The following is a 144,179-nucleotide window of genomic DNA, read 5'->3' on the forward strand; positions in this document are numbered from 1 at the left end:
CATCAGGACAAGGGCAGGCAAAATCTGGTGAGGTCACTTTACATTGGCATGTGCAGCTGCCCGAGAGTGTGGTGGGGCAGGCCTCGGGCAGTCAGAGGAGAGTCTGAGGTGATCCAGGGACCGATTCCGAATCGGAGTCTCTGGAGGCAGATGCTGGAGGTCCAGCGTGTGGCCTGTGGAGATTTGGCAGGTATAGTAGAGGGGTTGTGTGCTCTGGCCTGGACCGTGGAGGTGTCCATCCAAGCCATGTGCACTGTGGTCACCCACTCTTCGGAACGTCAAGCTTCTTCCATGGACAGACTATCAACTGTCCTGGAGGGGCAAACCAGCCATGTTGCAGATGCAATCATGGGCACGCGCTCCGGCCTGCACACCATCAGCGGCCCATAGTCAGGGTGACACAGGACTGGGAGAGGATGAGCATCAGCTGCCACCATCTCAGGGCACTTCTGATGGGGGCATCCTCTCCTCCGCCCATCCACCATTGACACAGTCCTGGCCCAGTGGCATGGCCACAGAAGGTCCTCCTGCCACTCAGCAGGCGTCTTGTAGTGAGGCAGTGTGTTCAAGGCCTCAGCTGCACAGAGGACACACACTGAAGTCATCCAGGGCAATAGAGGTCGCAGATAAGCAGACTCCCTCTTGTACAGCTGCAAATAAGGGTGGAGCACTAGGAAACACATCAAAAAAACTCCACAATAATCACCAAATGAGTCACATGGGTGCATTTCTTTAATCTGTTAATGTTGAGTCTTATAAATATTGGGCGAAATCATCCCAGATTTGCACTACATGCGGTAGCGGGCGTGATAAAAGACATTTTAAGCACTGGCCACAATGGCGGATTTTTGTGCCGTATCCTTCCCTTGCTGGCGCTGAAGGGTTCTCAAAATTCCCACATTTTTCATATCATTAAGACTTTTGGACTTTTACCTGAAACCAGACAACGAGAGGAGACAGAATACGCATTCTTCCCTTTTAAAGCAATCAACCTAGAGAAAGACACAAAACTAAAGCCCATCAAAATCTTGCATAAATAATCGCTACTATCTACTAAGGCAGGAAGACGACAATCAATACAATTATGCAAACCCATCAATACTCCACATATACAATGGCTTTCAGTTCAAGACTAGTTACGGGGGCAGGAAGACAATGATAAACATCATGCGAGCCCATTAAAAACAACGGGACAACAATCGCCTGGGGAAGCCCACCAAAATCAAACAAAGAACTAACCTTGATTTGGATTGAGATAAGAAATTTAAAAAAAAACTGGGCCAGGAAATCTGAAGTGAGCAGTTTTGGGCAGTGCACAGTTGGGAGCGGTTGAAGTCGAGTTTAAGCAGGAAGCTGAGCCAAGCGGAGGAAGGAGATCTGGAGGTTTGCAGGCCCGCAGGCAACATCACGGTGAGGGGCACGGGGTGACAGGCTCAACCGAAGACAACAAGGCCGCAACCACATCCCTCCACGAAGATCGACCACCCACAACTGTGCCCTCCACCCAACTGAAGAACCTTCGCAGATTCCACAGACCAGGACCATGTGGGGACGGCAGGCCCCAGAGGACACAAAAAGCATACCCCAAAACTGCAACCGGCTTACCTGGCTGGATTTCGAACTGTCAAGGAACCCTGGGTTGGCGAGCATGATCCCTGACCTCTCCTAGTTCAATTTAGTTAGGTTTGCGGGGTGGGACAAGGGTAAGGGGATTACTAGTGTGATTTTCCCTCGTTATGCCGTGCGTTCCCCATTCTTAACTAAGTGTACTTTGTAAGTCTGTATAATCTCAGTGTAATCCTAATGTTATAAGTTCATTTGTGACTTCAATAAACTCAGTTTTTTTCTTGCACCAAAACCAGTTGTCTGCTGCACTTTGTCACAATCCCCAAATAAGTCCAAGAACCCAGGGAGTGGGAGTGATTCAAACCACTCAGAAGTCAGAGGTGAAGCTGACACACACACCGCCACCCCCTACAGCGCGTCCCACCTCATTAATAATGCATTTACGGGAAACACTCTGGATCGCTGGGGGCAGGCTTGGATTCGCCCACCATACTGTGATCTCAGTACTTCCTTGTTCCAGGTGCCAGAGCACAGCCTACTTCTTGTCTACACACAGGACTGCTCCAGGCGATAGATGGCCCTGAAAGCCAGGAAGATGGCAGCCCCCAAATGTAGTGACGTCTCTCTGGGGCACCTGCTGGACACAGCGGAAGGCTGCCACGATGTCCCCTACCCCCGCTCTGGTTGCAGGAGGTCCACCAGAGACACCAATCTGGCCCAGGAGGAGGTGGCAGTGGTGGTCAATGCAACCGGAGCACAGAGGAGGTCTGCCATCCAGTGCAGAAAGAGGGTGAATGCTCTCATGCATTCCGCCAGGGTAAGTCAACCACCTCAGCACTCTCAACTCACACACTCACAAACTCATCACACATCCACAGGGATCTCACACCTCAAGGGACAACACCACTAACTCTCACACACACCCTCACGCCTTCCTCAGGCTCATATCCTCTTGAGTTCATGTCCTCATCCATCCAGGGCTCCACTCACTGCACAAACATTCCACGCAGTGGCGTGCATCCTGCTCATGCAGGAGAAGCTGTCTCACAGCAGCAGAGAGAGGTCTCAGACCATGGATGGAGTGTCTCACATTAGACCCCTTACTCATTTTGAGGAGTGTGCCATCGTGCTGACTGGTTAGGACATGGACCACGCCTGCGGTGATGGTGAGGTCGGTGGTGAACACCCCCATGAGGACCCTGCATCACATCATCCCTCTCTCAATGCACCTGTGAGTGCTCCCTCTCCTGCTTTTGCCTTTGCTGCCATGCACTAATTATCTCTACTTTGGTTCACAAGGAGCTCTGCCAAGAGACCGACACCCTCAGCCAGACAGTCTCTCAGTTCTACCCAGGTCCTTATCTCCAGCCAAGAGGACGCCTCCTCCATTGAAGAGTTGGAAATAAGCAGCCTGGAAGACCCATCACAGCGTTTACCCACACCGTCCGCCAGCAGAGAAACACACACCTTGGTGGGACCTAGATCTGGAACAGGCTGGTGGTCACCGCATGGACACGTATCCACTGCAGGAGGAGGCAGGTTCAGCCGAGCTCCCCAACACTTGGAGGACTGCTGGGGAAGAGGCATCTGTGAGGTCATAGTCAGATGACGATCCACTGGATTTGGCCTTCCAACTCATCCTGGAGAGTCAGCAGAAGACAGAGGAACATCACGTAGAGCTGTTGGAAGCCCTCAACAGAGTGGCACACGAGCCAGAGAAGTGCAGCCACCTGCTCTCTGATGAAGTGATGTCCACGCGTGCGTGTGTGGGGGGCCCCATGGGAAGGATGGCAGACGCCATGGAGATCTCCGTCCAGCAGAATGCGGAGGTGCATGCAGGTCTGCGCTCCATCGCAGCAGCCATGGGTGAGTTCCTGCAGTGGCAACGCAAGGGGGAAACAGGGCACCTCAACATCCCTCCTGATGCTCTTTCCCCTCAGCGAGTCAGGCCGTGTTCCTCGGGCACTCAAAAGGGAGGAGGAGTGGCAGCTGGACACCCTGGGTCATCCACTCAGGAATCTCAGATGCTGTCCTCTCCCTCCGAGTCCTCTTTGACTGTGACCCCCTCAACCTTGTCCTCTGTCACCACAGAAGGAGTGGCTGGCACAAAGGAGGACAGCCAAAGCAAGCCGGGGCCCTCAAGTCCTCAGCTCTTTATAGGACACACGCACCGAAGTCGTCAGAGGCAGCAGGGGCAAACATTCCACAGGCTGTCTCCACCCCTGCTGCAGATGTCAGGGCAGCACCTAGAAGAAGAGGTAGGCATAGAAAAGTTAAGAAATTCTGATCACAGTTGGTTGCACGGCTGAACACATTTTGTCACTTTATAATCTGAAAATATATTCACCTTCACTGAATAATGTATAATGTTGTCCTTCAGCTTCCCAGTCACACATGTCCTTTTCCTTCATCAGTGTGGACCCCCCTCCCCCACCCACTCAGCACCACCTTCCATCACCCACCAGCACCTACCAACTCGAACCCTTGTCATTCCAGGATGTACAGGTGAACATGAACGTACCCTACCTCCCAGAAACCCCCACCCTGGTTTACGTCGACCTCTCCGACTTCCTCCTTCCTTCCCACCCCCAGGGTCCGTGTCTGCCTTCGTGCCCCCGCCAGCCACCCTCGCCGCCCCTTCTACCATTATTGGCACACCTTCAACCTCTCATCCTACCGCTCACTCTGACCCCCTCATGCTCACCACTCCCTCCAACCATGCCCAACCTCAGTTCACTCCCCAGGAGGCAGTCATTGATCCCACAGAGCCCCTCCCTTGCAGGTTCACCTGGACATACCCTCCTCCTACACCCTTCCCCACCCCTACTCCATCCTCCGTCCTTACTCCCTCCTCCCTCCGCTGACCTTACCCTCTCCGAATTCCCTTCTCCCCCTGCACACCTTACCCCTCTGAACTCCCTCCCTTCCACCTTCCTCTCCCCTTATAGCTCCCCACTTGCAGAATTCTCCCCCATTACATCCTCCTCCCACTGACACCTTCGACCCCCTCTCCAAACCTCACCCCCCCATGACAACTTTGTTCCTCCCCCCCAGCCTCACCCCCCTGACACCTTTGTCCACCCCCATGATCTCACCCCGACAGCTTCATCCCTCCCCTCCCAACCTCACCCTCCCGACACCTTTGACCCCCCCAACCTCACCCCCCTACAAGTTCATCCCCCCCGAACCTTCCCCCCCCCACTGACATCTTCGACCCCCCACAAACCTCACCATCCCCCACACCTTTTTCTCCCCCTCACAACCTAGATGTTCCTCTCCCCTCCCCATCGCCGATCATTTGTAGCAGCCCATGGCTTAGCCCGTGATGCCTCGAAGCAGGCCCAAAGCATCACCGGAGACCTCCCACCTCCCGAGAGCTGCTTCGCTACAGAGCCGTGTGCATGAGGATCCACCCAGCATGCGATGCACGTGTTCCTCCAGGGTCTGGTAGCTGTAGGGCTCCAGCATCTTCTTATCCTCGGATGTCCGTGATCTGAGCAAGGTCCAAAAGGTAAGGCCCGACTTCTGCCTGTCACGCTTGTCCAGGCGTGTTCTGGGCTAGCGTGTTTTCCTACCGGTGTAGCAGTAAATCAGGTGTGGGTGGACAATTCAGTTCAAGCCTTACTTTGCATCCCTTTAGCGGGATGCAAACCGTGTTCACTCCGGCCTCCAGCGGGATTCGTGGTCCGCCATTACCTTCGGGTGATCCAGCTGTGATATCACATCAGCGTGAAACCGATTTCTGCCCCTCACGCCGAATTCTGCCCCCCCCACCCCAGCCGCCATGTTGCCCACCACCAACGGGACTGGATGATTCCGTCCATTATGTCAATAAACCCCTGACCTCATGCAGACCACATTATTTGAATATGTTAGGGCTGTTGAAGCTCTTTTGGGGAGATCGGCATTAGATTTAATAGTTTGAGGCAGGACAGGATGCATTGAGTGCCAATAACTGGGCAGGGTAAGTGTGTTGATAGGATAGTGATATGAGTCTCACATTCCGCATGGATAAAGGTTTGGACACAAGACATGCATGCGTCTCTGAGGCCGGGGCTTCAGAAGCTATCGAAACCTCTGACATATCAAAGCATCCCTGCTGTCACGGCCATCCGTGCAATCACATCCAGGACCTTCCACCTGAACATCGCCATGCTCTCTCACCTCATCCTCACCCCCCCACATCCTCACATGAATGGCCCCTATGTGCCGTCCCCTCTTCCTCAAGGGCATCCCCTCTCTGAACAACAAGGTTATGGAGAGCATAACACACCACAATCATGAGGAACACACGTGATGGTGCATACTGCACTGCCCCTCCTGATCTGTCAAGGCATCTGAAACCTCATTTTCAACAGGCCAATGGTCTGCTCATTGATGGCCCTGGATGCATCCGTGGCTGTCATTGTATCTCCTTTCCGTGTCTTTACAGGGTGCCCTCAATGGCACCATGAGCCATCTCTTCAAGGGGTGAACCTTGTCACCCAGAAGCCATCCATCCAAGGCATCAGGGCCACTGAGGAGGTCTAGCACCCGTGAGTTCGGCAGAATGACAGAGTCGTGGCTGCTGCCTGGGTACCTGATGCACGCCTGCATTATCCGACGATGATGATTGCAGACCAGCAGGATGTTCAACAAGTGGAAACCCTTCTTTAAATAAAGGGGCAGGGCTGTTCAGCAGGAGCCTTTATGGCAATGTGGGTACAATCAATGGTTCCCTGTACCCTGGGGAAGCTGCCATCACCACAAACCCTCTGGCTCATTCATGTTGGCTCTGGTCGTCCACTGTGAAAGAGCTGTAATTTCCTGCCCTTTGAAACACAGCATCAGTGAAGACCTTGATGCCGTGGTGTGCAGCAGGCTGTGTTATGCCACTGAGGTCTCCACATACTGCCTGAAGGGACCCTGTCATGAAGACGTTGACTGCAACAGTGACCTTGACAGCTACAAAGGTAAGGTAGCCCCCAACGCAGTTGGACAAAGTCTCCCCTGCCAGCATGTCGCAGAGTGATGTGCTGTGGCCCTTCAGAACCTACGCCTCCTCCTGCATTGTGTTTCAGACATCTGCAATTAGCTCAGTCTCTGCCTATATACTCGAGAGGCTGCATTAGTTCTTCTATGCCTCCTTGGTTTGGCGTAGCTTGAAGGCTAGGGTGATGGTCAAGGTATAAATGGACCTCTCTGCCAGGGGAATAAGGACTCTAAATAAGATAGGTTTGAAATGAAAACTCTGTTTCTTGCAGATGACTCTCTTCACCTTCCTCTGGCTCTGGTGCAGCCCTGGCACCCTCATGCACCACCAGTGCAACTTGGACCTCCTAACGTACCTGTCAGGAAGAGATATTAATGTATGTAATGTTATTGGAATTTTTTTTTTTTAAATAGAGGTTTAGTCTGTGTGTGTGTGTTAATTGGATTAAAGCCAGCTAGTCTGGGTGCTTTTATGTAGTTTTTTTGAGATGTAAACAGGGGTAGTGGGTGCATTTGCATTTTGTTGAATAGAGCATTCAAGAGTGGGAGTGAAATCTTGCACCTAGCTAGGAGACACCAAGCAATGTGTTTATATTACTAATAAAATTGGTACTATGAAAGGGGTTTTATTGTCAGAAGAGGCGGAGTTCAAAGGGCCTGGCGATACAATGAAAATTTGATTTCAAATGGGAAGGCTAGGTATAACCTGAGAGGGGTGTGTGTGTGCTGGTCAGAGGCATGTAAGATCTAAGCCTGTAAGTCTACAACTATCTGCAAAGGAAACAAATTGAAAGGAACCTCATTTTGGATTAGTAAGGTGAAAATGCTTTGCCTGGTGTCTGGTTAAGTCTACTGGTTATTGTTGCTTTAGTGGAGATTAATTTGGGAATTTGTTAAAAGTTATGATGGCAGTAATTTGTAGCCATGTGTATGTGTTTAATTTGTTGTAAATTAATAAATGTCTCACTTAGTTTGATATAAAAAGCTCTCGAGAACTGGTGGTCTTATTCCTGAATTTTAAGCTGCAACGCAAAACATATCCATTGAAAATATAGGTTATGACAGTTGTTTAAAGTTTCCCCCTGGGAACTTAAATAAATCAGCCTTTATCAACTAATGTGTCATAACAGTACCCTTCTTCCTCTCACTCTCCTCCTCCATTTCATCCGCTTTTCCTCCTCACTGGAGATTGTGAATCTCACAGAGACCACAATCCCCATGTTTGGCCTAGTTTGAAGGCTAGGGTGATGGTCAAGGTATAAATGGACCTCTCTGCCGGGGGAATAAGGACTCTAAATAGGATAGGTTTGAAATGAAAGCTCTGTTTCTTGCATGAAGCATTTCCATAGAAGATCACAGTCACAGAACTCTGAACTGCTAAGCTGAAACTCAGGGCCCAGGCGAATTCTTTGAACACACCCAAGCAAGCTGCCTCATCAAAAAAAAATGAGAAGCCCATCTGGCATGAAACACACTCTGTAAGCGTTTTATCGCACACGTTACATAGTATTACAGTCAATTGCCTGATAAACAAACTTAAATACCCACTTCAATGAAATTTGAATAATGCGGACGAGCTCCCGATTTTTAGCCCCGCCCACCATCCACCTTATCTGGGACTGGCGTGATGACCTTGGGAATGTGACCCGACGTCATCACGCCTGACATTGTGTTGGCACGTAACGTTCCTGTTTTCGGAGTCTATTATTCAGCCCAATGTGTGGTTCTGTGTTAAAGAAATTAATTGGTTAATGATAGAGGATTATGTGGTAAAGGTAGACAGAAATCAATTCCTCTGGTGGGAGAGTCCATAACAGGGGGGCGTAACCAGAAAACCCTGGAAATACTCAGCAGGTCCGTCAGCATCTGTGGAGAGACAGAGTTAACGTTTCCTCAGAATTGAGTTCATTCAGAGAAATGCATTCACTATGACATATTCATGAAAGTTGGGCAAGCAAAACACCTTGTTTGAGCATCTTTGGAGCAACAAACAAGAAGAATTCTCTTCAAATAAAAAAAGCAACTCCATTCAAAAAGAAATACTAACCTTATGACTGAGAACTCTCTGGAGAGGAGAAGGATTAGAATTAAATGCAAAATTCTGAGGTAAGAAATGAAAATGCGCCTTTGTTAATTAAAGCTTGAGCTGTCAGAGATTAAATTGTTCAAATATGAATGAGACTATTTTTGAATTATGCTACAAATAATTAATAACAGTTTAATTAATTAAGAGCATGTTACGTATTTTGGAGCCAATCTTCCTTTTCTGCTAATTTAGTCAGAGAGTCGTAGAGGTCTACAGCACAGGAAAAAGGCCCTTCGGCCCATCGAGTCTGCGCCGGTCAAACAAGTACCTAACTATTCTAATCCCATTTTCCAGCACCATGCCCATAGCCTTGTGTGCCATGGCATTGCAAATGCACATCCAAATACTTCTTAAATATTATGAGGGTTTCTGCCTCTGCCACTCTTTCAGACAGTGAGTTCTAGATTCCCACCACCCTCTGGGTGAAAAAATTCTTCCTCACATCCCCTCTAAACCTCCTGCCCCTTACCTTAAATCTAGGCCCCCTGGCTATCCCTCCACCAAGGGGAAAAGTTCTTTCCTGTCTACCCTATCTATGCCCCTCATAATTTTATACACCTCAATCATGTCCCCCCTCAATCTCCTCTGCTCCAGGGAAAATAACCCCAGTCTATCCAATCTCGCCTCATCACTAAAACTCTCCAGCCCAGGCAACATCCTGGTAAATCTCCTCTGCACTCTCTCTAGTGCAATCACATCCTTCCTATAATGCGGATTCCAGAACTGCACGCAATACTCTAGCTGTGGCCTAACCAGCATTTTATACAGTTCCAGCATAACCTCCCTGCTCTTATAGTCTATGCCTCAGCTAATAAAGGCAAGTATCCCATATGCCTTCTTAACCATCTTATCTATCTGTCTGGCTACCTTAAGGGACCGGTGGACTTGCACACCAAGGTCCCTCTGATCCGCGGTACTTCCCAGGGTCCTATCATTCATCATGTATTCCCGTGCCTTGTTTGTCCTGCCCAAGTGCATCACCTCACACTTATCTGGATTAAATTCCATTTGCCACTGATCAGCCCATCTGACCAGCCCGTCTATATCCTCCTGTAATCTAAGGCTATCCTCCTCACTATTTACCACCCCGCCAATTTTCGTGTCATCCGCAAACTTACTGATCAACCCTCCTACATTCAAGTTTAAATTGTTTCTATATACAACAAACAGCAAGGGACCCAACACCGGCCACTGTGGAACCCCACTGGACACAGGCATCCAGTCACAAAAACACCCCTCGACCATCAACCTCTGCTTCCTGCCACTCAGCCAATTCTGGATCCAATTTGCCACCTGCCTTGGATCCCATGGGCTCTTACCTTCATTATCAGTCTCCCATGTGGGGCCTTATCAAAAGCCATGCTGAAGCCCAAGTAGACTATGTCAAATGCATTGCCCTCATCTACACACTCTTCGAAAAATTCAATCAAATTGGTCAGACATGGCCTCCCCTTAACAAAACCATGCTGACTGTCCTTGATTAATTTGTCCAACTGCCCACCCAGAATTCTCAACCTTGTTCAAACCGTTTCCTGGAGAATTTCAACGGAATAGGGCTGAAAGTGAATCAGCAGCCCAACCTACACTCGGCCCAATTTTCCAATGTGGAAAACTTTCCGCTCTGGAGAGGCAGGTTATTGATTTCAATATTAGGCGGTGTGCCTCTGATTTTGGTGGCCATTTCAATTGAATAGCTCTGAACCTACCATCCCAGGGCTCAGGAGAAGGGATCTGCTACAATCCAATCTCTGCTCGCGGTCCAATTTCCTCATTCTCCTCCCACTCCACTCTGCTCCAAGCCCCCTCCTCAGCTACATCCGACCTGCTCAATTGCCGGAAATCGCCTATGGCCTTTGACTGGAGACTTACCCACCTGGCAGCCGCCAGTCTCTCAATCTGACCAGCTGCCAGTTGGGAAACAGGGTAATGAAGTCCTGCCCGCTAAACTAAGCAGCCCATCCACCTTCCCAATATATTTCCAGGTTTCCCAGCTGTTGACACACAAGCCAATTCCTCCCCACCTTCCTGTAACTATCATGACCCTTGGGTCTGAACCAGGCTTGTGCCGTGTGTCTGAAAGATGCACGTTCATTGGCTGCACCTCCCAGTCCCTGAATAAAGACATAGGGGTAGAAATTGCTCAGCAATTATGCTTATTCTCCAGCCAGAGAATGGTGTAAGACTTAGGGTTCAGGGGTCACAAATTATTCAAAATAGACAACCGAGAATTCATAAGTGATTTTAAGGTAGTTTATTATGAAGCAATAGTTTAGATATGATACGTAATCTAAATAGGCAGTAAAGACATATGACCTGTAACAGCTAAGAATGGTTTAATGTTCCCCGATCGGACAAGCAGACAGGGGAAAGCAGGGGGGATGCTGATCTCCGTGGCTGACAGCGGAAGTCTCCTCAGAACGGTTTACTGGTCCTCAGTCAGACAAACAGATGGAAGAAGCTGGTCTGTAGGGCTGGAAGTGACAGTCTCTAGCATGTTTGCTAACCGCAGTCTTCTCCCTTTGTTCATTACCTCTTTGAATCGGCCGAGGTATTGAGAGGTTCTTTGCCTTCTTTTAGACAAGGGCTGGAAGTGGCAGTTTCTTCTGTTTTCTTCAGTCTTCTTGAGTTCGCCAAAGTGTTAGTCCGGAGCCAGCAATGTCCACGTCCAGAAGCTCTCTTCCATCCAAAGTGTTGTTTTTTTCCTCCTCGAGAGTCCGTTTGTATACATTATTTCTGGGACGTTTACGCCAAACATCTATTCAATTGTAAAACAAAAACAGAAATACCTGGAAAAACTCAGCAGGTCTGGCAGCATCGGCGGAGAAGAACAAAGTTGACGTTTCGAGTCTTTTTATCTATTCAATTGTCCCTTGTCAAGGGACAGATAGTCAAGGTAAATCCGTCAGAAGCCCATGAAGCCATCTTGTGGCTCATTGCTTGTTTGACCTTCCAACAGCTGGTTCACATATGGCTCATGAGGTCAACTCCCAACCCCTATCAGGATTAGAAACGCCTTGCTTCAGTGTTTGTGCTAGGGTCATGTCCTTGGCAGGGATAATGGTGCTTGCTGTCTTGTGTTTGTTAGCCTTGGAAGCTGGTATGGGAACTTTGCTTATAAGGGAGAGAGAGAGTTATTCCTATAATATTCAATATATTTCTTAGGATTTTATAAAATGATTGTACGGTGATTTCTTACGGTGAGTATAAGGCCAGTTAGCAGCGAGCAGCCTGTGCCCAATCAAATTTGTGGATCCCAATTTTTTAGGCAACTGAGTGGGTATATAAAATGGAAGCGAGGCCCAGTAAATATATGGACATGAAAAATTAAGTTGAAACATTCATAATCATTTAAAATTATTGGAAGTCCCCCATCGTCCACCATGCATAAACCTGCACCAAGGGTTGGATTTTTGAATAATCAGAGAGACTCGGCAGACCTCTAAAAATTCCCTGATTCCCTGCCCCATTCCCGGCGCTCTGAATTTTCAAGGCAAGATAAGGGTGCGGGCTGATGCGGGGTGTGAGCCCACACCCTGTACTCCTGACCGGACCAGCTCCGTTGCGGGGGGTAGGCATCTCCTAGCCCTCTGCAATTTTCCATGGAGTCGCACCAGGTTTTCAATGAGTCACGGTTCACGGCCACTCACAGGCGTCATGAAGTGTCGGGCGGAATTTTCTGTGCCTGTTGGCGTCAGGTGTTATGGTGGGCGTAAGCAGACAATGTGGTGGGAAGGCCAAAGATTGGTTTCATGCTGTTGTGAAACACGCTTGCAAGCGTCCAATCTGCCCGTCAATGGCGGGCCGCATTTCCTGCTGCTGCATGTCGGGAACTTCATTGTAAAACATCTGCACATCATTTTCAGCCCTGCCTGCTGGAATCATCCCCCATTTCAAATTTACCGCCCATGTTGGTGGGAAAGCACGCCGGTGAAGAACACGTCTGGACAAGTGCAACATGCAGAAGTCTGGACTTACCATCAACATCCGAGGAGCAGAAGGTGCTGGAGTCCTACAGCTACCGGACCCTGGAGGAACACGTGCATGGCATGCTGGGTGGATTCTCATGGACATGGCTCCCCCACAAAGCAGCTCACGGAAAGTGGAAGGTCAACATTGAGGGTCTGCTTCATCACATCAGTGTCTTGGCCATGGTCTGCTGTGGACAACTGTCGAGGGGGTGGAGAGGAAGGTCCAGCTGTGAGTGGGAGAGGAAGGTGTACCAGGGTTTGGGTGGGGGTTGGTGGGTGATGTTGGTGGGGGGTGGAACCAATGGTGTCAGGGGGTGCGAGGTTGGGGTTGGGGGAGAACAATTGTGTTGGGGAAGGCGAGGTTGGGATGTGGAGGGAGGAAGGGGAGAGGAGGGTGTAATGGGGGAGAATGCAGCAACTGGGGAGGAAGGTGTAAGTGAAAGAATTCGGGGGGTGGAAGGAGTTTAAGGGGTTCAGGAGTCCAGGGGTAAGAAGGAGTCCGGGGGGAGGAAATAGGTCACGGGGGAAAGGAGTCTCGGGGGAGCAAGGAGTAAGGATGGAGGAAGGGGTAAGTGGGGGGATGTCCGGGTAAATGTGTGGGGGTGGGGGAGGAGTCGATGGCTGCCTACTGGGGAGTGAAAAGAGGGTGGGCATGGTCGGAGGGAATAGTGAGAATGAGAGAGGGCAGAGTGAGCTGGGAGGATGGGGGGATGAGGATACAATGGTAGCAATAGAAGGGACAGCGAGGGTGGTCGGAGGGGTCTCAGAAGCAGACATGAACCCTGGGTGTGAGAAGGAGGTGGTCGGGGAGGTCAGTGTGGATGGGGGTGGGATTCGCAAGATGGAAGGGAACATCTACATTCACCAAGACATCTCCAAAAGGAAAGGGTTTTGGCTGGTAGGTGACAGTGGGGAGGTGGAAGGTGATGCCAAAGGTTCAACAGTGATGAGGGAAAAGGACATGGGTGACTGGGGAAGGGGGAGGATGGGGGAGTTAAAGGCACATTTCAGCACAGCCATGTTGCCAAATCATAAATGACAGGCATTGGAGGTGGGGGTGGGGGGGGGGGGTGCTGTTGGGGAATGCAGGGGGAGAACCTGTGAAGCCTGTAAATAGAAATGAAAGACAACATTACAAGTTATTCAGCAAAAGTGAATATAATTTCAGATTATAAAGTGACAAAACGTGTTCACCCGTGCAACTACTTGTGATCAGGAATTCTTTACTTTTCTAAGCCGACCACTTCTTCCAGGTGCTGCCCTGACATCCGCAGCATGGGTGGAGACAGCCTGTGCAATGGGCTGGCCCCGTTGCCTCTGATAACTTCGGCATGGGTCCTCTGGAGGGCTGAGGCCTTGGTTGAGTTGGCTGTCCTCCTGTGGGGCCAGCTGCTCCCTCTGCAGTGATGGAATTCAAGGTTGAGGAGGCCACAGGCAAAGGGGGCTTGGTGGGAGAGGACAGAATCTGAGATCCCTGAATGGATGACCCAGGGGTGTCCAGCTGCTGCTCCTTTGGGTGCCCGAGGGCCCCAGCCTGACTCATTAAAGGGAAGGAGCACCTGGAGGAACGTTGAGGTGCCTCGTTTCCCTCTCGCGTTGCCACTGCAGGCACTTAACCATGGCTACTGCGCTGGAGTGCAGGTCTCCACACATCTCCACGTTTTGCTGGACCAGGATCTCCATGGCATCCACCATCCTTTCTATGGTACACATGTGGGCACAACTTAATCAGAGGGCAGGCAGACACACTCTCCGGCTCATGTGCCACATTGCTGAGGGCTTCCAATAGCTCTGCAAGGTGTTCCCCTGCCTTCTGCTGACTCTCCACAATGTGTTGGAAAGCCGAATCCAGAGGTTCTTCATCTAACTCAGACTTCACAGATGCCTCTTCCCCAGCAGACCTCCGAGTGCTGGGGAGCTTGGCTCAACCTGCCTCCTGTTGCAGACATGTGTCTGTGCGGTGACCACTAGATTGTGAATCCAAGCTTCCTCTAGATCTAGGTCCCACCAAGGTGAGTGTCTCTGCACTGGTGCAGGGTGTGGGTAAGCGCTGTGAATGGTCTTCCAGGCTGCTTGTTTCCACCTCTTCAATGGAAGAGGTATCCTCTGGGCTGGAGGTGAGGACCTGGATGGAGCTGAGGGACTGGCTGGTTGAGGGTGTCGGTCACTTGGCAGAGCTCCTTGTGAACCAAAGTAGAGATAATTAGTGCATGGCAGCAGAGGCAAAAGCACAAGGGAGAGCACTCACATTTGTGCTGAGGGAGGGATGATGTGGTGCAGGATCCTCATGAGGGTGTTCACTGCCGACCTCACTGGTCACCACAGGCACAGTCCATGTCCTCGCCGGTCAATGCAATGGCACGCTCCTCAAAGTGAGTGAAGGGCCTAATGTGGGCCACTCCACTCCCGGTCTGGGACCTCTCCCTGCTGTTGTGAGCCAGCTTCTCCTGCATTGAAAGAGATGGAGAGAGTGTGAGCAGGACACATGGCACTGCGTGGAATGTTTGTGTGGTGAGCGGAGCCATGGACAGGATAAGGATGCGAGCTCCAGAGGGTATGAGCCTGATGGGGATGTGAGGTTGTGTGTGAGAGTTAGTGGTGTTGACTCTTGAGGTTTGAGCTCTCTGTGGATGTGTGATGGGTTTGTGAGTGTGTGAGATGAGAGTGATAAGAAGAGTGACTTACCCTGGTGGAATGGATGAGACCATTCATGTTTTTGCGGCAAAGGGTGGCTGCCCTCTTTTGCAGGACTGACCGCCACTGACCACCACTGCCACTGCCTCCCACGCAGGCCTGGTGACCTTACTTGCTGGCCTTTGCCCAGAGCAGCGGTGAAGAACATCACTGCGGGCCTCCGTGGCATCCAAAAGGTGTTCCAGGCACACGTCACTGAATCGGGAGGCTGCAGTCTTCTTGCCTTTCAGGGCCATGTCTTCTGTGCAGCAGCCCTGGACTGGAAGCACTGAGAGGTGTGCGTATGGCTACACCTTAAATATGGCGCCCAGCATGAGGAAGTGGTGAGGTGACGGTGTGGCGGGCGAATCAGAGGCCACCCGCCATCTAAAGGCGTGTTTGCTGGGAATGCTTGATTAAAGAGTCAGGATTGGGATGATATGGCCCGAAAATCCATCATTGCGGCGAGTAGGCAAAACGTCCTTTTTCCCAGCTGCTACCGCACTTAATGCAAACCTGGGACGATTCCGCCCATTGTCTGGACGATGGAACATTTTGAAAGGTAAGTTCAAAAGGTCTTACCCATGTCCCCATGCCTACCTATGCCCCTCCACCCACCCCCAATGACCACTCATGCCCCATGCCAACCTATGCTCTTCCACCCATCCTCATGTAGCTCCTCATATGCTCCATGCCAACCTATGGCACTTCAATGCCCATTTTCCAAGTATACACTCTCTACAGAACCAATGAACCCTATGATAACAATGTCATGTGCAAAAAAGCTTTAAAAATAAGTCATTCATTCATAACTTTCTGACAAAAAAGAATGCATAATCAGGTTTGGCTGAGAGTCTAGTCATCATTAGTCTGTTGAAACAACTGTGCCCAAGGAAAACATTGCTTGATTGACAGCTTTCTTTCTTAGATCTATTTCTCAATTGCTTAATATTTGTTTACTCAAGATAAAGAGGTGTCAATATCTTGCAGTTTCTGCTATTGATACTTTAAATTGCTGGTTGATTGACACTTTTATAGGGATGTAGTAAAAGAAGTTTCTTGTAAAGAGGTTACGAATGAGTGACTGTTTTTAACAATCTAATACAGCTCTCACTCCTATATATCAAAGCTTTTAAATCTCTTCAAGTGGTTAATCTCTTATAAAAATAAACAAACTTTTATTCAGACCCCACATCAAAGACAGTCCTAATCCTTTAATAAACTCTTTAAGCTATCAAACAGTGAACTTGGAAGCCCCTGTTGAGATTATTATAGCTTTTGAAACTCAGCCAAACATTCATAATGATATAATGATACTCCTTGGGGAAATGTCAACAAAGAGCTCTATTGAAATTGTTTGACCAGATGCTACTGTTTTTTTCTATGCTTGTCAATCAAAGCAACCCAGCAGAGTGTTTTTTTAAACTCTCACTGACAGCTACAGCCTTTTTTTGGTTTAAAGAGCAGGGTGTTTTTTTTTTAAACTTCTGATCATGGCTGTCATACAGAATTTATTCACTCTTCAAGAGCATTTATGTCTACTCTATCAATTCTTGACTCCCACACCATGGGTTAAGACCCTTGTAACAGCCTAAACAAGGTCTGTTTGAAACCAGTGCTGAGTTCAAGTGACCCTGCTGAGTTTGGGTTTCTCTACTGTGTGAATCATGCCCCATGCCTGTCCACTACCAGCAAAGATTGGATCTGTTGGGAATGGGGACAGTTTTTCCACATCCAGGTACCGCCTGCCATTTTTAAATGTTCGTGGAGTCTTCCCAACTCTGCAACTTATTTCAGATTTCCAGGATCAGCAAGTAGTATTTTGCTTTTATGTTGAAGTAATTTGAAGCATAGTTCCCTGTTGCACATCAATTATACAAATAATGCTTGGCACATTATTAGCTCACCTACCCTTGACTAAAAGCAATGTAACTTTTTGCTTAATTCTATGTGATTGTATCAGTTAGGAAGATGCTGGAGCAAGGCTTGCCTTGTTCATTCAGTTAGAGTGGGAAGAAGTGACTTGGTTGATTTCGATGATGAATAACATGTATGAAATTCAATATACCTCAGATCATTTCATTAATTAGGAGATTTTGTCTTGTAATTACAAAGCCATTGGTGGGAATTTAAAATTCTCATATTAGTCTATCAGATTGTACTTTTTAATTTGTTTTCTGCTTGAGATTGATAAACTTGCAGCTGGGAATTTTAATCATAATATGTGGGCAGTAAGAAATGCGCAAGCACAGGTTAAACAACTCTCCTTGACTTGACGTTTACCAGATTTTCATTTTATTAATGAGGCTTGAATAAATTAGATTATCTAGCGAGAAAACTGGACTACTGCTAGTGGCACTATATTCCCATTTAAAATTTATATTCCAATCTCAAGTCTCTCTCTCTGCTTTACATTTCTGTATCACTCATGCTAGATAAACAAAGATTCAGCCCTAAGCTTTTCAGCCTCGTCATTCACGTGGTGAAAACAGTCAACATTTGAAAGAAATTGTTGGTGTCGCAGAATCAACATTCTGATTGTTGGGTCAGAATAATCGCACCCAGTCCCCAGTATTATTAGGTCATCACCACTTACCCACTTAATGATGCAGCAACAACTACCTTTAGCATTTATATAGCACCTTTAATGTGTTAATACTTACCAAGATGTTTCACAAGCAAAATTTATCAAACAAAATTTGGTGCTGAGCCTGGAGACATTGGACTCGATTTTACTGCAGGCTTCAAGATCCTGATGTCAGGACCAGGTGTGGGTGCTGACCACACGCCTGCTGGCAATTTTAACAGAGGCGGCCTCCTAACTGGCCACCTTCAGGCTGCCTTTCCAAGTAAGAGCAGCAGGTGGGCTCCTGATGCTGCCGGCCCAATCAAAATATTAAAAAAAAACTCAGGGGCTCACTGTCAGAGGGGAACCCACCCCCCCACCCACCCCCCCTCCCCCCGCTCTTGGTAGGTTGTTGGGGCTTCGAGGCTGCCTCCTGTGCTCGCTGCAGCCTCCTTGGGCCATGGAGCCTCCAGCAGAACCACTGGCCCCCTGGGCTGCCGCAAGGCATCTGCCTCCTTTCAACTGGCGAAGTGACAGTATCTCCAGGAAATGGCTCCTAATTGGGCCTTTGACTATGCAAACCGCTACCCACCTCTTTGAACCAGGCAACTGATCCACATCGGGCCATACCCCTGGGAAAATGCCCTGGTGGTGGTGGGTCTGTGTTGGGGAATTGTCCCGACGTGGATCCTCTGGTTTTACCGCCTCTCCCCCTCCCCCTTCCCAGCCCACTGCCCATGGGCTGGCAAAATTCTGCCCCCTGGACGGGTGAAAAGAGTTAGGCTTAAAAGGAGGCGAGAGAGGCAGAGGGATAGAAAGGTTTAGAGCGGGAATGCCAGAACTCAAAGCCTCAGCAGCTGAAGGCATGACTGCCAATGGTGGAGCCATGAAAATCGGGGATGCACAAGAGGCCAGACATGGAGAGGCTCAGAGATCGCTGAGCGCTCTGGGGCTGGAAGGGATCACGAAGATAGGGAGGTGGGGGAGGCTGTGGAGGGATTTGAAAATAAGGTTGAGAATTAAATATTTGCTTTTAACGTGGAAAAATAAATTAGCGAAACTCCAAGCCTTCAATATTTCCAATATTCCAATGGGCCTATACCAAGAAAATTCCTCTCACAAACACATGACCCACAACAGCTTCATGAGACTCACATGTCAATATAAACTGTTGAAAATGTGATCCCAAAGTCACGCCTGCACCACACTTACCTGAAATTAAAATTGACACTTTTTAGTTCCAACAAATGGTCAAGTCGGTTGAGGTGAAATGGAGAAAACCTGAGGTGATCATCATTTGAATATTTCTGGGGCCTTTATGAAGCTTTGCAAAGTTTGCACAAGGGTCACAATACACTTGGCATTGCTTGGCAGCACATTGAATACCTCAGTAGTATTGTAGGCACCAGGCTTAAGAAGCATTCTCGGCCCCAGGTCTCAGAAGAATTGTAGGCCCAATGTTCCAGAAACACTATAGCCCAAGATCCCAGGAACATTGTAGGCCTCAGGCTCCAGGAACCTGTAGGCCTCAGGTTTCAGAAGCATCGTAGGCCTGCAGGCCCTGGAAACATTATAGATACTGGGCCCCAGAAACAGGCCTCAATGATTTACACCTGATAATAAAGGATCCCAAGAAATACATATCAGCTCCACATGAACAGAAACAGCAAGATATGCAGAAGAATTACAGATAGTGTAAATGGCAATTGCAGCTGCAGGCTGTAGACTTGGTCTAGTCTGACTTTTGAAATTACTTTCTGAGGACAAGAATGTCCAAGCCATTCTCAACTTCTCTGAATAATGATTTTGGTTAATTCATGTAAAGCAAACATATTTCATTCACCATCTAAATTAATAATTTGTTTCAAATCACTGCAGATATACGACAATGTGTTACGGTCCTGGACAAAACCTGCAATCTTGTTAGGATCTGTTGGGGACCATTAACATTTTTGTTACAGTAGACAAAATTTGAAATCCCTGTTACTTGCTAAGAGAATAAAACACAAGGTTCCACGATTCTAAACAGAAGAAATTTTACTATACAAGAGTCAACAAATCAAACCTTCAATACTATCTATCTTCTACTCTAGCATTTAGAACTAACATGAGATAAACATGAATTAACAGACAAACGGTGGTCAAACACATCATAAACTTCATATTGTCTGGCAGAGCAACCAAGAAAAGTCCATGAATTTCCTCAACAACCCATCCAGACATCAGAAATCACTGTGAGTCACAACAATTCTTTAAAACTCTGTCTTCCTCAAGAGATTTTTCAGCTTCTCTCTTTTAAGGATATAGCTTCCGATTTCTTTCAGCAGCCGCTCCAACTCAACGGCTGCACGTCTCCCAGCTGCTCAATCTCTTCTCCTGAGACTGCATCCCACTAGATTGCCAACGCTCCACCCCAGCATCAATCACCAGCATGATCCCGGATCTATAGCCGGGAGCAGAACTCCACTTCTCCTGGGCTTTCCTGAGCCCCATCTCACAGCTGCACTGAGCAACAACTGCACCTGGGACTCCCTGAGCACCAACTCTCCCCAGGCTTCTCTGAGCCCCAGTAGCACGCAGAGCTAATGCCAGCACTTCAGTTGCTGCCGTTTCAGCTCCAAACTGAAAACTGTCATGTGGGCTTATTTTCACACCACACACAAGTCCTGTAGTCATTGTTCCATGCCACAGTACCAGGCAGCACACTGCCCAATCCCTGCCACTGTCAAATGAACATCGGAAAATGAGCATGCACAGCCTGTCTCCCTGCCATTCTCTGCACTTGCGTCAATGTCAGCCCTCATCTCCACAGCAATGCACCATGAAAGCACAGACGACAGGAGGCGCTGTTCCTGTTGTTTCCCCATTGTGTTCTCTGCGTGTGCGCCAGGCCCTTGAAAACATATCGATTTCCTCACAAGTGACAGAACTAATATTGATTTACTGGTACACTTAATATATTTCTTAAAATTGCAACATGAGTTCATATTTGTTTCCCTACAAGAAAGCTGGACACTTGCCATGTATTCCATGGCTGAAAACACAAATATGAAGACAAAACAGAGTTATTAGAAATAGTCTGGGAGGGAATCACAGAGCTTAGGGCCGAGGCAGTTGAAGGCACGGCCACCAAAAGTGAAGTGATGACAATCAAAGATGCACAAGAGGCCAGAGTTGGAGAAGTGCAGAGATCTCAATGGACTGTAGGGCTGGCCGGGTTTATGCAGTAATCCTTCACACAGCCAATTACGTGTTTCGACTGTTTGCTTTGTTGATTCATTGTATTGTAAAATTTCTTCCGTTTAAAAACATGAATCTTGTGCTTTACTTTCTTAGTAATTAACAAGGATTTCAAATTTCTTTTACTTTAACAAAAAAGTTAATGGTTCCAGCTGGATCCTAACAAAATTGTGGGTCTCGTCCGGGATCGTAACTCATTGCCACATCTTTGCTAAGATTTGAAACAAATTATTAATTTGGATAGTGAATGAAATATGCTGGCATTAAATGTTGAGGTGAGAGTGGCTGCCCTTGACATCAAGGCAGCATTAGACTGAGTGTGGCATCAAGGAGCCCTAGCAAAACTAGAGACAGTAGGAATCAGGGAGAAAAGTGTCCCCTGGTTGGAGTCATACCTAGCACAAAGGAAAATGGCTGTGGTTGTTGAAGGTCAATCATCTCAGTTCCAGGACATCACTGCAGGAGTTCCTCAGGGTAACAATGACCTTCCCTCCATCATAAGGTCAGAAGTGGGGATGTTTTCTGATGATTGCACAATGTTCAGCAACATTCAAGACTCCTCAGATACTGAAGCAGTTAATGTCCAAATGCAGCAAGACTTAGACAACATCCAGGCTTGGGCTGACAAGTGGCAAGTAACATTCGCGCCACACATGTGTCAGGCAATGACCATCTCCAACAAGAGAGAATCTAACCACTGTCTCTTGACATTCAATGGCATGACCATCACTGAATCCCCCACTATCAACATCTTGGGGGTTACCCTTGACCAGGAACTGAACTGGACTAGCTATATAAATATTGTGGCTACAAGAGCAGGTCAGAGGCTAGGAATCCTGCAGTGAGTAACTCACCTCCTGACTCCCCAAAGCTTGTCCGCCATCTACAAGGCACAAATCAGGAGTGTGATGGAATACTGCCCACTTGCCTGATTGAGTCCAGCTCCAATAATACTCAAGAAGCTTGACACTGTTCAGGACAAAGCAGGCCGCTTGATTGGCATCACATCCACAAACATACATTCCCTTCACCACCGACACACAGTAGCAGCAGTGTGTACCATCTACAAGATGCACTGCAGGAACTCACTAAGGGTCCTTAGGCAGCACCTCCAAACCCACTACCATCTAGAAGGACAAGGGCAGCAGATAGATGGGAACACTGGCACCAAGAGGTTCTCCCCCAAGTCACTCACCTTCCTGACTTGGAAATATATCGCCCTTCCTTCACTGTCACCAGGACAAAATCCTGGAACTTCCTCCCTAACAGCACTCTGGGTGTACCTACACCACATGGACTGCAGCAGTTCAAGAAGGCAGCTCACCACCACCTTCTTAAGGGCAACTAGGGTTGGGCAATAAATGCTGGCCTAGCCAACGAACCCCACTTCCTGTGAAATGAATTCAAAAATCATTATTCAGAGACATTGAGAATGGCTTGGACATACTTGTCCTCCGAAAATAATGTCAAAAGTTGGACTAGACCAAGTCTACAGCCTGTGGGCAGTTGTATTTGACTGGACCATGCTTGATCTGGACGGAGTGACAAATATGAAATAGGAAATTAATCTAGTTTTCCCAAATCTGACTGTAGTGCTTAAAACCATAAGATAAAGAGGAAAAATCTAATTTCTTAAGGGCAGTGAGTTTGGAACTATAGAGCATAAAATTGAGTTCATCAAAATAATAGGACATCCCCAATCTTCCTCATTGTCTCAAGTCATAGGAACAGCAAAACAGGTGTAGGCCATTCAGCCCATTGTGCCTGCTCTCCCATTCAACTAGATCATGGCTGATCATCTAGCTCAACACCATTTTCCCACACTATCCCCAAATCCCTTGATGTCATTTGTATCTAGGAGTCTATCTAACCCTGTCTTGAACATGCTCAATGGCTCAGCTTCTACAGACCTCTGAGGTAGAGAATTCTAAAGCTTCACTACCCTCTGAGTGAAGAAATTCCTCCTTATCTCAGTGCTAAATAGCTTTCTCCTTATACTGGGACTGTGTTCCTGGTTCTGTACTACTAGATCTAAAATAGCCTGTTCCCGAATTGGTTCCTCAACGTACTGCTCTAGAAAGTCATCTAGCACACATTCCAGGAATTGGCCTTCCGCAGCATTAGGGCTCATTATATTTACCCAGTCGAGGTGTAGATTGAAGTCCCCCATGATTACTGTGAGCCCCTTGTTACAGGCATCTCTAATTTCTTGATTTATACAATCTCCTACATCACCACTACCGTTGGTGGCCTATAAACAACTTTTACCAATGTTTGCTGCCCCTTCCTGTTTCTTAGCTCCACCCAAACAGATTCTGCATCTTGTTGTTCCAATCTAAGATCTTCTTTCACGAAACAGCCCATTTGAGTGTGAATGCAGTCTTTAATATGATGTCATATCAATATAACTGTTCCCAGCTTTCCTACAATTCCTTGTTAGGAACTCTCCAATCAGGTCTTTTCCCTCCAGAACAATCGTAACCAAAGTTACAACTGATGCCGTGGGTGGGATTTTTAGGTCATCGTTTGGGCACAATCGGCAACTTGGGAACGGATCGCCGCCCGCGATAGGCCCCCAACCGAGATTTCATGCTGGCTGGCTATTAATTGGCCAGCCAGCGTGCGCCAAAATGCTCAGCGCTGCCAGGGTGAGGGCAGGAGGAGGGCAGGGGCTGACATGAGCACGGGCATGGGGGGAGCGCAGAATGAAAGCTCCCTAAAGGCAGAGTGCTGCCTCAGGGAGCTGAAGACTTCAAAACAATTAATTAAAGGTTTTAAAATCCGTAAAAAAATGTCCACTCATCATAATCAGTCATCTGAACATGTACATGATGAAGATTCTGTCCAGACGTTTTTATTTTTATTAATTTAATAATGGAAACCTCACCTCGCCCTTGGATGAGGTTTCGTGGAAAATGCAAAGTCCGCCTGGCCGATTCACCCGTCCACCAACCGGAAGGTTGGACGGACCATGAAACATCGGGGACAATTGGAACTTTAACAACTTTAATTATCTTCTTAGTTGACTGAAATATTGCACGAGCGCGGGGTGATGTTGGGACGCTCACTCGACATCATCTCGCGCAATTTCTCACCCGGTTGTGTCGGGCGCGCACCCACACACTGACCTAAATATTCTGCCCTATGTGTAACAACGATTATGGTGCACTATTCTTCCTGTAGCCTTCAAAATGGTCAATCACACAATCTTTCTACATTGGTTAGATCGGTGGCTCTGTCCTAACTTGGTTTCAGTTTTACCTATCCACCTGGAACTAGAGCATTTCTAGAAATGGCTTCTCTTCCTGTGCCCGCATTGTTATCTCTCGAGATTCTCAATGATCCATCTATCCTGGCTCCTTCTCCTTCCACATGATATCGATTAGCAATGTGATCCACAGCATAGGGTCAGCTGCTACACTTAGACTGAAGACACACAGCTCTATCCATCACCACCTCTTTTAACCCCTGCAATGCCGCTCTGCTGTCAGAGAGCTCCTAGGCCATCAAGTCTTGGCGAAGCCCCAATGACCACCAGATAAACATTGAGAAGGCCAAAACATTTGCCTTCAGCCCCCATCACAAATTCTATATCCTTGCCAGCAAATCCATCCCTCCCCACAGCCACCATCTCAGGTAAAACCACTCATGTTACAACCACGCCTCTAACTCAAAAGGTTGTGGGTTTGAGGCCCGCTTCATAGATTTGAGCACAAAGGTTAAGAATGATACTCCAATACAGCACTGAGGGAGTGCTGCACTCTCAGAGGCACTGTCTTTCAGGTGAGATTTTAAACTGAGTGCCTTCCCTTTATTTATATTTGTTCATGGGATGTGGTTCTTGCTGGCAAGGTCAGCATTTGATGCCCAAGACTAATTTCCCTTGAAAAGGTGGTGGTGAGCTGCCTTCATGAGCCACTGCAGTCCATGTAGTGTACGTTACACCTACAATGCTGTTAAGGAGGGAGTTGCAGGATTTTGACCCAGCGACAGTAAAGGAACAGTGGTACAGTTCCAAGACAAGATGGTGTGTAACTCAGGAAGGAATTTGGAGGCAGTGGCATTCAGATGTGCCTGCTACCCTAGTGTTTCAAGGTGTTAGAGGTCACGTGTTTGGATGATGTTGTCGAAGGAGCCTTGGTGAGTTACCATAGTACATCTTGTATGTGGCACACTCTGCTGCCACTGTGTGCCAGTGGTGGACGGAGACAATGTTTAGGGTCGTGGATGAGGTGCCAACCACATGCTTTGCCCTGGATGGTATGAAGTTTCTTGAGTGTTGTTGGAGCTGCACTCATCCAGGCAAGTGGAGGGTATTCCATCACACTCCTGGCTTTTGCCTTGTCAATGGTGGACAATCAGGAGGTGAGTTACTCTCCACAGAATTCCCAGTCTCTCAGGCAGATGTAAAAGATCTCATGAAAGAGAGCAGGGGAGTTCGGCCCAATGTCCTGGCCAATATTTATCGCTGATGTCAGTAATCAGGTTATGTGGTAATTATTTCATTGTTGTTTTACAACCTTGCTCTGTGCAAATTGGCTGCTGCCCTTCCATCATTACAGCAGTGGCTGCCTACACTTCAGTAAAGCACATCATTGGCTCTAAAGCACTCTGGGACATCCTGAGGAGATGAAAAGCACTATGTAAATGCAAATATATTTATTTTGTTATAAAATTTTACATGGACTACTTTATCATAGTCTATAAAACACCCCTGCGTAAGAACTCTCGCCTTTTTGACACTCTTCTGTAAAGTTCAGTTAAATAATTTCCTTCATGTGTTTGAATACACAATCTGGTTGCTGCATGAGTGATCAATTACTGAATTAGCATCGCTGAGTGAGTGTTGTCAAGAGGAGTTTTACTGATGATATGAAAGGCTTTGTCACTTAGCCATGCTGCTGTGATTAGTTGGGTGATGCTTTATTATCAGACGAAATGACTGTGTACAAAAGAACATGATGTAAACAAAGAAACTTATAAAGGAGATCAAAAAGATAGCATTAAGCAGGCAGTGACTGCAATGGGCATTTTTAGATGTAGAGTTCTTGTACACAGACAGACTCAACAGGAAAGAGCATAATGCTCATTTTGTCATATAGTGAGGAATAATTCAGCGCATATGACTGATCTGTGAAGGTTTTTCCCATGACAGCAGTGAATTCTGCTTCTGCCAGGAGTCAAAATATAGATACACAAACTAATTTTCTATTTATGAATTATGTATGTGACATTTGTTGGAACTGACTGGAATGTAGGTTCAACCCAGTTTATGTTATATTTATGTTCATGTTCTGCAAATTTGAAAAGACTAAACAGAGTTGTAGAAACTAAAATGGCATCTCACCGCATTATCAAAGGCTACCACACTTCTCTCATGCAGAGTTACATAAAGTGACCGCAATGAGAAGACAGAATCAGGCCGCTCGACTCAACTGATCATTGCCTGTGTTGCTACTCCGCAAATACCTCTCCCCACCTCACTTCACCTCACTCTATAAACATTTCCTTCTATTCCTTTCTCCTTCATGTACACATATAGTTTTCCCTTAAATACATTTTTCCGAATGCTATGCCACAATATATTACACCTCGAGTCACTCTGCAGACAATCCAGTCGCCACACAATGTCGCTTATGGTTTAAGGGATATCTGATGGGGAATTCCACTTGTTGCTTTCTGGAGGCAGAGCAGGACGAGGAATAAATTTACAGTGCGGATTCTTTTCACTTTCTCTGCTGGTTAAAAAAGGGGCAACTCGGTTTCCTGGGCTACCCCGCACTTTGGGCAATTATGCCCTATTATCATATTGCACAGGCAATATGGACAAGGCTAAGTTCATTTCCATCAAAAAGAGATTTCCCATTATTCGCCCTGTTGTCTGCTGGTAAATCTACCTGACCTTATTGTTAAAATGTCAATGGGGATAATGTAATTTTCCCTAAAGTTCACATCAGCCAGACTTTCTGATATGTATTATTTTAATAACTGCATTAACCTTTCATAATCACTTATATAATGCCAATGGGGAATTCTGGACCTGTAATGTTGAATAATTCCTCAGTGTGGACAATGTAGGTTCATTTTTTAAAAATTCATTCTCGGCATGTGAGCTTCACTGGCTGAGCCAGCATTTATTGCCCATCCCTAGTTGCCTTTGAGAAGGTGGTGGTGAGCTGCCTTCTTGAACTGCTGCAGTCCATGTGTTGTAGGTGCACCCACAGTGCTGTTAGGAAGGGAGTTCCAGGATTTTGACCCAGCGACAGTGAAGGAACGGCGATACGTTTCCAAGTCAGGATGGTAAGTGGCTTGGAGGGGAACTTCGCAGGTGGTGGTGTTCCCATCTATCTGCTGCCCTTGTCCTTCTAGATGGTAGCAGTCGTGTGTTCGGAAGGTGCTGTCGAAGGAGTCTTGGTGAGTTCCTCCAGTGCATCTTGTATATGGTACACACTGCTGCTACTGTGCGTCGGTGGTGGAGGGAGTGAATGTTTGCCAATCAAGTGGGCTGCTTTGTCCTGAACAGTGTCAAGCTTCTTGAGTGTTGTGGGAGCTGCCCTCATCCAGGCAAGTGGGCAGTATTCCATCACACTCCTGACTTGTGCCTTGTAGATTGTGGACAGGCTTTGGGGAGTCAAGAGGTGAGTTATTCGTTGCAGGATTCCTAGCCTCTGACCTGCTCTTGTAGCCACAATATTTATATGGCTAGTCCAGTTCAGTGTCTGGTCAATGGTAATGCTCAGGATGTTGATTGTGGGGATTCAGCAATGGTAATGCCATTGAATGTCAAGGGGCAATGGTTAGATTCTCTCTTGTTGGAGATGGTCATTGCCTGGCACTTGTATGGTGTGAATGTTACTTGCCACTTGTCAGTCGAAGCCTGGATATTGTCCAGGTCTTGTTGCATTTCGACATGGACTGCTTCAGTATCTGAGGAGTTGATAATGGTGCTGAACAACCCTACTTCTGACCTTATGATGGAAGAAAGGTCATTGATGAAGCAGCTGAAGATGGTTGGGCCTAGGACACTGTCCTGAGGAACTCCTGCAGTGATGTTCTGGAAATAAGAGAACTGACCTTTGACAACCACAAACATCTTCCTTTGTGCTGGGTATGATGCCAACCAGCGGAGAGTTTTCCCCCTGATTCCCATTGACTCCAGTTTTTCTAGGGCTCCTTTATACCACACTTGGCCAAATGCTGCATTGATGTCGAGGGCAGTCACTCTCACCTCACCTCAGGAGTTTAACTCTTTTGTCCATGTTTGAACCAAGGCTGTAATGAGGTCAGAAGCTGAATGGCCCTGGCGGAACCCAAACTGAGCGTCAATGAGCAGGTTATTGCTTAGCAAGTTCTCTTGATAGCACTGTTGATGACCCCTTCCACTACTTTATTGATGATGGAGTGTAGACTGATGGGGCAGTAATTGGCCGGGTTGGATTTGTCCTGCTTTTTGTGTACAGGACATACCTGTGCAATTTTCCACATAGTCGGGTAGATGCCAATGTTATAGCTGTACTGGAACAGCTTGGCTAGGGGCACGGCAAGTACTGGAGCACAAGCCTTCAGTACTATTGTCAGAATATTATCAGGCCCCATAGCATTTGCAGTAGCCAGTGCCTTCAGCCATTTCTTGATAACATGTGGAGTGAATTGAATTGGCTGAAGTCTGGCATCTGTTATGCTGGGGACTTGCGGAGGAGGCCGAGATGGATCATCCACTCAGCACTTCTGGTTGAAGATTGTTGCGAATGCTTCAGCCTTATCTTTTGCACTGCTGTGCTGGGCTCCTCCATCATTGAGAATGGGGATATTTGTGGGGCCTCCTCCTCCAGTGAGTGGTTTAATTGCCACCATCATTCATGACTGGATATGGGCAGGACTGCAGAGCTTACATCTGATCTGTTCGTTGTGGGATCGCTTAGCTCTGTCTATCACTTGCTGCTTATACTGTTTGGCGCGCAAGTATTCCTGTGTTAGAGCTTCACCAGGCTGACACGTCATTTTTAGGTGTGCCTGGTGCTGCTCCTGCCATGCCCTCCTGCACTCTTCATTGAACCAGGGTTGATCCCCTGGCTTGATGGTAATGATACAGTGGGGGATATGCCAGGCCATGAAGTTACAGATTGTGCTCAAGTACAATTCTGCTGCTGCTGATGGCCCACAGCACCTCACAGATGCCCAGTCTTGAGTTGCTAGACCTGTTCGAAATCTATCCCATTTAGTACGGTGGTGGTGCCACACAACATGATGGAGGGTATCCTCAATCAGAAGGCGGGACTTTGTCTCCACAACAACTGTGCAGTGGTCACTCCTACTAATACTGTTATAGACAGATGCATCTGCGGCAGGCAGATTAGTGAGAATGAGGTTGAGTATGTTTTTCCCTCTTGTTGGTTCCCTCACCACCTGTCTAGCAGCTATGTCCTTTAGGACTTGGCTAGTTCAGTCAGTAGTGGTGCTACTGAGCCGCTCTTGGTGATGGACATTGAAGTCCCTCACCCAGATTACATTCTGTGCCCTTTCCACTCTCAATGCTTCCTCCAAGTGGTGTTCAACATGGAGGAGCACTGATTCATCAGCTGAGGGAGGGCGGTACATGGTAATCAGCAGGAGGTTTCCTTGCCCATGTTTGACCTGATGCCACGAGACTTCATGGGGTCTGGAGTTGATGTTGAGGACTCCCAGGGCAACTCCCTCCCACCTCTATATCGCTGTGCCGCCACCTCTGCTGGGCCTGTCCTGCCAATGGGACAGGACATAACCAGCGATGGTGATGGTGGTGTCTGGGACATTTTCGGTAAGATATGATTCTGTGAGGATGATTATGTCAGGCTAGTTGTTTGACTAGTCTGTGAGACAGCTCTCCCAATTTTGGCACTAGCCCCCAGATGTTAGTAAGGACTTTGCAGGGTCGACAGGGCTGAGTTTGCCGTTGTCGCTCCTGGTGCCTAAGTCAATGCCGTATTGGCCGTCTGTTTTCATTCTTTTTTTGTGATTTTGTAGCGGTTTGTTACAACTGAGTGGTGGCTAGGCCAATTCAGAGGGCATTTAAGAGTCAACCACATTGGCGTGGGTCTGGGAGTCACATCAGACCAGGTGATGACAGCAGATTTCCTGCTGAAACCAGATAGGTTTTTACAACAATTGACAGATTTTTATTGAATTCACATTTCACCACCTTCTGTGGTGGGATTCGAACCCAGGTCCCCAGAGCATTACCCTGAGTGGCTGGATTACGAGTCCATCTACACCAACGCCTCCCTGACAATGACATTCAAGGCTGAGATAGACTGATTTTTAATCATTAAGGGAATTGGGGAAAAGGCGGGAAAGTGGAGTTGAGGATTATCAGATCATCCATGACCTCATTGAATTGCGGAGCAGACTCGATGGGACGAATGGCCTGCTTCTGCTCCTACGTCTTATGGCCTTAAATGCGAGCAATGGGAATTGACTGGAAGATATAATTGAAAGCTGATGACATTCTCAAGCACAGGAAAAAGCTTGTCGAGAAGTGGGCGTGAATATCCTGCAATATCCTCACAACAGCGCTTCACTTCTGCCTGGAGTTTTCCATCTTCAGCTGCATCGTGGAGTGCCAGACACAGTATAATATGTTCATGCCAATCCCATAGTTATGGAACAAATGGCATATTGGCTGGGGTGTTATGCTTCTTCAGATGTCAGCCTGCCCATTCACTTCAGTGGGGTGACTTATCAAGAGCTGGCAAGTGCAGGAGTTTAAACACCCAGCCACCATCTCTACACAATAAGTAAAATAAAAATATATATAAGGCAGCTGCTGCCACTTAACATAATGGAGCAAAGCATAGTTATTATGCAAATATGTTGAGCATAAAGGGTAATCTTTGCATAATTGTTCTTTCAATTGTTTTTCAATGTTAGACTGGTTTTATTTTCCTGCTCCCAGAGAGCAGGTGGTGGGTGCAATTATGGGTTAATAAAAAAAATCTCCGGCACTTGCCGCCATCCCTGGCCTTCAAAGGGAAATGGTGTTATTTAAAAATAATTTCCATGATAAATCAGGCAAGTCCCACTTCTCTCTCATTTACTGTGTCCTGCTTCTTTAAGTTCTCATGATGTAGAGCCAAGCTGCTCATGGTGTTCCTCCCTCCTGTTGGCCTAGAAATTCAGATTCTGGCGTATTATTGCGGGCCAGAAAATTCACATCAGGCCTTCCAATGGGTTACAAAAGTAACATTTTCCACCTTGCTCGCCGGCCGATGACCACCTGTCCATGGTCTGCTACAGTGTTCCAGTGGAGCCAATGCGAGCTCAAGGAACAGCACCTTATCTCTCGAGTCACAGCCTTCTGGACTCAATCTCAAGTTCAACAACTCTAGATCAAAACCTCTGCCTGCATCTTGTTCTATGGCTTTATTTTTTTCTTTTTGTTTTGTTTTGCTAGGTTTGTTATATATTGTTATGTTATCTGTAAATGTCTCTGAAGGGCTAGGAACTAATTATCTAGGAACTAATTGTTATGCAAAAGTGTTCCAGGGGGAGCACATTTCACAGCTGCACTACAGGCTGATGTGATGTGTAACAGAACCAGTTCTAGCCAGTCCTTCTAGTGTACAAGTTAAAGATAAAGAGTTCAGATCTTTCCAAGTTTAAGGTGCAGTTATTACCAACATCTGGGAACCAAAGACAAGAACATGAAGCACAGCTGGTCTTGTCTTGTTTCCTTCTCTCCCTTCACGTTGCATTCGGAAGGCTGCACAACAGCCATTCATTCCTCATCTGGACATTAACTTTTGTTAATGTGTTATACCCATTACCACTCTCTTTGGCTGTTGCATCGTGAAAACTTCAACTCATCCGCCTGATCACAGTCCTTCCTCTTTTGTTCTTCCCCGCCGACTCCATTTTCTGCTGCCTTACAAACTCTTACATTTTTATCTTCCCTTGGTTCTGGCGAAAGGTCATCGGCCTGAAACACTGGGCAGAATTTTTAGGTCGCCAGATCGGGTCGGGCGCGAGATGATGTCAGGCGAGCGTCCCGTCGCCATCCCGCGCTCGCGTGATATTTCGGTCGGTGGGCACGCGCTAAAGTCGGAAGCGCGCCCGCCCGACAATTAAGAAGTCAGTTAAGGTAATCAAAGGTGCAATTGCCTCCGGTTTTTCTTGGTCCATCCAGTTGGCGGACGGGCGAATCGGCCAGGGGAACTTTGCACTTTTTACGAAACCTCATCCAAGGGCGAGGTGAGGTTTCCATTGTTAAATGAAAGGAAAAGAAAAATCTGTGGACGGCATTTTTATCATGTATCTGTTCAGGTGACTGATTGTGATGCTTGTGTATTTTTTTCCTGATTTTAAAAAACTTTATTTAATGCTTTTGGGCCTTCAGCTTTCTGAGGCAGCTCTCTGCCCTTCAGGGCGCTTTCTCTCAGTGCTCGCCCACGGCCGCGCTGACGTCAGCGCCCACCCTCCTCTCGCTCCCACCCTCCCCACCCCGGCAGCGCTGACGTCAGCGCCCGCCCTCCTCTCGCGCCCACCCTCCCCACCCCGGCAGCGCTGAGCTCCTCAGTGTGCGTTTCACTCTGGCTGACCGTCATTTGGCCAGTCAGGGTGAAATCGAGCTTGGGGTGGGGGGCGATCGCGGTTCCATGGCCGATCCTGGACTCGCTGATCGCACCTGCCCACCGCCCTAAAAATTCTGCTCTTTCTCTTCACAGATGCTGCCTGACCTGCTGGGTATTCCCAGCATTTTCTGTGGGTTTTTTTTATTTCCAACGTGTTATCTTGCTCTGATCCAAAATTTTGAAAACATTACCAAAAAGAAGAATTTAAAACCTGGCTCCATTTAAACTTCAATCAATTATTTGTTGGCATTTGTGTGTTTCACAAAATTATGGACTCATGCAGCACAGGAGGAGGCCAACATGCCTGTGCTGGCATTTTACACTAGTCAATTCCGTTTCTCTTCTACAACAAAAACAGAATTACCTGGAAAAACTCAGCAGGTCTGGCAGCATCGGCGGAGAAGAAAAGTGTTGACGTTTCGAGTCCTCATGACCCACTCGAAACGTCAACTCTTTTCTTCTCCGCCGATGCTGCCAGACCTGCTGAGTTTTTCCAGGTAATTCTGTTTTTGTTTTGGATTTCCAGCATCCGCAGTAGTTTTTTGTTTTTATCTCCGGTTCTCTTTTGTTTCTTCCCGAAGGATATATCACAGCGACTGAAAGGATACAAAACAGAGCAACCGGGATGATTGAGGTGCTGAAGGGATTGGATTGGGACCAGCGGCTCTGTAAAATGGGCGTGATTTCACAGGAAAAGAGAAGGCTGAGGATCATGTGATCCGTTACATTAGAACTGCCAATAAAGCCACAATCATTTGGACGGCCACTGCTGTGGGGAATTTTTATGCAAAATATCATTTTCATCTCTCAAGGAAACCTACTCAACAGTTTTCTATCACAGTTATAGCAGTTTTCTTATATCTTCTGTGTTCTTGCATACATCCAGCTGATCAAGCAATATTAATCAATGAATTATAGTCCCCTATTTCTACCTAGCGACAGTGTAAAATCCTCACAGAACAGGCATGTCCCTTCTGCATCTGTCTCATAAGTAGGTTACTGTGCAGAGGGAGACAGAAGTAGTCCTACAAATGATTCAGTGTAACGACTCAGGGCTCTGTGACTCGAAATGAATGCTGAAGATGTAAGATTAAGGGGAATAAAAGTGATTCAATAGCCTGGATATATTCTTGCTGGCATTAGGTAAACTGGTGGATTTTTTGATAGACCTTTGCCTGCCACTAACAGTTACCAATGCCTGATTGAGGGACCTAGCATTGGGAAGTGGAGGAGGGGGGTGCTGAGAGCCAGTCCCCTGCCCCCTCATGATCCTGACCCTGTGACCCTCCACCCTCACTCAGCTATGGCCTGGGGCCGCTTAATGACACTGGGCCTCCGGTTAGTGCATTCTGAGCAGCTAACATCACTCCTGTGAATCACAGCTGCCATTCTCTGATTGGCCAGCGGTTCTCAGGGGGTGGGATTTCCGCCACCGGGGTCCTTGATCCTGGGGAAGGCACACTGATGGCCACTTTGCCTGAGAAGCACTTAATATGGCAGGACTTCCCCAAAGGAGGTGAAGCGAGGCTCTCCAGATGGGGTGGGGAGGGGGTCAGGAGGGGCAGGGTGGAAACCTCCGTTGCCTGAATTAAATATTGCCCCTGGGGTGGGATTTTCTTTCTGAGGCTGAGATTGCGATGTTGAAATCAAATCCAGGCCCAGACCCTTACACCATGTTGGCAGCATTCAGCTGACACGATTTTGGAAAGATTGTACAATTAATGGCCAGAGGGCAAGTTCTCGAAGATGGAGGGCCAATGGGAGGCCCTCCAGTACTGTAGGGGCTGCAGCCTGTCATTTCTGGTAAAGGAGAGAGAGAGAGAGGGTGCCTCCATCTTGAGGTGCCCTCTCAACGCTTTTAATAAAACTGATGAGAAGAAATGGCCACTGTTGCCAGGCCATGGGCAGCAAGTGGACGCAGCTGTACAAAGTAAATATGGCAGCTGAAGGAGGGAGTCTCAAAGTGATCCTGGTCCAAAGTGAGGCCGCCTCCAGGCACCTGCTGTGTTCACTGAGCCTCTGATAATGGCATTAATTGACCTCTTAACCAAGTTAAAAAGCTACCGGCTGCGATCGAATTGGCCTCCAGGAAAATGGCCAAGAGTTGGGACTTGCGTGGGAAATGGACACAGCAGTTGGCATCAGGAAATTCCATGGCTGCCTGCCTATCTGTCTCCGCCCCCACATTGGCACCAAAATCCTATCACTGTTTTCAGTATCAGTCAATACAATGCTGCCGTTGTCCCTCATTCAGAAGGATTTGAGCTCTGGCGGTGATGCGGAGGAGGGGAACTGCTGTCATTTGAAAGTTTCCATTGTTACAGTTTGTTCCCTGCTTACCTATATGATTGTAATTTTAATCCTCGCTGTCACTACTGCTACCTCTCTATTGAACACAATTGTAACAAGGGGGAAAGTTCAGGGCCACTCAACCAGCAAAAATAAGGCCACACCACCATGGAAATGGTGGGTAATGACTTATTTCCTCATTCTCAATGACAGTGTCCATCTACGTCTATCAGATGAGATATTAAATAGAGGCCCCCATCTCGCCGCTTTGGCAGATGTTGAAGCACTATTTTGAAGAACAGCAAGGGACTTCTCCCCTAGTTATCCCTCTACCACATTCTGAAAAAAACAGACTACCTGGTCATTATAACATTGTGGTTTGCTGTGCATAAATTGGCTGCTGTGTCTCCTACAGCACAGCAGTGACTATTACCACAGTGGCTGTGAAAAGCTTTGGGACATTCTGTGGCCATTAAGTCATTAATGGCATGATGTGTATTCTATGTATGACATATATTGTATATATAGGTATGGTGATGTAAATAAGATTGTTTTTATTTTAATTCATTCACGGGATGTAGGCTTCGCTGGCTGGGCCAGCATTTATTGCCCATCCCTTTTTGCCCTAGAGAAGGTAGTGGTGAACTGCCTTCTTGAACTGCTGCAGTCCATGTGGTGTAGGTACACCCACAGTGCTGTTAGGGACAGAGTTCCAGGATTTTGACCCAGCGACAGTGAAGGAACGGCGATATATTTCCAAGTCAGGATGGTGAGTGACTTGGAGGGGAACTTCTAGGTGGTGGTGTTCCCATCTCTCTGCTGCCCTTGTCCTTCTAGATGGCATTGGTCGTGGGTTTGGAAGGTGCTGCCAAAGAAGCCTTGGTGAATTCCTGCGTTGCATCTTGTAGATGGTACACACTGTGCATCGGTGGTGGAGGGAGTGAATGTTTGTGGAAGGAATGCCAATCAAGTGGGCTGCTTTGTCATGAACAGTATCACGTTTCTTGAGTGTTGTGGGAGTTGCACTCGTCCAGGCAAGTGGGGGGAATTCCATCACACTCCTGACTTGTGCCTTGTTAACGGTGGACAGACTTTGGGGAGTCAGGAGGTGCGTTACTCGTCACACAATTCCTAGCCTCTGACCTGCTCTTGTAGCCACAGTATTTATATGGCTAGTCCAGTTCATTTTCTGGTCAATGGTAACTCCCAGGATGTTGATAGTGGGGGATTCAGTGATGGTAATGCCATTGAACATCAAAGGGCGATGGTTGGATTCTCTCTTGTTGGAGAAGGTCATTGCCTGGCACTTGCGTGGCATGAATGTCAGTTGCCACTTGTCAGCCCGAGCCTGGATATTGTCCAGACCTTGTTGCATTTGGACATGAGCTGCTTCAGTATCTGAGGAGTTGCGAATGATGCTGAACATTGTGCAATCATAAGCGAACATCCCCCACATCTGATCTTATGATGGAAGGAAGGTCATTGATGAAGCAGCTGAAGATGGTTGGGCCTAGGACACTACCCTGAGGAACTCCTGAAGTGATGTCCTGGAACTGAGATGACTGACCTCCAACAACCACAACCATCTTTCTTTGTGCTAGGTATGATTTGGGAGATGTTGAGGAGAGATTCTGATCTCTAGGGAAGAAAAACTGATCCTTTTATAAAGAGGGTAATTGAGCACCATTTAAAATTTGGATATGCACATGAAGTGCCACAACCAAGTGGCTACTGACCAAGGGTTAGAAAGTGGGATTCAGTTGAATAGCTCTTTACAGCCAGTACACACATGATGGCTTGAATATCCCCCTCCTGTGCTGCAAATATCTATGATTTTATGATTCTATGAATAAATTTGTTTTAAGTTTATAGGATCAGTCTAGTGTTTGTTCTATTGCGCTCAAGGGAGATCAGGTGAGGCCATATGATACAATCAATAAGCAGAAATATAACACAATATTTTCTGCTAAGTACTATTTAGCTACATATTCAGCAAGTAGAGCCAATAAGGGTCATAAAGAATTAAGGCTTGATTTGGAAGGAATCGTGACATTAAACAGAAACAAAATATCCTTAAACGTATTTATGTTACTTGCCTCAACTTTGACAACACATTCCAAGGCCCTGACCTCTACCACCTAGAAGAACGAGCGGAGCAGATGAACCACCAGTTGTAAGTTCCCCTCCAGGTCACACGCCATTCTGACTTGGAAATATACCGTCGTCCTTTTATCATCACTGGTTCAAAATCCTGCTTAACAGCATTGTGGGTGTCTCCCTACACCACGCAGACTGCAGCGGTTCAAGAAGGCAGCTTAACACAACCCAGTCTTAAGGGCAACTAGGGATGGGCAATAAATGCTGGCCTTCAGCATTGCCCCTATCCCATGAATGAGTGAAAGAAAATATTTCATGTGGTAACAAGTTCCACATTCTAACTGCTGCCCAGGTAAAGAAGTTTCTCTTGAATTTTTCATTGGATTCATAAGCAATTATCGTACATGAGTGACCGGCCCCTAGTTTTGAACTCCCCCATTAGTGGAAACATCTTTCCTACATCTACCTGATCAAAGACTTTCAGAATCTTAAAGACCTCTATAAGGTCTTCTAGCCATTCTCTTAATTTCAGAGGTTACCTCCTGCTTCAGAGTTCCTCTGGTCCATGTTGCTATTTTGTGGAGCTATATGTAAAAATGTGGTCAAGTTAAAAGGCATGCTAGAAAGTTTAGGCCTTCCTTCAGATGAAAAAAAACTTTTCAAATCTAGTTCCATCAACCTACATATGAGCAGCAGAGACCATGTTACCGTGATACTTCACGTGTTAGAGCATCTGTCAGGAGAAAATAGGATATATCAGATGTCCCTTTGTGACCAGGTTCGTCCTAGTTTTATTGCCTGTCCCAGAATTGTGTCAGGGCAGTTTCATCTCCTGGATTGTTCTGTTCCTGAGTCCTTAGAAACTTTCATACAGCACAAGTTTCACTTTCTCTTGGGGCCGCTGTCTGAATTTGACCAAAGGCAGCAAAGCGAGACAGTTCTGCCTTCTGTATATAAAAAAAACCGAGCACCCGTTCCAGTCACTCACAAATGGGCAGGCACAACGGCATGTTGTTCTCGTTCTTCTAGGTGGTAGAGGTCAGGGCTTTGGAGAGTATTGACAACATTGAGGCAAGTAACATAAATACATATAAGGATATTTTGTTCCTGTTTAACATCATAGATCCTTCCAAATCGAGCCTTAATTCTCTATGACCCTTCTTGGCTCCACTGGCTGAACATGTAGCTGAACAGGACTTAGCAGAAAATACTGGATTATATTTCTGCTGACTGATTGTATCACATGCCCTCACCCGATCCCCCTTGACTTGAGAGCAGTAGGTTATAAAGTGAAAACAGATTTATTCATAGAGTCATAATATCATAGCTATTTGCAGCTCTGCAGGAGGATATTCAAGCCATCATGTGTATGCTGGCTGAAAGAGCTATTCAACTGAATCCCATTTTCCAGCTCTTGGTCTGTAGCCATGTAGGTTGCTGCTCTTGAAGTGCATATCCAAGTGCTTTTAAATGCAAGAGAGTTCTGTTTTTAATACCCTTTCAAGCAATGAGTTCCAGACCCCACCACCCTCAGGATGGAAAAAAATTCTCCTCAATGCCCCTCTAACCCTTCTGCCGTTTACTTTAAAGCTGTGCCCAATGGATATTGACCTCTCTGCTAAGGGAAAAGGAATCTTCCTCTGAAGAAGTCATACGGATTCGAAGCATTAACTCTGTTTTTCTTTCCACAGATGCTGTTAGGCCTGATGAGTTTTTCAAGCATTTTTTGATTATGCTCCCCATACTCGATCGAGGTGCCTCATGAATTCATTCACCTTAATTACATCTACCTTCAACCTCCTTTGTTCCAAAGCAAACAGCCCCAACCTATCCAATCTTTCGTCACAGCTTAAATTCTCCATTCCTGGCAGCATCCTTGTAAATCTCCTCCTTTGTGCAATCTCATCCTTTCTATAATATAGTGGCCAGGACTGTTTCATTCATGGGATAGGAGCAATGCTGAAGGCCAGCAATGATTGCCAATCCCTAGTTGCCCTTAAGAGGGTCATGTTAAGCTGCCTTCTTGAACTGCTGCAGTCTGTGTGGTGTAGGGAGACACCCACAATGCTGTGGCCAGGACTGTGCACTGTGCTCCAGCTAGCTAACTGGTGTCTTATTTAGTTCTGGCACAATCTCCCAGCTCTTAAATCCCATGCCTTGGCTAATAATTGAAAGTATTCCATATGCCTTCCCAACCACCTTATCTATAAGTCGTGCTACTTTGAGGGATCTATGGTCCGGCTCTTGGTCTGTAGCCATGTAGGTTGCTGCTCTTGAAGTGCATATCCAAGTGCTTTTAAATGCAAGAGAGTTTCTGTTTCTAATACCCTTTCAAGCAAAGAGTTCCAGACCCCACCACCCTCTGGATGGAAAAAAATTCTCCTCAATGCCCCTCTAACCCTTCTGCCGTTTACTTTAAAGCTGTGCCCAATGGCTATTGACCTCTCTCCTAGACCTCTACACTACTCAGTATGAACATGCCATTTTTTAAAAAAAACTATTCATTCACGTGATGTGGGCTTTGCTGGCATTTATTGCCCATCCCTAGTTGCCCTTGAGATTGATTGTGTATTCCCTTGTGTTATTTGACCTCCCCAAACAATGTATTGACCAACACACTGGGTTAAAAGAAGAAAAACAATGAGAACCTTGCAGATTTTCAGTGTTTTTAGGCTCAACTATCCCTCCTCAGAATTTGGAAAAATGACAAGTTGTTGCATCTGCCACTCTAATCTTCAATGCAACCTGGACCAGGCACAAGAACAACATTTACATGTTTGTTGCTGCCTGTCCAACAGCTCTCACTGGCTTATTCATCTTGGCCTCTGATAGACTTTTCTCAGTTTGTCTTATTCAAATTGAATAATGGTTCAAAAAGTGAATGGGAACTGACAAAATTTAAGCATCAACTCAAAGTTAATACCCACAATCTGTTTTGGGCAATATTGTTTGAGGGAGGAATTATCTTCATGACCCCTGCAGTACTACTCCTTCATCTCAGGCACAGTTTAGTTGGATGTACTGTCTTTTGGATGAGAGGTCTGCCTGCTCAGATGGACTTCAAAAATCCTAAGGAGTCCTGTCAGTGGAAAGTTCTCTCCTTCTCTCTTTATGTACAAGCATACAGACTTACGAACAAGGAGCAGGAGTAGGCCATTCAGCCCCTCGAGCCTGCTCTGCTATTTAATAAGATCATGGCTGATCTGATAATAACCCAAAATCTGCATCCCACCTACCACCACTAACCTATCACCCCCGTGCTTACCAAGAAACGATCCACTTCTGCCTTAAAAATATTCAAAGACTCTGCTTCCACCACCTTTTCAGGATGAGAGTTCCAAAGACTCACAACCCTCTTGAGTGAAATTATTTCACCTCATCTGTGTTTTAAATGGGTGACCCCTTATTTTTAAACAGTCACCCCAAGTTCTAGATTCTCCCACAAGAGGAAACATCCTCTCCACACCCACGCTGTCAAGACCCCTCAGGATCTTTCTGTTTCAATCAAGTTGCCTCTTAATGTTCAAAACTCCAATGGATACAAGCCTAGTCTGTCCAACCTTTCCTCATAAGACAACCCGCCCATTCCAGGTATTAGTCTGGTAAACCTTCTCTGAACTGCTTCCGACGTATTTACATCCTTCCTTAAATAAGGTGACCAATACTGTACACAGTACTCCAAATGTGGTCACGCAAATGCCCTGTACAAGTGAAGCATAGCCTCCCTACTTTTGCATTCAATTCCCCTCGCAATAAATGATAACATTCTATTAGCTTTCCTAATTACTTGCTGTACTTGCATACTAGCCTTTTGCAATTCTTGCACTAGGACACCCAGATCCTTCTGCACCTCAAAGCTCTGAAATATCTCACCATTTATATAATATGCTTCTCTATTATTCTTCTAGCCAAAATGGACAATTTCACATTTTCCCACATTATACTCCATCTGCCAGCTCTTTGCCCACTCATTTAATCTATCTATATCTATTTGTAGCCTCCCTATGTCCTCTTCACAATGTACTTTCTTACCTATCTTTGTATTATCAGCAAATTTTGGCAACCATCTCTTCAATTCCTTCATCCAAGTCATTTATATACATTGTAAACAGTTGAGGTCCCAGCACTGATCCCTGTGGCACACCACTCATTACATCTTGCCAACCTGAAAAAGACCCATTTATGCTTACTCTCTGCTTCCTGTTAGCCAGCCAATCTTCTATCTATGCCAATATGTTACCCCCTGCACCATGAACTTTAATTTTCTGCAATAACCTTTGATGTGGCACCTTATCAAATGCCTTCTGGAAATCTAAGTACAGTATGTCCACCAGTTCCCCTTTATCCACAGCACATTTTACTTACTCAAAGAACCCCACTAAGTTGGAAAAATGCAATTTCCCTTTCACAAAACTATGTTGACTCTGCCTGATGACATTGAGCTTATCCAAGTGACCTGCTATAACTTCTTTAATAATAGCTTCTAACATTTTCCCTACGACAGATGTTAAGCTAACTGACCTGCTTTCTGTCTCCCTCCCTTTTTGAATAATGGAGTTACATTTGCTATCTTCCAATCTAATGGGACCTTTCCCGAATCTAGGAAGTTTTGGAAATTAAACCCAATGCATCAACTGTCTCACTAGGCACTTCTTTTAAGACTCTAGGATGAAGTCCATCAGGACTCTGGCTCTTGTCAGCCCGCAGCTCCAACAATTTACTCAGTACCACTTCTCTGGCGACTGTAATTTTCCTGACTTCCTTCCACACTTCCATTTCCTGGTTTATAGCTGCTTCTGCGATGTTACTTGTATCCTCTATAGTGAAAACTGATGCAAAATACCTGTTCAATTCATCTGCCATCTCCTTGTTTTCCATTATCAATTCTCCAGACTCACTTTCTATAGGACCCATGTTCACTTTGTTAACTCTTTTCCTTTTAAAATATTTATAAAAACTCTTACTGTTTTTATATCTCTGGCTAGCTTTCTCTCATACTCTAATTTTTCCCTCCTTATAAGTCTTTTAATCATTCTTTGCTGTTCCTTATATTCTGTCCAATCTTCTGGCCTTCCAACTATCTTTGCACAATTAACATCCTCAATTGTCCAAAGATTGGCAATCGTTGCTTGCCACACCTCCCCTCTCTAGCAGTCATTTTCAATTGGGCATAGCCTATGCCCAGGGGGCCAGTTAGCTCAGCTGGCTAGAGTGTGCTACAGAATGATACAAACAGCATGGGTTCAATCCCTGTACCACCCATGGTAATTCATGAAGGCCTTGCCCCATGCCTGTGGAGTGGTGCTCCTCAATCTACAAGTAGCTAAAATGTCTCTCTCTAATGGAGATGCCTTTGGGACTATGGCTAGATGATGAGTCCATACCTAGTAGCCAGTCCTTGATGTTGGCACTCACATGATTCTTTGCCTTTCTGGTGCCCTTTTCCCTTCAATGTAACCTTCTTTATGTTGACTGGCATATGGTCACTGGATCCCCAAGCCACGTGTCCAAATAACAGCGACTTTCTTTTGGCAACACTTTTCGGCAAACTTGGTCTTTTTTCCATCCCATCCAAAACTATTTCATTGTTTATTCTGTTTTGCCAAATGATCTTTACCATTCTTCTGTAGCACCACAATTTAAATGCATTGATTCTATCTCTTGATTCTTTCCAGTTTGTCCACACTTCACAGCCATGTGTTGTGGTCTTCAGTAATCTTTTCTGTTTTGAGATGTTTAGGTTCCTTTCCAAAAGTTTGTTCATATCCAAGGATACATTTTTACCCATTACAATTCTTCTTTTGATTTCATTTATGCATTTTCCATCTACAGTTAAACAAGTGCTAAGATAAGTTTGGCTTTTAACTTGCTCTAGTTCTTGTCTCTGCAAGCACAGGGTGATTTTTGTTCCTGGCTTTTTTTTGCAAAGATCATGACTTTTCTCATTTTTGCATTCAACTCCATCCCATTTTAATTACAAACTCTATGAATCCCATCTATCATGGGTTACAATTCTTCATCACTGTTAGCAATCATTACAGTGCAATCAGAACACCCAAAACTTGTGATAGTCTCTCCATTCGCTTTGGGACAGTGCGGTGCATAAATTGGTTTCATGTTTGTCACCATAACACTCGTGGCTGCCGCTGAAAAGTAATCCCCCTCTTCCCATGTTACATGGGGATCACCACAATGCTGCTTGATCTCCCTTCATTTCAACCATCATTTTTGGATTTGGCGGGTAGTTTTACAGCAGGGTGCCCCTCCTGCTGCTAACCCTCCCCATTTATCTGGGCTGAGGACTGGTACCAATAAACATTGGCTTGTCTCTGCCAGTGGCTGGGTTCTTCTGTAGCCAACAATTCCAAGAGTGGGTCTTGAACCCAAAGCTTCTGACAAAGGCAGGGGCATGACTGACTGAGCCACAGGATGTACAGCAATGCAATAATCCATTGGTTGTAAAAGACTTTGGGAGTATGGGGCTTACTGATGACATAATAAAGTGCTCCATATATACAAAGGAGATCATTCTGACATTGGGTGATAATATAAAGTGGGTGATAGCAAATTAGCAGACCCTTCTTACATCTCTGCCAGTTTTTATTTCCATTGAAGCCAACTCTCAAGTTACAACAATTATGCTCTGTCTTTGCCCCAGGTTAATGATTTCAAGAGGTAAAACATAAAACATAGAATCATTTCTCTCTCTTTTTTTTTTGCTTGGAATATCTACAGAAAATGATTTAACACAAAACACGTAAAAAGTTGATAGACTGTTATTGGTCGACATGAGGGAGCGCAGCTGATGGGGCATGAAAGGCTGGGTGTGAAATCCAACGGTTAAATTAAGACAAAGTGCCATGACGCTGTGTCTGGCTAAAGGGAATTACCTTGTCTGCAAAGCAATGAGCATTAGTTTATTATACATCGTATGGCTAAAAATGAAGTGACCACAGTCACAGCGCTTTGAACCTATTTCCTCTTTATTACAAGGGTTATTCCAGAGACAGTGAACACTGAGAATAGATAGTGGCAACCTGCTTCACACTCCATTGAATTTAAACACATCTATAAAAAATTCCCAACATCTCTTAGTCACAGTGGACTTGAACAATGATGGGGCTCTGGTTCTGTTATGTTTCCTTTTTCTCCATTGTCTTGAGATACTGTGCTGTTCTTTTGCAGGATGTCCACTGTTTCTGAACTGAACTCTACTTAATGCCAGGCCCTTTCCTTGGTGACCCATGACTTACATTACTGTCCTAAAGTCAGAGATTTGGGCTTGATAAACTCCACCATCCTTTGAACTGAATGTTCCAATAGCCTGTGCGCTTGACGCACAAAACACTGCTAATAAGGCTTACTCTCAATCATAAGGAGCGAGAACAAAAGATTTCCCTCTTATTGGATGATATAGATGAATGACATAGATGACTTTAATGGAAATAAAAATTGGCAGAATTGTACATCAGGTAGTTGTATCAATATCACTCAATTTAGACTACCAAGGCGAAAATGACCTTCGTTGTTTATTTTACTGCATCTAACCCACCAGAAGCTCAGTCTTAACCAGGGCAGATCTTTAGAGCTATCCTCCAGGATGTAACATTTCTGTGGGTCTCTGGTATATAAGATGATCCATAGTGTATTATAGGAAAAGCTGTAAAAAACAGCGATATAATTTATGCTAGAAGGCATTGAACTCAACATTTACCCAGGACGCGTCTCAATTTCAATTGTTTGTGTGGCAGAGAAAAGCATAAACACAATTTAATGCAGGGAAGTGTGAAGAGATTCATATTGGTGGAAAGAAGCAGGAGAGACAATATAAAATAAAGGGTAAAATTCTAAAGGGAGTGCAAGAGCAGAGGGGCCTGAGTGTATATGTGGTTGAGTCATTGAAGGTTGCAGGACAGATTGGGAGAACAGTTAATAAAACATATAGTATCCCTGGATTTATTAATATGGAGTACAAGATCAAGGAGGTTATGTTAAACTTGCATAAAACACTGGTTTGGTCTCAACTGGAGTGTTGTGTCCAGTTCTGGGCACCACACTTTAGGGAGGATGTGAAGGCATTAGAGAGAGGGCAGAAAATTGAGGCTTTCAAGAGGGAATTGGATTATTATCTGAAAAGAGAGAATGTGCAGGGCTATGTGGAGAAGGTGAGAAATGGCACTCGGTGAGTTGCTTTTTCAGAGAACCAATAGATTGGTTGAACGGGCTGAATGGCCTCCTTTGTGCTGTAACAATGCTGTGATTCTGTGAAGTGTAGGAAGGGGACAGGGATGGTGCTGGTGATGGTGTCTCTGTGCCGAACGGACTACAGGCAGGAATGGAGGACATTAAAGGTGGAATCATCCCAGATTTGAACAAAGTGCAGTCGTGGGTGGGAAAAAGGGCGTTTTACCCGTCGGCCGTGATGGCAGCTTTTCACACCGTATCGTCCCATTCCCACCTCATAATTCTGCAGCCACAGGAAACATGCCGTCTCGCTGGCGGGCAGCCTCTGCTTTGCCCATCAAGCCATTGCCTTGTCGCTTCCTCATGCAGGGCGCCATATTTAAGCTGCAGCTGCACCCACACTTCTCAATGCTTGCAGCCCAAGGCTGTTCCGGTGAAGATATGGCCCCAAATTCCAAGAAGAGTGCAGCCCCCCGACTGAGTGATGAATACCTGGGGTCCCCTCTGGATGCTGTGGAGGCCCACCATGATGTCCTCTACCCTTACTCTGGCCACAGGGGGCCCATCAGTATCACCACTCTGGCTTGGGAGGTGGTGGCAGTGGTGGTCAGTGCCAATGCTGCATAGAAGAGGTTAGCCATCCAGTGCAGAAAACAGATGAATGATTTCATCCATGCTGCCAGGATAAGGCAACCATTGGATCACTCTAACCTCACACGTTCACAAGCTCATCACACATTTACTGGCATCTCACTTACTGCCAGCTCAAGGGACATCACCACTCACTCTCTCACACACACCCTCGCATCACCATCTGGCCTCATCTCCTCTGGAGACAGCCTCCTCAGCCCTCACCATCTTGAGGTTACTTACACAGATTATCATGAGCCCCCACACACACCCTGGGATACCTCCGTTCCCCAGTACAATTCTCATCCTGCAGCCTCTTCCCTTGCCTGAGGCCACTTCTCCCCCTTCTCCAAGCAAGCCCTAGCCCTGCAACCATTGAAAAGCCTCCCCTGCCTTACAACTGGCCTGGTAGGTAGAGACCTGCCTGTGAGCCCCCATAAACGTGATGTGGTGTTGCCTGCGAAGCCTGGCGCTGATGACCCTGAGTGCTGCCCGAAGCGGGTGGGCAAACAAGCCTCGAAGTCCCGAGTGAAGTGCAGCTCGCCAGGTGCATGTCACTCATGTACAGTTGTAAAACACATTGGCGTGGTGCCCGAATGATCCAGCGTGGTGGGGGTGGGGGGGGGGATGATTCCGGCAAGCAGGGCTTATAATGAGTTGCTGAAGTATTGAAATTAGGTTTCCAATGTACAGCGGCGGGAAACGCGGTCCGCCATTGACGGGTAGAGAGGATGATCGCAAACTGGTTTCACGACAGTATGAAACCAATTTTTAGCCTTTTTGCCATTTTTCCCCCACCCTCTCGCCTGCCAAGATGCCCGTTGCCAACAGGGCCGGCAAATTCCGGCCTAAGTATATCCACATATATTATGTTATTATATTTATTATATTATACACATATATTATATAATAATTATACACATATATTATATTTATTATATTAGACATTCAGCTAACACCATAAATGGATTTGCAATTTCCAGTTGTATAGCAGAAAAATCCATTTTATTTTTAACCTTACAGTAGATCTAATTTTAGAAAGAGTCAAGTTAACAAAATGGAGGTCACTTTAATCAATCCTTCAAAATCAACACGAGCAAACATAAGTATGCTGTTCATTTCATACAATTACATCTTCAACTAATTCAAATCATCAAACCAGTCTACCTTCACTGGAAACTTGAACAGAGGACAAGCTTACATTTCATTTTATGTCACAGATGTTTCTATTTGAATCTGCCAGGTCAGCTTCAGCTAAAGGGAACACACCATCAGTTTTAGGGGCAGTTAAACTAAACTCCCCCGGAAAGTTTGGAAAACTCTGACAGAAATGCGAGTTCAGATTGTGCCTATTGCAGAATCAATTTGCGCCAAACTGTTTTCAGATTTTCAGTTTTCAGGAGGAAAGATGGATAATTCCACTGACTGGCTCCAATGGCTACATTGGGCTCGGTTGCCTATGCTGTTGTAGAATGATAGCACCTTTAACTGTTCCAGTTCAGGGCCCAGCTGCTGGGATTGATGTTGCCTCAATTTCAAGGGTTATGGACACACAGCAACCCACCACCTCTTGTGGAAGATGCGTATATAGGATGTGAGTTGAGAAGATTAAGGGACAATCTAAATGAGGTGCTTAAGCATTTTGTTTAAAAATTTGATAAGATAGAAATCGAGAAACTGTTTTCTCTTCTGCTGGGGGAGTCCAGGACACGAGGGTATATCCTTAAAATTAGAGCCAGACTATTGAAGGGTGATGTCAGAAAGCACTGAAAGGTAGCGGAACTCTGGATCTGTATTCTCCCAAATGGCTATTAAGGTTAGGTTAGTAAAAAATTGCAAAATTGAAATTGTTAGATTTTTGGTAGGCAAGGGTAAGGGTTGAGGAACCAAGGTGGATAGATAGAGTTAAGATCAGATCAGCTATGGGCTAATTAAATGGCAGAACGGGCCTGAGGGCAGAATGGCCTACTCCTCTGTTCCTATACTGGATCAAGTTTTGGCAGGATGATGGATTGCTTTAAATTGAAGGACATTGCCTGAGAAGTCAGCATTGGCTTACATGGACCTATGGTAGTGTTTGCTAATGAAACAGGAATTAAGACAGTGGCATTCTTTTCCTATTCATGTCGGTAGTGCCACTGTAGGATGGGAACATAGGACCAATCTGTAACCCCTATAGGCCTTCAGTGATCCTGCCAACCTGGAAAATTGTACAGCCCTCTTATGTTGCTAGCAATGGTGGTGGTGTAGTCACTGCATTTAGTAATCCAGGGTAATGCTCTGGGGTCCTGGGTTCAAATCCCACACTGGTAGTTGGTGAAATTTAAATTCAATTGCCCTTACTGGGTCTAGGCCTACATGTGTCTCCAGACCCACAAAAATACAAGCCACTCAGTTCTCAAGGTCAATTAGGGATGAGCAATAAATGCTGGCCTAGCCATGTTCCCATTCCATGAACAAATTAAAAAACAAGCTGTCCAGGGAAAGAGATGTAATTACCACTCTTGTGTTCCATGGCTTCTTTGTCATTTGCTTGTCTAGTCAACGATGCCACATCCCATGAATGTATAAAACAAAATGAATACCTCCTACCTGACCTTGCCTTTTCCTCTACCTGCCCTTCTCTGCTTTTTCAACAGCAGAAAACACATCACATTTCTACCTGTCTCCAGGTCCAAAGAAGAATCATATTGGACTCGAAACGTTAACTCTTTCTCTCTCCCAGCAGATGTTGCCGGACCTGTTGAGTTTTTCTAGCACTTTCTGTTTCTATTTCAGATTTCCAGCATCTGCAGCATTTTGCTTTTCTTAAAGAGATGTAATTGTTTGCTCAAGCATAAAAGCAACCATAATTTTCTTTAGATATTGTGCATTGTGGGTTATCTGACACGGTCAATGGTGCCTGAAGCACCTTGGGGAGATTTGAAGGTGCTGAAGTCAAAGGTTGTTCTGACTTTTGCAGCCGCTGGCAGTGGTAACCCTGTGAACAAGCTGCTGTAACAGCAGTAACAGCCATCCTGTGAACTGTAGACTGCACAAGTGCCACCATATCAAAGTCTGTGGACATAAACTTGTAAGTGTGGCTGTGAGTTCAGATGTCACGTACCTTTAGTGCCACCTAATCTGCCTTGAATCCCTTCTCTTCATCCTCTGGAAAAAAGCACAATCACAGTGGAATTTACAGGCAAACCATTCTGTCACCATTATAAAGATTGGGAAAACATAGGAGTGGCTCAAAGGTACCTCAACTGCTAACCAAAAGAAAGGGAGAAAAAGAGACAGGTATTTATATGACACCTTTCATGAATGCAGGACCCTTCAAAAGCGCTTTACAGCCAATGGAGTACTTTTGAAGTGTCTGTCCTGTTGTATTTTAGAAAATGTGGCAGCCAGACAATGCATGCAGCAAGATCCCACAAACTGCAACAAAATGATGAGCAGATAATCCGTTTTTAATGTTGTTGGCTGAGGGATGAATATTGAGCAGGACATCAAGGAGATCTTCCCTGCTCCTTTTCAAGTAGTGGCGTGAGCTTTTTCTAAACGTCCACATGAGAGGGCAGACGGGATCTCAGTTTAACGCCTCATCCAAACCATGGTAGCTCCAACAGTGCTGTACCCCCTCAGCACTGGACTGGGGTGTCAGCCTAAATTTTGTGCTCCAGTCTCTGGAGTGGGACTTGAGCCTTGGAGGTAAGAATGCTACTAACTGTGACACAAAGAAGAGGAAGCAAAAAGAAGAGAATAAAAAAATGTGTACATTTTCCATTCAGTTTCAGTAAAGTGTCTTTGAAAATAACTCTATCAACAGCTGAGGCTCTAGCAATGCTGGATGCCCATTTCATAGAGGGAGCAATGATAATTCAATGTGAACATTCGGAGGTTGTGTGAAGGACACTGATACATCATTTGGAATTCATTTACATAGTGAACTTGGCAGATGTAGCAGACAAAAATATCAGTGGAAAATTGCATGAGGTGCTAAATGGGTGGAGAATTTGTGTAATTGCTTTTCATTCCAATTTCCTGACCATTTTCCCTTATTTACATTTTTGGACACCATTGATTAGACATTCTAGGAATTTGTCTATGAAAAATCAACCAATGCCAATTTTCAATCACTAGCTGCTCAGAAGTTGCTCTAGTGGCTGGAAATAGTTCATTGAACTGCTAATATATTCAGGTTGGCAGGACATGAAGTGGACAGTTGAAATCTTTCTGAATACTCAGCTGTTATGAAAGGAGGAAAGCTCTAGGGGAAACCCATAAAAGTTCGTAATATGTAGGCGTCAACACCTCACAATTTGTACGATCTGTTCAGTTCTTTTTAGATGGAGTGCAGCAGGATATTTGTTATGTTACTGTGCTAATAATCCAAGGAATTTGAGGTCAAATCCCACCAACGCAATTTGAGATTTAAAAAAAAACTTGAAATAGAAAGCTGACATCAGTAAAAGTGACCATCAAGCCGTCAGATTGTTGTAAAAGCCCATCTAGTTCATAAATGTTCTTTAGGGAAGGCAACCTACCGTCTTTGTCCAGTCTGATTAATATGTAACTCCCGTCCCACACCAATATGGTTAACTCTTGACCCTCTGAAGAAGTGTAGCAAACCATTGACTTGTATCAAACCGGTACAAAGAATAACAAGAAGAAAACTCGATGGAGCCCAGTGCACTGACTGCAGTGGCTTCAGAAGGAGGTGCACCATCATCTTCTCATCATGCAGGTCAATGCACAGTTAACCTGGCAGCAGTCATGACCAGAGATAGCCTCATCTGTCATTGATATGATCACATAGCAAGACCATGTGAGATGGCAAGGTCAAGGGAATAGCCATGAATATGGGTGAAAATGGGAATAAGCTGCAACATATTAATTTTGCTGTTGTAACACAGAAGGTTTTGGTGTTGTGGGGGGTGGATGAGGGAGCTGGAGTAAATATTTTAATACGTTCATTAGTAACACAGAAGTCATGGGTCAGTCTAGCTTTTGTTTAATATAGTTTTTATTTATTGTTTCATGGGAGGTGGGCATTGTTGGTGAGGCCAACCTGTTGCTCATCTCTAATGCCCCTTGAGAAGGTGGTGGTGGTGAGCTGCCTTCCTGAACCGCTGCAGTCTATCTGATGTAAGTACACCCAGAGAGCTGTTAGGAAGGGGGTTCCAGGATTTTGACCCAGTGACAGTGAAGGAACGGCGATATAGTTCCAAGTCAGGATGGTGTGTGGCTTGGAGGGGAACTTGCTGCATGTTGTTATATCATAAATGCTAGAATCATCTCTTTGAACTATTTATCTTGCCTGATGGAGGTGATTAATTGAGAACAGACATCCCAATAGAAGTGAAATAGCTGTTCAGTGATATTGCATCAATATTATTTTTTATTTAAAATGTGTATCAATGTCTGATCATAGCATTTATCTAGTAACATCATGTATGACAGAAATAGAGAGCTTTAAAATGCAGGGCAGAATTTGCATTCATTAAATTGCTGGTGATGTATCAGGTCAGTGCACCTTGAGATATAATTTATAACTACATATCTTGCAAATCGAATAATTTACACTCAGTGTTCTCATTTAGGACACATAAATAGACTTTCTCACAACTCAGATGCCATGCTTATTAAACAGGAATAATGGCTGGTTATTTACTGGGTTTGGCTACACAGGAGGGGTGATTTGAATGGGAAACCCACAAGTCTGGGTTTTCCCGCACACTGTGGAGTTTTAACTCCTTTTGGCTGGAACAGGTTCCTCACGTGGATGTCAGCCTGATTTGGGTAGGAGCAGTCCAGCGCAAGCCACATGACCAGGTAGGCCTGATCCATATCGCCGGGTAGAAGGAGTTGAAGAAATTGTAATCTGCTAAATATACACACATGGGTGTTTGACAAAATGTTATGCTATCAAGCTCCCCCTTTTTAATAATAATATAATAATCAGATTTATTAATAGGCACCACTTCTGCATCCTCACTGTTTTCATATCCCGAGGTCCAGCTCCAGCTCGCCCTCTCACTTGTTGCACGATTAATGTCAATACATGACAGGGCCTCTTTTGAAAAAAAAAATTCTTTCATGGGATGTGGACATCATTGGCAAGACCAGTGTTTGCTGCCCATCCCTAATTGCCCTTGAACTGAGTGGCTTGCTAGGCCATTTCAGAGGGCAGTTAAGAATCATCCAAATTGTTGTGGGTCTGGAATCACATGTAGGCCAGACCAGGTAAGGACGGCAGGTTTCCTTCCCTGAAGGACATTAGTGAACCAGATGGGTTTTTACAACAATCGACGGTAGTTTCATGGTCACCGTGACTGAGATTAGCTTTCAAATCCAGCTTTTATCAATTGAATTTTAAATTCCACCAGCTGCCATTGTGGCATTTGAATCCATTTACCCAGAGCATTAGCCTGGGCCTTGAGATGATTAGTTCAGTGACATTACCTCCGTGCCACCATTTACCCCCTTTGGGTGGATGTACAATAGGTGGATGATTGGTTGGAGGACTGTTTATGTAAAGGTTAGGAGGGCAGAGGGTGGTTGGTGCTGGTGGTGGAAGCAGACCACAGGATTTCATTTGTGAGGTTCCACACAGTGTAGAGCATCTCTGGCAGCAATGGAGGTGGCTGGTCTAATGATGTGTGCCCATCTTTGCCCTCCTCTTCCTCCTTATCTAAAGATGAGTAACCAACTCCTATGCCCATCTCCGCATAAACCTCTCTCCTGTGGAAGTAATCCTTTTGCAGGTGCTGCTTGCAACACAGCACATTGTTGGAGCTGTGAGTGGTGACCCTCCTCCTGATGTACTATCAAACCCAACCTATGGCAGCTCTATTTCTGGTCCTCTCAATTTGAAATTCTCAAAGGTTGAGTAAAGCTGTAATGCACAAGCCAAACACTTGCCAGAGGGAACTGATACAGCAGCTGCAAGAAGTGAGCTTTTACTCAGCTGGGACAATGACAAGGTTAAATACCCACCTGAACTGCTGCTCATGCTCGCCTCCATTTCCCTTGTCACTTCACCGAGACCCAGGAGGCCCTCGCTGCTGGAATAAAATTTGGAGCCAAGTTAAAAACAATTTTAAAACATCTCATTAGCATCTCCTAATGGCACTTCAGGTAAACTTGGAAGTCGGCATATTGGGGCTGATTTGCACTTCCACTCAAAAAATCCAAAATTTGTACTCTCCATCCGTTCCCAACCTACACATTCTTGGGGGTTAAAATTCCCCCCAGTAACTCCTTCACACCAACTTCCCCAATTCCCTCAGCCTTCAACCAAGGCTTCTTAGACAGAACCTTTCAAACCTACGACCTCTACCATCTAGAAGGGCAAGGGCAGCAGATAGATGGGAACACCACCGCCACCTCCAAGTTACTCACCATCCTGACTTGGAAATATATCGCCGTTCCTTCACTGTCACTGAGCCACAATTGTGGAACTCTCTCCCTAACAGCACTGTGGGTGTACCTACACCACGTGGACTGTAGCGGTTCAAAAAGGCAAATCACCACCACCTTCTCAAGGGCAATTAGGGATGGGCAATAAATGCTGTCCTAGCCAGCAATGCCCACATTCCGTACATGAATTTTTAAAAGTTCCAAAGTATTAAGCAAAACAGAAGAAAGCCAAATGAATCTTCAAGTCATTCATCATTACTTGAAGCTAATAGAGAGTCTGAAAACAACTTGCTTTAACATTATAAACATTAATAACTACATTGGTTCTTGAAGCAAAGCCAAAGTAGCAATCTGGCTATTGTCAAAGAAAAACTAGCAAATGAAAACCAATATATGGTAATGACTACTAATGAAAGGAATGATGATAGCAAGATAATGAATTTCTGCACTTTTACACGTGCTCTGCACACAGTTCACTTGAAGCAGACCAATCCTCTGTTGGTTGTGGTGTTTCACTTCACTCAGGGAGTCTGAGTTGCAGTGTCTATGTGCATTTTTTAAAAATTAATTCACGGGATGTGGGTTTAGCTGGCCTCAGTTACAGGAAGGGAGTGCATGCTGTAGTCTGGAGCTATGGATAGTGATGGTAGAGGCTCCAACTTTCTTTCCATCGCATGGCTGACCAGGAATCTCTCCTCCTCTTACCCCCTGCCATTGGCGTGTGTGGAATCTCTCCTCCTCTTACCCCCTGCCATTGGCGTGTGTTGGATGGATTTGCAGGTTGATCACTCAGCCTGTTTGGGCATGTTATGAACACATCTTCCTTGGCCATCAAGTCCTGGGGTAGGACTCGAACCCATAGCTTCTGCTCAGAGGCAGGGACTTTACCCACTGCACCACAAGACCTCTCAATTATCTGTTACCTTCGATTATACAGCGAGAGGTCACTGGCGGCCCTGCAATTTGGATCACTCCTCAGAAAAGCTGACTACACTTTCCAGTGAGTATAGAAAAAGAATGATCACGCCAACTCTGAACTCTCTTAAAAATATTATAAATCAAATTACTCTTCATATTTTGAAACCAAGCACCAGCCAATTCTTAAATGAACCTGCCTGCTGAGAACGGGGCAAGGAGTGGGTCAGATGCCCAACGTTACACTTGATTGAAGGGTAGAGTGCAAATCATACATCTGACCTTGTTATGTCTTGAGTGTGGGGTCTGAATGGGGTTTCTTCAGGGTTTGCCTGTTGCCCTAAGAATGCTACCATAGACTGTTATTCGTAACAACCATTCTTGTTTATTTACAGATTTATACACATCTCAATACTCTACATGAGGTAGGTACTTCTGCTTCCCACCAGGTCTCAGTTACTTAATCATGTGACGTTACATCATAGTTACATCAGTATCAGGTGCTCTTGATGTTAACCCTTTACTCCACGGATCTGCTCTTGTTCAATGGGGTAGTCCAACATCAGAGTTCAACTCTGTAGACAAACTTATATCAAGACAAATGAAAGCATTTTCTTCCATACAAAAATGTATTTTTAAATAAATTAATCCAATCAACAGGGAGGCACCTATCAAGGTCCATTTCTTTCAGGTCAGTTTTAGTTACATTTTCCTGGTTTTGAATGGTAACCATGTACAAGCAACATGCTTATTGTTCATCTTGGTCTAATTTCTGACACTTGCACATCGACTGAAAGGGACTCCAGCTAGTGGTAGTAACGTATCTGTGGGTGGCACCAAATTCCTCATGAGAGGCAAAGAATGTGTAGGCTCCAAAATCCAATTGTCTGGATGCCATTTAGTGTGGGTGAGAGTTCTTTGTGAGTTTTCTGAAATATCCAACGCGCAATTGCTACTGGTTCTTGTTTTTGCCTCAACCGGTCAGTAGGTAAAGCTCACTGGATTATATAAACTCAGTCAAAGGTGGTTTATACTCACTTAGAGTCACACCTGGGTATTATATCTATCCCCTATGACACTTCTGGTGTAGAAGTTTTCATGGCTTACCAAGCAAGTTTCAACACTTTATGCTTATGTCAGCACTTTCTAGAACATAACAATTAGCACCTGCTTAATTAGGGTAGAGGAGCATTCATTTTCTTCCGTTAGTATGCCTGATTCCTATTATATTGCTGACTGGTTTCTTGTTCGTGTCCCTTTTTGAAGTTGAGAGTATTACTATTCCCTATTGTTAGAACAGTCAGTTGAATTACTGATATGCTCTTTCTATTCTTAGCACTTAAAGGAAGGTAAATTCTCTTTAGTTTACCTCATGATCCATTTTATTTTAAGTGGAGGATATGCAAAATGTTTATCCCTTGCTTTGGGTAGGAATTCTAGGCAGTGCTATTGAGACCCTTGTAGTCATTATTAATAATTACTCATGTTGTTATGTTGCTCTTTAAGGGTGTTTACAGTGGCCCTGTGACACTTACAGTAATCAAGGGGGAAAGCAGACAAGTTACCACAGAGATAACATTCTTTAATGTCTGGCCTGTTTTATTTCATAGGGTTGAGCGTTGTCAAGTTTTAGCATTTCCTTCAAAAATACAACATCTCTTGATCTATTTCTTGATCTACTCAAGACAGTAACAATCCCAACATTTTTCTTTGTGCTATTATTCAACCTGAACAATAAAGAGCTGCACAGAACGTGCAACACAGAAATAGGCCATTTGGCTCAACCAGCCTGCGATAGAGTTTATCCTCCACTCGAGCAGTCATCCTTGCCTCGTTCCCCCATAATATTATTCCCCTTTCATCAATCACCAATTCTTAAACATTGACATGGCAGGGGTGGGGATTATAACCTGTCCTGCTCCAGTGACATGGGATAGGTACACTATTAAAATAGCTGTGTAAAGACTTACTGCCCCATTTGTGCTTGATTTCCTCCCAACGCTAACTTAATTAAACCCTTTATGTAGGTGGCACATGCAAATCGGTCTCTAATGCTGTCATTAGGACCTGAATGGCATTTTAACAGCCTACTGACTGAGGTGCCTGGTTGGGAAGTAAATGAAGCCCCTGTGGTAAAACTTTCCATAGTGGGGCCAGGAAGAATAGGAGCTCTGGGCCCCGTGTGAAACATCTGGATCTCTGCTGCCTTGGACTTCCTGTTCCTTATCCTCCTAATTCCCGCATTTTACTTTGGTGCTAGTAAGTGGCCTGTGGACCTCACAAGTTTGACCTGGCCGAACCCTCCTCTTTCTGCTGATATTGGACAGGCAGCTGATCAATGGAATGTGAATGAGGCCCAGGGGTTGAAATAGCCAAGGTTTCAAAGTGATGACATTGGGCAAATGTGAGGTTTCTCTATCCTCCCAGCCCCTTGCCCACCTCGTTTCCAACTGGAGGCTTGAGCACACAATTTAGGCTGACAGTCCTGTGCAGTGCTGAGGGAGTGGGGCACTGTCAGAGGTGCCATCTTTTGGATGTGATGTAAACCAAAGCCCTGTCATCCTTCTCGGGTGGACATCAAAGATCACATGGCGCCATTTTGAAGAAGAGGAGGGAAGTTTGTCCCATACACTGGCTAGTATTTATTCCTCAACCAACATCACTGAAACAGATGACCTGACCATTATCTCAATGATGTTTGTGAGACCGTGCTGTGTGCAAATTACCTGCTATGTTCTCCGATATTGCAACAGTGACTCCAAATTAAGAGTACCTCACTGCCTGTAAATGCTTTGGGACATCCTGAAGTAGTGAAATGCGCTGCTGAAATGCAAGTTTTTCCCCTATTTTCAAAATGCGGATCAAGTTTGCTCATGTGGCTGGACACTGATCCAGTTCCTCTCGGGTTAGAGGACCTCCTGTGATTTGGTGGGAGGCAGTCTTCCACAGGAGATTATAGAGTAACTGATAATGATACTGATGGAACTAATGCTGTAACTATGATGTAACATCACATGACTAAGAGACTGAGATCTGCAGAGTACTGAGGTTTATATGGATCTGTAAATAAACAAGAATGTTTTTTATGAATAACAGTCTATGGTAGCATTCTAAAGATAACATGCAAACCCTAAAGAAATCCCAACTAGACCCCAAACTCTCAACAAAGCATGGTGGAAGCGGACAGAGCATAAAGACCCAGAAAAATTCCCAGAGAAGACTGCAGGCCTGAAAGACTTACAAATCCTTGGACAAAGGATAAGAAGAAAAAAAAATTGAAGACTCACCTGAGAATGGAGCATCACGGGTACTCAGACTCAGAGTCCAGACAGCAGTGTGCACTGATCACAATCTACAAAGCAAACTACAGAAGCAGCAATAGATCCACAGCTTAGCATAAGCATGGAGTCTACATTGTCAGCCCCAGAACCACTCCAAAGTGCTGAAGGCTTGCAACAGGCTCAACACTGGAACAATTGGAACAAAAGATTCTCCAGATACAGAAGAGCTTCAGGGTTTGCATAAGAAAGACCAGGGGGAGTAGGTCAGCACTTTACTCTATGCAGTAGGGGCCATAGCAGATAATGTTATTGCAAGACAGACATTGATTATGCTTAAAACTCATATGAGGAAGATCTTCAGGCATTCAATTTGTATTTCAGTGTTTGAAAAAAATTTGACCAAACTTGACAGAAATCAACAAGCCATTTTGATAGTTGTTGAGACAAGGTGTACAGTGGTTCTGGAATGTGGACCAGCAAAATGCTTTTGACAAGATCAAAAATTTCCATATTTCACCAGAAATTCTAATGCACTAAGATCTAGAGCTGCTAACAATTGTAGCAGTGGACATAGCATCTACAGGCTTGGGTGCAATACTGTTTCAAGTTCAAAAATATGGACAAGGAAAAGCAGTTTATTACACCTCAAGATCTCTCATGGAAACGAAGAGGTATGTAACCATTGAAAAAGAAGCATTAGCAGCCATATGGGCCTGCAAGAAGTTCTCTGATTATGTCATGGGATTATGGTTTAAAATTGAAACTGACCGTAGACCTTTGGTTGCACTTCTTAACCTAAAGGAAATTGCAAAAATGCTGCCTAGAATTCAATGTTTGAGCCTGAGATACATAAGATACAGTTCAGTTACTGAGTACGTTCAAGGGAAGTACCAGACAACAGCAATTGCATTATTGGGGAAGTGGAAGCATATACTTCGCTCATTACTAAATACTTATTACCCACTCAGAAGAGATTACAAGAAATTAAGCAAGCACAACAGCAGGATGATGAGTGCATCAAAATAAAAGTGTATTGCCAGAACGGATGGCTGGAGTATACTCCTAACAACCCAGTACTTCACCCATATTTCAAGCAGAACAAATATCTCTGTTAATCAATGATTTCTTAGCTTTTAATGACCAACTAGTCATCCCTAAAACACTTTGACTTGACATTCTTCAGCAAATCCATCAAGGCCACTTGGGAATAGCAAAATGCAGAGAAAGAGCCCAACAGTCAGTTTGGTGGCCAGCCTTCAGTCACTCCATTGAAGAGTTAATTGCAAATTGCCTTACATGTGCGGTGCATAGCCAGTAGCAGAGTGAACCACTTGCACCATCTACATTTCCTATGAGGAGCGCCTGGGAATGGATTAATTCAAGTTCAAAGGCAAAGTTTTCAACACCGCCATTGATTACTACTCCAGATGGTTGGAAGTGAGTAGACTGCACAGCACCACAGCGGAGGCAGTCATTACATCACTAAGAAGAATCTTTGTGACACATGGCATCTCGGGTGTTGGGGTGTCATACAACAGTCCTCAGTTTGCCATTGAGCTGTTCCATAACTTTGTGCAGGAATATGTTTTCATGCATGTGACTAGTTCGCCTAGATACCCTCAGTCAAACGAAGAAGCAGAAAGAGGAGTTTGAACAATCAAGGAATGGATGAAAAAAAAAGATATTATTAGCTTGTCCTTTCTTAACGACAGAACATCACTGCTAAAAAACAACTTCTGGCCATCAGAACTATTGATGGGAAGATGGCTGTGAACATAACCTCCAGCTCTACAACAAACACTACAACCTAACGTTACCTCAGATCATCATGAGAAAGTTGGGAAACATGAGGAGCAACAAAGAGGCAATCAAGCTTGTAATTTCAACCTCAGACACAGAACACAAGACTTGAAAGTGCTACAGCGCCAGGGAGAGAGTGTGGATATGAGATCAACAGAATGAAGGCATTGTAATAGTAAAAGCTCCACAGCCGAAATCTTATAGAATTGAGATGGACCAGGGAAATATCAGAAGGAACCGAACCAAAGAGCCTTGATATCATGGAGCTATATCACCGTTCCTTCACTTTCACTGGGAACTGCCCCCCTAACAGCACTGTGGCTGTACCTACACCACATGGACTGCAGCAGTTCAAGAAGGCAGCTCACCACCACCTTTTCAAGGGCAATTAGGGATGGGCAATAAATGCTGACCGAGCCAGCGAAGCTCACATCCCATGAATGAATAAAAGGAAATTGGGAAGGAGACCCATGGAACCTTGGACATGCTATTTAGATCCAGATGGAGATAAGGAACCAGAATCAAGTAGAAACTCTACAGTCAATCAGTTGGAAGACACTTCTATCGAATGTCCTCAACCTTGGAATGAAGTTGGGTCCAGACCAAGGAGATTGGTCTGAGACTTTGAGGGGAGATGTAGGAGTATGCATATAGTTGGAAGAAAGACATGGGGGGTATATGAAGAGTAAAGGGTTAACATCAGGAGTACCTGATACTGATGTAACTATGATGCAGTGTCACATGACTAAGAGACTGAGACCTGGTAGGAAGCAGAAGAATTGCCATGTGTAGAGCACTGAGATGTATGTAGATCGGTAAATCAATGAGAATGGTTTTTACGAGTAACGGTCTATGGTAGTAATCTTAGGGTAACAGGGTAGGGTTTAGGTAAACCCTAAAAAAAAACCATCTAAACCCTGAACCCAAGATGAAACAGAAATGGTTTTCTATAAATTTGAAAAGATGATCAGGAGCCAGAGTGCTAGATCTTTTCAGTTGTGATTGAATGGGAGTTAAAAAGGTATTGATTTCAGTCATTGGACAGAGATCAGGAATAATCAGCTGGAATAAATTTCCCCAAGGGCTTCACTTTCTGCCCAGTGTATGTGAATAGGTGGAATTCGAGCTCATTTAAGTGCTGGAAACAGCTGTGAAATAAATATTTCATATATCACACAATTGTCTGGTTATCAAAATTAACCCAATGCCAGTGTGTTCTCACTGTGCGTTAAATATATTTCCAACAAGAAGAATTATGTATTTTGAAGATTTGCTTCACTTAGCGTCACTCAAGGGAGTTTTGAAACCAAAGGAAAGTTGAAGTATGAACCTGGCACCAATCACTGAGAAGCTGCACTCTCTTGAAGATAAGTGACAGATTGAAACATTGCCCCGACCATCATTGAAAGACCTCTGATATTTCTGAATTCAGGGACGATTATAACAATTCTGTGCAGGCCACAAAGCAAATATCGACAATCCACATCAGGTTCCTCCCCAGTAAAACTCGTCATCTTCCTCGGTATCAGATCACAGCCTCTTGGACGCAAACTGTGCTGAAACTCAGCCATTTGTCCTTAAGTCTTAGGTCACCCTTTCCACTCTGCCAGGAGGGGGTTTGCTGTTCTGGCTGCTCCTGCACATTCCTCATGTCCTTGCTCTTCCCTCCCGTACGGACACCCCCTGGTGTTCCCTCTTTCCATCTGGTGACGGCCTGTTGTGGGGTGGATTGGTCCTTGATGGAGGGCTATCTATACAGGAATCCTCCTTTGCTCCATTGAGGTTCTCATGTAGGATGTGTTGCATGCACCGGTCATGTGCAACAGCCATTTCAATAAATTCAGGGACTCACAGCTCACATGCAACTTCTGCAGCCTGGAAGAGCCTGCTTTCCATGCCCATGTGGCTGTTGAGCCTAAAGGGCCTGTTTGTTAATGATATGTCAATTGCAATATTAAGGTTAAGCACAAAAAAAGCTGAAGGACATTGATTGATTAAGTATCTTGAGCACATGTAAAGAAAGAATACACCCAGTGCAAAGTGGGGCGAGGAGGGAGAAGGACCTCCTGGTAAGCCTGCTTCTGGGCCTGGCCAAAGTGCCATCAACAGGTCCAGGCAGCAGGCGATCAAGGGGGTCGTCCAACCCGACTGTCTGCCCCTCTACTGTGGCTATGTTTGCGGCCGGGTGGCCATGGAGAGGGAGCATGCAGTGTCCGCTGATATGCTTAAGTCCTCCCATGATTGGTGGGCACCACAGGGGCTGAGGTGCATCACCGCCTCCAGAAATAACAATTTAATTTGATTTTGAGAGTTTCCTTTGACATTTTGGTTTACTAACAGTGCCTCATCAGTTGCTGTTTACCCTCTCTCATTGATTGGTTTTTAGTTTCATTTATTGATTTTTGTTTCTCAAAACTAATATATAAATAGGGGATCCTTTTTTTGTTAATTTGATTTATTAACCATTTGTTTCATTCAAAAGCGAATATGAAGAAAGACTACACTCGGTGCGGAGAGGGGTGGCCAGGGAGGTGCTCCTCGTAAGCCTGCTCCCGGACCTAGCCAGGTTGACCATCAACAGGTCCAGGCAGTGAGCGGTCAAGGGGGTCGACCAACCCGACTGTCTGCCCCTTTACCGCGGCTATGTTTGCAGCCGGGTGTTCCAGGAGAGGGAGCACGCAGTGCCAACTGCTTTGTTTGAGGCTTTCCGCTATCGGTGAGCACCGCAGGAGCTGGGGTGCATCATCAGCCATGGGAGCACCATTTTAATTTAGTTAGCTAAATTTCCTTCTCACGTTTTATTTTTGTTACAGTGCCACATTAATGGTTGTCACCCCTTTTTATCAGTTTATTTTTTATTGATTTATTGGTTTACAAAAAGAACATATAAAGAAAGACTTCTGGGTGTTTGTAGGTAGGAGGCTGAAGTATGTAATGCTGCGTTCTGTAAATAAACCTACTGTCAAGGAAAGGATGTGTGTCTAGTTTCATACTTCACCATCTGGCTTGGAACGCTGCTCCTCAACATCTGGCTGCACGCCTATCCCACATTAGTGATCATCGGTCACCTGGTGCAGAAAGGGTCGGTGAGCAAGCTGGAAGACCTCCTCGTGGGTCTGCTTCTGGGCCTGGCCAAGGTGACCATCGATAGTTCCAGTCAGCGCTTGGTTGAGGGAGACTGTCGGTTCTGACTGCTTACCTCTTCCCTGGCTGCATCCATGCCCAAGAGCCCCTGCAGAAGGAGAACACCGTGTTTGCGAATACACTTGAGGTCTTCCATGACTCGCAACTAGGACTGGAATGTATAGTTGACCCGGCCAATATTATTATAACTTGAGAATTCCAGTTTTAATTTACCAACGCAAATTGGCCATTTTTGTTGGTGCCCCTTTAAAAAAACTGGTGGGGAACATCTCTTGACTCAATTCTGACCAGTCACTCCCACAGACAAATCAAAATGGGAAGACTTATGCAACCTAAAAACCACATTGATGTGCGGCATTGTTATCCATTATTTACAGCTGCAAAAAGTGCCTGGGGCTTCTTTTCCTAATTTAGATCCCACTTTGTTACTTAAAGAACACTTCTTGTAAGTTGAGGTTAGGAAATTGCATCAGCTGGTCTTAGGTGTGAAACAAAATGTTTAAAATTCACTGTTAAATGTGCTTCACTAAATAAGATTTAGCAAAGTACATTATACTCATCAATCTTCCAAAAAGCGTACTTTTTAATGGTACAAGACTTACTTCCACGAATCCACTGTTTTATTCTTTTTCCTGGTCTTTTGGGTCCATGTTACAACCCCATTAACACCAGGATGCGGCCTTTTTTTATTCATTCGTGGGATGTGGGCGTCGCTGGCTAGGCCAGCATTGATTGCCCATCCCTAATTGCCCTTGAGAAGGCAGTGGTGAGCTGCCTTCTTGAACCGCTGCGCCCTTCCTGCTGCCAATGCCACCCACCCATCTTTGTGAGACAGATTTCAATGAGGCAGAAGGGAGTGGGTTCAAATCCCACACTAGCAGCTTAATTGGGAAACCTAGACTGACGCTTCAGTGCAGTACTGAAGGAGTGCTGCAATGACGAAGCTGCCCTCTTTGAATGAGGCCTCCCCAGTGTCTGGTCCATTATTTATCCCTCAACTTGCATCACTAAAAAACTGATTATCTGTTTATTATATCATTGCTATTGGTGGTGGCTTGCTGTGCATTAAATGGCTGCCTTGTTTCCTCACAGTGAATATTGTTACAATCCCAGCTGAAATTACGACTGGACAAGTCAGATCCCAGACAGAAACTAGCTTGATAGATCCTAACTTTTATTTTTTTTTAGAATCCATGGAAGCAAGATACTGAACAAATTCACAGGAGTCTGCTAATGAACTTTCAACAAAAGGAATAAAACATTGATTAAACAAGAAAAATGAACTATGTTACGCCAGACAAAAAGGTTGGAAAGATCTCAATACAAACAGAAGAAGATGATTCAAATATTCACGATTCTTTCACCCCCAACCATAACTTTTCAGGCACATACAAATTCAGAAAGATAAAACAATTTACCATGTTTACCTTATACTCTAATGTTCAGCATAAGTATACAATACATGTAGACCAACTGGTGAACGGTGGTCAGACACATCACACTCCAAAGTAGGTGACAGATGTGACCAAAGCAGATTCTATGGATTTCTCAACAACCCAGCCAGATGCTTGTCACACCGTGAGCCAACCAATCTCACTGAAACTCTGTGTTTCTCACCAGGGTTTCCAATCTCCACATTTGAAGGACACGCCTTGGAATTCTCTCCATTAGTCGATCCCACTTGAATGGCCTCAGCAAGGATCCACCTTCAGGATTTCAATCACGCCCTCTGAGATTCCTTTCCTCTGGATCTCCGAGTACACTCACACTTAACCTTCCAAACACATTTTCAGATCTTCAGCCATGCCAGGCAGAACACCACTACTCCAAAAGGGTGCCTTTGCTCTTACGGCCCGCAGCACAGAGTCGCCAACTTTGGCTGCCTCCTCAGATCTTCTGGGCTGTTTTTCAGCCCACTTTGCTTCAAATCTGCTCCGCGCAGCTCTTTCTTTAACTAGGAGTCTGCTCCTTCCTCTCAACTTTACTTAACGAGATCTGTTTCTGATCTCTGCCTGTGTCCCTTACCTGGGACCTTCTTCTGGGATCTGTTTTCGCCTCATCCCCTGGTTTAGGGCCTTCTTCTTTGTTTGGGACCTTCTTCCTTTCCCCTTCCCCGTGTCCTGCTCCCTGGGACACCTTCTCTGCAATGGCACGCCCCTTCACGTCACCTGACCTGTGGTTCCACGCTCTTTCACTTTTCTTCCTTGCCTCCTTTTCTCCTGCACATGCGCACAGGACCACCTCCTGGTCTAAGGTGCTAAAGAAACGAACTGCGCATGTGCGCAGGGCCGGTTCCCGGCCTGAAGCCAACAAAAAAAACCGTTAACTGTACACGTGAGGCCCTTCTCCGGCCGGCGCATGCGCAAAAAGATCCGAACGTCGGGAAAAAAAAACAAACGGCGCGTACGCGGCCATTTCTCAGCCGGCGCACGCGCACAGAAGGCCCGAGTCCCGCCTGGAATTGTCCTTCCCAAACTACGAATTCGAATTAAACTCAAGGCAAGTATTTTTTTTGGGCTTCCTAACAACGTACTTCAAAAAATTCTTCTTCATTGGCTGTAAAGCACATTGGGGTGGCCTGCGATGTGAAAGGTGCTATATAAATGCAGGCTTGCTCTTTCATTTCACTTTTGACTCGCCCCCTTCCACGTGATGCTGAGTGGCTGTCGCCTGGTGAAATGTTCTGCCTTTTGAATGAGAGGTTAAGCAAGTCTCCTGCCCCCTGTTCAGGTCTGTGGCTTAGTTCATAGCCTTTGAATCAGAAGGTTGTGGGTTCATGTCCCACTCCCGGAAACCAAGAACTGTGAATGTACTCGAAAGAGTTACAATCTGTGACTGTTGATAACTGGAAAGAGTTACATGTTAAAAGTCCTGAGGAAGTTGGCCTGGACAATATTCTTCCTTCAACTACCACCAAAGGCAAACAAATGAATGGGACGTCTATCGCACTGGTATCTGTAGGATCACGGTCTGTGCAAAATGGCTGCTGCTACCACCTGCATAATTACAATCACTACAGCAACAAACAACTGGGCTTATATAGCGCCTTTAAGTGCCCGAAGATGCTTCGAAGGAGCTTCAGCGGACAACAAAAAGCACATCACTGAGGCATTAAAAAAAAGTCTTCCCTCAGTACTCCTCTGAAGATAACTTTAATTATTAATTAGATGGCCTGTAAATTCACTTGAAAGCTATAATTTAATTCAACCATATGTTCCCAGCAAGAAATTTGTCCAAATGCGTGAACATTCCCCACTCCTGCTGTGAGGGGGAAGCAGTGCTGTGGGTAGAGTTCAGGCTTCAGGGCTAAGAAATTGTGCTTCCTCTCCAGGCCGTTCATCCTGAGATTGATCTGACCCATCAGAGAAAGTCTACATATACTTCTTTTGAACAAAGGGCATCAGAAATATTGGTGACATTATTGACTTGAGAGCACAAAGGCTTCTCTGATAGTTACAGACTGCGATGACCCTCATGGCTGAATGTAATGCCTCCTTCATTGAGAGAGTGGCGACTCTCATGGAGAGGCAGCTCCAGGAACAGAATGAGGAGCTCCTGGGGTTGTGCTCAGGCCTGCAAACCCTCACACAGGCAATGACCTCAGGTGGTCAGTGCCAGTATGGGAGATGAATGAGACACCCCGTATCCCAGCTAGGTGCCTGTCCATCAATGGTGATCAGGGAGGCCCAGAGCGACCTCACATTGGTGCATGAGATGCCTGTCATCTATGCGGGCTCCTCTCAGGGTGCTCTGGATGATGGCAGCAGCTCCTTCACCCCTTCGCCAGTGACCATGGCATCTAATGAGGCTGCAATGACTGGGGAGATGCCAGCCATGGCACTGGCCGCTCCCTCCCAGGCAGGGGCAGCACAGGCTCCACTGGCCAGAGGACGACCACAAGATCATCAAGGCCAACAGGACAGCAGAGTCAGCAGGCTGCCTCCAATGCCAGCGAGGGGGGACACCTAGACATAGCACTCAAAAATGTAAGTTAAAGGCACCATGAGCACAAGAGGGGCAGTTCACAGATGAATTTCTGTTCATTTATGTTTGGTTTTTATATCTGCTGGTGTGGACGTCAACACCAGTAATGGTGATGTCATTATGCTTTCAATCTGACAATAACATTAAATTTGCTTTGGTTCTGATGGCCTGAGTATGCTTCACCATTTTTCTTTCTGGTGCAGGTATGCCAGTATGTAATGCTGGACGTGAGTGGCTGGATATTTCATTGCACAGGCATTGAGTGGACTTTGGGTGCAAATGAAAGGGTCATTTCAGACTTCTGGGATGGAGGCAACAGCCCTGTCATGAGGTGGAAGCAGATCTTTGGTAGCCTAGCTGAAGGAGCATTGGATCAAGGCATCCCTGCTGTCCCTGCTTCCCTGGAGGTTACTAAGGTCTGCCTCCATGCCCTCAGTGTTCTCCTCACCGTGCTCCTCTTCTGACTCACTACTGGATTCATCATCTGTGGCCTGTGCAGCTGCCTCAAAATCCTCTTCCTCCAGTGGGTCCACTCTTGCCAGTGCCAGATTGTGGAGAGTGTAGCATGCAACCACTATCAGTGACACCCGCTCTGGGGGGTATTGTAGTGCTCCCCCTGAGCGTTCCAGGCATTGGAAGCACATCTTCAGAAGACCTATGGCCCTCTCTATCACCGCCCTTGTGGAGGTATGACTCCTATTGTAACACTGCTCAGCCTCTGTTCATGGATGGTGAAGAGACATCATAAGCCACCTTTTGAGGGGATAGCCTTTGTCACCCAGCGGCCATCCACCCAGTCGGGCTGGAGCATTGAAGAGCCTCGGCACCTGGGAGTGTCTCAGGATGTAAGCATCATGGGAGCTGCCAGGGTACCTTGCACAGACTTGTAGAATTTGCATCCTGTGGTCACACACTATCTGCACGTTCATGGAGTGGAATCCCTTCCTGTTGACGAAGGCACCCGGCTGATCCGCTGGCGCCTTGATGGCCACATGTGTGCAGTCGATTGCACCCTGGACACCGGGGAACCCAGCAATCGCTGCAAAGCCTCTGGCTCGCTCTGCCTGGCTGGCCTGGTCCATAAGATAAAGATTAAAGGTCAATATCCTCCTGAACAGAGCTCCTGTCACCGGCTTGACACAACTGTGGACAACTGATCATGTAGATCCCCCACCAAGCCCTGGAAAGATTTGGAGGCATAGAAGTTGAGGGTCGCTGTGATCTTCAGAGCCACTGGCATAGGGTGTCCACCCGCACAGTCAGAGCTGATCTTAGGCCCAATCATCTGACAAATTGAGGTCACTGTCTCCCTTGAGAGGTGGAGCCTCCTTCAGCATTGCACCTCAGACATATTGAGGTAGCTGCATTGCCACCTGGCAGAAGGATAGTGGCATCTTCTGTGGCCTCTTCCACCTTGGATTTCCTGCTTGCCCTGCGTCCCTTGTGCCTGCACCTCTCCTCCCACAGGTACCTCCCCTGGAAGCTGCATTGGGACACCTGGCCTCCTCTGTCTTCTGCCCCTCTCTTCCTCCTCAGAGGACATACCACCAGCGGAGACCACAATCCCCATTGCAAGGAACCTATCTTTTTATTTCTGTTGGACTGTGAATTAAAATTACAATGGCTGCAGTTTGAAGGACAAGTCTACTGGAACAGTGTGAGGGATATATACAATGTTGCTGTCCTGGAACACCTCATGTCATCAGCAAAGGACTGAAAGGAATTTGAAAGACATCGATCAAAATCAACACATCGAATCCTGTACTGCGGAATTGGTGCTATTGAACTGTTTTATCCCACCCTTAAAATTGATGCTCTTGTGTGTCTTATGTATCATCTACGTGTGTGTACAGGGATTCAAGAAGGGGTAGAGTTTAGGTTATAGAGTTGGAAATTAGCAGTTAATTTTTCTTTTGCCACTGGTTAAAGAAAATTTGTTCAATAAACAGTTATTAACTTATTAAGTTTACAAACCTGGTGCTCATATTCTGTTAACCTAAATTAAATTAAACAATTCGGTGGGTTGGCCAAACTCTTTTCACGTTTGTCGTGGCTCGGGGAGCAGAGCACTAACTCTGGTGAGTTGTGACACCATTCCCAGGGTAACGGAAGGCTGTCTGATGCCTGGAAGGGTCCACATGGTCTAAATCCTCCAGGGGTCTTGGAGACACCAAGGAGTCCTGAAATGAAGCCTGAAAATGCTAACAATGAAGCCCTGAACAGAGATGAAGCTGCCAAGTACCGATAAGCAACCAGCAGAAAACTATCTCCAAAACTGCTCACCACTCACGCTGACAATGCTGCTGACGCTTTTTAACCCGCCCTTGGATGAGGTTTAGCGAATTGTCAGCTGCCTGTCTGCCCGTTTTGCCCGTGCAGCAAGTGCGAAGTCACACGGGCAACGTGAAATCTAGCTTAATTGCCTTTTTAATAGGCCTTAACTGGCCTCGTAGTTGACGGCGGGCGTGGGTCCGACACCCGTGTGTGTGTCCGCCGACCGAAATATCGCGCGAGTGCGCAATGACGTCAGGACACCCGCCTGACACCATCACGCGCTATCTCTCCCACTCGGCGAGTAAATTTTGCCCACTATATGTGACACCATTGGATGCAGAAAAAGCTCTTTTTTTATATTGCTGATATTTTAATTGATACCCTCGTTAAGGAGTAGACAAGAGGAAAAGCAAAATCATAACGTCCTGTACTTAAATCATTTTGGTTTGAGTTCAATGGGAAAATTGTGAGTCCCAAGCCGATAAATAAAAGTAAGCGGTCATGAGTACACTGCCTAGAAAGCTGGAGTCTTTCCACCTGAAAGATGTCAATAAACCCGCCGCCAATCTGTGACTCAATAAAAACCAAACAAAAACCCAAAATGCTGCAGAGGCTGGAAATCTGAAGAAAAAGAGCTATAAAGTGCTGGAAACATTCAGCAGGCCTGGCTTCATCTGTAAGGAAAGAGATTAATGTTTAAGGTATAGCCCTTCACTGGAGGATATCACAAATCAGCAGCTTGTAAAAAGAAAACAGTGAGGCGAAGAGAACATGGAAAGAACTCATGAAGACAAGAGGAAGGTAAGGTGGAGAACAGGAGATGGTGAACTGTGAGACACAGAGTGTGAGACGAAGGCAGACCTGATCAGCAAAATTAGATAAATAAGACACGTACAAGACCAAATCTGGTTGGTTAAAGCTGGTTATCGCAGTTGGAAATTGCGTGTTTGAAATCCTGTCTAACTGCACTTGGGTCCAGTGGCCCAGGAACGGACAAAGGTCTGTCAACATCAGATTGAGGCCACCAACCGGCCACCTACCAAAACCAACCCCTCCCCTATCCAGAAAGCACTGGGGCACCGGATCTACTTTGCCAGCACCCTACTGTCAGAGAGAAAATGGAAGCCGCGTCAATATAAGTCTAGACATCTTTAATGTGCCTGTTAAATAGAGCTGCTGTTTCTGGGGTTGTCACTGAGCTTCACTGGGGCAGTGTCCTTGCCGGTGTTTATCCATCAATCAGCATCACTAAAAATGATTATCTAGTCATTCTCGTGTGGCCGTTTGGCTGTGCACAATTTGGCTGTCATGTTTCGTTCATTCAAGAGGACGCTTTGCGCCTCTGAACCAGAAGCTCCTGGACTTGTTGGCTGCAGAAGGAGTTTTCATGATGCAGCCAAGCAGGTTGATAACCCTTCCAATACCACCCATGGAAGAAGGTAAGACCGAGAGAGATTCCTGGTCAGCCATTTTGCCAGCGCATCAGTATATGGCAGAGATCCCTCCAGAAATAGGCATGAGGAGGGGTGCCTCCTAAACTGTATGAACACAACTGAAGAAAAGGTTTCCTTCACTACAGCAGCGACTACACTTTAAAAGTGCTTCATTGCCTGTAAAGCTCTTTGGGCATCCTGAGGCCATGAAAGGCGCTATATAAATGCACATTCTTTCTTTTCTTTAAGGATGCCTCAGTATTAATCTTCCTAGATCATCTGCAGGTATAGTGTCTACATGTCACACAAGTGGTGCACATTGACTGTACATGAGGTATGTAGGCCAGGATTTCCCGGTCAGCGAGCAGGGGGCAGAGCCCGCTCACCAACGCGTAAAATGAGGCAGGGTGACGTTGGGCGGAACTCCCGACATCACCCCGCCCCATTTAAATTTTCAGGTCGGCGGGGGCTCTGCCGAATCAGCTGTGCGCCCACCGACCTGTCAACGGCCTATTGAGGCCATTGACAAAGTAATTCAAGTAATTAATGGAGCTGCCCGTCCAACCTTAAAGTTGGCGGGCAGGCCGGGAGCCCTGGCGGGCATTGGAAAAAGCATGAAACCTCATCCATGGGCGGGATGAGGTTTCATGTATTTTTTTAAATTTTTAATAAAAGTGAGACTGAAAGTGATGGACATGTCCCAACTCATGTGACAGTGTCACATGAGGGGACATGTCAGGGGAATTTTTTTTTCTATGTTTTTAATATTTTTTATTGTATAGCCGATCTACCTGAGGCAGCACTTATCCTCAGGGAGATGAGTGCGCTCTTTCATGCACATGCGCAAAAGAGCACACTCTCGGCTGAGGGAATTCCCCTCCCCCGTCCGCACAGGGAGTGCATAGCCCTTAAATGGCCCGCCCACGTAAAATGGCGGCGTGCCCCCAATCGGGGGCGCCGATCGGAGGCGCGCCTCCGTGCGCCCGCTCTTGAACATCCCCCCCAACGGGGGGAAATTTCTGCCCATTGGTGCACCAACAGTGACATGCTTCATGTTACGTGTGCCACCTACACCTCCTGTAAATTTGAGAACTTGATGCAGTCACCAGCTGCACCGTCAGAAGATGTATCAGTTCCAAACGCTATTTAGCCTGACCTTGGCAAATGTCACAAAAGTAAAAAGCAGAGCAGAGATAAACGATTAGCGAAAATTTGATCCGCATGTTTCTTTCCAGCCATTTGAGCAAGTAGCAGAGCTGGGCCGCCATCCTTGTCTGATCTGTCAGATTAAAGCTGTGTTAGCAAGCCCATTAAGGACAGGCTGCCCCAGCAGTTAAAATGTCGGTGAGCACAAGCTGGTCTAGATAAGAATTTATCCAAACCATTCAATAATTAATCTGCGATGTACCGTTCAGGAGTCAGAAGGCATGGGGCTGGATCTTGATCTTGACTGTCATGGAGGGTGATAGGGTTTTACACGGAATCATACACTGAATGTGTAGGACAACGACAAGCCATTTGGCCCATCTGGTGTTTATGCTGTAGACAAGCCTTGTCCCTCCCCTCTTTTATTTAACTATCGACACAGAAGGAGGTTGTTCATCCCAACCTGCCACTGCTGGCTCTTTGAAAGTGATAGCCAAATAGACCCTCTTTCCCCACTGTCATGCAATTTTTACCACTGACTTCAATGGAAATAAAAACTGAAAGAGAAATAAAACTCCACCAACGCCAGTGTTACAATATCACACCCAGTCAAGACTTCCCATATTGTGTCCCCAGCATTAGCAAGTTCACCCTGCACATTCAAAGGCTTGCAAAGACTTCACCCTTAAAATCTTATAAACAAATTTGTAAAAAAGAACCCAGATGCACTGTTGTATGTGTATCATTTTGTAGCAGACAAGTGATGCAGAAAAGTACAAATGCTCCTCGAAGGCATGTGCTAAACCCACAGACCCTCCATTGATTTACCACATCTGTTTGTGGATGAGGCTCCAGTGGAGGACTGCCACTCAGTTGAAAAACACATTAAAATGGAGCTCAGATATGTCTCTTAATGGCTTCCCCAAGGCATTGCAGGCAGATCTGGAAAATAAAATCACCCACTGTTGACAAACTTAGATTGGGATGTTCCAAGTTCCAATTATCATTTTTGCATGGGTGAGCCATTCAGACTCCGAACCGAGTAGTCATGAAGTAATTGTGGATCATAATGATGAGATTTTAACTGAAATGGTTCAGCAATTTTGCCAATTATAAGTGGAATATAAATTATATAATGGTAATAATGTGTAAATCAAGCATATTTTGTATTACATTAACTTTAACCCTTTCATCAGACCACAAGTAGCTATTATTGCAACATTGACATTCGGAATAATGAATTGCCTTGGGAGCGATTAATTAAGATCACTATTGTCCGGCATGAAGGAATGAACAAAGCATCATTTCAGACTCAATTGTCAACTGCGCGGTGCTGATCAGTTGGTCAGACGGTTATGGGGGAGGGAGCTTTGGCTGGCCAGAAACCTTTGGTCAGAACTGAGGCAAGACTGACCAACAAGCAGGTGAATCATGGGATGGGGTTGCGAGAGGTACTGGTGGGAAATTAGGTGCAGGAGTTCACAGAGAGCCCGTCTGGAGACGCTGGGCTGAATGGCCTCCTTCGGTGCTGTACGACTTTATGATTCTAGGTACACAGGAAGCGGAGTAGACGATTCAGCCCCTCGATCCTGTTCCATCACTCCTGAGTTAAAGTCAAGCGTAACTACTAGCCTTGGTAGACAACAGCAAATTGTTTATTGCGGGTCTTGTTTCTTTGACCTTCTTGGATCCATTTATATATTGTCTGAATCCAACATATAAACTGGGACTGGTTATATGTAGCTGTGCTACTGCAGAGAAAGGTTCCAGCTATTTCAGTCCTTTATCAGTGTGGGAGGTCTTCCCACTGAGTACTCACCATTCTCCAATTGTCCTCATTCTGTCCTCCCTCTCTCTCCCCTGTGTTTTACTCGTGAGGCGTTTCAAACTATTCAGATCCGTGGCAGCACTGTCAAAAGCTTGGCTTCACTAATTACGTATCTGCAGCTCCCGCTGAATTCTCAAGAATAATTACTTTTCGATGTTCCTCCTGCATTGGAGTTTATCGGCAATGACAGATGAAAGGGCCGGTCTTTGCTTTCTCTGTGCTTGCTGTTGCTTAGTCATCCATTAGCTTTCTAATCAGGCCTGTCAAAAATGTGATGGATTTTGTGGCTTCCTGGCCAAAATCAGTTTGGGGTCTCTTCACCAAGGGAAAAGAGAAAACAACTCACCAATAAGGGTGGAGCCTCTCCTTCTGCTGCCTATTTCGGCTGGCTCAACACTAGAGATACGGTTAAAAATATTACGTAGAATTTTCAGCAGAACTGGCATATGTTGGTGTTTATACTCCACATGAACCTCCTCCTACCCTTTCATCTTCTAACCAGATTGGCATAACCTTCTATTCCTTTCTTTCTCAAGTAGTTATCAACCTTCCCTTAAATTGTATTGTTGTGACCCTAGACCAGACCCCCAAGTTTTTGATAAGATCCAGTTAAGGACCAATAAATTTTTGTTTAAAGTAGACAAAGTTTGAGATTCAAGACACTTGCTCGGGGAATAAATCCACAAGATTCCACAGGTTTTGAACAAACAAAAATAAACTTTACCATAAAAGGTCAAAAAGGTGAAGCAATTTACAATATCTATCTTATACTCTAACATTCACGGTTAATATGAGGTACACGTGAATTAACAGGCAAACTGTGGTCGAACACACCAAACTGCACAATAAATGGCAAATGTGACCAAGATAGATCCACAGGTTTCTCAGCATCCCACCCAGGTGACATTAAACATTGTGAGTCAACCCAACTTGTTGAAACTCTCGGCTGCATCTTACCTCTGCCGGGCGGGCTGAGCAGGAGTGGGTGACGGCGGGCAAGGAGCCGATCGCCACCGGCATGCCGCCATTTTACGTGGATGGGCCAATTAAGGCCCTCCCAGCATAATGCGCGTTCCATAGCGCTCAGCGCTACCTGTGCAGGCGGGGGGTGAGGAGGGAGAGTCAGGGCCTGTGCTCTTTCGTGCATGCGCACAAAAGAGCGCAGAAATCTCCCTGAGGCTCGGAGCTGCCTCAACGAGATTAGGTTGCTAAAAAAATTTTGCTTTCAACGAAGTAATAAATTATTTAAACATGTCCCCTCATGTGACAGTGTCAAATGAGCTGGGACGTGTTTGTCAAGTTCACCAAATTTATTTATTAATTTTATGAAACTTGAGGAAACGTCATCCTGCCCGTGGATGATGTTTCCTGGAAAACGTGAAGGCCGCTTGGGCTCTTCGCCTGCCTGCTAACCTTAAGGTTGGACGGGCAGCGTTGTTAATAAGCTTGATTACTTTTTTAATGGCCTTAGTAGGCCGTTGACAGTTCGACAGGCGCGCGCCCACCAAACGAAAGATCTAAATGATGCGCGATGACGTCAGGACACACGTCCGACATCATGTCACGTCATTTTGCGCGTCGGCCTCTGAATTCCCTCAAAGCTGCTCCAACTTGGACTGCCTCAATGACTGCACACCTCCCAGGGATTCAATCTCATATCCTGAGTCTCTGTTCCATTGGAATTCCAAGTCTGCCCTCCATCCTCTACTTACTGGCACAATTTCAGCTCTTTAATAGCCGGCTAGCTTCACTGAACAGTTACAGTCCTTTGATTTCACCGTGCTCCAATCTCCCCAGCTACACCAAGCTATAAATTGCTCCCATGACTTATTCTCTGCCCTAACACTTTCCAGCATGGTGCCGGTGACCTACTGCCACCTTCTGCACTCCCCAGGACTTCTCCTAAGCCCTAACTGCACAGAGTCAGCTAACAGCAACACTTTTGCTGCCTGGAACCTGCTAACCAGTAATACCGTTTCCCCTGCTGTGGAACACTCACTTCCCCAGCAAACACACAGGTAAATTGAAACCCTTGAAATTTCTTTAGCTCCATCCACTTCAATGATAATGTAGCCTTCCAGGGCTCACTGAATGCTTTAAAATTAATTGTAGCCCTAACTCCCGAAACAAAAGACCTCTCTAGGCTGCATTTCTTTGCAAGCAGTGTAGACATCTTGTCTCCATTTCTCCAGCTGAGTAAGCCCACCTGCAGTTTTACCTTTCTAGCTGTTAACCCCTTAAGTCAACATGGCTCAACCTTTTAAGTGTAATAGCCTTCAAGCTGCTTTTGTTGCATTTATCCCATTTTCTACAGTTAACTTCCCTGAACTAAAATTTGCTTCAAAAATATTATTATGAGCCATGATCCAGGTATTTATAATCTATGCAGCTTGTTTCAACTATTCACTTTGGTATTCCCTTCTAACCACCATCTGGATAAATGAATTCTCTGTTGGATGTATTAATGACCACCATACATTTATGTCCTCTGTTTTTGGTCTTCCCCCACAAGTAGAAACATTGGTTAGGATTTAATGCCCTGCCCCCTCTAGAAGTGAGCTTGGAGGCAGGAGCCATTTGATCAGGTGGGAGGGTGTGGGGTGAAGACCCCGCTGCTTTCCTGACTCTTCCTGATTAAGTTCCTGTGGGAAGAGTGGGGGCTGGTCTTCTTATCCGTAAACACTTAAGAGCCTTATCCTACCACCGCTGGTATTCAACCAGTGGCAGGTGGTGAAATCACCATGCAGGAAGACCACCCAGCAAACCTTATCAGAGCTGCCTGCAGCCTACTTGAGGGGGTTGGGGGGTGGTGGTGATGGGTGGTGACTGGGGGTGGGGGTACCTCATTCTCAGGCACCCTGTGCCCACTCGAGGGACCCTGCATTGGGATGGGGGGAGGAAGGGGGCCCACAGAAAGCCAGCACCCACCCCTGCCCTTGCTTTTGAAATCCCCCTCCCACCTCACACAAGAACATAGGAAGGAAGAGCAGGAGGAGGCCATTCAGCCCCTTGAGCCTGCTCCGCCATTCAACTAAATCATTGTTGATCTTCTACCTCAATGCCATTTTTCTGCATTGTCCCAATATCCCTTGATATCTGAAATATCTAGAAATCTATTAATCTTTGTTGTGAATATACTCAATGACTGAGCCCCCACTGCCTTCTGGGATAGAGAATCCCAAAGATACACCACCCTCTGAGTGAAGGCATTCCTCCTCATCTCAGTCCTAAATGGCCTACCCTTTATTCTAAGACTGTGTCCCCTGGTTCCAGGCTCCCCAGTCAGGGGTTAGATCATTCCTGCATCAATCCTGTTCAGCCCTGTAATAATTTTGTATGCTTCAATGTGATCACCTCTCATTCTTCTAAACTCTAGAATAGATAGGCCCAGTCTCCTCAATCTCTCTTCACAGGACAATCCCACCATCCCAGGGATCAGCCTGGTGAACCTTCGTTGCACTCCCTCTATGGCAACCATACCCTTCCTTAGGTAAGGAGACCAAAGCTGTACACAATACACCAGGTGCAGTCTCACGAAGACTCTGTACTACTGCAACTTTACTCCTGTACTCAAATCCTCTTGCAATAAAGGCCATCATACCATCTACTTCCAAAATGCTTGCTGCACCTGCATGTTAGTTTTCAGTGGCTCATGAACAAAGGCACCCAGCTCCCTTAGGACATTAACACTTCCCAATCACTCACCATTTAAGAAGTACTCTGCATTTCTGTTTTCCAGACCAGAGTGAATAACTTCACATTCCTCCACATTGTATTCCATCAGCCATACTCTCGCCCACTCACTTAGCCTGTCTAAATCCCCTTGAAGCCTCATTGCATCCTCCTCACAACTCACATTCCTATCTACTTTTGTGTCATCAGCAAACTTGGAAATATTACATTTGCTCCCCACCTCCAGATCATTGATATAGATTGTGAATAGCTGGGCACCAAAGCACTAATCCTGGCACTTTACACGTAATGTGGTCCATGTGAGCTTGAAAGAGATCCTGACTAACAGATAGCCCGAAAGGAAGTCATTAAAAATAGTATCATCCGAATGGGATACGAAGTGCAGTGAGCACTTGAGACGTCTCCGCAACATTAACTGACCAGTAAGCACGCTTGGCATCAAGCTTCAAGAAGAATCTTGCACCCGCAAATCTCAGATTTAACTCTTCTAATGTAGGTATTTTGTAGGAGCAATGTTTCAAAGCTGCATTTAAACATCGTGGATTGAGGCATATTCTCAATGGTCTGTCCTTCTTTATGACACATGTAATTAAGTTGCACCAATCTGTGTGCTCTTGTACTCTTCAAATGATTCCGGCTTTCTCCATTTTGTATAGTTCGACCTTCAATTTATCTTGTATGTGGATGCTAGACTTATGTGGTGGATCAATTGATGGACTTACATTCTCCTGCAAGTATAATGTTGCAGCTCCCTTGAAACTGCCAATTTTGTCAAAACATTCTGGATATTTCAATGCCAAGTCATGAACTGAGGCAATAGAAGTGGTTTCTGAGGTTGACCTGTCTTGTGATGTCTGACTGATTCCCTGGATTGTTACCAGTGTGAGGTCATGACATGCCAGTGGAGCTGCAATCGCTGGGCCTTCAGTTTCCATGATGTAGAACATCTGTGACACCCAGTAGTATTGATTGTACTTGCACTCCGGGACTATGGATCCTGCACAGGGAATAAGTGAACCGTTGTACACTGAAAGTTTCACAGCAATAGGTTTTGCCATGGCCTTCCATGTCTGTGTATGCATGTTTTTTAGAATTTGCAGAAGTAGTATGTTGGCCCTTGCCCCTGTGTAAACCTTGGCCAATAACTAGTAGTTACCAACTTTCTTAGGGGAAAATAATGCATATCTTGGCAAACGGCCTGATGGCATTTACATTTTCCGGGAGATTGATGGTATGAAACATGTGTTCACTACTCTTTGTCTCATCATGCACATCATTGTCATTTTCTGGCTTGTCAATCCCCTCATGTATGTGTTTCTGATGGGATACCCAATGGTCATTCGTACTGTTTGGAGGTACCCATTGTGTATGGTCTGTTTGGATTAATGTACAGCTCTTTGTAGCTGCATCAGCCTTTGCTCTAGTGCACTGCTGCTGCCAATGGCCCTTTCTGCCACATGCCTTGCAGAATTGGTGAAAAGCTGGGCATTCTCTTGGTACATACAGAAGGCCACACCTTCCACATGTCTTGCTAGATTTGGGCAACAATTGGGGTTGTACTCAGCATCCATTAGATTAGTCAGCCTGTGAGGATTGCTTTGTATTTGTGTCCATCCTTTAGAAGCTCTTCGATGGGATACATTTTGGGCTTATCCAGCAGATCATTCTGGGATGCTTCCATGGGAGCGGATGTGATCACCACCCCAACAAATTCTGTCTGCTCACTCTGCTTGCAGAATCACAGTGCAAACCCTTTTCTCTGTATCTAGACAAAGTCGTCTATGGATTCTGTTGTTGAAATGACATGAACTCCAGTCGATGAATACAGAAGTTTAGCCTGATTCTGAACCAGTCTTCCAATGTAGCCCATACCTCATGGGGATCCCTTAGCTCTTCTGCTGTAAATCCTGGTGTGTTCAACCCATGTAGGCCTTCATTCCCATTTGCAAGGTGAATTTTTATGGCTTGCTTGTCTGGTTCAGACACACCTGAATCAAGAAACCATAGCTCTGTACGCGGTTTAAACATCTTGAATTTGGACAGTGGGTCAGCTGTATCCTAATTCAAACTGGGGGATTTTGTGGACATTTTGACAATATCCCTTTGACCTTCCTTCTTCTGTAGTACCTGGGATGAGTGTCACTGTAGCCACCTTCTCATGCTTTCCTGAAGCTTCATCTACAAAGACAAGTTGTGGTGGGAATGCGCCACAGAGTAATGGGGTGTTTACTTTATCTTTAATTTATAAAATAAAGGGAGAAACTCTAAAGGAGGTGTAGGAACAGAGGGGCCTCGGAGTATATGTACATAAGTCATTGAAGATGGCATAGCATGTTGAGAGAACAGTTAAAGCATATGGTATCTTAGGCTTTATTAATAGGGGCATTGAGGACAAGAGTAAGGAGGTCATGCTGAACTTGTACAAGACACTAGGTAGGCCTCATCTGGAGTACTGCATGCAGTTCTGGGCACCATACTTGAAGAAGGATGTGAAGGCATTGGAGAGAGTACAGGGGAGATTCACAGGAATGATTCCAGGGCTAAAGAACTGTAGCTATGAGGATAGATTGGAGAGGTTGGAACCTCTCAGATGGCTGAGAGGAGACTGATGGAGGTATTCAAGACCCTGTGGGGTATGGACAGCGTAAATAGTGAAAAACTGTTCCCACTCAAGAGAGCATCAAGAACTAGAGGGAACAGATTCAAAACATTTGGCAAAAGGAGTAAAAGTGTGTGAGGATTTTTTTTTCACCCAGAGAGTGGCTGGAGTCTGGAACGAACTTCCTGAAAGGGTAGTGGAGGCAGGTCCGATCGATGTATTCAAAACGGAATTGGATTGCTATCTCAAAAGAAAGAATGTGCAATTTTTATGAGGATAAGGCAGGGCAGTGAGTCTAGGTAGAATGCTCTTTCAGGCAGCCAGTGCAGACTCGATGGGCCAAATGGCCTCCTTGGGCACTGTAAAGCTTCTGCGAAGCCACCCGTTATAATCGCAACCTTCTCTGGCCCGATTTTTATGACTTTTTGTTTTGGTGTTTTTTTGACTCTCCCTTGCTCCCTTGATCCAGCCCACAGCCCAGTCACTCGCCGTTCCTGAATGAGGTAACCCGGTGCTGGTCCTCTCCATGCGCTGTCCCACTTAATGAACTGACAGGCAATGTGCCAGCAATCTCACCACGAGGGGTCCGTCTGCTTACCAGCTCTTTATCTGAGCACTAGCTCGGTGCTGCTTCTCCAAAGCTCCCCTTTGTTGCAGTCCCAACAAAACCTCGAGTGCCTTCTCATGCCATGTAGCGCGATCTAAGGCAGTTCATCGTGCCGTACCTGGACTTAATCTTGTTGCCTCCTGTCTTACCACCACTGATTGTGGTATTATAATGATATACTCATAAGGGATTGGGTAAACATATTGTGGGTTTGTTTATTAAGGCTAGGCACATGAGAAGAGCCTTTCATTGTTGTAAAGCTTGTAGCATTAGTAGCTGTATGTGTGTGTGTGTGCTCTGCTCAAAGCAAAAGAGCAACTAAGACTGCATCACATGACACATTTCCCTTCCAGTGATGTCATGCTGCTATCCCATAAAGGCACATTACAACAATGGTGAGTTTGTTTCCTATGTACAGAGCATAAGAAAGCATGAAACTATCTACGATGTTCTTCCCAATGAGTTATCAAGAATTTGCCCCTGATTATAGGAACAAATTATGAAGCACCTCCACAATAGTCAACAGCAATGAAAGAAAACTCTTAAGGTATCAGGTCATATAAATTACCCATCGACTGGGAGTTAAAAGGCATGGTATATCCCTTGTCACTTTTGCTGCGGATTTTCTCTTAGTCACTCCTCCTCTTGGCTTTTCTCATGTTCCATGGAGTCACCACAATGCTGGTTGATCACCTCAGTGTCAACCATCATTCTTCAGATTTGGTAGGTGGTTTCACAGTCAGGTGCACTTCCTGCCACTAACCTTTCCTGTTGATCCAGGGCTGGGAAGCAGAGTATGGCTGAGCAGAAGTCTCTCCTGCTCTTACCACCTGCAATAGGCATGTTGGAAGGATTAACAGGTTAGCAGTCACATTGTTTGGCTGTGTTGTGAACACACCTTCCTTGACCATCAAATCCTGGAATGGGATTCAAACTCTTGAGCTTCTGGCTCAGAAACAGGGACACCACCAGTGTGCCACAGGGCCTCTTATGTCATGCCTCCTCTCCTAATTGTGTGAAATCCTTCCAAGTAGCTAGGTATGAGCCTGAGCATCAAGTGTTGGACAGTTCTATCACCACAGGTGCCCAAGCCTGCCTCCACTTGATATCTGCAAGTGTGCGCTACCCCAGTCGGATTCACTGAATAAAAGTTTGGAACAGAATGTCTGCTCTTCGCTAATGCCAGGAATGACAAGGCCAACTATTGCAATCATATCTGATGCCCTGCTGAACTAAGCTTATGCAGTGCAGAGCACAAATGAAAGCTGGGATCCTTCCACTGAATAAACCTATTCAGCCATCCGGGCAATTGAAAAGCAAACTTAACATAGAAGGAAATGTAAAATGTGATCACAAGATATGAGATGAAAAGTTTTTCTGCACAGTAACAGATACATGAAGTAATTTCCATTAAAAGTAGTCAGTGCTATAATGATTGATTCCATTAAAAGGGAATTGGATGAATAATTGATCTGCGAATTAGATTAAAGTTATGGATGTAGACGTGGATGAAACATTCATTTTTCTGGAGCACTCTGCTTCAGTTCCTCTAAGGACAATGGGAGTAACGTAAATCAGGATTGAATAATGGGACCTGTAACGTTAATCTAACATCCTGGATTGTCTGCCCAGATTAAGCTGATGAGGGAGAACATTTGTAATTTGTTTTCTTGGAAGTTGTACTTCTGTGAATACTCTGCACCTCCTGGTAATTAAATCACTGCAGAAAAATCCATGACAATACAAATTGTGCCAGTCTGTTAGAGGAATTGGGTTCGGTTCACTCATGGCCTTTTGAAGCTAAGAATCTTTAATGAGAAAAAAAATACTTTGCTGCCCTTATTGCCTTGAAGATGGGAAGTCACGCCAGTGAAAATAAAAATTTCAGACACATTTTCGCACTTTCACATTTGCAAGAAACAGATAGCAGCAGTGAATCACTGGTGTGACTTCTAATGCGTCTTCCCTTGTAAACCTTTTTGAAACACCACTCAGATCTTCAGGGATAAATTCATTGGTGCCTGTTTCAAGCACAAAGTGCTCGGATGCATGGAGAATTAATCTACAACATCCAACTTGAAAGAAAAATCAAACAGTTTCTATGAAGGGCTCCCGACACGCAATGTCTGTCTTATGTTCCATCGGTAAATTGAAAAATGCCTGCTTTATGTCTGACAAAAAGAATTTGGCAAAATTACGCTGTATAAATGCTGCCTAAATTCTGAGGTTTACACTAACTTCAAGCTGCATAGCACCAGTTAATGTTGTGGACTGCCTTTCCATTGTTGGTGGGGGGTGGGGTTTGGATAAACCAAATGAGACTAGACTGATGTTTCACGTTGACTGAAAGATCATTGAGAGGAAAGGTGGCTTTTAAGCATTCCCCATTTTTTTTTTTTTTTTTTTGTAAAAATATACTTTATTCATAAAAATCTTCAATCACATTCAAACCCATTTCAAAAACAACATTACAAGGGTACAATCCAGGTTAAACTTTTACAAAATGTATCACCAGGTGCATCAGTACAAACAATATTACAGTCATTTACAGCCTTTCATTTTGATCTGTACAGCCCGAGGGGCTCTAAACAGTTCCCAGTCTCTCGGTGCGCTGTGGTAGAAAGGTCTTAGACAGCGACCCTTCCCCATTGCGCCTTTGCGGCAGCTGCCCCAAGCTTTAGTGCGTCCCTCAGCACGTAGTCCTGGACTTTGGATTGTGCCAGTCCGCAACAATCGGTCGGGGACAACTCTTTGTGCTGGAAGACCAACAAGTTTCGGGCAGACCAAAGCGCGTCTTTCACCGAGTTGATGATCCTCCAGCTGCAGTTGATGTTTGTCTCGGTGTGTGTCCCTGGGAACAGCCCGTAGAGCACAGAGTCCTGTGTCACAGAACTGCTCGGGATGAACCTCGACAGCAACCACTGCATCTCTCTCCAGACTTTCTTTGCAAAGGCACAATCCACAAGGAGGTGAACAACGGTCTCTTCCCCACCACAGCCACCTCGAGGGCATCGTGCAGAGGGGGTGAGACTCCTGGCGTGTAGGAAGGATCTGACGGGGAGGGCCTTTCTCACCACCAGCCAAGCTACGTCTTGGTGCTTGTTGGAAAGTTCTGGCGATGAGGCATACTGCCAAATGACTTTGACAGTCTGCTCGGGGAACCATCCCACAGGGTCCACCCTCTCCTTATCCCTCAGGGCCTCTAGGACGTTACGTGCTGACCACTGCCTGATGGACTTGTGGTCAAAGGTGTTTTTCTGCATAAATTTTTCCACCAGGGACAGGTGGTACGGCACGGTCCAACTACTTGGAGCGTTCCGCGGCAGCGTGGCCAGACCCATCCTTCGCAACACCGGGGACAGGTAGAACCTCAGCACGTAGTGACACTTGGTGTTTGCGTACTGAGGGTCTACGCACCGCTTGATGCAGCCACACACAAAGGTGGCCATCAGTATGAGGGCGATGTTGGGCACGTTTTTTCCCCCTTTATCTAGAGGCTTGTACATCGCGTCCCTGCAGACACGATCCATTTTCGACCTCCAGATAAAGCGGAAGATGGCTCGAGTGATCGCCATCGCGCAGGAGTGTGGAATGGGCCAGACCTGCGCCACGTACAGCAACAGCGAGAGTACCTCACACCTGATGACCAGGTTCTTACCCGCAATGGAGAGGGAGCGTCGCTCCCACATGCCCAGTTTCCTTTTCACCATAGCCACTCGCTCCTTCCAGTTTCTAACGCATGCCCCGGTCCCTCCGAACCATATCCCCAGCACCTTCAGGCCGTCAGCCCTGACAGTGAAGGGGACAAAGGATCGGTCAGCCCAGTTCCCAAAGAACGTGGCCTCGCTCTTCCCACGATTTACCTTGGCTCCCGAGGCCAGTTCGAACTGGTCGCAGACGTGCATCAGTCTGCGCACCGACAGCGGATCCGAGCAGAAGACGGCGACGTCGTCCATGTACAGGGAGGCTTTTACCTGAGTGCCTCCACTGCCTGGGATCGTCACTCCTCTTATGCCCGGATCCTTCCTGATGGACTCGGCAAAGGGTTCTATGCAGCACACAAAAAGGACAGGCGAGAGAGGGCAGCCCTGCCTGACTCCAGATTTAATCGGAAAGCTATCTGTTTCCCACCCATTGATTGAGACTGCGCTACTGATGTTAGTGTAGAGCAGTTGGATCCAATTTCGAATTCCCTCCCCAAAGCCCATTTTGGAGAGCACATCCCCCATGTAGGTGTGCGATATTCTGTCAAAGGCCTTCTCCTGATCCAAGCTGATGAGGCAGGTATCCACACCCCTGTCCTGTACATAGGCAATCGTATCCCTGAGCAGCGCCAGGCTGTCAGAGATCTTCCTGCCTGGCACAGAGCAGGTCTGGTCAGGGTGAATCACCAATTCCAGAGCGGATTTGACCCGGTTGGCGATGACCTTGGACAGAATCTTATAGTCCATATTCAACAGTGAAATGGGTCGCCAATTTCTAATTTCCTCCCTTTCCCCCTTGTGCTTGTAGATGAGGGTGATGATGCCTTTCCTCATGGATTCTGACATGCTGCCGGCCAGGAGCATACTCTCGTACACTTCTAGCAGGTCTGGGCCGATCAAGTCCCACAGAGCCGAATACAACTCCGCCGGCAGGCCGTCGCTTCCGGGGGTTTTACTCTTCTCGAAGGACTCGAGGGCCTTAGTCAGTTCGTCAGGAGTTAGCGGTTTGTCTAGGCTCTCCCGCGTACTGTGGTCTAGGACCTCCGTGATAGAGGACAGGAAGGACTGGGAGGCCGTGCTGTCCGTGGGCTTCACGTCATACAGTCCGGCATAAAAGGATTTGCTGATCCTCAGAATGTCGGACCTTGATGACTTTACTGAGCCGTCTTCTTCCTTCAGGCTGCTGATCACAGAGCGCTCTCTGTGTACCTTTTGGAAGAAGAAACGTGAGCACGTCTCATCCTGCTCCACGGAGCGGACCCTGGAACGGAAGATGATCTTGGAGGCCTCCGAGGCAAAGTGCGAGGCTTGCTGGCCCTTCACCTCTTGGAGCTCCTCCTTGACATCGACCCCTATCGACTGCAGCCGGAGCAGATTCTGCATCTTTTCCTGGAGTCGGGACATTTCCCTCTGTTCCTTTCTAGCTTTCTGGGTGCCTTTGAGGATGAAAAACCTCTTGATGCTTCCCTTGATCACTTCCCACCAGTGTGTCAGGGACTCAAAGAGGGGTTTCACGGTTCTCCAACCTTTGTAATTCCCCATTAGATGAGAACAGGTTGGGAAAGCAGTTAAGACTGATTGGCACCACTCTGTTCCCGCAAATATCAATCCTGCTTACTTTGGCGGGGGAGGGGACTCATCCTTTATCATTAGGTTAATTGAGTGTCAATAGGTTCTTGACTCTCCACAGTGTCAATAGGTTCTTGATGATGTTAAATTCTGTTTCCAGACTGACAATAGCAAACCTGCAGTTGGTCTGCAGGGAGAGTAGGTCCATCAGTTCAGGTGTAAAACCTCTTTTTGTGAGACCACAAGGGATAGGACTCTCCTCCAGGACCTATAGGGAATGTTATCACCCCACTTACCCTTTTACTTCCCATTTAAAATGCTCAAGTGTGGATGATTGTGTTGTATATTTTATAGAGTTGATTTTCAAGAAAGCAACGCAGAGATGACATTGGTTTCTAAGTGTGCGGGAACTTTATTTACAGAGTTTTATACAAAGTTTTAAAATGTCTCTGCAGTCGCAAAATGTCTGCTAACTCATGCTAACAGCTCAGGCATCCAGGCCTTTCTTTGGTGTCTGTATTCTTTGCTCTGAGTCAACACCCAAGCTTAATCAATCAAGCACAGTGAGCATAGGTCAGTTACCAGACTCACATAACCAAACACAGAACAATTGAACACTACAATTGGTAATACAATAGGTCAGCATGCACAGCACTAAAGAATAGTGGCTTCACACTTGTAATTCCGGCAACAATAACTTGCATTTATATAGCGCCTTTAATGTAGATAAACATGCCAAGGCATATCACAGGAGCTTACTGAGATAAAAATTGATAATGAGCCAAAGGAGAAGATATCAGAATGAGTGAAAAAAATAACTTGATCAAAGAGGTAGGTTTTAAGGAGAGCCAGAAAGGAGGAGAAGGGGAGGTTGTGTTGTTTAGGTAATGAATTCCTGGGCTTAGGGCCAAGATGGCTGAAGACACAGCTCGTAATGGTGGGTTGAAGAGAGTAGGGAATATGAGAGAACAGAATTGGAGAGATATAGGATTTTTGGTGGCTTGTATGGCTAGAAAAAGTTACAGAGATGAGGGATGGATATGCCATGGAGGACACAAAGCTAAGGTGTTAGTTAACTGGTAATGTAGATCAGTGAGCACAAGGTTGACGAGTGAGCAAGACTGGGTGGCAGAGTTTTGGACGAGCTCAAATTTATGGAAGGTGGAAGATTGGAGGCCAGCCATGAGGTCATTAGAAGAATCAAACTCCAGAGGTAACAAAGCAATAATTTCAGCAGTAGATCCACTGAGGTAGGGGCAGAGAGGGGTAAAACTACAGATGGGAAAGTCTTTGTGACATAGATGATATGGGGTTGGAAACTCAGCTTAAGCCAATTTGGATGCTGAGGTCTCAAATAGCATGGTTCAGCCTAAAATAATGACCAGGAAGGGATATAGATTTAACGGAAAGGGACAGGATTTTGCAGAAAGCTCCTATTCTATGACATGAAGTCAAGGGATTTGGCAACTTTGGGCGAGGGAGAGAAGGAGTAATTGTGGGGAGCTCTACCATGTAGAATAGTCAATGGAGAGTATTGTACTTCAGAGTGCTGGTTTCCGACATCCTTTACCACTCAAACCCAGCACTAACCAGATCAGCATGGCACAACCAACTGCAAAGCAAAACTCTGGCTGCTTTGTCCCAACGTGTGCTATGACCCTCAACCTCCAACTTTGATACTTTCAGTTCTAATGCCGCCTGTCCCTTATCCCTTCTCTGGGTGAATACGACAAGTTAATGCCAACCAGCACTGGAATGTGGGCACTTAAATGCTGTGGACTCAAGCCCAATGGACTTGTTTGAGACGGTAGCAAATTGATTTTGTGTGCAGCTCATGAATTAATGTTAGACAGATTTAAATCTGGTTCCCAGAATGGAAAAGCAGCATGAAGCCCAGTCTCCCAGTTAGATAGTCTTTGTCAATGGCTTGTATTACAAACCTTAAAGGAAAAGTGCTGTGCCATTTGATTAGTTTTTTTTGACTTAGCATCAAGTGGAGTGAGAGTAAACTGGAAAATAAATCACCCCAAGCCCTTTTGCATCTCCTATTGACCAGCTGAGGTCTAACATAATTCTTTCAATCTGCAGGGGAGAATTCCATTCCAATGCTTATGCTTTTGGTGGAAATAATGAACAGAAGAAATCTTCACAAAAGCATGTATGATTCACTGATTGTAATAACCAGAGAGTGGCTCAACTCTGTAGTATTGGAGGAGCTTTTATCTCCAGACTAGAATAAAAATTAGCTCGAATGTCATATTGTATTGAATCTTAAATGCTTGTGCACTGTAGTGCATAGTTTTACAGCCAACAAATATAGTGGGAGTGCATGTTGCTTCTAAATTCATAGTATCACTATAAAATAGCTCTATGGGTTGAGCTATTACAGTGAGAGAGTGTGAGAGAAACAGTGTGGTCATTTACAGGGAGCGAGTGCAAGAGGAGTGGGGCCTTTAACAGTGAGAGAGTGAGAGGAGAGTGACCCTTAATAGTGAGAGAGTGAGAAGAGAGTGACCTTTAACAGTGAGAGAGTGTGAGGAGTGTGGCCTTTAACAGTGAGAGAGTGTGAAGAGTGTGGTCTTTAACAGTGAGAGAGTGAGAGGAGTGTGACCTTTAACAGTGAGAGACTGTGAGGAGTGTGGCCTTTAATAGTGAGAGAGTGTGAAGAGTGTGGCCTTTAACAGTGAGACAGTGTGAGGAGTGTGGCTTTTAACAGCGAGAGAGTGTGAGAAGGGTGTGAGACCGTTAAAGAGTGCGGAGAGCAGCTGTTTAGTGAGTAGGATTGGTGAGTATTTCTAGTCTTTAAAGTAAAAGTAAGCTCTTTAGTTTGTTTTTTGGTCTCTAGTCTTTTTCTCTTTTTCTTAAAGATAGCTTGTTAAGTATAAGATCGATGCCGGTGTGTATCAAAAATAATTATAATAAAGTGTAAAGGGTGGGGATATTATAGCAATTAATTACGAAATTGAATAAAATACGATGTCAATGGCAGGACGGGTGATGTGTTGCTGCTGCAGCATGTAGGTTCTGCTGGACACCAAGGTGATCCAGAGCGAACACATCTGTACCAAGTGTTTGCAGCTCGAGGAACTTCGGATCCGAGTTGAGGAGCTGGAGCCCAAGCTGCAGACATTGTTCCACATCAGGGAGGGGGAAAGTTACCTGGACACTTTGTTCCAGGAGGCGGACACACCTCTCAGATTAGGTCATTCAAATTTGGTCTGTGACCAGGGACAGGAAGGTGTGACTGCAGGTGAAGCAGGTGTGGGGACCCAGGGGAAAGCATTCGATGAGCCTCGGCCCCTGCAACTGTCCAACAGTTTCAAGGCTCTTGCAAGCTGTGTGGACGAGGGCGGGGACTTCGGGGAGGATGAGTGAACTGACCACAGCACCGTGGTGCAGGGAGCCATTCAAGTGGGGGGGAGCAAATGGGAACGTAGTAGTGGTAGGGGACAGTATAATTAGGGGGATAGATACTGTTCCCTGCAGCCATGAGTGTGAGTCCCGAAGGCTGTGTTGGCTACCTGGTGCCAGGGTCAAGGATATCTCCTCAAGGATAGAGGGGAATTTGGAGTGGGATGGGAGGGATCCAGTTGGTGCCAACAACATTGATAGGACTAGAAAGGAGGGTCTGCTGAAAGAATTTGAACAGTTAGGAGCTAAACTAAAAAGCAGAACCTCCAATGTAATAATCACGGGATTGCTACCTCAGGCACAGGCAAACTGGCATAGGGTAAATAAAGTTCAGGAGTTAAATGTATGGCTCAGAGATTGGTGTGGGAGGAATGGGTTTCAGTTCATGGGGCACTGGCACCAGTACTGGGGTAGAAGGGAGCTGTACTGGTGGGACAGGCTTCACTTGCACCATGCTGGCACCAGTGTCCTGGCAAATCAAATAACTAAGGCTGTAGAGAGGGCTTTAAGCTAAATAGAGGGGTGGGGGAGGGTTCTGGAGAGGGGATACGTAGGCTTACAAAGCAAAAGGATATGGCAGCATTTCAGGGCAGCTGTTTAGGTGATGATACCCAGAGTATGGCAGGAGTGACAGGAGTGTACAAACATAAAAAAAAGCAGCAAATAGGGTCAAAGGGGAACAAAATGGTAAAAAGGCAAAATTAACGGCCCTTTACTTAAAGGCACGTAGTATTCGGAACAAAATAAATGAATTAACAGCACAAATAGAGGTTATTGGGTATGATCTTATAGCCATTATGGAGACATGGGACCGGATTTTCCCCCCGTTGGGGGCGAAGTTGAAATGCAGGCCTCCAATCGGCGCCCCCAATCACCATTTTACGTGGGTGGGCGTGACATCCGCAGGGAAGCGCTATGCGCTCCCTGTGCGGTGGGGGGGGGAGGAATCCCTACACCTGAGAGTGCACTCTTTCACACATGCACATGAAAGAGCGCACTCATCTCCCTGAGGCTAAGTGCTGCCTCAGGGAGATCGGCTGTACTGTCAAAAATAGACAAAAAATAATTCCTTGACATTTCCCCTCATGTGACACTGTCACATGAGTTGGGACATGTCCATAATTTCTTTAGAGACTTTAATAAAAAATTTTCAAAACCTACATGAAACCTCATCCCGCTGGGAATTAAATATTCAGGGGTATGTGACGTTTTAAAAGGACAGGCAGGAATGAAAGGGTGGCGGGGTAATTTTGTAAATACGAGATGGAATAAGTACGCTGGCAAGAAAGGATCTCGGATAGGAAGATGTAGAATCTATATGCGTAGAGGTCAGAAATAACAAGGGGAAAAAGACACTGGTGGGAGTAGTCTACTGACAGTAGCTATATTGTAGGATAGAGGATAAATCGGGAGATAAAGAGGGCACGTAAAAAAGGCAATATATTAATCATGGATGACTTTAATATTCATGTAGATTGGGAAAATTACATTGGCAGAGGTACACACAAGCAAGAATTCATAGAGTGTATTTGGGATAGTTTCTTAGAACAATATGTTGTGAATCCAACCAGGGATCAGGCTATTTTGGATCTGGCAATGTGTAATGAGGCAGGTTTAATAAATGATCTCAGAGTAAAATATCCCCCAAGGAAACAGTGACCATAATATGGTAGAATTTAGCATTCAGTTTGAGAGTGAGAAACTTGGGTCAGAAACAACTGTGCTAAACTTAAATAAGGGTAATTACAATGGAATGTGGGCAGAGTTGGCTGGAGTGGACTGGGAAAGGAGTTTAGCAGAAAAGACGGCTGATGAACAATGACAGACGTTTAAGAAAATATTTCATGACTCTCAACAAAGATATATCCCAGTGAGGAAGAAGGGTTCAAGGAAGGAGATAAACCAATCATGGTTAACCATGGAAGTTAAAGATAGTATCAAATTGAAAGAAAAAACATACAATGTGCCAAAGATTCGTGTTAAACCAGAGGATTGGGAAAGTTTTAAAAACCAATAAAAGATGACCAAAAAATAATAAAGAGGGAGAAAATAAACTTTGAGGGTAAACCAGCAAGTAATATAAAAATGGGCAGGAAGAGCTTCTTTAAACATATTAAAAAGGAAAGGAGAGGCCAAAATGAACATAGGGCGCTTAGAGAAGAGGCTGGGGAAATAATAATGGGGAGCCAGGAAATGGTAGAGGAGTTGAATAAATACTTTGCTTCAGACTTCACGGTAGAAGATACTGTTAGCATTCCAAAAATACAAAATAATCAGGGGGAAAAAGGTGGGAGGAAATGAATACAATAACTCTCACTAGAGAAAAAGTACTAGGGAAAGTAATGGGGCTAAAGGCCGATGGGTCCCCTGGACCTGGTGGTTTGCATCCTAGGATATTAAAAGAAGTAGCTACAGAGATAGTGGATGCACAGCTAGTAATCTTCCAAGAATCCTTAGATTCAGGAAAAGTCCCAGAGGATTGGAGAATGGCCAATGTACCACCATTATTCAAAAAGGGAGGGAGACAAAAAACAGGTAACTATAGGCCATTTAACTTAACATTGGCCATTGGGAAAATGTTGGAGTCTATTATAAAGGGTGTATTAGCAGAGCATTTAGAGATACATAATCTAATCAAGCAGAGTCAGCATGGCTTCATGAAGGGGAAATCATGCCTAACAAATTTATTAGAATTCTTTGAGCATGCAACAAGCAGGATAGATAAAGGGGAACCAGTAGATGTAATATATTTGGATTTCCAAAAGGTGATCAATAAGGTACCACACATAATGCTACTTAATAAGATAAGAGTCCATGGTGTTGGGGGTAGTGTTTTAGAATGGATAGAGGATTGGTTAACTAATAGAAGACAGAGAGTTAGGATAAGGGGGGCATTTTCTGGATGGCAACTTGTAACTAGCAGAGTGCCACAGGGATCAGTGCTGGGCCCTCAATTATTTACAATATATATTAATGACTTAGATGAGGGAAGTGAATGTACTATTGCCAAGTTTGCGGATGACACAAAAATAGGTGGGAAGGCAAGTGTTGAGGATGACACGAGGAGTCTACAAAGGGATATAGACAGGTTAAGTGAGTGGGCAAAAAAGTGGCAGATAGAATATAATGTGGAAAAATGTGAACCTTGGCAGGAAGAATAGAGGAGCTGAATATTAGTTAAATGGAGAAAGACTGCAGAAGCTACAGCACAGAGGGATTTGGGAGTCCTTGTGCATGAATCCCAAAAGGCAAGTTCAACAGGTAATAGAAAAGGCAAATAGAATGTTGGCCTTTATTTCAAAGGGAATGGAGTATAAAAATAGGGAAGTCTTACTAAAACTATACAAGGCACTAGTTAGGCCACACCTAGAATACTAGGCGTGAACAATGTTGGTCTCCTTATCTAAGGAAAGATATACTGGCATTGGAGGCAGTCCAGAGAAGGTTCACTAGGTTGATCCGAGGTATGGAGGGGTGTTCTTATGAGGAGAGGTTGAGTATGTTGGGCCTGTACTCATTGGAGTTTAGAAGAATGACAGGCAACCTTATTGAAACATATAAGATTCTTATGGGGCTTGACGGGGTAGATGCTGAGAGGTTGTTTCCCCTTGTGGGAGAGCGTAGGACCAGAGGGCATAATCTCAGAGTAAGGGGTCACCCATTTAAGACAGAGATGAAGAGGAATTTCTTCTCTCAGAGGGTAGTGAATCTGTGGAATTCTCTACCGCTGAGGGCTATAGAGGCTGGGTCATTAAATAAATTCAGTGCTGAGGTAGACAGGTTTTTAATCAGTAAGGGAATCAAGGGTTATGGGGAAAGGGCAGGAAAGTGGAGTTGAGGAATATCAGATCAGCCATGATCACATTGAATGGTGGAGCAGACTCGATGGGCTGAATGGCCTACCTCTGCTCCTACGTCTTATGGTCTTATCGCCTTATAAAGTGGCTAAAATTATGAAGTTACTTTACGCACCTTCCAATCATTGGTAACTAGGATTTACACAAGTTGATCCAGCGCCATTCTATACCAATCACTGTTCCAAAGCTGATGCTAGCTATGGGGTCTGTCAGTTAAGTTACTAAGTTGAAGCATTTGGATTGGAGTGAGGACCTTTGTTAATTAAAAGTGGAAAAAATGCCTATGATTTCACAAATGAGCAATCACTAATTATGTCACAGGCACATATGGTTTGAAGCACACAATGTTTCATTGGGAATGAGAGTTGACAGGATTGCAGTGAACTGAAGATTTTTTAAGGATGAAATGTCACAACAATGTTTCGAACTTTATAATCATACAAGTTTTCTCCCAACAGATCTACACTCTCTGCATTCTCACCGAGACAGTCTCACCTGAGTTCCTCAGGGTAGTATCCTTGGCCCAACCATCTTCAGCTGCTTCATCAATAGCCTTCCTTCCATCTTAAGGTCAGAAGTGGGGATGTTCATTGATGACTGCAGAATTTTCAGCACCTTTTGTGACTCCACAGATACTGAAGCAGTCCATGTCCAAATGCAGCAAGACCTGGACAATATCCAGGCTTGGGCTGACAAATGGCAAATAACATTCGTGCCACACAAGTATCAGGCAATGACCATCTCCAACAAGAGAGAATCCAAACATCGTCCCCTGATGTTCAATGGCATTACCATCACTGAATCCGCCACTATCAACATACTGGGGGTTACCATTGACCAGGAACTGAACTGGCCTAGCCATATAAATACTGTGGCTACAAGAACAGGTCAGAGGCTAGGAATCGTGCGATGAGTAAATCACCTCCTGACTCCCCAAAGCCTATCCAACATCTACAAGGCACAAGTCAGGAATGTGAAGGAATACTCCCCACTTGCCTGGATGAGTGCAGCTCCCACAACGCTCAAGAGGCTTGACACCGTGCAGGGCAAACAAACATTCATTCCCTCCACCACCGACGCACAGTAGCAGTTGTGTGTACCATTTACAAGATGCACTGCAGGAATTCACCAAGGCTCCTTAGATAGCATCTTCCAAACCCATGACCACTACCATCTAGAAGGACAAGGGCAGCAGATAGATGGGAACACCACCACCTGGAAGTTCCCCTCCAAGCCACTTACCATCCTGACTTGGAAATATATCGCCGTTCCTTCACTGTCACTGGGTCGAAATCCTGGAACTCCCTCCCTAACAGCACTGTGGGTGTACCTACACCACATGGACTGCAGCGGTTCAAGAAAGCAGCGCACCACCACCTTCTCAAGGGCAATAAGTGATGGGCAATAAATGCTGGCCCAGCCAGCGAAGCCCACATCCCATGAATGAATAAAAAAAAGAGACAACTATATTGATTTGCGAATGCCTGCTTATTCAATGGCAGGTATACACCACATACAATATTGGTTAGGGTACCTTTCAAACACCCTCTACCAATTGCTTTCCAAACAACAGCCAAACCAGCAGCCTTTAAAGGGGCCATTGGATGCTGCTTGAAACCAGAGCTTCTGGCTCAGAGGCAGGGACACCACCCACTGCACCACAAGACCACCACACACTCTAAATATTAACCCCAATTCACAAGAAGATCATTTACTGCACATTTCTCACCAATAACACCAGCCCCTTTTATGGATTATTTCAATAAGATTGCAATTTCGCTCTAAATTTGAATAAATTATTGACAATGTTAAACTATTACTTAGACCCAGTTCGAACTGAGTTGAATCTGCCCAAAGCTTTCTCATGCAGGCCCCTCAGCAACTGGCAGAGAGACGAGACTTTTACTACATCACTTTACATTTCCAAATCTGGTCCAGGAAATAAGCATCTGCTTCATATACCTTATGAGCGAAAGTCACTCCATCAGTATCGTAGCTGTAAATGCAGGTGATTCCTTTGTACAAGCCGAAGCAAAACTAATTATTTCGCTTATCAATGTTATAACTCCCAAAGCATGAGAGAATATTTAATCTTAGCTCTACTTAATTACAATGAGCAGTTGGCTTCATTATTTAAACCAATTTGTTCTGGTTAACTGGATTAACTTTCTACTCCGTTTTCAAGCATTCAAATATTGCAATGGTCAAAACACCCACAATCCTGCAGAAGCTTGGAGACGCAAGCATATTTTCACATTTTTCAGGCGCTATTCTGCTTCCCAAACCCCCATTGTGACAGGTGGGAGGAGCTCGCTCAGAACAAGCTGAAAGTGCACTGCCAGTCAAATGGCTGTGGACAAAAATAAACACCCACGGCCCATGCCTGAAACAGGTGTCAGGCAGTTGGAAAATTCAGATCAAGGGCTAAGCGCTTGTCTGAGGCTCCCTCTGTGATGTTGGGTAGTCCCGAACGCAGCCAGCAGCGGGTTTGAAAAACGCCAGGAAGCCTCACAGGCAGTCCTGGACCAACAAGGTGTTTGAAATATCCTTACTTTAATGTGGAAGCCAGGAGGAGCCCCATTTCAAGGTTAATTAATCTTCTAATTTCAGCTAATTCTGCTTGTTCGCTGCCCTTTGAACAGACTCCAAACATTTGAGCTTTTGGGTCCAAGGACACTAATAGGAACATTTTGAAAAGTTTTGAATTAATTCTTTATTTTACCTTTACCAAGGGACTCTCTACTGCATCCCAATCTAACTGCAGGATACTGCCGTATATCTTTCTTTTCCAAACAGGCAGAATTTTATTCCAGAATTGCCGCTTGCACCCAAAGCGAAAACTCCACCCTACTTTCTTAAAATTTATTGTGGATTCTGTCTCCACTTCTGTTACTGGGAGGGCATTTCATGTCCCAACAACCCTCGGTGTCAAAAAAGGTATCCTAGGGTGGGATTTTCCGGCCCCGCCATCAGCGGGCATCGTCTCTGGCTATCCACAGGAATTTAATTAAAGGGGGGAGGGGCAGCCAAAGGCAAAATAAGGATCATGCCAACACTGGGTATTTCTGAATTACCCTTAAAATGAGCCAACTTGTGACATGAATATAGGCCAATGTTTGCCCTAATATGTTGGTTGCGAGGGATGGTGGAAAACACGCCAACATCTCCATAAATGTTTCAATACCATGGTTCAGTTTTTTTTAATTATTCGTTCCTGGGATGCGGGTGTCACTGGCTAGGGCAGCATTTATTGCCCTTTTCTAATTGCCCTTGAGAAGCGGTGGTGAGCTACCTCCTTGAAGCAATCGACATGTTATAGGAACAGCCAGAGTGCTGTGAGAAAGGGAGTTCGAAGACTTTGGCCCAGTGACAGTGAAGGAACGTACCAGTTGCAGTGAGTTTTAAATATTTCATAGAATTGCATAGAATTGACAGCACAGAAGCAGCAGCAACAGGCCCGCACGGGTGTTAATGCTGCACAAATCTCCTCCTACCCTGCCTCATCTAACCTTTTCGGCAGGCTCTTCTATCTCTTCCTGCCTCATGTACCTACACCACATGGACTGCAGCAGCTCAAGGAGACTGTTCACCACCACCTTCTCAAGATCAGCTGGAGATGAATAGCAAATGGTGGCCTCACCAATGATACCCGCATCCCATTGAAAGAAGAATAAAAAATGCATCAATCGCGAGTTCCGCATTCTGACCATTCTGAGCACCGAAGCTTCTGCTCAATTCCCGATTGGATTTCTTCATGACCATCTCATATTTATTGGCAGAAAAGGTCTCTCGATTAATTTTTTTTTAAACTTTCTCGAATCATTTGGCCCAGGTGACAGGATATTGGAAGCCAGTTTAGATTAATGCTTGTACTAAGCTTGCCACAAAAATACTTCTGGGGTGCTACAACAACAATTCACATGTATATAGCGCCTGCAATTTAATAAAACATCCCCCAGGCATATCAGACAAAATGTGACTGAAGCCGTACAAGAAGATATTAGTACAGCTGACCAAAATCTTGGTGATAGAGGTAGGTTTTCAGGAGTAACTTAAAGGAGGAGAGAGAGGATGAGAGGCAGAGAGGCTTAGGGAGGGAATTTCAGAATAAGCAAGGGCAATGAATTATTTGCCTACCTACACTGATGTGGAGGATGAGCTGAAGCTAGAAACTTGCATATTCCGAAGCACACATATGCAGACAATCAGATAAGCTTTCTTCTTATAGCTGCTGCTCCATTTCCTTTGACTGAGAAGTGCTAACAGGGCTGTATGGAGGTGGCCTAACTTCAAGCCAATACATCACTGAAGCTGTAGCTACTTGAATCAAAGACAAAAAATCAATAACGTCATTTATACTGTTACATTCAAGATCTAGCTGGCACAGGGCCATTATAGTGCTCTCCTGAGGATGGCTTGACAAAGATGCAGGAACAAGGTGAGGAATTAGCTGAGGAGCTAAAACTCTGTGAACTGCAATCACTAAACTACCTATTGATCCACTGTTATGACCCAGCAGTTGGTAAAGCTGAGCTATTTAAAAATCCCAGAGGGAAACTTTAAACAACTGTCATAACGTATATTTTTAAGTGGTATGTTTGAGATGCAAGTCCAAATTCAGGAATCAGACCACCAGTTCTCAAGAGGTTTTATATTAAACTAAATGAAACATATTATTAATTTACACATTAAATATATACACATGGCTACAAATTACTACTATCATAACTTGTAACAAATTCCCAAACTAATCTCCATTAAGGCAACAGCAACCCATAGACTTAACCAGACACCAGGCAAAGCATTTTCACCTTACAAATTCAAAATGAGGTTTATCTCACTTTGGTTCCTGTGGAGACAGTTGTAGGCTTACAGCTGCTCTGATCTTACATTGCCTCTGCCCTGCACACACAAAACTGCTATTGGTTATATCCAGCAACCTCATTGAATGTAAGTTGTCATTGTATCACCAGCCTCTTTGAACTCCACCTCTTCTGACAATAAAACCCCTTTCATAGTACCAATTTTATTAGTAATATAAACATATTGCTTGTTCTCTTACTAGCTAGGTGCCCGATTTCACCCCACTTTTTGAATGCTGTATTTAAAAAAATGCAAATGCACTCTTTTACATCTCAAAACTAGTACACATCAAGCCAGACTAGCCGGCTTTAATCCAATTAAGACACAACCACAGACTGAACCTCTATTTTAAAAGAAAAATATTTTTTGATAATATTATATGCATGCCTTCATGCCCATTCACATCCTCATAAAATCATGCTGAACCCATACCAGGATGAGTGGAGGCACAAACACGGAAGAGCCATTGTAAACGGAACAGAATTCATTATGCCATGAGTTTGTAATTTGGGGAGAGGTGACAGATTCACTCAGTTGCTTCCAATCTGCTCTAAGTTATCCAGCTCAATGACCATTAACACTGGTGCAGTCAAGTTGTCTATTTCCTAAATCTCTAATACCTGCACAAATATCATTGAAAAGCATAATGGAAAGTCCCCAGATTGAGCAGCTAAAATAGTGCATCATATCACACCTTATTTTTGTCATTTTTTGGCTTTCCTTCGCGTTCTCAGGACCTGATCGATCCTGCGACTCTCCTGGTTCTCCTGCTCTTCCCTAGCGTTCTCCTGCTTTGAACATTACAATCCTGAACATGGATATTGTTTTCTCCAAAAACACTGCCGAGCTCTGCCCCCCCACCCAGAACGTGGCACAATCCTACAGTTAAACAAATCTTAATCAGTAATTCATTTAAATAAATTGAGATATCATTAAAAAAGGAAAATAAATCAATTAATCAATCACGTGCCCGGCAATGAGAAAAATCACCGTACCTTAGGCTGAGGCTTTCGATAAAGATGTAGGGCTGGATTTTTGCCGAGCTGGGATGATGAAGGAGCCCTGTACAGATGGCAGCTGGGACCCGACTCTGCCTGACCCCATCCCTTGAGTTTCTGATTTCCGGGGGTGCCTTTTAAGGGTGCAGGCTGGTACAGGTTACCGGCCCACACCCTGCATCCCCCAGCTTGGCCAGCTCCATTGTGGGACCAGGCATGTCCTCGTTCTCCGCAATTTTCATGGAGCGGGGCTAGCATGTCAAAGAGGCCTGGATCACAGCACCTCAGCGGTATCATGAACCATAATCTGCGCGAGAGGACCTTATAAAAGTTAAGTTCGAAAGGTCCTCCTCATGCCCTCCCATGCCAAAGTATGCCCCGACAAATAACCTCTATTGCCCCCATGCCAGGCTTTGGTATCTCCATGCCTATTCACCCACTATGTATAGAAGCAATGAACACTATAGTGACAGTGAGATGTGTAAAGAAAACTTTAAAATAAACAGCCATTCATCGGTAGCTTTCTACTTGCTTAAAAATACTCTTTTTTCCAGGCATGGATGGGACGTTGGGAGTGTGTGAGTGGTTGAGGAGTGTGTGGGTGGTTGAGGAGTATGTGGGTGGCTGAGGAGTGTGTGGGTGGTTGAGGAGTGTGTGGGTTGAAGGGTGGAGGGCCTTTCTGTTTCTACTATACCTGGGGCACCAAGGTGGGCCTTTTAAACATCCCACCTCTGCACTTGGCGGCCCCTGTGGCTCCCTCCGAGCTTTTTCTCAGGCCAGCTGACCAAACAGCACTCAGCACCTGCCCCCACTCCCCCACATTGAAAATCTCGCCCATGCAGGCACTTTCTCCTGCAGTGGGCAGGCTGACCTGGGCATTTTCCCAATCCCCACTACCCGAAGATGAAAATGCGTTCCCGCAATATCAGTTACGTAAAAGCCAAACGGGGAACCCCACGGGAACAATATAATTCGGACAGCTTTACCCAGAGTGTTTTAACCTCCACCACTTGGTGAAGTGTAGGAGCAGATTGGCTGCGTATTGTAGAAGCTGATCATTGGACAATTCGTTAAAGCCATCATGTTTCATTCTGTCAGCTACTGCATAGGTAATGGGAACAAAAATCTATAGAGCAGAATTTTGGCATTGGTGAGCAGGGGGGGCGGGGCCCGCTCGCCGATGCGTAAAATGATGTGGGATGATGTCGAACGGAACCCCTGATGTCATCCCGGCCCATTTAAATTTTCAGAAGGCGGGGACTCAGCAAAACCAGCTGCGGGCCCACCAACCTGTCAATGGCCAATTGAGGCCATTGACAGGATTATTTAAACAATTAAAGGACCTGCCCGTCAAGCCTTAAGGTTGGCGGGCAGGCCAGGAGCCCCGGCGGCAACTAGATAAAACATAAAACCTCAACCCGCAGCGGGATGAGATTTCATGCCGGGTCTTAAAAAGTTTAATAAACTTATTATGTAAATTATGAACAAGTCCCATCTCATGTGACATTGTCACATGAGGGGGGACATGTTAGGGAATTTTTTTTTTCTATTTTTAACATTTTTAGAAGTGTCAGCGATCTCCCTGAGACAGCACTTAGCCTCAGGGAGATGTGCGCATGCGCGAAAGAGCGCACTCTCGCTTCTGGGGAATCCCCCCCTCCCCGCCCGCACAGGGAGCACATAGCGCTTCCCGCTGGGTGTCACGCTGGGTGGGACTTAATTGACCCGCCCACATAAAATGGCGGCAGGGCCCGCTTCTCCGGCAGGGATCGGCTCCCCACCCACCGGAGATTGGGTCAGGCCCGCCCGCCCGACAGGCAGAAAACTCTGCCCATAATGTTGTGGTTGACTATTCCACCTGAATATTTAACTACTAAATCAACAGCTAAGCATTTGTCTACCTTCAACCTTGGGTATCTCTACATGGTTGTAATATTGGTGCTGCTGGAACAGCTTCCTCACTAGTTGTCTCGGTAGACAAGTCATTTTCAAACAGCCAGGGGCATCTAGCTGGCTCTCATTTAAAAAAATTAGCCATGTAATAAAATGCACATTCTAATCAAAGTTGATTTTTTTTTAAAAATTGGTCTCTGATGAAATGTACTTTCTTCACAATTGCTGCTGATTAGTGAATTCATTTCAGAGATCTCATCCATATACACATGTTTGAAGGTGACCGGACAAGTTGATGAAGCTGTTAAAAAAGCTCATGGGATTCTTGACTTTATAAACAGGAATACAAAGTACAAAATCAAGAAAGTCACATGAAACTTTTATAGGCCGTTGGTCAGAGATAATGGGCCTGCGAGCTCCCCAGCGTCGGAATTTGGGGGGGGTACCGCAAAGATGCACTGGGGAATCCCTCTCGGATGTTCCCAGGTAAGGGTTTGCACTACAATTGCCCAGAAGTGCACACTTTCTCTGGACAATTGCCCAGCGCTTGGAGCCACCCGAAAATGTGGTTTAAATCGCAACCTTCGGATGGTTCCACCAGGGTTATACCAATAGTTACCCAGAAAATGTTAGAATAATTAAAACCTCTTCTAGTTTCTGTGTCACTATTATAAAGGCTCAGACCGATCCCGCCACAGCCCCGACACCCCCACAGGGATACCCCCACAGGGATTCCCCCACCCCTGACTAACCACCAGCCCCCATTGTATTCCCCCCCAGCCCATGCCCCATGGGATTCCCCACCTGCATGGGGCTCCTCACCTAATGCACCCACCTCCCCAGCAGGCCCAACTCTTAACTCCCCCCGACTCGACCCCCACCCCGCCTGACCCATACCCCCCGAAATTCCAACCCCCCACCCCCAGCCGCCCGAATGCCGACCACCCACTCCTGATGCCCGACCCCATCCAGCCCCCTAACCGCCCCCAAAATGTCCAGCCTGCCCCAACCCTCCCGATGTCTGAAACCCCCCAGTCCCCCTGAAAATCTGACCCCCCCAACCCTCCCAAACGTCTGGCCGGCTGCACCCCCTTCCGATGTCCAATTGCGCCCACATCACCCTGATGTCCGACCCCCTCCCCACATCTCCACCTGACCTCTGAACTCCCCCACCCACAAATCCTTTTCACTTACCTTAGGCACTTACCTTCTCCCTGGCCTGTCAGTTTCAATGGGATCTTTAAACTTACCTGCTTTACGGCAGCTGGTGCTGTAAAAAAGGGACGTGTCCTCCTTCAATTCGACGGAGCTGGACTTTGACGCTGGACTTCGGAGACAGCTGCGCTGTCTGGATCTCACCTGGCCTGAGTCGGAAGGTCGGGCGAGACAGGCATGGAAGGAACTTGGCATCGGGAAGTGGGCACGGAGCGGCAACCCAACGCTGATTGACACGGAGTGGCAATCCGACACTGATTGACACTCCGAAGAAGTTACAGCCCAATGGCCTTCATCCCTTTGCACAAGATGCCATCCTGGTTGATCACTTCATCTCTTTATGCCCGATACTATCTTCCAGCAACAGGTGTGTCCTTATGTTTGGCGGGGAGGGGCCTGTTGGCCGGATGGCCGGATGGCTGGTGTGAATCAGGTTGGTATCAACAGCATGAGGCAGAATTTTGCCCTCGGCAGGCGGGCGGGGGGGGGCACGGCGGGCTGGCCCGAGAGTGGCCGGAAAACCGCCCGCGATCGGACTCCGACTGCGATTTCACCAATTAACGGCCAGCCAGCGTGAGACGCACGCTGCGGCGCTCAGCGGTGCCAGGGTGGTGGGGGGGTGGAGCGGGAGGGGCTAGTTCGCATATGGGCGCCCGGGGTGTGCGCAGTAAAAGCTCCCTGAGGCACAGAGCTGCCCCAGGGAGCTGAAGGCCAGAATCCTTTGCTCCTGTGCGGACATGCGCCTGACATGCTCGAACGTAAAATGATGCGCGGTATTTCGGTCAGCGGGCGCGTGTGGGAGTCAGCAGCACACCTGCCAACAATTAAACAGCCTAGTAAGGCCCTTAATCAAAACATTGATTGGAATTTTCCACTGTCCAACCATTCGGTTGGCAGGCGGGCGGGAGAAGAGCCCAAGCGGCCTTTGCATCTTTGGCAAAACCTCGTTCATGGGCGGGATGAGGTTTCGAACAGTGATTTAAAAAAAACTTTTTACTCTCCTATTTAACATGTCCCTTTGGGGTAATATTTTGTAAGACTACTTTTAACTGTGCGTCTGTAATTTTGTATACTTAAGTGTTTTTTTATTCTTGTTAATAAACCTTTTATGTTTTATTTTTAAAATCCCAAACGTGCTACTGGCCTTCTTGCTGCTGAGATCAGTATGTTTTCTTCTCATTTTCAGAATACAAAAAAAAGGATATGGCCTGTAAGCCAAGTTTCCCTCTGGGATTTGGTTTGCGCAGCGATTAACACCGGCTGTGATCATAACAATGGAAGCAAAGCCTCCTGCGGACAGACGGGGAGTGGGCCACAGGTTCATGAGATATCAAAACTGGGACAAAGACTGTAGTTGATGGACTGACCACAGCCATGTGGGTAACCCGGGATTGAGGGGGGATAGCAGCCTGGGGTTCAATTCTTTGTGGGATGGGGCCTGCTGGATGTTTAATATATAAACACCTGCTAACCTGCTGCACAAACTGCAATTGCACCAAGCTCTTTATGAGAAATCAGAATTCACAGCTTTCTTTCGGGGTACATCTGAGATCCCTCACCGCAACCTAGTTAGAGCTGCGATAAAAGCAGAAAAGGAGGGAACTGTCATTGATAAATAAGCCTCACTGAGGCCAATTTCAACACGTGATAAGGTAGGTAACCCAGATATATTGGAAAGAAAAGATGGCAAATAAAACAGCAGACAAAACATTGGAACTGTTTAAACATAAGAGATCAGAGACCAAAGCTTCATTGAATTTATATTTACAACTGACAGATATGTCCAAGTGCATTGATCAATAATACACAGATAAATATATTTATAAGCAGCACAAACACGGGTACAATCAAATACTTATAAACCAATAAACAGTCTGCTTGATTGGCACCACATCCACAAACATTCACTCTCTCCACCACTGACGCACAGTAGCAGCAGTGTGTACCATCTACAAGATGCACTGCAGGGATTCACTAAGGCTCCTTAGACAGCACCTTCCAAACCCACGACCACTACCATCTAGAAGGACAAAGGCAGCAGATAGATGGGAACACCACCACCTGGAAGTTCCCCTCTAAGTCGCTCACCATCCTGACTTGGAAATATATCACTGTTCCTTCACTGTCGCTGGGTCAAAATCCTGGAACTCCTTTCCTGACCACACTGTGGGTGTACCTACACCACATGGGCTGCAGCGGTTCAAGAAGGCAGCTCACCACCACCTTCTCAAGGGTAACTAGGGATGGGCAATAAATGCTGGACAAGCCAGTGACACCCACATCCGTGAATGAATAAAAAAAAAATTTATGTATAACACAGAGCTATAACTGCATCGATAACTAACACATAAGTGTTCACAAAGCCATTAAAAATTAGTATTTACAGCACAATTCATTTAAACGTACAAGAGGAACTATTGATCGAACTTACAGGCTGATACACATAAATGCATTAATATGATGATGAGCCCTCTCCTCTCCCTGCCAAGCCTCCAGCAGCTGTGAGGCCCACGTTCCACATCTGGAGCCTTTTTTCTGCAGGCTCATTGGCCTCTGGACCATGTGACACTGGGCTACTGTGCCTCAAATGGGGTCATGAGGTCAGATTTTTTAGAAGGTTTTTGTTAAGTAGTTTCATTAATATAGTTATTTGTAAATATTTTGAACCTGTTAGAGATTAAGTAAAATACTATTGAGTTTTGTAAACCAAGAGTGGGAATTTCCGGCCCCGCCAGGAGCGAGCATCATCACGGGTGGGATGGGAAAATTTGGAGGAGCCACCAAAAGTCTTCCCATCATGCCCATGACAATGGCCGTCGCTGCAGGACTGGGTAATCCTGGCCCAACTGTTAATCTAGATTGGTGTACGCTTGAAAAGAATTGCAGCTCATGATTTTTAGACTAAACCTCTTGATGTTTTGTGAGCTTGTCTCATGATTTATGAGACGGTGGAGTTGACATTACTGCCAGCTGCAAATGTAACTCCTGCATCAAAGACTGTCCGCTGTAGCTGTGGGGTAGTGCACGCACCTTCAGTTGGAAGGTTTGTGGGTTCACGACCCACTCCAGGGATGTGAATGTGAATTGGAAGCTCCCACTCCGATGGGGTACTGCAGCAATTCCTTCTTATAGATGAGATGTTAAACTAAGGCCCCATCTGTTCTCTCATTGCGTGGAAAATTCTATGACCAATATTTATCCCTCAAGCAACACCGTTAAAATGGTTTATCCAGCCATTATCACATTTCTGATTGTGGGAGCTTGCTGTGTGCAAATTGGCTGCTGCGTTTCTTACATCATAAAGGCTTAGCCATGAAACTTTAGCAGCATCTGATGCTTTGTCCGCCTTCAGCACCTGAGCCCTTCAGGAGCTGGAGCACAGCATCAGTGGTCACAGATGCTGAAGAGATGGGGGCCAGCCCCACCTTAAAGGTGCTGAGAACACACAGAGAGAATGAGAGAACTCTGTGGAGCCTGCCCACTACATTCTGGCAGAAATGACCAGCACCGTCGAGATGCAGGCATCACTAATGGGTCCAGGGAGTGTGAGGCCAGACCACCACTTTGGTCTGAAGGCTGCACAGAGCACAGGGAAGAGGCCCTGGACTCAGACACCTGCCTTTATCTTGTGCAGAAAGTTTTCACATCTGAGTGACACGAACACTGCTCAATAGAACAAGGCGCCATAGGCAGGGAGACATTTTTGGGAGTTTATTGACAACAGTGAACAGTAAGTACAAGTGATTAACACCCATGCCCAGGCTGTGCAACTAATTCTTAGACCATAAGACCATAAGACATAGGAGCAGAAATTAGGCCAATCGGCACATCGAGTCTGCTCCACCACTCAATCATGGCTGATAAGTTTCTCAACCCCATTCTCCCGCCTTCTCCCCGTAACCTTTGATCCCCTTACCAATCAAGAACCTATCTATCTTGGTCTTAAATACACTCAATGACCTGGCCTCCACAGCCTTCCGTGGCAATGAATTCCATAGATTCACCACTCTCTGGCTAAAGAAGTTTCTCCTCATCTCTGTTCTAAAAGGTCTTCCCTTTACTCTGAGGCTGTTCCCTCGGTTCCTAGTCTCTCCTACTAATGGAAACATCTTCCTCACGTCCACTCTATCCAGGCCTTTCAGTATTCTGTAAGTTTCAATCAGATCCCCCCTCATCCTTCTAAACTCCATTGAGTATAGACCCAGAGTCCTCAAACGTTCCTCATATGTTAAGCCTTTCATTCCTGGGATCATTCTCGTGAACCTCCTCTGGACCCTCTCCAGGGCCAGAACATCCTTCCTGAGGTACGGGGCCCAAAATTGCTCACAATATTCTAAATGTGGTCTGACCAGAGCCTTATAAAGCCTCAGCAGCATATCCCTGCTTTTATATTCTAGTCTTCTCAAAATAAATGCCAACATTGCATTTGCCTTCCTAACTATTGACTCAACCTGCAAGTTAACCTTAAGAGAATCCTGGACTAGGACTCCCAAGTCCCTTTGCACTCCAGATTTCTGAATTCTCTCCCCATTTAGAAAATAGTCCATGCCTCTATTCTTCCTACCAAAGTGCATGACCTCACACTTCCCCACGTTATATTCCATCTGCCACTTCTTTGCCCATTCTCCTAACCTGTCCAAATCTTTCTGCAGCCTCCCCGCCTCCTCAATACTACCTGTCCCTCCACCTATCTTTGTATCATCTGCAAACTTAGTTTCTTACTTTTCCTAACCCTGTCGCTCTGCCTTGTTGCTCCCCGAACATCCACAGTGGAGGTGGAGGCAGCCTGCTGACTGTGATGACCTTGGCAGATGTCCTCTGGAGGACCGAGACCTGGATGGCTCCGGCCTACTTTCGGGGTCCTGCTGTGTGGCAGTGGCACCCTCCTCAGCCTGTGGAGCTGCAGCTGCTGAGGTCACAAAAAGAGGGGAGTTGGATGGGCCGGACACTCCCAGAGTCACCTGGATGGATGGTCCTGGGGTGCGCACCTCCTGATCCTCCTCCCTATGGCTGCCCGAGGGCCTCTAACTGACTCCTTGAGAAGAAGGGGAAGCTGGAGTGACATCGAGCTGCCCCAAACCCCTGTCAAATACACACTGTTGGAGGCCAACTGTGGCATCAGCGATGGAGTTGAGCCCGTGCCGCAGTGCAGGAGTGACATCCTGGACCAAGGTTTCCATGGCGGCCGCCATCCTACCAGTGTTGACGTCATTGCATTGGCATGCCGGCGCTATCACCTCAGACTGAAGGCAGACGGACTCCTCCATCATGCCTTACAATTGGTGGAATGCAGTTCTCAAGCTTGACTCTGCAGCTCCAGCAACTCATCTACCTGGAGCTCAGTTTGGTCTCCAGCAGTCCTCCAAGTGCCGGAAACCTGGGAAGTTCCTATCACCGCCTGCTGTGGATCAGACAGTGCGATGTGCTCACCAGATTGTGATCCCGAGGCTACTCTAAAGCTAGGTCCCTCCAAGGTGTGTGTCTCTGCGCTGGTGGAGGGTGTGGGTGAGCGCTGTGACGGGTCTTCAGGGAGGGTGCCTCCAGATTCCTCTTCAGAGGTTTCTCCACAGCTTGATGGGAGGCCCTGGGACATGGACTCCATTGGCTGTTTCCCAAATGTGCGTGTGAAAGCAAGGAGAGATAATTAGTGCATGGCAGTGGCCTGTGAAACAGGACACATCACTCACAGCATGTTTGTCTGATGGATGTTGCTATGCTGGATCCTCATTTGGTAGAGCAGTGCCGACCTCATCCTCAGAACAGAAATGGTCCAGATCATCGCCGGCCAGCTGGATGGCTCTGTTTTCAAAGTCCATGAGGACCTTGATTTCAGGCATTCCTCCACCAGTAAGCGACCCCTCCCTCTTGTTGTGTGCTAACTTGTCCTGCATAGAGATAGAGAGGATGCCTGCCAGGACAGTGATAAGTATGCCTGGCATGTATGGGTGGTGAGTGGTCCCACGGATGGGATGAGGATAATGAAGGTGTGTAATGATGGTGATGTCCCTTGAACTGGCAGTGGGTGAGGGCCCTGTGGATGTGTGATGGGTTTGTGAGTGTGTGAGTTGAGAGTGATGAGAAGAGTGACTCACCCTGGTGGAACGGAGGAGATCATTCATCCTCTTGCGGCACTGGGTGGCTGTCCTCTTTTGAAGGGTGTTGGCGCTGACCACCATTGCCACCACCTCCCAAGCCGGATTGGTGATGTTGTTGCCCATCCTGCGGCTGGAGTGGGGGTAGGGGACATCACAGCGAGTCTCCATCATATCCAAAAGGCACTGGAGGGACTCGTTGTTGAACCCGGGGGCTGCAATCTTTTTGCCTTTCAGGGCCATGTCTTCTTCGTTGCAGTCGTGGGCTGGAAGCCCTGAGAGGTGTACGTGCAGCTGCACTTTAAATATGGTGCCCGGCATGATGAAGCGGCAATTTGATTGGGTGGTGGGCGCCATGGAAACAGCATGTTTCCCGGGAATGCCTAATTAATGCAGTGGGTTTGGGACAATTCGGCGTGAAAAGCCGCCATTGTGGCCGGCGGGTAAAATATCGTTTTACCTGCCCACCACCGCACTTAGTGCCGATCTGGGATGAATCTGCCCATGGTCTTATCAAACGGCACATCAGGTTCGAAGAATGGGGGGGGCAGCCTACTCCACCTCCTGTTTCTTCTATTCTTACTGGATCCATTCAGAATCTGTTGAAAAGCAAAAAAAAAATCGATGCATTAACCCTTTTCACCCTGCTTCAAGAAAATTCTCTCCCCACTGCCTCTCCAGTTTGCTCCATGCTGTTTATCACTCCCACAGAAAGATAGAAAGAAGTGGGACTGGATGCATCCATCATGGCAAATACATGTCCAAGTGAATCTCCATCAGTGAAATGGCAGAAAATTAACAATACTAGTCTGTAGGGTTTTTTTTAAATAACGCGCTGTGTTTGGTTGTGTGGTTAATATTACAGCATTTTTAAATTACTGCAAACATGGAGCTGAGTTTTTCTCTTGGGAGAGCGTTTTGCGAGTCCCACCATTTCACAGCTCGCAGATGCCCTCCCAACTGATGCGCAACTTTGCCTGGGGTTTTTGCCTTTTCCTGCAGGGTTTGGGTTCACGGGGCAGTTTATGAGCTGCAAAGCAGGGCAAGAGGAGTGCAGGTGCAGAGGTGGGCTGGTGGGAAGGCACGTCTCAGTCCTCAGAGATAGCAGCAAGGTTCCTAGCATTGTTCAAGGGCCCCCTGAACCTCACCTCTTACCTCCCTCACCCCCACCCTCCCTCATGCCACCTCCTGTCCCCTCAGGTCACCCCATGCCACTTCAGATTCCTGAATGCAATCCTCATGCCACCTCTATGCCCCCATGTATTCTTCTTGTCCCCTCAGATTCTCCTATGCCATCCTCCATATGTATGTATCCTCCATAGCCACTTACCCAGTATGCTCTACACAGTCATCAGATTTCATAATATCAATGGAAAAGGTTTTACATTCGCTTGGGGGAAAAAAAAACCTCTCAACATCTAGTAAAAACCTCCATCAAACACAGTATCATTGAGACCGAGGGAAAGAATGCATTTTGCCATGAAAAAAACACTTGTGACACTTAGAATCCTATTAGCTTGTGTCAACAAACCAAAAATGACATCAAAGGCACAATCTGTTATTATACCTCTTGAAATTGTCATTCATTTTCAGGTGAATGGAACACCTACTGTGCTGAAACCCATTGGCGCTTGAAACTCAGCCAAATTTTCATACTAGTCATAGCTGCCCAAATAGCAGAGTACTTTCAGAGAAAGGATAACAAAATATGCTAATTAGAATTTCAAAGAAGAGTGTCTGTCGATCAATGAACAGAAACAGATGGTTAGATTTTTTCAAGTGTAGACTTCTTAAGTGTCAAGAGCAGTTACTTTTTTAAACAGCCAGAGCCATTTAACCACAGTAGAAAAGATGAAAGCACAGGCTGACAGGACATTTGGTAACAATGTTTCGCAGCATTATGGTACTTTCTTCATTGGATAAGTACTGTAATGCATGTAAACAATCACACAATGCTGGACAATGTAAAGGACAAAGCTCTATGATGAATCGCTGCATTAAAAACTCATTTACGCTACAATACAGCACCCAATAGTGCCATCTGAGGGTGTGAAAACAGTTATTCTTACCTTTCAGAATGTTCTAGACCTCTCGGAAGGCTTTCCCGTTTCCTCATGAACTCTCAAACCTGAAGCGATTTCAATAGGTTTCCAAAACCCTGCATCACCAGATGAAAATAATGTGCCGCAGAAACTCTGATTCTCCATTTAAAATGGGGAACCCAACCTCAGCGGGGGATGGTGTGCGTTTTGCACAATCGCCGTTCCCAGCCCACAAAAAGGCCAGAGGAAAATGTCTTGGGGGCGGTATCGTGGAGGAGAATCAGATTACCGCCAAAACAAACGCGTGGCCATTTGCGCACTAGAACGCAGCACTGTACCCAGGCGGAAATTCACCCCATGGTCTCATAACACTTAAACTGAGTTGCTGTTGGACTGTGTCTGGCCAGGTGGTTAACAGTGAGGTTGAGTGTCTTGGGCTACAGGAAGATATAGATGGGATGGTCAAACGGGAGGATAAGCGGCAGATGAAATTTAACCATGATAAGTGTGAGGTGATACACTTTGGAAGGAGTAATTTGACAAGTATTGAATGAACAGCATGGCACTAGGAAGTTCTGAGGAACAAAGGGACCTTGGCGTGTGTGCCCATAGGTCTCTGAAGGCAGAGGGGCATGTTAGTGGGGTGGTGAAAAAGGCATATGGGACACTTGCCTTTATCAATCGAGGCATAGATTACAAAAGTAGGGAGGTCATGTTGGAGTTGTATAGAACCTTGGTGAGGCCACAGCTGAAGTACTGTGTGCAGTTCTGGTCACCACATTATAGGAAGGATGTGATTGCACTGGAGGGGGTGCAGAGGAGATTCACCAGGATGTTGCCTGGGATGAAACATTTAAGTTATGAAAAGAGGTTGGATAGACTTGGGTTGTTTTCGTTGGAGCAGAGAAGACTGAGGGGTGACCTGATCGAGGTGTACAAGATTATGAGGGGAATGGACAGGGTGGATAGGGAGCAGCTGTTCCCCTTAGTTGAAGAGTCAGTCACAAGGGGACATAAGTTCAAGGTGAGGGGCAGGAGGTTTAGGGGGATGTGAGGAAAACTTTTTTACCCAGAGGGTGGTGACTGTCTGGAATGTGCTGCCTGGGAGGGTGGTGGAGGCGGATTGCCTCACATCCTTTAAAAAGTACCTGGATGAGCACTTGGCATGTCATAACATTCAAGGCTATGGGCCAAGTGCTGGTAAATGGAACTAGGTAGGTAGGTCAGGTGTTTCTCACGTGTTGGTGCAGACTCAATGGGCCAAAGGGCCTCTTCTGCACTGTGATTCTGTGATTCTGTGTGGCACAATGGGTGAGTGTGGAGTTTTATGAGCAGCCTGGTTTTAAATCTAACCTAGGCTGATGGAGTAACCTTTCAGCTCTCTGTTATATGAACAGGCACAACTGACAGGCAGGCGAAGACTAGCTGGTCCACCAAGCCTTGTGATAGCTGGAGCATTATGGCTATGCACTTCCTCCCTTTCCTTCTCCTCCGCTTCACCCCCTCTAACAGCTCTGCAATCTCTCTGAGAGAGGCAAGTTACTAGAGATAAAACCCAAGACTTTTAGGGGGAGAAAATGCTCTGGGAAATTCCTCCCGCCCCCACCCCCCACCACCCCTTTGGCCATCCTGTATAAGAATCCTATGTGAGTTGAATTTGAGAAGTCAGAGTCTAGTGCCCAATAGGCACATGCCCACAAGGGCAACACTGGCACTAAATTGCCAGTTCTACTTAGGGGTGGCTGATGCAATATGGAACTGTCCGCGAATGGGGTGTAGGGCTGTGTGTTAGAGTCAACATCTCCCAAAATGCCAAAAAGGAGGAAAAAAAAAACAATCGCAAAATGTACAAGTTTATATCAAGGATAACATAGAGAGCAAGGCAAGCTTTACTGGGAGAATGAAGAATCTTTAATGTAACCTCACGCCACTGCAGTCAATTGTTGAATTCACAAACATATTTCTCATGGGGCAGGCTTTTAAGCTCCAAAATGATCTTGCAAAAATGCACCACTGAGCATTTCCAGCAGAAGCAATCTATTTCTGTCAGTGTAAGACCAGGATTGAATTGGTGCTACTACACAGTAACTATGCTCAGGAGATAGGTACAAGTTCGCCGGGCACTGAAATAATTGGGCATTTCAACAAGCAGATAGTGCAACACAGACCAGGTGATAGTGTTTGACGGTGGATAGGAAGTGATGAAGCTCGAAATAGTACTGAGTGAGGAAGGGTCTATGGTTCATTCCAGCTGTCAGAGGAATTTGGATGCAGAACGTTAGAAATCAATTATTCTTTAGCAGTAGTAGCGACTGCCCTTTGGTAAAGAAAGAAAGATGAAAGGCTTGTGTTTATGTAACGTCTTTTACAATCTCAGAACGTCCCAAAGCACTTTACAGCCAATGAGGATGTAGTCACTGTTATAATGTAGGAAAATACAGCTGCCAATTTGAGCACAGTTAAACCCCACAAACAGCAATGAGACACGTGATCAATAATCTGTTTTTAATGATGTCAGCTAAGGAGTAAATATCAGCCAATGTCACGATCTCTTCTGCTCTTTTTCAAATCGTGTTTGTGATGACTGTCACTTTAAGATCAACTCAACTGAGCAGGGAGTCACATAATTTATTCCCCCGTGCTAGCCACACATTGGTTGAACAAATCACGTGATCCCTACTCCATTGAACTGATTTTAAAGTGACAGTTATCGCAGTGATGTTGGAACGTTTATAGCTGTGTGAGAGGTAAATAAGGGGCACCAGTTTAGGACCTCATCCAGAAGACACACCTCTGGTATTGTAACGCACCCCCTGCATTGATGTGTCAACCTGGATTATTAGCTGAAGTCTCTAGAGTGGGACTTGAACCCACAACCTTCTAACTCAAAGGTGAGTACTAGCAATTGGGCCAAGGCTGCCACCAATCTTGCGGCAATGCTTGTAGATAACATGTGATAGCAAGGCAAAGGCTTAGTGGTTATTGTCATGGATAAGAAAGAGCACAGCTAAAATAATGCAGATGCTGGAAGTCGGAAATAAAAATAGAAAATGCTGGAAATGCTCAGCAGGTCAGGCAGTAATGGTAGAGAGAGAAACAGAGTTAATTCAGCTCCATGATCTTTTATCAGAACTTCACAAGTGCTGGATCCTGGTCGCCAGTTTGTTGGGACTTATGGATCCGGGTTGCTCACTTGTTTTGGGATGGCCGAGATGGTACAATAGGCAGATTAGGTCAGCAGGCACTTCTTAGGTGGAACACATTCTGTTTATTTACAAAGGTATTCTGCAGCTACACTTGTGTGCTTTCAACTCAAACTCTGTCTCCACACTACAGACTCTAACTATAGGCTACTGATGACTGAGGTAGCCCATGCTACTCCTCTATTGGATACTAAGATCATGAGATCTCCCATGATAACATTCTTCTTAAAGGTATATTACACATCAGATTACCACATCAGATTTCCTCCCCCTTTACTCAGAAATACTTTTTACATTTACAATTACAATTTTCTCAAAATATCAAATTATTTACACAGATAAGTAATTTACAAATTCAGTCTTTCTGGGGGTTTCCTTATGCGTGTAGAACGTCTCAGTTCTACAACTTCAGATGCTTTGTCAGGAACCTCCTTTTCTGGAGCTTTCTGAACATCAGGTTCTGCGATGGGCATCTGCAAGTCTGCTTCCTCAACTCTCGCAGGTACAGCCGACCCTTCGGACACATCTGTACTCGGTTGAGTTCTTTCAAGAGGAAACGTTGACTCTGTCGTGAACACTGGTGGAACTATTTCTTAGTGATTTGTTTCTCTCCTTGTATGATCCACATGTCTCCGTATGACTCGGTCTTCCACCTTCACATGGTAAGAAAGAGGTCCTGTCACTGCACTTATTTCACCCAATAACTACTTTGGCCCTTCTCCAAACTTCTTCATGTATACCTATGGTAAACTTCCTGTCACAACTATGCCAGTCATGTCTAGTTTTCTGACCTTCCCCCCCTAAATTTGGCATGATTAAACTCAGTCTCATCCTGAGAGGGCTTTTCATCAATAATCCCACAGGTGTCACATCCCTTCTTGTGTGAGGGGTGGTCCTATAATGGAAAAGAAAGCATGCTAGCTATGGTTGCTATGGAGTCTCCAGTTAATTTCTTCGTGTTAGACTTGAATGTTTGAGCTGCCCTTTTGGCCAGTCCATTTGAGGAAGGATGGTACCGTGAAGTTTTTATATGAGTGATACCGTTGAGGCTGATAAACCGTTGAAACTTAGCACTTGTAAATGCCGTACCATTATCAGATACAACCACTTCTGGTGGTCCGTTAATGGAAAAATTTTGACCTAACTTCTCAATTGTAGCAGAAGACATTGTTGACTTCATCTCATATATGTCCAGCCATTTTGAGTGAGCATCAACAATGAGCAGAAACATTGTTCCCATGAAAGATCCCACATAGTCAATGTATACTCATACCCAAGCCTTCCTGGTCATTCTCAAGGGCGTAATGAAGCTGCTGGAGGAAACTTTTGCACTTGCTGACACTGCATACAACTTTTCACTGAGCTCTCTATTTCTCCATCTATTGCAGGCCACCATAGATAGCTGCATGCTATGGTCTTCATTCAGGAAAATCCTGGATGTGCACATGTAGTTTAATTAACAATGGCTTTCTTCCTTTTGGAGGAACTATCGCTCATGCTCCCCACAATAAGATGCCATCCTGGCTGGTTATCTCATGCCTTCTGTTAAAATACGTTTTCATTTTGGCGGATTCCTGCTCTTGTGACCAACCGTGAAGAACTTGTTCGTGTGCTTTGGATAAGACTGGGTTTTGACTTGTCCATTCTCTGATCTGTCTAGCACATATCGGTGATGAATCTAAGAACTTCAACAACATAATGAGTTCTTGAGGAACTGGGACATTCTCGTTTTCTTGCAAGGCCAAATGACTAAGTGCATCAGCGTTTGCAATTTAACTTCCAGGCATGTGGATAAAAGTATATTCATATGCTGCCAGGATCAACACCCATCTTTGTATTCTTGCTGAGGTGGTATAGCCTTGTCCTCACTGAACAATCCTAGCAATGGCTGAAACAAAAGTAAAATGGCGGCCATGTACGTACTGGTGAAATTTCTTGACACCAAAGATGAGCGACAGGCCTTCTTTTTCTATCAGTGAGTATCCCTTTTCCACTGTGCTGAGTTCTTGATACATATCCTATAGGCCTTTCCGTGCCATCGTCCATTCAATGGACGAGCACTGCTCCCACTCTATAGGGAGATGCATCACATGTCAACACCAATTCTTTCCTTTGGTCATGATGTACTAACAGGTTGGACGAGTGCAACAATTTTTTTTATCTTTATGAAAGCTTCTTTCTGTGGTGTTTGCCAAGACCAACGTTTTTTCTTGAGTAGGTGATGTAGGGGTGCCAGTTCTGTCAACAAATTAGGTAAGAAATGCCCATAATAATTGATAATCCCTAGGAATGATCTGAGCTCAGAGGTGTTCTTTGGGGCAGGTGTCTCTCTTATGGCTCTCACTTTTTTCTCAACCGGATGGAAGCCCTGTGAATCTACCCGGTGACGCAAATAGATTACCTCCTTCGCTTGGAACTTACACTTTTCTTTTTTTTAACGTACTCCAAGCTGCAAGAAACATTTTAAGACTTCTTCTAAGTTTGTCAAATGCTCCTTTTCAGTGAGTCCAGTCACCAGAACATCATCTAAATAAACTACAATGTGGGGCGGTCCCTGCAGTAAACTTTCCATTGTCCTCTGGAATATTATGCAAGCTGAGGAGACGCCGAAAGGTAAACGGGTATATTGGTACAACCCTTTGTGTGTATTCATTGTGACAAATTCCCAGGAGGCCTGCTCTAACTCAAATTGTTGATAAGCATGACACATATCAAGCTTCGTGTAGGTGGCACCACCTACCAGCTTAACATAATGGTCTTCAGTTTTTGGTATGGGGTGTCTGTCCAGCTTACCCACTTTATTAACTGTCAATTTGTCAATGGCCAGTGCTATCTCTAGCACCTTCTTAACATTCAAATTTGTTTCAGACAGTAATCTCTTCTGAATCATGTCCTCATTTACACTGCACACTAAACGATCTCTGAGGATATCATTTAAAGATGTACCAAACTTGCAATATTAATTGTTTCAAACTTGGTACATAACAAGCAACTGTCTCCCCCAGGGCTCTATTTCGTGAGTTAAATTTGAACCGTTGCACCGTTACCGAAGGCTTTGACTGGTATTGACCTTTTATGAGATCCACCAGTTCCTCAAAACTTTTCAAATTGGGGCACTGGGTGCCGTCAGACCTTGAATCAACTTATAGGTTTTACTCCCACATGTGGATAAGAGGATTGCTCGCCTCTTCTCTTCCCCCACAATGTCATTCGCATGGAAAAAGATATAAAAAAAATAATGAAACCAATCATGGCCATTCGAAAGGATCAATTCTTATGAATTGCGGCATTCTGCGAGGGGACTGCTTTGACAATTAGAATGGAAATTCTACTTACAATTAGCGTGCGAGGTACAGCCTGATTTCATTTCTCTTGATTTCTTTCATTAACTTGTTTTCTTCACGAAGCCAGATTATTATATCTCCACTGTTTTCTTCGCCTTTTTTTTGCTTTTTCCTCATCGCCAGTTTGTTGGATCCTGGTCACCAGTTTGTTGGGACTTATGGGTCCAAGTTGCACACTTGTTTTGGGATGGCCGAGTTGGTATAATAGACAGAGTTGATCAGCAGGCACTTCTTATGTGGAACACACTCTGTTTATTTACAAAAATATTCTGCAGCTACACTTGTGTGCTTACAACTCAAACTCTGTCTCCACACTACAGACTCTAACTATAGACTACTGACTACTGAGATAGCCCCTGCTACTACTCTATTGGATACTAAGGTCATGTGATCTTCCATTGTAACATTCTTCTTAAAGATATATTACACATCAGATTATCACAACAAGTTAAGAACAGCCCCAAGGAAATGCAGGCCTGTGCTGTTATACTGAAAGACTACTGGGACATGGGTTTACCTAACATTACAGATATTCCCAATATTCAATCACTGGAAGATTGTGGCAAAAATTGCAGGAATTGTCCATAAATTTTGTACAAGTGATTCCAGGCTATTGTGGGCTTGTCTTGATGATTATGGGACAGAACTTTCATGGAGTGGCAATCACAGTCTGATTGAGGCTACCATACATACATGCTACCAACAGAGGGAGTCTGCTAGGAAGTGAATAATAAATAAAGAAGGATCCATGTTTACCAGCTCGTATAGTTCTAATTCCAAGTGTCACTGGCTAAATGTACAACTGTTTCTATCCCAGGTACTTCACACATTTTAAAGGGAGCCTGGCTTCTACACGGCCTGTCCTCTGTGTGGTAAGTTCCTGGTTGCTGTGCAACCCTGTACCCATGTAGTTTAGAGAAAACATTGGCCAGAATGACTCAGAGGCACTCTCCTTTTTGTGAGTCTCTTCCCCTTCCCCTCCTCCCCATTCCTCCTCCTGCTTATTTATCCAGGCGCTCATTTCTGCTCTCCTCAGCATGCTTTCTCAGTCAGTTCTGGCTTAGGTTCTTCTTTGCTATTCCCCCACCCCCACCCACACTCCCCCATCTCCCGCTTGACCATTCTTAAAAACTGGACAATAACGTTGAGTTTTCTTCAGTGTCTTATGGGAGATTCACCGCTGCCAACTGCGCCTTCTGTTTCCATCTATTTTTGCAGAATGAGCATTCTGGAATGAGCCAGTCACATTTTCTAATACAGAAAATGATGCGCTGCTGTCATGAAGAAGCTGCATTGTCTTGAAAGGAAACAGCCAAATGCTCATTGTGACTGGACAAACCATAATCACACTCATGGACGCTGATTATTTCTGCTGGGATTATGGGAATCAAGAGCCACCGAGGATTCATGTGGAATATTACACAAGCTACGGTTGATTTTCCAAAGCTCAAGCAGTTAACAATGTCGAACAGTTGCACGTCACAAAAGAAGCGAAATTACTTGTATTAAAGGAGATAAATGCTGTGCCTCCTCAGGATATCACCATAACAGCAATAATAAGCAGACAAGAGGAGATCATCAGGAGACCAATGTTCTTTAGCTTTCTTTAATTGTGCATTTTTATTGCATTGGTTCGAATTTTAAAAGTACATCCAGTGGGAGATGTGCACACGCATACGACAAATGAATGGCACTCCTAATTGTGAAAGTGTTGTATTAATGCTTCAGTAATATTTATTGCTTTGCTTTGTTTGGATTTTCTAAGAGATGTTTCCTGTGTTGAAGATCATAGAATTAAACAGGGAAGAAGGTGGCCATTGTGTCTGTGCCAGCTCTTTGAACGAGCTATCCAATTATTTCCACTCCCCCACTTCCCGGCAACATTTTTTCTCTTTGAACTATCTGCCCAATTTCCATTCAAAAGTTACTGTTGAGTCTGCTTCCACCATTCTTTCAGGCAGCACATTCCAGGTCATAACAAATCGTTGTGTAACAATCTTTTACCTCATTTCGCCTGTGGTTCTTCGGCCAATTACCTTAACTTGTGGTTACCAATCTGGAAATACTTTCTCCTTACTGACTCTATCAAACCTCCCCTAAATTATGAAAGTCTTTTCCTTGATGGCTCTGATTTGCTAGCCCCTCCCTAAAATTAAAAACATTGAGGGAGTGACTGCAATCAAACTCAGCGACTAAAGCAACGCAAACTAGATAAAATTTGCAGACGCACGGGCTCTTTCTGGCTTTTTAACCAGTCCTTGCACATATGAATTCAGCTACCTGTCTGCTAATTGGTTTCTACTACACAGCATCCACACAGCACACAACACCAGCTCACCTTTTTAATCATGGGCAGAATTTCCCGGTCGCCATGCAGGGGCGGGACCCGCACGCCAATGCGTAAAATGACGCGGGGTGACGTCGGGTGTGCGTCCCGATGTCACCCCGCGTCATTTAGATTTTCAGTTCGGCAGGCACGCAGCCAAATCCGAACCTATTAAGGCCTGTTAATTCCCTAATTGAGGACATTGTCAGGGCTGCCCATCCAACCTTACTGCTGGCGAGCAGGCCGGGAGCCCACCAGGCTTCCGAAAAAACATGAGGCCTCATCCACGGGCGGGATGAGGTTTCATGAGGGTTTTAAAAATGTTTATTAAGTTTTAACATTCAAGTAATTGACATGTCCCAGCTCATGTGACAGTGTCACATGGGGGGACATGTCAATAATTTTTTTCTTCCCTGTTCAGCACAGTTTTTTCAAAGCTGAAGCGATCTCCATGAGGCAGCACTTTGCCTCAGGGAGGTCTGTGGGCTCTTTCGCGCATTAATTGTCCCGCCCACTTAAAATGGCAGCGCACCACCAACCGGGGGGCGCCGATCGGGAACACGCCCGCCTGCAAATGCATCCGCACAACCCCCCCCGTGACAGGCAGAAAATTCAGCCCCGTGAAAAATGTCCTGAGGCACTTTGTGGAGATAGAGAGAAAAGAATCATTGGATGGTGAAGAGAAGAAAGGAAGATTCCAAAGAGGGTGACAGAAAATTTGGGGTGGGATTTTCCGGCCCCACGCGCCACCGGGAACGTCCGGTCCCATTGAAAGGCAATGGGCTTCCGGCTGGGCCGCTGCATTCCCTACGGCGGGTCCCGCCACGATAGGGCCAGAAAATCCCCACCTTGGTCAAAGAGAGGGAGTTCAAGGAGGACCTTCAAAAAGAGGGAGGTAGAGCAGTGGAGAGGTCTAGTGAACATCAGAGTGCGGAGCCTATGCGGCTGCAGGCACAGCCATCAATGGTGGCCTGATGTAAGGAACGAATGCATCGGTTGCTAGGGCCGGATTTTACATTTCTTGACTTTGGAGAAGAAGGGGAGTTGGAATGGCTCGCCTGTTAGCGAGGACAGAGGTTTCGAGGAGCGGGGTGATGCCGGTGGTTTTGAAAAGGAGGGGGATAGTGCTTGAGGATGGGTAATAATTTACAATGTCAGTCAACATGGAAGCCAGGGAGGGACATTAGATACTGAGCAGTTTAGTGAGTGTGCCATTAAAAGAGTAGAATAGAGGACCCATGAATGAGAAAAATCTGTTTACATTGGACTTGAGGCAGCAAAGATATGTTTCCAGAGGCACAGCAGGGAATGAGAGACTGTAAAGACTTTTGTAGGAATGATGACATTGAAGCTGGGGGTGTTCGAGTACAGCACAGCTGTTGTGGCTAATGGAAATCCGAAGGATGGGAATTTGAGAATTCATTTGTATGTGTCTTGGGGCAAAGTTCCTTCCATAGATGAAGGCAGAAGGAAGTGAGCTTGAAAAAGGATAGAGGCATGTGCTGGTAAGGGGCACAAAGCAGTAGTAGAGAAACCCTATCCAAAGTTAATGACAGGCCACACACTTATCAGTAATTCACCACTAATTATTTGCTATTCTGCATAATATAATGCTGCAAAACTCCATACAACTCCTACATCTTCGCTGAGCACCTGTACTATACAGTTTGGAAACAGTTCCTGTAGCAACACATTTATACACATGCGTGCACACACACACACACATATTATATATACATGCAAAATATATATACGAGAAAGCATCAAACCTAATGTTTTGCAGTGGCCAATCAAAATATGAAATCCACTTTAAGTGAACCAAAGACCAAGTTCAGACCCAACATATCAGTAATGAGCTACTAAGGTTAACAATTTCATTAAACATTTTGTTATGATCCCTATAGAGACCGATAACTTTTAAAAAGAAATTGAATTTCCCCAGTGACTAACCCAAAAGAGCTCATGACAAGATTTCATGTTTTAAGACTTTTACTGTAACAAACCAGCCAAAATCAACAGTAACTAAACATTACCTAATAGGCAACTAATACATTAAACTACAGTTCCAGGGAGCAGAATCGGAGGGGGAGTTCCAGAGCGGGGAGTATAAAAACCTTACCTTGGGGATTCACGGCCTAGTTCCAGGGAGCAGAGTTGGAGGGGGAGTTCCAGAGCGGTGAGTAAAAAAACCTTACCTCGGGGATTCACGGCCTAGTTCCAGGGAGCAGAGTCGGAGGGCGGACCTCAGGTCTTAAAAAAAAAAATTCAAAGTGGCGTCACGGTAAATCTGTGACCTGATTGGCTGGAAGGGAATCTACACTGAACTTGAAACTAAAACATTGTTAAACTAATTAAACCAAATAAATTAATCACTTAATTAATAAGTAGAGGGTATCTAGACCAGAAGCAGGGGATTACTGTTCTTAGAATTTAGCATTTATATTAGAAATCTAACTCTAGGGAACGTATAGTTAATAAGGAATCAATAAGCAGTTATTAGATTTAAATAAATTTATTAAATAGTTCTAGAAATGGCAGTTGCTGGGGTGAAGTGCTCCACCTGTGGGATGTGAGAAATCTGATGCTTCAAGTGTCCCGGACAACTACATCTGCAGGAAGTGTACCCAATTGCAGCTCCTCACAGACCGCATGGTTGGAGCAGCAGTTGGATGCACTTAGGAGCATTCAGATGGCGGAAAGCGCCATAGACAGGAGTTTTACAGACGTGGTCACACCCAAGGTACAGACATATAGATGGGTGACCACTAGAAGGGGCAGGCAGTCAGTGCAGAAATCCCCTGTGGCTGTCCCCCTCTCTAACAGCTATACCGTTTTGGATACTGTTGGGGGGGGATGGCCTCTCAGGGGAAAACAACAGCAGTAGCCAGAGCAGTGGCAAAACGGCTGGCTCTGGTGTTCAGCAGGGTGGGGTCAAAGCACAGAAGATCAACTGTCATAGGGGACTCTATAGTCAGGGGCTCAGATAGGCACTTCTGTGGTTGTGAAAGAGACACCAGGATGGTATGTTTGCTATGATGTTATTGCTATTACAGAGACTTGGTTGAAGGATGGACAGGATTGGCAGATAAACGTTCCAGGATTTAGATGTTTCAGGCAGGATAGAGAGGGATGTAGAAGAGGTGGGGGAGTTGCACTGCTGGTTAAGGAGAATATCACAGCTGTACGACAGGAGGATACCTCGGAGGGCTCATGCAGTGAGGCAATATGGGTAGAGCTCCGGAATAGGAAGGGTGCAGTCACAATGTTGGGGGTTTACTATAGGCCTCCCAATTGCCGGCGGGAGATTGAGGAACAGTTATGTAGGCAGATTTTGGAAAGATGTAAAAGCAATAGGGTTGTTGTGATTGGTGATTTTAACTTTCCCTATATTGACTGAGAGTCACTTAGTGCTAGGGGTTTAGATGGTGCAGAATTTGTAAGGTGCATCCGGGAGGGCTTCCTGAGACAATATGTAGATAGTCCAACTAAGGAAGGGGCAATACTGGACCTGGTATTAGGGAATGAACCCGGCCAGGTGGGGAGCATTTCGGGAAAAGTGACCATAATTCAGTAAGTTTCAAGGTACTGGTGGATAAGGATAACAGGAGTCCTCAGGTTAAGGTGTTTAATTGGGGTAAAGCTAATTAGAACAATATTAGGCAGGAACAGAGGAATCTAGACTGGAGGCGGATGTTTGAGGGCAAATCAACAACTGACATGTGGGGGGTTTTCAAACGTCAGTTGATAAGAATTCAGGACCGGCATGTTCCTGCTAGGATGAAGGATAAGCATGGCAAGTTTCAGGAACCTTGGATAATGAAAGATATTGTGAGATTAGTCAAAAAGAAAAGGGAAGCATTCGTAAGGGCTAGAAGGCTGGGAACAGATGAAGCCCATGGAGAATATAAAGAAAGTAGGAAGAAACTTAAGCAAGGAGTCAGGAGGGCTTAAAGGGGTCATGAAAAGTCATTGGCAACCAGGTTTAAGGAAAATCCCAAGGCCTTTTATACATATGTAAAAAGCAAGAGGGTAGCCAGGGAAAGGATAGGCCCACTCAGAGACAGAGGTGGGAATCTGTGTGTGGAGCCAGAAGAAATGGGAGAGATACTAAATGAATACTTCTCATCAGTTTTCACCAAAGAGAAGGACTTAGCGGTCGATTTGTCTAGGGAAGAGTGTGTAGATAGCCTGGATCATGTTGAGATCAAAAAAGAGGAGGTGTTAGGCATCTTGAAGAATATTAAGGTGGATAAGTCCCCAGGGCCAGATGGGATCTACTCCAGAGTCCTGGGGGAGGCAAGGGAGGAGATTGTTGGGGCCTTGACAGAAATCTTTGTATCCTCACTGGCTACGGGTGAGGTCCCAGAGGACTGGAGAATGGCCAATGTTGTTCCATTGTTAAAGAAGGGTAGCAGGGATAATCCAGGAAATTACAGGCCGGTGAGCCTTATGTCAGTGGTAGGGAAATTATTGGAGAAGATTCTTTGTGACAGGATTTACTACCATTTGGAAGCAAATGGGCATATTAGTGAGAGGCAGCATGGTTTTGTGAAGGAGTCTCACTAACTTGATCGAGTTTTTTGAGGAAGTGACAAAGATGATCAACGATGGAAGGGCAGTGGATGTTATCTACATGGATTTCAGTAAGGCCTTTGACAAGGTCCCTCATGGCACACTGATACAGAAGGTAAAGTCACACGGGATCAGAGGTGAGCTGGCAAGATGGATACAGAATTGGCTTGGTCATAGAAGACAGAGGGTAGCAGTGGAAGGGTACTTTTCTGAATGGAGAGCTGTGACTAGTGGTGTTCCGCAGGGATCAGTGCTGGGACCTTTGCTGTTTGTAGTATACGTAAATGATTTGGAGGAAAATGTAACTGGGCTAATTAGTAAGTTTGCAGACGACACTAAGGTTAGAGGAGTTGCAGATAGTGAAGAAGATTTTCAAAGGATACAACGGGATATAGATCGGTTGGAGACTTGGGCGGAGAAATGGCAGATGGAGTTTAATCAGAACAAATGCAAAGTAATGCATTTTGGAAGGTCTAATACAGGCAGGAATTATACAGTAAATGGCAGAATCCTTAAATGCATCGACGGGCAGAAGGATCTGGGTGTACAGGTCCACAGGTCACTGAAAGTGGCAACGCAGGTGGATAAGGTAGGAAGGCATATGGCATGCTTGCCTTCATTGGCAGGGGTATTGAATATAAAAGCTGGAAAGTCATGCTGCAACTGTATAGAACCTTGGTTAGGCCACACTTGGAATATTGTGTGCAATTCTGGTCGCCACATTACCAGAAGGATATGGAGGCATTGGAGAGGGTGCAGAGGAGGTTTACCATGATGCTGCCTGGTCTGGAGGTTATTAGCTATGAGGAGAGGGTGGAGAAACTTAGATTGTTCTCACTAGAGCGATGGAGATTGAGGGGCGACTTGATAGAAGTTTACAAAATTATGAGTGGCATGGACAGAGTAGATAGTCAGAAGCTTTTTCCCAGGGTGGAAGAGTCAATTACTAGGGGACATAGATTTAAGGTGAGAGGAGAAAACTTTAGAGGAGATGTGCAGGGCAAGTTTTTTATGCAGTGGGTAGTGAGTGTCTGGAATTCACTGCCAGAGGAGGTGGTGGAAGCAGGTACGATAGTGGTGTTTAAGAGGCAGCTTGACAAATACATGAATAGAATGGGAATAGAGGGATACGGACCCCAGAAGTGCAAAATGTTTTAGTTTGACAGGCAATATGGTCGGCGCAGGCTTGGAGGGCTGAAGGGCCTGTTCCTGTGCTGTACTTTTCTTTGTTCTTTGTACAGAAAATGTATCCCCCCTTTTATCTTCTTAACATAACCAAAAATCCATGCTGTGTTTATGCATTATACCTCATTCACTGTAGACATATAGGGCGGGATTTCTTTTGGTTGGAAATTCCCACCCAAAGTCAACGGATCTTTTGCTGGTCCGTTAAGTTATCCATCCCACCCTCGACAATTCCGATTGTGGGCGAGACTGGAAAATTTAGGCCTCTTCAGTTTAAAGTCCAACTCCTCCCAGGTCTAACAGGATTTCTTCTCCGTGGTGAATCTTCCCCTATCCTTTTGAACAAAAACCCCTTCACACAATCCTTCGAGCAGCATCAAATGGACTTCCCGTTGCATGGTATCCTCTGATGATTCAGTGGTCTTTCACTCTTCACAATCCTTGTTTCCTCACATGTGGGTTCCTTGGCTTGGCGGTGAACCCAAAAGCAGACCTTGTTTTCTGCCTGACATCCAGCACCCGGTGTGGGTCTTCTTCCCCAGCCCTCAGTCTGACTGCCCCTGAGAGTCTATAAGTCTGCAAGCAGCAAGAGCAGCTGTTTTCTCCTTTGTGTCCAGCTGGTAAAGCTCACACTTGACTTTCAATAGATTTTGACCTGGGCCCCTATCCTGTAAGAGGTTCCTTCTCTTGTTTCCCCCTTATGGATGGTTCTTGGCTTTCAGATTTTTATAAAGGACAAAATTGCACAGACACAGGGTTTGGTTCAACCACAAACTTGTTGTTTATTTAAAAAACTCCTAATGCCCTAACACAAAGAGCTCTAAACTAGTGTAATTGACACTACACAACACTTAATTGGTTAGTCCGATTTAAATCCCTCCACGATTTAACCTTGGCTCCCATCTAAACACACAAAGTCACCACGACTTATTAGAAAAGCCTTTACCGAAAAACTACAGGCAAAAACCCATGTTTCTTCCCAAACTTTCCTCAATTCAAACCCATCCCCCACCCCAGGATTTGATTCTCACATTTTAAGTTACTTCAAGACCTCAGTCCCAAATATCTCTCAGATTTGACTGATAGCTTACAATCCCCCACGTGGTTAGTCCTTCCAGTGTTAATTGTAGGTCTGCGAGGCAGGGTGACTGTTCCTGACCCTCCTCCTTGACTACAGTCCACAAAACCTCAGACCAATCACACTACGATTTGGCTGAAACCACTTACAATCCCCAACAAGTCTAGTCTGTCCGATGTTGATTGTAGACCCTGTGTCAAGGTGACCAGCCCTGACCCTTCTTCTGACTGCAGTCCCAAACCCTTCTACCTCGTCCTTTTTATGATGATTCTTACAGGAATATCATAAACACATTTCTTAAAACCATCCTGCTGGATGGTCAGTGCTTAGCACCTTTCAATCCTATTAGCCTGTTACATGCCCTGGTCCAGGCAGACTCCCTCAGTGCTGATGTTATTTCCATCACCAAAAACAATGGACGACACCCAGGTGAGATATCTTTGGCTCCAAAGGTGATGGGAATGTCGATGTTTTTCCTCCTTCCTCGGTAGGAGTGAATGTTGCTGTGTAATGGTCATCGTGGGGGCCTTTATGTTAATGGAATTCTCATTTTCTTAATTGGGTTATGTGATGGCAGCTGTCTTGTACCATTGTATATGATTCAGTCCTTTAACCACATCAGGCAGAAGCAGTTACTTTGCACCATTGTTGTGATCATGCTCTCCTTTCCAGTTGCTTAATTGTGTCAGCTCTTATTGCAACATTTAGAATTAACCCCTTACAAATAGCCTGCCTCTGTGTGTTATGTGTTGAGGTTTGGCTTTTATTTACAGTGCTTGTGTCTGTAGTCTTTGGGGTTTTTCATAATGTCCAGTTGGAGGGGATTCTGATCCCACAGTCCCCATGGCAACCAGGTCATATGGGCCTTCACCAGGTAAAGTTCAGTACAACTTCACACTATGCCCAATTCCAGGGCATTCTGTTTTACCTTAAATTCAAATAAACAGCTTAAATCATAAGCGTCTTATAACATTTAGTGTTAGGTTGTAATCGTTTTGGAAGGATGAAATCAAATGTTGGCAGTGTAATTCATATCTTATTTCCCTGAAGGAAAGAGGAAAATTTCCCTGAATATCCATAGGTTTACAGGTGTCAGGAAGATGATAATAATTGTTATAATGATATTGTGTATATGTCTGTGTGTTTGTAAATTGATTGAATTAAAGGCAGCTGGTCTGAAGGTTTTGATATAGTAGAAGATAAGCTTGATTTGAAATGTTAATTAGGTAAACATAGGGGCAAAGGGAACATTTGCATTTTTTAATAAACCAGACTAGATTGATTTCAAAGGTGGGGTGAAATGTGTCACCTAGCCAGGTGAAGTTCAGAAACCGAGTGTTTATTTTTCCCAAAGATTACTGGTAAAATTAGTACTATGAGAGATTTTTATTATCAGAGAGGTAAGGTCCAAAGTCATAGTGAAACAATGGGAATTTGCATTCAAAGGGGAAAATATTTATAAAGGAGCGAAGGTTGTATGTAAAGGGAGGCATTCTAAGATCTAACAAGTATGAAACACTTTCAGCATCTACGCCTCAAGCTGCAACAAACCGAAATTAAGAAAATTCACTTTGAATTGGATTGTTCATGGTATCATGTTTCTTTGCCTGGGTCTTTTAAAATCTATGTGTCATACTGTTGCCTTATTGAAAGTTTAACTGGAAGTTAGATTAATTAGGGAATTTTGAAGCTATCATAGGAGTAATGTGTAGATCTATGTATGTATTTAAAATCATTTCTTCTATTAAAAAGGTTTAATTTAGTTTTGTAAAACCTATAAGACTTGGTGGTCTTATTACTATTGAATTCAAGGCATCTCAAAATTTATACAAATTGCAGAACAAGTTTTGGCAATTGTTTCAAATTTTCCTCTGGGGTTTGAGCAGCTCAGCATTTACCATCAGCTGTGGCATAACAACAGGCTAACTATTCTCGAAATATTATTGATGTTATTTTTGGTGGCTTAGATCTTATTAATTGATCTTTTATTTGACAGATCAATTTATAAGAGCATTGAAACATTTATAAAATAAAGTCAAGGGTATTCATAAAATAATAAAACATGAGCTTTCTTAAATGTGTCATTGATAATGGTTTACATCTAAGTTGTAGAAATCCACTACCCCCATTGTGTAGTCAATTGCACTAATGTTTCTATTGTTATTAATGTCAACTTTCCTTGAAAGTGATGTATACTCAGTGAAGATGCATGAATTAAAGAAATTTGCACAGCTGAGCAAGTTAGGGTTGAAAGGAAAAGTGTCCTTTTATTCTTTGAACTAGCCAAGTTAAGGGAGTTAAAATTAGTTTTCAGCTATAGTCTTCAATTGTTGAATTATTTAGTGTTTGACTGTGTGTGTCTGGTATCTGTTTTTTATGTGTGATTAATTAAATCTGGGCATGGTGACTGAAAAAGAGAAACGTAACCGTAGGTAAGCAGCTATAAGCATAAGAGCAGACATTATAAAACACTGAATAAAACTGCTGTTAAAACTGCTCAGACATGTAACTTGGAGTGTATCATCTCTGCATATTTCTGAGGCACAAAACACACCATAAGACCATAAAACGTATGGTCTTAGTAAGACCAGCAGTAGCAAGATCAGCAGTAAAGCCGTGCATTGGCAACCTGTTTTACACCTTGCCTCATTATTTTTTGACACGGTTGAAGTTGCCAATTTTCTACTGCCCATTTGGCACCAGAGAGGAAGATGGTAGTGTAGTGGTAATGTCACTGCAATAGTAATCCAGAGACCTAGACTAATCACTGGGAGTAAGGGTTCAAATCCTACCATGGCAGCTGGTGGCCTTTGAGGTCAATGAATAAATCCAGAACATAAAACTAGTCTCAGTAATGATGACCATGAAGCTAACATTGATTGTTGTAGAAACCATTTGGTTCATGCCTGTCCTTTAGGGAAGGAAATCTGCTGGTCTGGCCTACATGTGAGTCCAGACCCATAGTAATGTGGTTGACTCTTAACTACCCTCTGAAATAGCCTAGCAAGCTGCTCAGTTCAAGGGCACTTAGGATGGGCAACAAATGTTGGCCTTGCCGGTGATGCCCACCTCACACAAAAGAATAAATAAAAATATTGGCAAAGACCAATTTCACCTCCAAAGTCCAGTAAATCAGTTTCCTAAATCCTTTTGACAATATTTATGACTTAAAATGCAAAGCTTGTGAGCCACTACAGCTTGACTTGAAGGGTTAAATAGTTGCCTTCAAAAAAAGCTTTCTTGCTAAAGAAACTGCTCCTCATTAATGTATGTTTTGCCTCCCTCTCAGGAGATATCATGGCTATGTGAGGGTGGGGGAGGGGAGAGTGGGGGTCAGAGAAGGGGGTAGCGGGGGGAACAATGTGTTCAGTCAGGATGCTCCATTAATCATGGAGTGAGGTAGGCTTGAAGAACAGCTAATCTCTTTGTACCTGCCAATTTTGCACCACGTTAATATTCTCTGCAGTTTGTTCGATCAGTAACAAGTTGGATCTTCTGTGCGTTTCCAAGCTCTATCCACGCTATGTCCTGGAATTCAGTTGTTATTCCACATCAGTTCATGAAGTAATTTGATCACTTATTTTTCCCCAGTTGAGTGGGCTTCAGTTCAAGGGGGAAAAGGCAGCAAAATCCAATCTAAAGCCAGCCTTTTTATTCTGATCCTACAGAGACCACAGCGTGTAAAACAGTTGGAATTGTCACATAATCCATCAGGATTTTTTTCCAAAGGTGTTAGCTAGATTGCTATCACTGCTGGGCACATGACTGGGATCCTGAAAGCCCTTTTCACACACACAACTGAGCTAGAGAGATTACAGCCAGCCCACTGATCCTCATAAAGGAAAAATCTCTAAAAGTCTTCGCACGCAAGGAAACTTCACAGCAAGGCACAGTGCATTAGGAAAACACTTTGAACACTGGTGTGCTTTCTTTGGGTTTTCTCCTGTTTCTGCTGTGTGGGAGTTTGATTACTGCACTAGAACTATAATATTAGGCTCATTTAGAAGAGTGAAAACTCTAATTTATTAACCCTGCCTGATTGTAGCCTAAATAATGAAGATTCATTTACTCTAATTGTCTCGGCTAATCGGAAATTCTTGACAGCTGATGACAAAACATTGGCTCTTCACTGCAAACCACCTCATTAAGTGCTTATGGTTTCTGGTTTTTTTTCCAAGTTTCAACTATAGAGGCAGCAAGGTTAATGGCTGATGCAAACCGTGCTGCTCTGGGGTTTTCTTGAGTTTAGCTTGGTTTTTTGATCAAGTCTTGCAACGTTGGCCTCCCATCAGGCAGCAAATGGGAGTGGACATATCCCCATGTGAGATCTTTGTCGGAGGCCTGCTAAGTTCTTACTTAGCTGGGCCTCCCCTGAGTGCTGCTGGTCAACCGCCTGTCTGTGTTGGGCAGAGATGCAGCAGCTTGTTAGCATTCAACCCCCTTCCTTCAGTCCACAATGTTTCAAGTAAGCATCCGGGTTTTTGCAGCATGGTGCACGAAACAGAATTCAGGGATATTTAGGCTGGGGGATCAGCTTAATCGAGATCAAAGATTGGCTTTTCGTTGAAGGGTTATGAGGACTCGAAACGTCAACTTTGCTCTTCTCCGCCGATGCTGCCAGACCTGCTGAGTTTTTCCAGGTATTTCTGTTTTTGTTTACGGACTTTTCAGTTTCTGGATCTCTGAAGAACTATTGAAAACCATGTTCTACATCGTATTTTACTGATCCCAAAGGTGTTACATCCTTCTCTTCGATGTAAATGTACCAATCATAAACAAAGATTGGTGAAACAGTAAAAGTGTGAGACTATTATATACACCCCTGACCTCAACCACTGCTGCTAATAGGCTGGCTACAAATCATGGGACTAATACATTGGCCAGGATTTCACCTGCCCGCTGGTGTCGGCCGTGTTTGGTGACAAACCTGTAGAAAGTGACCATTCCTCTGCAGCTGAGACAGTTCAGGCACAGCCACATTGATATGATTGGAGTCGGGCTTCTAGCTTCTCTGCCCATACATCCAAGCAACACAGAGGCATCAAAGTGCTACCAAGTGCTCCAGAGATTTTCACCGCCACCCCCCACCCCCCACCCCACCCCGGCACAGACCACATTTTAGTATTTTAGTATTTTAGTGGACTGCAGAACAGTTGGACGGCTGCACATGTACAATCTCCTCGCTAAAGCTGGCCGTGGAGCAGTCACTGCTGGAGATGCTCATAGCCCCCTTGCAATATCAGCATCCCGGTTTGGACCAGTCTCCCCCATGGTTCAAGCTAACAGTGCAGCCTTGCAGTGTAGGTTAGGAGAATGCTTGTGCCTGAACTAAGAGCACAGCATGCAGGCCAGTGGGCAAAGCTGCCGCCAATTGGGGGGAGGTGGTGGGGTTTCGGGCAGCTACGCAGCTCACTAAACTCTGGTCATTCAAGTGGTGACCAGCACTCTCCAGGAAGTGTTAAGGGGCCGTCACACTTAACCAGGACAGGTTTTTAGTACACCCACGCTAACCACGTGTCTCTCTCTCCTTCATCCTGCAGGAGGAGTACATCAGGATCATGGAGCCTGGTGAACTAGCTGTGTGCCTGATGGACTACAGAGAGCAAAGACAATGGGGGAGAGAGCGACTGAGGCTCCTGGCTGTGCAGAAGGAGGAGCAGCACCCTCAGGAAGAAGGGGCAGCTGGGCCTCCCACACACGCCACCCAAGAGCTACAGCGAGCCATCACTGGTTGGTGCCTTGCGACACCCAGGGTCTATAGACTCCGCCCTTCATTCCGGTAGATGACCAAAGTGTTGCTGACAACTGTGCATGTCTAGAGACCTGGTCGCTCACACCTGCCAGTTACTGCAGGATTTGGCGCCAAGGGGACTTGGAGGGCATCCACTGCCAGTGGCCGTGAAAGTGACAGCGGTGCTCAATTTCTATGCCAGTGCCTCCTTCCAGGGCTCCACAGGTGACCCATGTGGGATTTCACAATCTGCCACTCACAAATGCATCCATGAGGTCATGGATACCATCTTCGCAAGGGCACACAACTTTATGCATTTCACCCGGGACTAGGACAGCCATGGTGCAAGAGCGATAGGATTCACCCAGATCTCAGGTTTCCCACAGGTGCACAGTGCAACCGACTGCACTTATGTGGTGCTCAGATCTCCGTGGCAACACACGGTGGACTACATCAACCGCAAGGGCTTCTATTTGCTGAATGTGCAGCTGGTGTGCGACCACCAGAAATGCATCCTGCAGTGTGAGCACGGTTTCCAGGGAGTGTGCACGACGCCTACATCCTCAGTCGCTCACAGATCCCTGGAGTCTTCCAGGTTCCACAGAAGTTGCAGGGATGGCTCCTTGGGGACAAGGGCTACCTGCAGAGGCCGTGGCTGATGACACCCGTGCAGTGGCCTCAGACTGCAGCAGAGCGACGCTATAATGAGGCTCATGTAGCAGCTCGCAACTTGGTGGAGCAGACCATCGGGATGCTGAAGATGGAGTTTTGATGCCTCGATCGGTCTGGTGGAGCCCTGCAATACAGTCCACAGAGGGTGTCACACATCGTCACCATCTGCTGTGCCCTTTACAACCTGGCGCTCCAATGGGGAGATGAGCTGGCTGAGGAGGAAATGGAGGAGCTGGAGTTTTCCTCTGACAAGGAGGACGCTGACGAGGATGAGGCTGAGGAGGTCCTCGGAGGTGACAATGACAGGGATGAGGCCCTCGCACTGGCGAGACAAGGCAGGCACACTCGGGAGACCCTCATAGCTGCTAGATTTGTGGAGGCTGATGACGACATGCGGTGAGGTGACCCCATAGATCCTCAAATTGCATTTGTGAATGTTTGACTTCATTTTGGCTTATGGCAGCGCAAATACCCTCTGTGAGAATGCTCCTGTCATGGAGATGCAGTGGAGGCCCTAATAGTCTCTCGATCACAGGAGGATGATGACGACATAGAGTGAGGACCCTCTATAGATCTTCACATAGCCTCTGAGAATGGCTGACTCCTGATTGGCCAAGGGCAGCTCGCATGCACCCTGTGACCTGGGTCATACCATAGAGACACAGCCATGAAACTTTACAAGCATCTGATGCTCTGTCCACCTTCAGCACCTGAGACCTTCAGGAGCACAGCATCACTGATCACAGATGCTGAAGAGATGGGGGCCAGCTCCCCCACCTTAAAGGTGCTGAGAGCACACGGAGAGAATGACGGAACTCTGTGATGCCTGCCCACAACAATCTGGCAGCAATGACAAGCACCATCGAGGTGCAGGCATCAGTAATGCGCACAGGGAGTGAGAGGCTGGACCATCACTTTGGTTTGAAGGCTGCACAGAGCACAGGGAAGAGGCCCTGGACTGAGACACCTGCTTTTATCTTGTGCAGAAAGGTTTCGCATCTGAGTGACACGAACACTGCTCATCAGAACAAGGAGCCATAGGCAGGGAGACATTCTTGAGAGTTTATTGGCAATAGTGAACAGTATGTACAAGTGATTAACACCCATGCCCCGTGTGGTGATCTGAGGTGCAATAACCTTTAAGTGAATGTGAGCAGATTGACCATGTGACTGTATTACCCAAGTGCTGTGTAGTGTGGACAACAACGTTAATCAGCCGGAAGGCGTATACCTTCAGGATGCGTTTCTGGTGGTCGCATACTAGCTGCACATTCAGCAAATGGAAGCCCTTGCGGTTGTAGTTTAAAATAGGAACTGGTTGGAGAAGCACAAATTGTGTTAGTGTTCTGTTACTTGTGTAAATAAACAGCAAGTGCTTCATCTTATACTGGTCTCTGCATCTATAATATATTGTTTGCCAACTCACTCACCGGTAGATAGACGTGCAACCATGTTCGCTGAGCAAAGCAACCTGACAGTAGGAACGTAACAACTGGCGATGAGGAAAAACACGAGCAGCCGATGACACCAAAGAAAGCCGCGAAAATTCCACTGAAGTAAATCAGTCGTACCTTGCAAGGCGATTGTAAGTACAGCCTTCATTATATTCGTTGAAGTTATCTCCCAGTATGCCACAGTTTGACCGTATCGAACCGTCTGATCAGACCACCGATGACTGGTCATATTATATTGAAAGCCTCATGTTCTTTTTTTTGGCCAATGACATGTCAGGGGAGGAGAAGAGGCGAGCGATCCCCTTACTGACATGTGGCAGTAAAACATATGGCCTAAATTGTTGACTAATGGCACCCAATGCCCCAGATTCCAAAACCTTTGATGAGTTGGTAAATCTTGTGAAAAGCCATCTTCAGCCGGAATCCTCGGTAACAACGCAACATTTTAAATTTAATTCAAGGTGCCGCACCCCTAGAGACAGTCACTTGCTATGGAGCAGCCTTAAACCAACTGACAGAGCACAGTGAGTTCGGGATGTCAATTAATAACACGTTAAGAGACCAATTAATATGTGAGATTAATGAATACGCCATTCAAAAAAGGCTGTTGTTAGAAACAAATTTAGATTTCAGCAAGGCGCTGGAGTTGGTGCTCGCAATGGAGACGCAGTCAGGGATTCAAAAACAATCAAGGGAGCACAAAATGGCGCCGCCCTTCACATCGGGAGGGAAGCACCGGTTAGAAACGGCGCGGAATCACGAGGTTCCGCAGAAAGACGGGAAACAGCCACAATTAACAAACCAGCAAAAATCAATGGTTTAACAGAGAAAACCCACAATAATAATGGCAGAAGTGAAACCAAGCAGCCTGCAAACGAACAACAATTTAAAAGAATCGAGTGTTTCTACTGCTATCATAATGGGCACATTATGTGATATTGTAAAGACAGATTAAGACAAAACTTTAAGCAGAAAGGTAGAAATCATACATCCACATAACAGAGGAACCAGAAGAAACAGAGTCAGATATTTACTCACTATACAACTTAAAAATGGGTAAAACAGAGCTAATCTATGTGACAGTGGAAGTCAAAGGGAAACCCATTGAAATGGAGGTGGATACAGGGGCACCCACGACAGTTATAGGGGAACAAACACTCAGATATCTGAACGGAGGAGAACACTCATTAAATCAGGAAAATTCAGATGCTAAATTAAAGACGTATACCGGTGAAGACACACGAGTAAGAAATATATACAATGTTCCAGTACATACGCAAATCAGTCTGTTAATCTACCCCTAATAGTGATAGCAGGCCTCAGGAAGAACTGGTTACGAGAGATTAATCCTGAGAGACTACTGAGATCTCAATCAGAAGCAGGAAACATTACTGTTTGGAAAAAGGAATATGTAAAGACTCAACAAAAGGAACTCGGAGAGATGATACTTCAGGACAGAGCTCGAGTTGAAGTCAGTAACCTCCAAAAAGAAAATGAAAACCTGCTGAAGGACTTTCGCATATTGCAAGATTCCCTCAGATCCCAATTCGCTCCACTAAAAAGGTATGAGAAAGAACAGAAAGAATTCAGCATATCTCTGGCCGAGATGAAGAATAAATTAGCCGAGAAAACAAAACAATGCTTAATTCTCCAGGAAACAACTAACAAATATAAAGAAGAAATGGAAGAACTGAAGAATCAGCTACGCGAAAGCCAAGAAGCTTTAAAAATAGAGGCCCCTGAGTTTTCAAAGGAGCTGACAGATGAGGGATTGCTGGAAGAATCAACCACTGAGTTCACTCAAATAGAGCTTATTACTGAGCCTGGCCTGGCTTCAACACCTGAGCCCTTCAGGAGCACAGCATCACTGATCACAGATGCTGAAGGAGGCCGAGATTAAAGTCAGCGCTGCCAAGAAGACAACCCATCAAAAGAAGACATGTAGGAAGAAAAAGCGGAATTACTAACAAGGCCCCTAAATCTTTACTTTTATTTTTACACAACAGGAAGCTGACCATGCCGTGTTGAATTTAGCCTTCCCCCACAACTTGATTTTGAGAACCTTCCTGACGATTAACCTTCATATTGTTGAACTTGGAGGGGAGGGGCAGCAGGAGTGCATGTGATTGGGCCCGAAAGAGGGTGAAAGCATTCCCATTGGAGTCTACACCACATGTGAAAGGAACTCCACTTGGTTTAGAACTATCTGTAGGATCCGTTGAGCCTGAGAGAGTCGAAGAAACAAACTTACAGGTTCCTACTGGAGTTCCTAGTGGACAGACGACTCCTGAGAGGGAGGCCTTGGATAAACCATCCAAAGTCGCAGAACTACAACGTTCGACATGTTTGAAGAACCCTCCAGTGAGACTGAATTTGTAAATAGTTTATTTATGTTAATAGTTGATATATTGTAAAGATTGTAAATTGTACTTTCAAGTAAAGGGGAGGGATGTGGTAATTTGAGATGCAAAACATAAGAGAATGTGAGCAAATTGACCATGTGACGGTATTACCCAATTGCTGTGTAGTGCAGGCTACAATGTTAATCAGTAATTTAGAATAGGGTCTGGTTGGAGAAGCACACATTGTGTTAGTGCTCTGTGACTTGTGTGAATAAACAGTATGTGTTTCATCTTACATTGGTCTCTGCGTCTACAGTATATTGCTTGCCAACTCACTCACCGGTAGATAGGCGTGCAACCGCGTTTACCAACTCACCCACCTGTGGATAGGCGTGCAACCATGTTTACCAACTCACTCACCTGTAGATAGGTGTGCAACCGTGTTTACCAACTCACTCACCTGTAGATAGGCGTGCAGCTGTGTTTACCAACTCACTCACCTGTGGATAGGCGTGCAACCATGTTTACCAACTCACTTACCTGTAGATAGGTGTGTAACCGTGTTTACCAACTCACTCACCTGCAGATAGGTGTGTAACCGTGTTTACTAACTCACTCACCTGTAGATAGGCGTGCAACCGTGTTTACCAACTCACTCACCTGTAGATAGGTGTGTAACCGTGTTTACTAACTCACTCACCTGTAGATAGGCGTGCAACCGTGTTTACCAACTCACTCACCTGTGGATAGGCGTGCAACCGTGTTTACCAACTCATTCACCTGTAGATAGGTGTGCAACTGTGTTTACCAACTCACTCACCTGTAGATAGGCGTGCAACCGTGTTTACCAACTCACTCACCTGTAGATAGGTGTGTAACCGTGTTTACCAACTCACTCACCTGTAGATAGGTGTGCAACTGTGTTTACCAACTCACTCACCTGTAGATAGGCGTGCAACCGTGTTTACCAACTCACTCAGCTGTAGATAGGCGTGCAACCGTGTTCACAAGCAAAGTAACCTGACAGTAGGAACATAACTCCCAGGCTGTGCAACTACATCGGGCTGAATTTTCTGGCTGACGCCGCGTGCGGCATCGCGATATTTCGGTCGGCGGGTGCTCTATGCAGCGCAACGCGCACCCGCCATTAATTAAAGGCCTTGTTGAGGCCCTTAACTCGGCAACTGACGATAATTTTGAGGTGCCCGTGTGAATTTCAGCTTGGCGCATGGGCCCAACGGGCAGGCGGGTATGTGATTTTTTAACAAACCTCACCCAGTGGCGGGATGAGGTTTGATTTCGGATTTTAAAAAGTTTGATAAAGTTTTTGTGTATTTCATTAACATGTCCCGTCTCGTGTGACATTTTCACATGAGGGGAATATGTTAATGATTTTTTTATTGTTCTATTTTTAATCTTTTTAGAAGTGTCAGCGATCTCCCTGAGGCAGCACTTAGCCTCAGGGAGATGTGTGCTCTGTCGTACGCATGCGTGAAAGAGCGCACTCTCACAGTTGGGGAATCTCCCCCCCTCCCCCGCCCACACAGGAAGCATAGCGCTTCCCGCTGGGTGTCACACTGGGTAGGCCTTAATTGGCCCACCCACTTAAAATGGCGGGGGGGCCCGTTTTGGCAGCGGCAATCGGCTCCCCGCCCGTCAAGGGCAAAATTCAGCCCATCTTCTTAGCTTTCCTAACCCTGTCGCTACGTCTTGGTGCTCCCCGGACATCCACAGCGGAGGTGGAGGCAGCCTGCCGACTGTGACACCCTGTCTGTGATGACATTGACAGGTGTCCTCTGGAGGGCTGAGACTTGGAGGGTCCCGGCCTGCTTTGGGATCCTGCTGTCTGACAGTGGCACCCTCCTCGGCCTGTGGAGCTGAATCTGCGGAGGTCACAGGAAGAGAGGGTTCGGATGAGCATGTCAATCCCAGAGTCAGCCGGATGGATGGCCCCGAGGTGTGCATCTGCTGATCCTCCTCCTATAGGCGCCTGGGGGCCCCAGGCTGACTCTTAGAGAAGGGGTAGCTGGAGTGAGATCGATCTGCCCGGCACCCCTCTCGCATACAAACAGTTGGAGGCCAACTATGGCATAAGCGATGGAGTTAAGCCTGCGCAGCAGTGCAGGACCAATGTCCTGGACCTAGGTCTCCATGGCATCTGCCATCCTACCAGTGTTGATCTTGAGCGTTGGCATGCTGGCGCTATCATCTCAGAGTGAAGGTGGACGGACTCCTCCATTGTGCCTTGCAATCTGAGGAGTCCAGCAGACATTCCTTCCTGATGTTCCTGAACTTGCCTTTGCAGCTCCAGCAAATGTTACATGACCAAGTCCAGGGGCTCACCATCTGACTGGGACTCAGCAAATTCCTGGCGTCCAGCAGTCCTTCAAGTCCCGGAAACCTGGGAAGTCCCTGCCATCACCTACCGTGGATCAGAAAGTGCGATGTGCTCACCAGATTGTGATCCCAAGGCTACTCTAGAACTAGGTTCCACCGAGGTGTATGTCTCTGAGCCGGTGGAGGGTGTGGGTGAGCGCTGTGATGGGACTTCAGGGAGGGTGCCTCCAGATTCCTCTTCAGAGGTTTCTTCAGGGCTTGATTGGAGGAGCTGGGTCAAGGGCTTCGTCGGCTGTTTCCCAGATGTGCTTCGTGATGTATTTATGTCCAAATGCTTTGAAGACAGAATACTCATGTAAACAGTTGTAGGCGTCTACTCCAAAGTTACATTGCCTAAACAAGAGTCTCTGATGTAACTGTTCCTAAACTCTTTGAAGAATAAGTTTTATTAACTATAACCTTTCTATACTGCAGTTAATGGATTCCTCTACGTATATTTATTACCCAATTCCCAAAGTTACATTTAATCACCCATGGCTGACATTAGTTGCTCTTGTGTTCCTTTGCACACGCACTTTACATATCAGAAGACAAGCGATGCAGTCCTCTCACAAATAGTTCAAAATTATTCTGTTTATATTGGAAAATCAATTTCGCCATGGTACATAGGATTTTGGCTATTAATCTTTTAACTCTCCATACAGTTAAACGCAGCTCGCTGGTATCTATAGAAGCCTGTTGGGCTGCAAGGTAAGTTCAGGGGAGTGGTGCACGTACCTCATGGCTGGGGAACGTGGGGGGTCAGCAGAGGCCCGGCTTTCCGGGAGGGAGGGAACAGCGCTGCTCACCGGTGACCCTCTCCCCCCGGGGTGGGGGGGTGGTGTCAGATGCTTGCGGATCCCACTGCAGAGAAATGAGCACCAGAATTTGGACTGACGCTCAAGTGCATTGCTGAGGCCCTGCAGCATTGCTTGTTCTTATCCTCCATGCAACATCCATCTTCAGGGGGACAATGCTGCATGAAGAAACCGGGTGATGATGCAATGCAGGAGGCTTCCAATCACAGCCAGTTTTACTGATTAATGTCCAGGTTTTGTCAGCTGGATTTTTGGGAAGTTCATTTCCATGGTTGTCTGGTCCTATCATGCTGGTCATCGTGGAGTGATTATTTTCATAAATTCTGGTCTTGCTAAAAATATGCGAGGCACTAGTTAGACCACACCTAGAATACTGTGAACAGTTGTGGTCCCCTTATCTAAGGAAAGATATACTGGCATTGGAGGCAGTCCAGAGAAGGTTTACTAGGTTGATCCCGGGTATGGAGGGATTTTCTTATGAGGAGAGGTTGAGTAGGTTGGGTCTGTGTTCAATGGAGTTTAGAAGAATGAGAGGCGACCTTATTGAAACATATATGATTCTCAGGGGGCTTGACAGGGGAGATGCTGAGAGGCCGTTTCCTCCTTTGGGAGGGTCTAGGACCAGGGGCCATAATCTCAGAGTAAGGGGGTGCCCATTTATGACAGAGATGAGGAGGAATTTAATCTCTCAGAGGGTAGTGAATCTGTGGAATTCTTTACCACAGAGGGCTGTAGAGGCTGGTTTGTTAAGTATATTCAAGGCTGAGATAGACAGATTTTTAATCAGTAAGGGAATCAAGGGCTAAGGGGAAAAGGCAGGAAAGTGGAGTTAATGATTATCAGATCAGCCATGATCTCATTGAATGGTGGAGTAGACTCGATGGGCCGAATTACGTACTTCTGCTCCTACATCTTATGGTCTTATTTTTTCCTGGGAAGTGCATGAGACGCCCACTTTTCTCACATTGCCTACCATTTCAGCAGGTATCTCACCGTTTATGAGTCGCGCAAATGAGTTTGCAACCAGGGAGCAGCGAGAAAGGAGGGAGAATTCATAGTACCGGTGCAGAGCAAGATCCAGGTCAGGCGAGGGAGATTGTGGTTGAGGGAGAGAGCGTGGAGGTTAGGGTGGAGGAGATTGTGGGGTAGTTGTAGATTGGAGAGGCGGTGGGGGCCATTGATCACGGAGGAAGCCGGTTATCATGGGGAGGGTCCGTGATTGCAGGACCAGCCAGGAGCTTATCAATGGCTGCAGGGCTAGGGCTTCATTGGAGAAGGGGGAGAAGTGGCCTCAGGCAGGGGAAGAGGCCACAGGGCTAGGGCATTACTGGGGAAGGGGGGTATCGCAGGGTGTGTGTGGGGACACATGTTGATCTGTGCAAGTGACCTCAAGATGGTGAGGGCTGAGGAGGCAGTGTCCAGAGGAGATGAGGCCAGATGGAGATGTGAGGGTGTGTGCGAGTGAGTGGTGATGCCCCTTTAGATGCCAGTGAATGTGTAAGTTTACAGTTATAAGATGGTTCTCTTACCCTGGCAGCATGGATGAGATCATTCACCTGTTTTCTGCACTGGATGGCAGACCTCTTGTGTGCCGCATTGGCACTGACCACCTCTGCCACCGCCTCCCAAGCCACAGTCGTGAGACTGATGGTCCTCCTGTGGCCAGAGTTGGGGTGGGGGGGTTGAGGAAATTGCGGCAGGCCTCCACGGTGTACAGAAGGTGTTCCAGAGACACGTCACTGAACTTGGGAGGTGGGGGGGGAACTGCACTCTTACTGGCTCTGGGGCCATGTCTTCAGCGGTGCCCTCCTGGGCTGCAAGCGTTGTGAAGTGTGCGCGGCGGCTGCAGTTTAAATATGGCGTCTCGTGCGAGGAAACGGTGGGGCGGCGGCAGCTACCGATTCGCCCGCCAGCGAGAGGGCGTGTTCCCTGTGGCTGCATAATTAATGAGGCAGGAACGGGACAATATGGTGTGAAAAGCCGCCACTGTGGCTGGCGGGTAAAACGGCTTTTTCCCGCCCACTACTGCACTTTGTGCAAAGCCAGGATGATCCCGCTCTGTTTTGCTCCACAGATGCTGCCTGACCTGCTGAGTTTTCCCAGTTATTTTTTTTTTGTTTTTCTTTCAGATTTCCAGCATCTGCAGTATTTTGCTTTCGTTTTGGGGGGGAGCGATAGCCAATGTGGTCAGTGCCAGGGGTGAAGCCCCGAGAACCTGGATACAGTGCCGCAAGGAATTCAATGCCCTCACACAAGTGATCGAGGTCGGTGAATATATTTTCAAATGCCATATCCTACCAACTATACCAGTAGCCTCAGACACTACTGAATTCAACATACCCCCATCACTCACTTACCAAATGCCTCTAGCATTTAGGACTCATACCTGCCATTCATATCCCTCACCTCATCTTCACACACTAAGCACTGTTGTAAGCCCCTTCGTCACAACTCACAGATTGCACGCTAACCATGGCAGTCACACAAGACAAACATTGCACGGCACTAACTAACACACTTCCCTCTCTCTTGCAGGACAGGATGCTGCACGAGAGGCAGCAGGAGCTAATCAGGGGCATTCAAGCAGATCAGCCAATCCCCTTAGAGGAGATACCGTTGGGTCATTATAGTAATGCCCGGTGCTGATACTGTGGGCAGCAGTGGGGCTGAAACATCCAAGATGGCCGGATGGTCGTACCTAATCCTCCTCGCATCCCACTCCCCCGTCACCCCGCACTCTCTTCCGATTCAGACACTCCAGATGGCGTAAGTGTACACCATTTAATTTTCCCCTATCTCCCCACATCGCAGCCTCACCCTTTCTCCTTTTTAATACCCAAAAAGTGGCACCTGGCCAGGCCGTGCAGGAACAGCAAGAAAAAAAAACGATGACGAAGACACAGCAATATCGCCCGATTTCACACGCACACCCACCGGTTCAGATTCTGACACTACAGGGAATTTAAGGACAGCAGGCGGTAAGACACTGAGCAGCCAGCTGCCAGCTCACTGGAGGGTGAGGGTTGCATACGAGTTCTGCTGCAAAGGGTTCGGGTGAGCACTTTAATGGAACACTGAGCAGAAAAAGACCAATGAGTACGCACACTGAAATGCTTGGTGCATTGGGAAGCCTGCCAAAGAGCCTGTGGTCAGTTCAAAGGAAAATGCTGCAGATGGTGAGCATCTGAAATAAAAACAGAAAATGCTGGAAAAGCTCAGCAGGTCTGGCAGCATCAGTGGAGAGGGAAACAGAGTTAATGCTTCGAGTCCGTATGACCGTTCTTCAGAGCTGAAGAAGAGTCAACCAAACTCGTAACGTTAGCTCTGTTTCTCTCTCCACCGATGCTGCCAGACCTGCTGAGCTTTTCCAGCATTTTCTGTTTTTATTTAAGCCTGTGGTCATTGTCAAGGATCATATGGAAGAGTCCGGCACCAACTTGTTAGAGGGCTCCGCGCAGAGCTTGGCACCCAGTGTGGAAGTGGTGCCAAGCTCCTCCAGCACACTTGTGGACTCAATCAAGATGCATTGTCTCACGGTTGATATATGGGTTTTTATTGTAGTACATGCAGTTTCCACCAGAAGTCTGAGTACTGCAGTGAAAGTTCAGACTGCAGTCCTGCAGCTCAGTGACGTTAGGGTTACCAACTCCAGTTACACATATTCCTGGAATTTCAATCCCATGGTCTCCAGCTTCCAACCACCCTTCCCCCCCACTCCCCCATCAAACAGCCTTCCCCTATCTCCAATATATTTATAACTTGAGTACTGCTGGACAAAAGAGACTCGCTGTCGAAGCTCTTCGTCTTGCACTCATCAGGACAGGCACAAGGATGCCAAATTTCAAAGGGGGTGGGGGGGATCAATTTATACTGCATAAGAAAAGGATGCTGATTGGTTGTCAGTCAACTCTGATATTCAGATATGCGTTCACAGGGACCTGCCCCCTGCAGGCAAAAACAACATTTACAAACATTGCACTTTTTTTTGAATTAATCAAAAGCATGGGGGACAAAAGTTTCCTGGCGCATTCTCCATGACAAGGCCTTGACCAATTGGCACCCTTCTCTCATGCAGTATAAATTGAATTCCCTTTGAAATTTGGTATTCTTGCACCTGTCCTGATGAGTTCAAGATGGAAAGCTTTGTCAGCATGTCTCTTTTAACAAGTTCTGTACTACCAAGTGACTATTTTTATAACTGTTGAATGAATGTTTCTAAAGAAAAAGAACAAAACACACTTTTTTAAAAATAATGCTTTCCCTCCTGGTTGCTCACAGCACTGTCTTGGAGACCAAGCCTTAATCCCTAGAGACAATCCTGGAGGATTGACAATCTTAAATAATGCTCCTTTTTGGAAACTTTAAGACTTAATAACAAAATAATTATTCATTGATTCAATTCTTCAGACAGATACGTTACTAAAACAAAACAAATGCAGGAGTACAGAGCTGATTTTCCAAGTTGAGGTTGCACATGCTGCTTTTCCTCTTTCTTCAGCCAACGATCAAGGCATCCAACCAACAGCCTAAACTCATTACACCCGCCCTTGCATTCCAGTGTTTAGACATACCCTATATTTATGCCTCAATCCACACTACTTAGCTCTGCCTCTGTTGTGTGTCACCGGTAAAAGCAAATCTTTTCTAAAGCTCTCCTTTTATCGCAAAACTAGTGATCATAAATGTAAGATGTGTGGCATTACAGCTCACCCAAGGAGTCCAAGCTGCTGTGGCAACATGCACTTCTACACGAATGTTATAGTCTGGAGCTATGGTTAGTGATGGTAGAGGCTCCAACATTCTTTCTATCACATGGCTGACCAGGACTCTCTCTCCCACTCTTACCTCCTGGCATTGGTGTGTGTTGGAAGGATTTACAAGATGGCCCTCAATCTGCTTGGCTGCATTATGAACACACATTCCTTGGCCATCAAGTCCTGGGTTGGGACTTGAACCCAGAGCTTTGGCTTCAGAGGCAGGGAATCTACCCACTGCACCACAAGACCTCCAGGAAGTTTATGATAGTCACTAATAAGGAATTCAGGAGAAACTTCCTTACCCCAAGAGTAGTTACAATTTGGAACCTGTTACCGGAGGGGTTCACTGAGGTGGACAGAATAGACACATTGAGAGGAAGCTACTTAAACACAAGGATTGGATGAAGTTGGTTGGGAGAGGGTCATGTGTAGCATAAATATTGATGTAGACCAGTTGTTAATTTTACGTAATTCTATTCATTTCTCTCTGTCTATTGCATTTTACTCATAACTGAAATTACATAAGGTGATTTTTTTTTCCCACCAGATGTAATGTGCGGAATGCTGAAATGAGTGCTGTAAATATCGCTGCACCGTGTGACTGAGTATTCCCTGCAGAGGAACTGAAATCTCAGGCCAGATGTGCGAGACTGGTCGACCCTGTCCCTATAATCAATCTTACCAAACCACACA

The sequence above is a fragment of the Cetorhinus maximus genome, chromosome 15, assembly GCF_964194155.1.
Source record: "Cetorhinus maximus chromosome 15, sCetMax3.hap1.1, whole genome shotgun sequence".
Classification (NCBI taxonomy): domain Eukaryota; kingdom Metazoa; phylum Chordata; class Chondrichthyes; order Lamniformes; family Cetorhinidae; genus Cetorhinus; species Cetorhinus maximus.